The following is a 142,383-nucleotide window of genomic DNA, read 5'->3' as shown; positions in this document are numbered from 1 at the left end:
GGAGATCACCATGTCTCGAGCAGGCAGATCTGAGCAGGGCACACCATGTTGCGCGATATCCTCATGGCCTGAGGGGAATGGAAGGGCTGATAGTCCACTACATGAGACCAACTCAGTGGAGCAATTTGCATTTACAGGAGAGGCACCCTGGGGATAGCAAGAACTATAATGAGTGCATTCGGCATGAGACCATCCGCGTAGCTGTGTGCGACATGCTGGAAGGGAAGTGCCCCTGTCCTGAGCCTTTGCGGTAGGTAATGGGGCTGAGGAGTGGCTACTCACAGGGCCCTGTCTTGCTGTGAGCCATCAGGGTCTGCTTTAATTGGGTGCTTCCACATGCTTCACGTTCGCTTTGCAGAATCACCGTTCAGGGCTGTCTCTCTGGAGGGACTCCCCGCCCATTTTGTGACAGTGCCAGGAACTCTTCAGCTTAATGCTTCTGAAAACTCCAGAGTTCCCATCCTGGCTGTATCACCATGGGCACTGGTAACCCCTCTGCCCCAGTCCCATGCTGTACAAGGGGGATGGTGTGTCCCTGCGTAGCATGGGTGGATGGCTAATTGTTCCTGATACTTGTCGAGTATAATACTTGTTCTCTGCCCTGCTTTCTCCATCTCTACATTCAGTGGCTTATGTGCCCACCCCTCCTTCCTAATCTTGCTCCTGGTATGGTGTGATTCAGTCAGTGTAGTGGAACCAGTTAATGTAGACCTCATGTGTCTGAGGTTCTGCTGAGCAGTGTTGTGGTCACCTCGGTTGCCAGGGCAGCTTTTTAAAGGCCTGGATTGTCCTTTGTAAATGTTTAAGGGAAACAGGGAGTGTTGCGGGTTAGCTGAATAGCCACGTTTGCTGAACTGAATGGAGCCAAATTTGGCCCTGAGGCCATTAGACCATTGTATAAATGCTCATTCGTCCTGCACTGAACATGTACTCTTCTATGGTGTTCCAGGGGTGTTATGGAGAAGTCTTTCATGCAGTACTTTGACTTCTACGAGGGAGTGTGCAAAGAGAGGCTTCACCTCCAAGGACAGACAATGCAGGTAAGCAGTTGGCGACTTGCCTTTCCGTGCTGACTGAATTAGAAGGGAACACTTCAATGACCCGCTCAGTTGTGAGAAATAAAAGTGATGTCTGCTTGCTGAGATGGGGCTCGGGCTCATTTTATCCTGGCTACCTTGGCTGAAGGAGGTCATCAGCTTGCCTCTTGATGTTGCTAATATAGTAGGGAAGGGAAAGGGAGTTTCTTGAAGGCTAGAATCTCTGAAGTTCTCTCCAGACCTGTGCTTTGATTTCACATCAGCCGTGAAATAAGGCTTTGAGAAATTCCTATTACTGTTAATGCGGTTTTCCTCTAACACTGTATCTGCTTAATTGTTGGTGCCAACTGTACTTCATTGGAAAGTTCCCTCTGAAAGCGGGCACTCATGGGAAATATGAGCATGTTTAAGCTAATATATTTCCTCTTCATGTATTTATCGTTTGATTCATGCTAAGAGAGTAGGAAACTGTGTGATACTGCTTGGCAGTCCTCTGTGAATATCAGAAGTTTAGCTAGCTGGTGTTTTTCCGCTAGGTGCGGGGGACTATGCTGGACGCTTCCGAGGAAATCCTAAAATGCCTTTGGTGCCTCTAGTCTCTTATCAGGGTCCCTGTCACTGTGTTACTTTGGTGTTTGTTAATTGTGCAGTACAGTCCTGAGAAGTGAGGTGGAGGTTTATTCCTGCTGTCCAGTCCTAATGGCCAGCTGGTAATTCTTGTAATTTTTTTTTACTTCACTACTGTAAATGTAGAATCAACGGTACTTTTTCCTTTGAGATGCCGAGTTGTCAATTTCCATTGACTTTTCTGAGGTTTTTCTAGTACTGCTCCTGAGTCGCTCACCCGAAGAAAACTGCTTTTCGGTACTGCTAATTGCTGAGCCATTTCTATATGAATATGTTTCTTCTGTTCTAATCGGCCATCTCCCATGTGCCTCATTAGAAGATATTCCCACTGAGGAAAGAGGGAGGTAGTTAATTTTTACCACCTGATATCTACACATGCCCTTTACTGTTAGCAAACAGCCCTGTAATCCATGAAATAAGAGCACGCACAAGGCATGATTAAAGCAGGCAGCTTGTGTTTGGATTGAATAGTGCGACCAGGCAACGCTGTCTGACTCACATCACCTGGAGTCTTTAATAGAGTAATGAGAGGCTGTATTGTAGAACTACTGGAGTGGCGGGGTTATTCAGGAATGGCACTGGTTGCACTCTCCAGGCGCAGTTGCTGCAGCTGCAAGGAGCAGAGCTTCACTTTACCACAGTGGCACCTAGGAACCCTAGTCAGGGACCCCTTGCACTCAGGGCTGTACACATCCAGTGTGGTCTTACGAGGTAGTAGTTACTGAGCTGCTGTCCCCGGCAGTTGTAAGTTGTGGCACAGCTGCACCTCGTTAGACTAACAGTAAGCAAAAGCCTGGATGGTGTGACAATGAGGGGGCTGGCGTCACAGTCAGCATTTCCATGTGAGTGAGGCGTTTGAGAAAGAAGATGGCTTTCTAGTTTTGGAGTCTGAAGTCGTCTTATTTATCCCAGAGCAGGTACAGCATGGGCAATGCCAGCTTCCTCCCAGTGGCCCTGCCAGTGTGCTCACTTCAAGGTGTGAGAGTAGGAGCTAAAGCTCTCTTGCTTGTTTGCCATGGCCCAGGTATGACTAGGCAAATCTGGTCACTTGGATACCTCTATTTCCTCACCTGTAAAATGGCGATAGTGATACTTGCCTGTCTTTATAAAGCCTCTGTGGCACTGTGTGAAGTATTTGTAACTAAGTCCTTGCTTTTTCCTGCTGAGGCCATTATTCTCTCCGGCCTGAGACCAAGTCATCAGCTCTTTGAAATCGTGGTTCAAATCCAGCCAGCGTTCATTCAACTTCTCATATGGCTAAGTACAGTAAATTTGAGAGAACTAAGTTTACTGTACCCAGGTTTTTGAGATGACAGCTTCTACAAGAGCCAAGATTCCATCTGCTCTGCACTGACAGTGAAGAACTCATAAACTCACTTGGCAAAGGACAGGGATTTAACCAGCATCTGTGCCACAGTGTCTCTCCTTGCTAGGCTGCTGTATGCTTATTTGCTGTAGTCTGTCCTTGCAGTGGGCATAGAGCACAGATGCTCTGTATGGCCTGATGTTCCTTGACACTATTTAAATTAGCCTAAATCTTGTTTCCATCCAGGATCCTTTTGGTGAAAAACGAGGCCACTTTGACTATCAGTCCCTATTAATGCGTTTGCAAGGCATTCGGCTGAAGGTGCAAGAGAAACACCACCAGGAGAATGTAGAAATAGACTCTGACAGCAGCTCTTCAGAGACAGAGACAGACACTCAAGGGAGCTCCAAGGCTTAGAGATTTCCAGATAAATGAGAAACCCAAGCCTGGGGAAGTTCTGTCTTCAAACTCTAGAATACCCCTGACAGACTTGGGAACCAAGCCAGTCCCAGAGTGGGAGAGGTCTTCTGTCTCCTTTAATGCTCTGGTGGATACTGAACAAGAGGACTTCATGGTAGACAAAGCCAAGCTTGTGACAGGCTACTCTAAAAGGTACTTCCTATGCTAGAAAGCTGGAGCACGTGGCATCATGTATTTTGGAAGCAGCTACACTGGGTTGTTTTTTCTTTATTTGATTAAAACAATGAGATGTAGAATGCAACTTGTTTTTATAGCTTTTCTGTTCTTCAATAGCCAGTACATGTCCTGCCTGGCTATGTGGAACACCAAGGACCAGAGGAGCACTTTGGAGTCCACAATGATAGGAGGCCCACTTGCTGCTTGCCCAGGTTTAACTCCTGTCTGGAAATGGAGGAAGGTGCTGCATAAGGCCATCTACTCACTGGTGTCTCTTCTAGACAGACCAAAGATAGATGGGGAGTTGGGGAGGGTAAATCTAGGCTTCTTTTGGAGAGCTTCATCCAGTCCCTGGGAGACTTTAGCTGGCTGGACTTTAGGTGGAAGAGGGAAAATAGATACTAGCTGCAAAAGCTCATAAATCAAGTGCAGATGCTTTTACCCTGGAAGCACTGGAGAGAAGAATCACTGGTTCTGTTAAAAGAACAAACCCAAACCCTCAGTTCTAGGCTGTGGTGTTTCTTTAATAGATTGGCGTTGAAACTTTATAGGAGAAATATTCTCCATCAGCCCTTTGGAGTGGTGGAAGTGCTCTGTTTCCTTGACTGCTGTTGTTTCCTTTCAGCCCCATAATTCAGTGTATTTTCTTTTTCTGCTAATATTTTGGCCCAGGACAAATGAAATGCTAGGATAAGGGGCATTTATAAACATGAAACCATCTTCTAAGGGAATTCTCCAGAGAAGGGGAAGAGCAAATGTCCGTACAGCCTAACAGTCCCTTGTCAGGCTTGATCAGTTGTGAAACAAGTTCTTAAAACTTTGATAGTTTTAACAGCAGAGTCTCGTTTGGTGCAATTCATACCTCTTGGGCAGGTGTCTGTTAGTGAGTGCCATTACAGATAGATTTAAAACAAAACTGTCTGGAACTGAAAATCACCCAGGTTAAACAGGCTTGTCATACAGGAAATGTGTCACTAAACTGAGTGGTAAAATGCTCGACGGCAAGACTTCATCTTGTTTTACAAGAGCACTGGCTGAAAATGAAGCCCATGGTTGCACACTCTAATGTACCCGCACTATCCTCTCCCAGTCTTTGCTATTGTCTCTCTCCGATTCCTGTTGTGGCACGGAAACGTGATCCAAGTCAGGGAACTTTTGTTCTAAGAATTTTGTAGCTCAGATTGCACAGTTATTAATGTCCCTTGTGTTGGTGAATTATTTTCAATAGATTGTTTATGTAGAATATCAACTATTGTAAATTTCAGAAATCTGCATCCTGCTGCTTAAGTAGCTTTGAGAAGTTGAAAGATGGAAACATTCCTGAATGAAAGGTGCCATTTAGCATCTGAGACCCTTTTATTTAAAAAACAAGCAAAAAAAAAAAAACTTTCACCATGGGTCTGTCAGGGGTATGGTTTAGAATGGAACCCTATTCTCTCTGAAGGAAAACTTACACAAAACACACTAGATAGAAGTCAAGAAAGTCATTTACTGCTTAAGGTTTTATGGAGGCATATTGATATGAAGAGTGAAGAGCTGTACTGCCGCTGTTTAATCCCATTGTAAATTTCACTTTCATAAATCAGTATCTCCCCTTTAAACTGGGTTAGAGCTGGGCTTCTAATGCCTTCATAAGGCAGATCTGGTTCTGGAATCTGTATGTGGTGCATGTGGCATTACCATCTGTACACACATACAAATGCCTTACTGTGGACACCATTCACCCAAGCATGTGGCTGTAAAAGAAGTATTAGTTTCATAGCTCTGTTACCTGTCCTGATGTTTCTGAATGTTTCCATTTCAAAGTGACAATCCTCATTGGCTGCTCTAGGCAGACATGTTTTAGTGACAGAATTTTAGACCTAATGATTTGGAAATATATGCACAAGTCACTATAAAATATCTTGTTTATATACAATTGTACATAAGATTTTTTTTTTTGTGCAATAAAGTTTTGTTTTGGCAGAATCTAGACTGTTGTATTTTTTCCATGGAGAATTTACTGGAGTTCACAGTGAGAAACATGAGTTTATAGTATGTTCCAAAAAACTTCAGCAGAGAAAGGGTGCTGGTTGGAGGCAGTTAATTTCCACAGCTGATAAAGGGTAAAAATCTCACTTTTTCATCCGTGTTTACAAAGGAACCCCCTCAGGTCACGTGCATAGTGAAGGTAGCTGGTTAGTACAATTTGTGTTTATTAGCAGGTATGATTTTGACCAATTTAATCGGTAAACTTACGCAATTTTTTAAACAACTTTAAATGAAGTTAAATGTCCCTCTACTCAAGGCAATACAATAGCAAATGGAGATATGCACAGGTGCACGTAGCTCAGTGCTTTCCTCTGAGTCAGGGTATTGCCTCCTTTGCTTCCTCTGGAGTGATCTCCTGAGAGTAGAGTTCTGTAAAGAGAGCAGGCAGCCAGTACTGAGATTCCCCTGGAGCCTGTGTGTCCAGCCAGGCCATGCCTTCCTTCAGCAGGTGTGCCTGTCAAAACAGACCAAGATCTCAGGAGCTGAATGGAGAAAATCCCCAAAAGTGAAACTGGTGGACGAGCGATGCCCAAGCCACTTCTGCAGTACAGCTTTAGCCACAGGTCTTCTACAGACAGGAGCAACAAGAATCCCACGGTTCAGGTTAGCACTAGACTGGGCTTCCTTTACCCCCCTCACTCTAGCTGCAGGTAGTTCAGACAACTGTATGATCTCCTCCACTACAGGAAATGTCCTCACCCACTACAAGTATTTAAAGGGCAAGTAACTGCAGTGTCATTTAGTGCAGATACCATCCTCCCTGCCTGTCCCCACACAATCTAGAACTGGAAGGAACCAAAAAAAAGTCATCCAGTCCCATCCCCTGTACTCATGGCAGGACCAAGCACCATCTAGACAGGTAACAGAGAGGAAGCCGTGCTAGCCTATACACTATCAAAACAAAAAGCAGTCAAGTAGCACTTTAAAGACTAGCAAAATAGTTTATTAGGTGAGCTTTCGTGGGACAGACCCACTTCTTCAGACCAGAACAGACTCAATATTTAAGACACAGAACCAAAAACAGTAAGCAAGGAGAACAAATCAGAAAAAGATAATCAAGGTGAGCAAATCAGAGAGTGGAGGGGTCGGGGGGAAGGTCAAGAGTTAGATTTTTTTCATCTAGACAGGTGTTTGTCTAATCTGCTCTTAGACAGCAGTCCCGCCATTTAATTGATCTTGTTCTAAGACATCAGAAGTAATAGATCCCCCAAATAAATACCAGCAATTCAGAGGAGGTGCAAGGGCCACCACTGCTAGAACTGCCACGCACGTCTCCCACCAGGTGTGGGGCATGTCTGTGACTGCTGCCTGCCTGCACATACACACCCACCCCTGGTGGGAGGGGCATGTGGCAGCTCCAGCGGTGGCAGTCACAGGTGCTCCTTCAGCCCTGGCAGCTCCAGCAGTTCTGAGGAGTCACTGGCATTAATTTGGAGGATGGAGGGCTGGGGAGCCTGGTGTGCAAATACTGTACAGTACAGTAAACCAGTTGGATTTAATGGACACCCCTTCCCTGCATTAGTCCATTACATCGAGGGTTTACTGTATCTCCAACAAAAGAGATTCCACCATGTCGCCTGGCCCGTGTTTCTTAATCTTTTGGAGACCGCAGAACACCTATGAGAGCACACGCCCCGCACGCGCACTGACAGCATCGCTGCAGTGCCTGTGTAACGCATGTGCCCCATATAATTACTATGCCTCTGTATAGACAGACGATAAGAAAAGGGCAAAGGTAGCAAAGTGTTAGTCACCCATGCTGTGTTCCCAGAGTGCTACCATTCTCACAAGCTATAGAAATAAAATTGTTTCAGTATTTTCCATGACTTATCATAAAATGGAATTGCTTTTCCAAACAATCACAGCACACCTGCAAGTTGTTCATGAAACACTGCCTAGGCAGAGAGAGCAACAAATCATTTTGTTAGTCTTTAAAGTGCTACTTGACTGCTTTTTTGCTTTGACTGCCTAGGCAATTTGTTTCAGTGCTTAACCACCCTGACAGATAGGAAGTTTTTACTAATGTCCAACCTACATGTTCCTTGCTCCTTGTCTTAGAACCAGAGGTTAAGGAGAATCATTTTTCTTGCTCTTGGTGTAACAGCATTTTGGGTACATGAAAGCTGTTTTAACCTCTCTGTCTTTTCTAGACTAAATAAACCCACTTATTTTGATCTTCCCTTATAGGTCATGTTTGCTAGACCTTTAATCATTTTTGTTGCTCTTCTCTGGACCTTTTCCAATGTGTCCACATCTTTTCTGAAATGGGGTGTGGGAGGGGCTGGGGGTGCAGATGAGAGGTTTGGACTCCCCCATCCTCCACAACTTTTCTTCTCCTCCCCCCACTCCCTGCAACACACACACACCCAAGCCCCAGGCAGGAAGGATTCCACTCAGAGTTACCTGGGGGTGGAGTGGGTGGGATGGTCTGTAGCTCCTCCCCTTCTCCTTGGGCAGACTCAGCCTGCTGTCAGGGCTGCTCCTTAGAGCCAGGCTGCAGCAATAGCAGCCAACAAGGGAGAGCTTTTAAAGCAGAGCTGCTTGCTTCAGGAAGGGCAGGGTGCAGGTCAAGGCAGCCAGCAGGGACACTTCAGGGAGGTGTGCAGGGGGCAGGGGAGAGAGCCAGCCAAATACTGGTGAAGCTGAGCTCCCAGGGTCCTTCCATGTGTGAAGCCTGGACATCACAGGCCCATACAACTTGGTTAGGGATCGTCTGATGGTATTTGGTCCTGCCATGAGTGCAGGGGACTGAACTAGATAGCCACTGGCAGTCTCTTCCAGTCCAATGATAATTCGCAGCAGCATTGATCAAAGGTATGGATTTGCCCTTAAGGAGGATTCTGCTCCAGATTCCATCTCCACTAAGTCCTATGGGGTAAAGAACTTATTTACTTTCAGTCTGGCAAAGTAGGTGGATTAAACTGTTTTTACTGCGTCCTGCTAGAATGGTGGCTCTGGTTTACACAGCGTAGATGAAACCCTAATCATACTACAATGGTATTTAATTCAAGAGCATACCAAAGAAGGTCTACATACGTACCAGAACCTGCTCAGCACGCTCCAGCTCCCATTTTAAACTGGATTTGATCTCACTGATGGTTACGTACCCCTTTTTCTGAAATAAGGGCAGAATTAAAAAAGCATGTTTTGTAGGACAATGATTTCAGCGCACAGTTAAAGTTCCTTACTATCTGCTAAAAACTGGACTTGATGTCAGAGTCCATGGTTTGGAAATTCTACTTCCCTACATGCTTGTATCTTTACAAGTGGAGAACCTAGCTTCTTGCTAATATTAGAATTTACGTTCTCCATACCATCTACTCCTTATCTATGGAACCTGTCCCAGGGAATCAGTACTACCATAGGTGGGCAGCGTACTAAAGAATTTCTTGCCACAATACCTCAGCCAGCTGCAAAACCACTGTATGATCCATGTTCAGTTCAGCTGGCACAGACTGGATCAGATATGTCCCTCCGACAGGGATAATCCCAAAGCCATTTCCCAGAACTTTCAGCTTCTTGATTGCTCGGATGAGATCGTCCCTGAAGAGGCAGTGGTGAATGAACTTAAGACTTTAAAATAAAAGCTTTTGCTCTTCAGCTGAACTGGACATTACTTAGTAAAGAAAAGGCAACAGCAGTACAATTGACAGAGTTGAAATGCAGAGGCTAACCGTGCACATAAAATAGTCAGTCATTTTTCCTCTTGGAAAGTACCTCAAAAGCCAGCTGCTATTCAGATTGCCTTCCTTCTATTTAAGTTGTTCCCTCATTTCAACAGGAGGAGGAAAGGGACACAAGGGCTGTGTCGACATTTGCATTCCTCTTTTGAAAAAGGCATGCAAATGAGGGAAACCGAAAATGCCAATGAGATGCAGATTTACATATCTGGCACCTCATTTGCATATTCTTTTGAAAGAACTGCAGTGTAGATGTGGCTCTTTTGAAAGTAAACCCCACCTGCTTTTCTTCTTTCAAAAGAGTATGCAAATGATGCACCAGATATGTAAAACTGCATCATTTGCATTTTCAATTTCCCTCATTTGCATGCCTCTTTCGAAAGAGAAATTCAAGTGTAGACACAGCCTAAGTCTGTTTGTCACGTAATTCTGTAACAATCTAGAACAGAGATTCCTAGCCTTTTCCCTAGTGTGGAACCCCATCAGCCCCTCCAAAACCATTTGCAGACCTCCATCAAAGCCAATTCTAGCCGCTATGTACACTTCATTAAATGAAAAAGAAAACTACAACATAGATTTTGGACAACAATTAACACTAGAAGATATTTAATTTAAAAAAATATTGATTGAAACGTTGCAATTTATTTAAAAAAATCTTTTCTATTATATTTACACCATTTTTTTTTTCATGGACTGCAGGTTGGGAACCACTGGTCTAGAATACTCATTATATAAGCCCCGTAAACTCAAACTCTTTAAGTTGCCAAAATAAAATATTAAAATAAGAATTCAGATCCTGCAGGACAACCCTTTGAAAACCCTATCCACAGAAAGGTCTTCTAGCAGAAGAAAGTTAAAAAAAAAATGATAGAAACTATATTATTTGCTCAAGTAATAGCAGACTGGGGACTGGTACACACTAGCACCTTGCTAATGCAGAATAAGAATGTGAAACTGTATTTTCACTGTTCAAGTGAATCTTGTGGCAATAGTATTAATTTAATTTTCATAATATATGACTTAGCAGGCCTGTTAGGTAACTACCAATGTACATGCAATGTAAACAATCAAAAATAAGACAAAAAAATTAGTCTGCTATGAAGTACAGACTGATTACTTTGCAATACAAATTAAGCTAATGTTTCACATGTAAGACCTCAGTATAATTGGTCTTATGTCAGATTTGCAAGTGTTATCCACAAATACCAATTCTAAATAACTGAGTATCCAAGTTGAATAGTAACAGAGAAGTAGCCGTGTTAGTCTGTACTCCAATAAAACAAAACAGCAGAAATGTACCACTTTAAAGACTAACACACTCATTTATTGGGTGATGTCCCACGAAAGCTTATCACCGAATGAATCATTCTGTTAGTCTTTAAAGTGCTACATTTCTGCTGTTGAGTAGACAAGTGTTCATAACATTAGTCTGTATGCTGTAATCTTGAGAGGAGGGAAGGGGGCAGTAACTGCTGGGCTCCTCCTCACTGCCCAGGAGACCTTGGAAACTATAGCAGAGTCTGAGGGTTGAAAAGCAAGAAGAGCAAATACAACAGGGTCTCCTGGCAAGTCTCATTTCATCTTATCCAGGTGTCAGGAATCCAAGTTTAAGTCTAGATATCAAGTCAATGAGAAAGGGGGAAAAGACATTAACCCTTTAACTGCAGAAGACGTATCATTTATAATAGGGCACTCCATGCAACCTTAATTATGGACTCACTACTGATAGCTCCATGATTTTAAATAAGTCTGGAGTCAGATGAGCAGCAGCAGAACCTTCATGTGTCTGCCTAGATCACGGGTGGCCAACTTGTTTGTATTGGGGTCCACATGGCAGTTTCTTACATGTTCCAGGGGCCGAACACAAAATAGTGTAATCATTCGAAACAGAAAAATGCAGCATAAATTGATCTTTTATTGCTCTACGGCAGGGATCTGCAACCAAAATAGTGAGCTATTTTTTCAAATTCAGTTACAAAAAATCAATACTTCAAGAACCGCAATGCTTGTGAATACAAGACAGTCCTTAATAAAGAACGTCAATCCATACTTTTTGTCACCCCTATTTTACGAACAGTGCACACGATTTGTACCATGTAGAAAGTTAAGTTACCCCCCATCTCCAGGCTTTACCTGCCTCAGCCCCCAAACCCTCCCCTATCCCAAGCTTTACCTCCCACAGCCCCATCCCCCATCTCCAGGCTTTACCTGCCTCAGCCCCCAAATCTGCCCTCCTACCCACCCTCCCTTCCCTAGGATTAATCTGCCTGAACAGGTGAGCTCTTCCAGCTGCACTTACTGCCGCTGCTCCTCCACAGCCACCACCTCCTTCTCAATGAGGCTGTGTGGCTCCAGCCGGGGCAGACTTGGCCACCTCTCCTGCTCACTTCCCCCACCTGCAGCATGGGCAGCTCTCTGCCCTGCCACGCTGAAATAATGGAACTAAATTTAATTGGTTTAACAGCCTGATCCCTCAAACCATCCTGCTGGCCATTATACCAATTAAATTTAGTTCCATTATTTCAGACATGACAGGGCAGAGAGCCACAAGAAGCATCAATGGCTGCACTGTCCAAATCCTCAAGTGACTCCTTAAAGAGCTGCGGGTTGCTCACCCCTGCCACAGCCCGACTACACACGCATCCCACTTTGGCCGGCTTGGGTAATATGGCGCCGCAGCCATGGGGCTTCCCAGGCCAGATAAAAGTGCTTGAGGGGCCAAATTCTGGCCTGCAGGCCATGTGTTAGCTGCCCCGTCCTAGATTAACCATTACTTTTTATTCATGCTGTTTTCAGACTCCCCTTGATTACAATCAGATACTTACTGGCTGACATCCTGGGCAAACTTCCCCCTTCCCTTCAGCACTTGCTGATGAAGTTCTTCCAGTGTTATGAGACCTAGAGAGAACAAATGAGGGAGGTGATATTAACACAGAGCAAAGCTCTCTCTGACAGAACTATATATTGCCTGAATTTCCTTCTCACATTTGCCATTATCTCACGTTCTTTTCATGCACATACCCTTTTTAAACTGTTTGGCACTGTATTCAACAACTTCACAGCTTTAGGTATGTGCAAATGAAATGTCTAAACATTTCTAGTCCCAGATTGAACATATTGGGGAGTTAGTTGATGTTTTCTCCCATTAATGGCTCATGGCCACTTAATCAATTGTATTAATTAAAAACAGTTTGTAAATTCCTTGGGGTGGGGACTGTGGTTTTGTGTCCTGCATCTGGCACAATGAAGTTCTGATCCAAAACTGGGGCTCCTAGCCACTAATTCAAAAAACATCTACAGTAGATGTCACACTCAAGACTTTTTTTGCAGTAAACGCTTCCATAAGAAGTTCCTTCCTTTACACGTCAGAAATATTTCTACATCAGGCCTTTATTTATTACCCTTACTTTTCAGAATATCAGGCCTGTGTTTAACATAAGAGTTTTGTCAAGTTCTTTATTTAGCAATGATGACCCAGAAACACCCAATAACAAAATAAAGGTTGTTCTTTCTATATCTCTCTTAAAAAACCCATCAAATCAATCAGTAATACTCCACTTCTTGCTACGCACTGCTACAGGCCCACCAAGCATATTTTATGGCATTATTAAGCAGGCATCTCTGCTGCTAAAAAGGTGTGGAGCGTTTACACTGTAATAAATAACATGCTATTTTGCTATAAAATCCCAGCAGTGACTGCATGCAGGTAGCTTTTACTGCATTGTAGCTAGGTAACATGAACCCTATCCCCTCCCACCCATGGTTATGCTCACCTAGCTACAGTGAGATCAAAAGTTAGAGACTGGCCTCAATGAATTTTCTAGGAAGAAACAAAAGCTGTGTGTATTTGCTATCTCACTGTAAAAACCAAACCACCCTTTTTTTTATTGGAATAGAGACAAATCCAAAGCCTTTATCTCAGCACTTTCTGAAACCTGATAATGTACCCCACGGACTGAGCATCTTACTGAGCATGGCTCCATTGCCAGAGGCTAACAGAAGGAATGTGTAATACACAATCCAGGGAAGTCAAAATTTGTTTTTGTGCTCAAGAGGCAAACGTAGTGTCCTCACCTCCATTTCTGTGTTTCAGAGCAAGACAAACTTCAATAATCTGAACACCCAGCTCATAATAAAAGTCTCCAACTCCCAGCATCTCTGACCAGAACCCTTTACCAGCTGCAGTGGAAGGAAAAAATTAATTAGATTAAATGCCACCACTGTTGATCTTCATCCAGCAGCCCAATCCACCAAGCCCTAGGCCCAGATACCCAGCAGCCCAGAAGAGGTAAAGGGAGCTCTGTATTTCATAGGGCTAAGGAAGATGTGTATGGAAGGGAAAGAGCGTGTCATGCGGCTGACAGGCTGGAGAGTGTCAGATCTGGCAGCTGAATTGCTTGATTTTGAGTTGTTCATGTCTGTTTTGTTCAAATAATAATAATAAAGAAATGCCCCAAGGGAAGGGCCTTAAAAGGACTGCAGTGTTGTGCTTGCTTCCCTTCCCAGGCTGGCAAAACAGACCATCAGCTTACAGGCCCTAAAGCCAAATCCCATCATCTTTATTCAGCACAGCTCTTATCAACTTCAGTGAGCAATTTTACTGAGCAAAGGTAATACAATTTGTCTCCAAACTCAATCAGGACATTAAAATTATCCAGCATATATTTCTTACATGCCAGTGGATCCACTCCGATTGTTGCACACATGTCCTGGAACTGGACACGAAACTGGGGATTTTTACGAATCTCTTGCTTGTGTTTGCTGGCAAACTCTTCCAAGTTGGTCTTAAACATGTCCAGTTGCTTAGACATCTATAAGCGACAAATGAAGAGTGACTGAATTCTTGCTTTATAACATTGTAGAAAACAAAAGCACAGCATGGTGCTGAAGTATAAAATATTACAAGGTAACCTAGGCAGACAAGCACATCAGAATGTCCCTTTTTAACACTTCATAGGTAGCTTTGGATGTAGGTATTTGAGTAATTCTGTACTGTCTGCAAACTTTGCCACCTTCCTATTTACACTTTTTTCCATCTTAATTATGAGTATGATGAACAGCCCTGGTCCAAGTATAGATCCTTAAGGGAATCCCACTATTTACATCTTCAGTTAGGAAACAAAACAGTAGAAACAGACGGGCAGTTTTCAATCTTTTAGCCAGTTATTGCTCGAATTCTACGACTCCACATGTTGCTTAAGAGCCTTTGGTGAGAAACCTCTTCAAAGGCTTCATGGAAGTCCCAGGGCACCACATCCATTGGAATTCCCTTGTCCACAGGTTTGGTGACACACCCTAAGAATTCTAATAGACTGATGATGCAGGATTACAAAAGTAGTGCTGATTTTTCCCTAGTGTATTATATTCGTCTACATCTATATCTGTTTTTTTATTACAGTTTCAACCTATTTGCCTGGCACTGAAGTTAAGTTTAGCAGCCTGTAACTTCCAGGGTTGCCTCTGTCACCATTTTTCTTTTTAAAAAAACAACAACAATGACGACAATTGACCAGGGGGATCTTAGACAGAGCATATGACTAGAAAAGACTGCTCCATGGAAAAGCATAATGAGAAGTGAGAATCCTTTATTTTATTTACATATTTGAACAGTTAGGCACAATAATGGAGCAGAGATTGCATAGCATTTACCAAAAGTGCATTTCACCAGGTAAAATCCCACTCCCCCCACTTTTTTTTTTTTAAAACTATCCCAGAAAAAAAAAACAAGTTTGTGCTGGTTTAAGTAATTTTCTACTTTAGAAACTGTTTTGCCACATTACACATAGTTCTAGTTACATATTCAAATTCTGGTTACATAAGACAGTAACTGTGTAGATTAATGTAAAGTTGCACAAATAAATACAACTGCAGGGGGAGTAGTAATAATATAGGCAATTGAAATACTGAACATTCAAATGTCTGTGTACATTTTGGTTCAGTATTTTCCTCAAAGAAACTACACAGATAATGACTCATTTCAATATTACATAAATAAAAGTTAAAGACAACTACTTATACGAAAATGCCAATAATGCAGAATTAGAGGCTTGAAGAATTAAATAATCAGAAGCACAAAGAGTTGCAGGTTCATGCTCATTTGGTCATGCGCTATTTTGTAGTGGATTAATTTTGATGTCGTGGATGAACAAAGCTTTTGAATGGATATACCAAAGGCTTGTTCAGGGGCTTGCTGAATTTTCTGGACACAGATGCATGTATTTTTTCCCCATTTCCAAATTTACACTGGGGTTAAACTGGTATTTAGCTGCACTCTGCTCTAACCTAGTTTTTTCCACAGGAAATTGCCACCCCTGCATGGGAGGTAAGATAAAGAGTGAAAAGCCAGCTGCAGATGTGGGTGCAGGCTGAGATCTGGAAGGGAGCCAGTGCCTACTATGTCAGCACAGAAGAGAGAGACTGTTCTAAGCACAGTCATTATTGTAAAGTATGGCCCTAATTTGTAAGTGAGAGGAGGATTTACAGTCACCTGTGTCTTTCAGTGTTCCAGCCTAAAAGCAGGTAAAACTAACTGGCATGGTAGTCTTATCAACAGCATCAACACATCAAACTTCAATAACAAACAGGTGAACAGCTCCAGTTTCAGAGCATTCTGCAAAACCTGACATCCCTCCAATTTTCAAGTCCACCTCATACCAGTAATGTCCCCTACACACTAACTATGGAATAGGTATCTCACCTGAGCAAGCTGGTCTTCAGCCAGAACTGTCCCTCGCTCCTTGTATTTAGCCTAGGAAAGAAAAAAAATGTCCCTGATAATCATATTTTAGTTTTTCAGAGGTCACACATGGTCTGAGACCACTTCTCTGCACGGTCCCCCACCAGCAACATCACCGTTTTTGCAGTATGTCTGTTGAAATGAACAAAAAAAACCATCCCAGGCTTGCCCCCGCCTGCAACCCTTTATCCCCAAGAAAGAGGGTCACTCCTGGCTTGGATGACAGGGCTGCACTGCACCCAGTTGCTTTTGGAAAAGAGAACCAGTGCTTCACACTTTGCTGCTGGGAGAAAAGGGGAGACTAATGAAGAACCCTGGTGGAGTTTAAGTTGTTAAAAGGGGAACTCCAGGCCAGCTGCAGCTACAATGACAGATTCTCAGCACCCCAAAGATCTGGGGAATTCACGTTCCCTTGAGGAAAATGGGCTCGGCCTCCCCAGGACGGAGTGGTCAGAATGGGACTCAGTCCCCCTCGACCTCGGGAGGAAAACTCTGCAGCCCTGGGGCTCAGGGTGCGCGGGTGGCCTCGGCACCCCTCTCTCCGGAGAAGGGGAAGAACCCCCGGCATGGGGAAGGAAAGGGACACAGGGGCCGGAGGGGGAAAAGGGGCGGGGGGGGGGGTCTCAGCACCGGCCCCGCCTCTCACCTCCGCCAATTTCCGCTTGGCGATGGCGCCCGCTCCCACCCCCCGCCGGTGCATCCCGGCAGCAGGGAACCCCGGCCTCGGGCTCTAGGGGCAACCGAACCGGAAACGCCTCCGGGTTACGTCATCTCTCTGCGACAGGAAATGACAGCGGCTTCCCCCGCCTCCGGCCGAAAGGGCTGGGATTGACTGACTGCCGTGGCTAATGCACTTTCGCCAGTTCACTGTGGGGGGCGGGGCTAAATCCGCTTGCACCCCCAAATCCCGGGGGAGGGGTTATACCCCATTGCACCCCAAAGCCTAGAGGTTAATACCCCCTACATCCCCAGATCCCGGGGGAGGGGTTATACCCCATTGCACCCCAAAGCCTAGAGGTTAATACCCCCTACATCCCCAAATCCCGGGGGAGGGGTTATACCCCATTGCACCCCAAAGCCTAGAGGTTAATACCCCCTACATCCCCAGATCCCGGGGGAGGGGTTATACCCCATTGCACCCCAAAGCCTAGAGGTTAATACCCCCTACATCCCCAAATCCCGGGGGAGGGGTTATACCCCATTGCACCCCAAAGCCTAGAGGTTAATACCCCCTACATCCCCAGATACCGGGGGAGGGGTTATACCCCATTGCACCCCAAAGCCTAGAGGCTAATACCCCCTACATCCCCAGATCCCGGGGGAGGGGTTATACCCCATTGCACCCCAAAGCCTAGAGGCTCATACCCCCCAAATCCCGGGGGAGGGGTTATACCCCATTGCACCCCAAAGCCTAGAGGCTAATACCCCCTACATCCCCAAATCCCGGGGGAGGGGCTCATACCAATTTGTACCCCAAAAATGTTGGCAGGTCATTCTCCTACCAAAGTCTTGTGTGTGTTTTTTTTTCTAATGTCCCCTTCTACTAAAATCCAAGCAAAGGGAATAATTCTGTTTGCACCCCCTCTGAAATCTGGGTGCTGAGTCCCCAGCTTCCATTCTCGATGCACCCTCGAAATAATCGGCAGAGGAAATTGAGGCAATTTTGTTGTATATTTTTTTCCATTTCGTTAAAAAAAGGTACAATTCTGCACATGTGGCTAATGAGATGTGCTGTCCTTTTTGCTCTCTAGCAGGTGGTGGGGTGTCCCTGAATGGACCTGCCCACAGACCAGCACTGATGACTGCCCTCAACAGACAGGATCAGCCAAAGTGGAGGTGAGCTGATTCCTTGGGACAAATCAAAATTCCCAGGCTAGCACTGGAAGGGTAATAAGAAAGTCCCAAGTGCATGCCCCAAGAAAACAAGAAGAGAGTCCATAATAGTCCAGGAAACAGGAATCCTCCATTTAGCCATGAAGCAGGAATAACACAAGTAGTTTTTCACACTTTCTGCCAATGTATCTGTGTGCTGAGCTATAGCAAACCTCTCTAGGCCTGAAAAGATAGCTTGATCTGTATTCAGTTCTTGGGCCAGGTCTACACTACGGGTAAAAATTGATTTATGATATGCAACACCAGTTACATGAATTGCATAGTTGGAATTGATGTCTAAATTGATTTTTTCTGCTGTCTCCACAGCAGGGGGTTGATGGGAGAAACTGTCCCGTTGACTTCCCTTAGTCTTGTGACTGTGAAGAGTAGTGGGGTGTTATGGTGGAGTTTTGATTACTTAATTTAGGACGTCTCCACTAGGTACACTAAATCAATCCCTGGAAGATTGACTGCAACCACATCAATCATCCAGTAATTGTTTATGTACCATTTGCTTTGTTGCTACATCTGCCCGCTGAAGTGACAGTGAACACTGTGATGTTTTTGTGGTTTAAATGGTCCAGAGTGCAGTAGGGTGCACTCATTTTACCCAGGCTACACATCATCCTGCAGATAAGTCTGAGACAGTGGTATCTTTACAACAGGCTCTTCACATTCCTTAGATGAGACTGTATCCTGGGTCCAAATTCATGAGATATCTTTGTTAACCTCAGATCATGCCTGTGCTAGGAGGGCTTTGCTGGTACATCTATATTGGCATACAGTGCTGACTAAGAGTTCTTAATTTGGATGGAACTTACACCAGCTGCTATTGTTACAAGTGAACATAAGAATGGCCATACAAGAAGGTCAGATGAATGATCCATCTAGCCCAGTATCCTCTCCCAACAGTGGCCAATATTGAATACATCAAAGGGATTGAATAGAAGAAAGGCAATTATCAAGTGTTCCATCCCCTGTTGTCCAGTCCCAGCATCTGACTGTCAGGATTCAGGAAATCCAGAGCATGGGGTTCCCTCCTTGACTGTCCTAGGTAATATCCATTGGTGGACCTATCCTCCATGTACAGGCTGAACCTCTCTCATCCAGTATCCTTAGGACCCGACTGATGCTGGACAAGAGAATTTTCCAGACAGGAGGCCAATATTGTGTAGCACATTGCCAACACTTCTGCTGCCTACTGGGCTCATAGAAAATATTTAGGGCTACATTAGAGCCAAATAATAGCATGGGACACTGAGAGCCAGGACTGGTGGTTGTGCACGAAAAAAAAGAAAAACTATAATATAAAAACAAAAAGCAGTCAAGTAGCACTTTAAAGACTAGCAAAATAGTTTATTAGGTGAGCTGTCGTGGGACAGACCCACTTCTTCAGACCATAGCCAGACCAGAACAGACTCAATATTTAAGACACAGAGAACCAAAAACAGTAAGCAAGGAGGACAAATCAGAAAAAGATAATCAAGGTGAGCAAATCAGAGAAAGCTCACCTAATAAACTATTTTGCTAGTCTTTAAAGTGCTACTTGACTGCTTTTTGTTTTGATAGTGTATAGACTAGCACGGCTTACTCTCTGTTACTATTTATAATATAAGTGGAGATACACATGTCCTGGAATGAGCCTCAGGAGGCTGTCTTGTCCAGTCCCTTGCCCTCTTGGCAGGAGCAAGCACCATCCCTGACATCTATTTGCCCTAATCCCTTAATGGCCTCCTCAAGGATTTAACTCACAATCCTGGGTTTAGTAGACTAATGCTCAAACCACTGAGCTATCCCTCTCACAAATTTTATGGGACTGCGGGAAACTTGGCCAACACCCATGTTAAGTGGTCATCCAGCTAACTAAAGTCATGCTGGATTACGCATGTTGCCAGGCGAGAGAATTCCAGATTAGAGACATTCAACCTGTACATCCTTAATTCTTTTTGGACCCTGTTGTACGTCTGATCTTCACACCATCCCCAGACAATGAGTTCCACCATCTGGAAGTGCAGTGTGTGAAAAAGTATTTTCCAATGTTTGTGTTAAACCTGTTGCTTATTCATTTCATTGGGTGAGCCCGGGTTCCTGTGTTTTGTGTTGGGGTAAGTGACACTTCCTTACTCATTTCCTCCAGACCATTCATGATTTTATAGATCTGTATCTTATCCCCTCTTAGCTGGTTCTAGCTCCTCTCCCCCAAGGGTGAAACAAACCAAACTGTTGTTTGCCTATATAACTGCACCTGCATGAAGGGCTTTTGCTGCTATATCTGTGTCACTTGGTCATCACACCTCTTACTGATTGAGCTGTGCTGGCAAAATGCTGTAGCACAGACCTCACCTCAGCAGAGTTACCCCATTGATAAAGTTAGCCCTGGCACACTGAACTGAGCTTGGTGCAGTGTGTTCCGTGGTTTATTTTATAAGCCCCCCCTCTAGTGGTGAGCCAAACAAACTAGAATCCTGAAATATATTAAGGCAGTGCTTCCCACTGGTATGCCATACATGGGGTTTAACTGTGGTGCGGAAATTTTGCCATCATTAAGAGAATTTTTATTCAGTAAAGTAAATATGATGATACTAGCTTGACTTAAGTTCACAGCATGTGGCTCGAAAAGAAAAGTTGATTTCACAGCATTTGGTTTGAAAAGTTTATTTCACAGCAAGAGCAGAGGCTTTTACCTCTTAAAAAGTGGTATTTTAATAACATGTGAAACAACAGCTGCAATCTATATATTATTGGCCATGTATATATAATTTGCCCAAGAAATAGGGCATATTTCCTAATGTTTGGACTTGAAGCCTGAGTACCAGTTGACTTCTGCTTTGGGGTGTCAGTAGATGGGTCTTCCCACCCATCTTCCCTCCAATACCTGGCTAATTTAAAAGAAGACTTGTATGCTGCTTATCACCTTGCTCAGGCAGCATATGATAAAATAAACCAGGCTTAAGTCAAACTCAGGGAAGATGATGGTAAATCAGAACAGGACCCTGTTGCTCCTGAGGGCCTTGGCTCTCTCCTGGGACATGCTGGACGTGATGCAGAAGTTGACATGCTGTGGGGGGAAGGAGGCAGGTCAGGATCAATAGACCAGTGCACAGGCTGTGCAAATGAGCCCACCCACCTCCCCAGGGACACAGTGTTCAGGATAGATTGTCTGATGCATTGATCATGGCACTTGAAAAGGGAGTGGTCACAATGAGTGTTTGTCTCTCTGGGCTGGGACAACAGTCAGTTCTGGGCTGGTCCCATCCTTTCTGAACTCCTGATTCATGAACAGCTCATCAGGAGGGAGACACACCCCTTGTCCCCTCCCCCTTGCTCGAAAGTCATTGGTCAGATGGAGAGAGTGACTGAGAGGACAATTCTCTCTCCCTGCAAATCTCAGTGCCAGTAGGAGAGAAGAGCTGATTCCCTTCAGGCCCTCTGAGATGGCAAGGAAGGAGTCTGTGACTCTTCCCTGAGCACCATCTCCTGGCTCTCCTGGGCAGCGCAGAGGGAGATTGGCAGGGGTGCCGGGTTTCAGCCTCTCACTTCGAAAGCCAGCCGGGGCCTTGGCTTGACATTCCAGCTCTTTCCCCATCCCTGGAGGAGGAAGGGAACAAACCACAGAGCTCTGCCCTGACTGTCTGACCAAAGGCGACCCACTGGGGTGCAGACTAGCAGGACAGATTGGAAAAGGATTTCCAGTCTTTCCTTTCCCATTCCCCCAGCACTAAGGTAAAACTGCCCAGTCCCTACTGACCATGCTCATCACCTCCAGGGGCATCATGGCCTGTCTGTGTCTCGGCACTCTGCCAACAGGTTCCCCAGCATGGCCTGCCTGAGGTCAGACACAGCCTTATGCAGATCCTGCAAAGGAGGGACAGCCATGGGTCACAGCTGGGAAAACTTCTCCCTGTCAATAGCCCCTGTTTGGCCAATCAGCAGTTAGACTCTGAGAAGTGGGAGGCTGAGAGGTCTCAGCAGGCATCCCAAAGGACGGCCCAGGTTGGCACCGGAGGGGATTAGTCTCAGAGCACTGCTCCAGCTCCACCTCTGTGAGAGAGCCTCTCACGCAGCTATAAGTAGGGGAGGTGTCCTCTGAAGTTACCCCCGCCTTGTACCTGTGTCCAGCCTGGCTTAGGTCAGGGTCTCTCGGGGAGCTCACCACTGCCCCTCCACCTTTCCCCATTAGGCTGAAGCCCTGCAACAGGCCTTTTTGATGTCACTGCCATCCCCACCTCTTCCCCGCAAGGCTGATGTCCTGCCCCCAGACAGTCCCCTGGGACACACAGACTGATCAGAACAAAGTTCTCTCCAGTGAGCTACAGATCAACAATTGTGCATAGTCATAATTCAGCAAGGGACTGAGAAGAACTAGCACACTCCAAAGAATCAGGAACTGTGCAGAGACAATAACTGGAAAGAAGAAGCTCAACTAATCAAGTATGTGATTGCTTGTGATGTATTTGTTTGATCTTAAAAGAGAACAAAAGGACATGTGTCTTCCTTATCAATAGCCAGGGGCTTGGCCTATCAGCATCAAGACTCTAAGAGGTAGGAGGCAGACGGGTTTCAGCAGAAGTCCTGAAGGATGGCCGAGGTCACCCCCCCAGAGGGGACCAATCTCAGAGCAATTCCAGCCCCCTGTCTTTGTGAGGGCCTCCCACAGTGACAGCAACATCCTCCCTGCCTCCCTGAGCACTCCTTCCGCCCTGTTGGTATGGGGGAGGGGGAATGAGGCAATAGAAGAGAAAGAGGAAAAGTGAAACGAAAAGGACAAACCCCAATGTCCCCAGTAATTCTACAGGACAGAGTTTTTTGTAGGAATTAGCCAAGTGATTTCTTTGCCTAGAATTGAAATGGTACCAGGTGGATTAGACAAAATAGGTTCCAACCCTCTCTGAGGCTCTTATCTTCTAAACAGGGACTAGAAAATCAGAAGTAGGGAAGGAGAAAACTCTGACGAGGCTTCGCCTCAGGCTCATGTACGCTAATCCTCAGTCACTCCCAGCCCCCCACGAGAGACCTTCAGAAGGAGACTTGCTGCTGCAGAACCACAAGAATCTCTGTGGTTGCCCCTGCCTTACTCCTCTGTCCTACCTGGCTGTTGTCAAGGTCTCTCTGTGAGGTCACGCTCTCCCCACAGTCCCACAATAGGCTGAGGTCCTGCAACAGGCCTTTGTGATGTCACTGCCATCTCACCCATTTCCTGCAGCCCTGCTGCACTTTGGATGTTTGAGTTCCACACTCAGTTTTTCATTAATTAGGAGACTTAAAGGCCTGAAGGGACTAGTAGAGCATCAAACCTAACCGCTGCATATCCCAGCTCTTCAGTACATCTCAGTGGCTAAGTTTTTCTCCAAGCACATACCAGAAAGGCCTCTAGTCTTCATTGGAAGACATCTAGACGTGGAGAACCCATCATTTGCTTTGGTAGTTTGTTCTAAAGTTGAATTATCCTCACTGTGGATATTTGTGCCCTATTTCTAATCTGAATTTGTCTGGTTTCACCTTCCAGCCACCGGTCTTGTTCTGCCTTTCTCTGTCCAGCAAGTACTCTGTTCAGTAGCACAGCAGGGATACAGCAGGCTCCCCGCTTGCCTTGGCTCCATGCAGCTCCCAGAATCAAAGTCATCTCCTCCCTCCAGTTCCTATGTGTAGGGCAGCCAGAGGGTGTCACATGCTGCCCCGTCACAAGTGCTGACTCTGTAGCTTTCATTGGCCAGGAACCACATCCAATGGGAGCTGCATAGGTGGCGCCTGTGGATGAGACATTGTGCAGAGCTGCCTGATTGCACCTCCAGCCAGCAGCTGGAGTGGGAACATGCCACTGCTTCCAGGAGTTGCTTGAGGTAAGAGCTCCCTGGAGTCTGTACCCATTAATCCTCTCACACACCCCAACGCCCTACTGCAGTCCTGAGCACCCTCTGACATTCTGAACCCCTCAGTCCCAGACTGGAGCCCACTCCTGCACCCCGATGCTATCATCACTGGTCCCACACCAGAAGTCTTACCCTCAGAGAGAGCCCTCACCCCTCCCACACCCTGACCGTCTGCTCCAGTCTGGTGAAAATGAGTGAATGCAATTGAAGGTAGGGAGAGTGAGTAACTGGGGCAGGCAGGGGGAGTGAGCAGGGGTCTGGCCTCAGAGAAGAGGTGGAGCAGAGGTGGGGCCTCAGAGGAGGGTGGGGCAGGAAGTAGGGCAAAGGTATTTGGTTTTGTGTACATAGAACATTGACATCCCTAATAGTTTCATACTATTGTGATCCACAAAAGCTAAGCACTAGCAGGGAGCCACATAAACTAGTCAGTGGGAAATGCCAAGGAGAGGAATGTGTCTTATGCCCCTACCTTCTCACAAAGTAAGAGGTCCAAGTTCTTGACTTTGATGCAGGGAAACATCCAGACTGGGCTGGGTCCACAGCAGAGACCATCGCTCTAGGAGTGAGGTATCAGTGCTGCTTCCTATGAGAGTGAATTAACTACCTCACTCCGCACACACATGGCTGGAAGAGATGGACCCATATAGTCACTGGAGCCAGGAAACTGGACCCTTCTACCTCCAAGGCCGGTGTCCTAATCACCAGCCTAGGGAGTCATTCTCACATGTTCTCTCTGGCTCAGTGACTCTACATGTTTATCCAAAGTGGATGAAGAGCTGGCCAGATAAGACACTGTGGTGGGTCATAGTGGTGCCTAAAACTGGGACTTTTAAGTGCCTAAAACTGGGCTTTGGGTGTCTATCTTTGTGGCCCAGGACCTATCAGGTGTTTTAAGTGCAAACCTCACCCACTGTCATCTTAACCACCCTGAAAGTTAGGAGGCTTTTCCTAATGGCCAGCCCTTGCTTCAAATGAAGCCCATTGCTTCTTGTCCTATACTCTGATGTTAAGGATAATCATTTTTCTCTCTCCTTCTTGTACCTTTTAGGTTCATGAAAGCTGTTGTTGTGTCTCATTTCAGTCTTCCCTTTTTCAGACTAAAACCTAGTTCCTTCAGTATTCTCTCACAGATCATGTTTTCTAGACCTTTAATAATGTTTGTTGCTCTTCTTTGGATCTTCTCCAATTTGTCCACATCTTTCCTGAAATGTGGGGCCCAGAATTGGACACAGCACTCTATCTGAGGCCTAATCAGTGCAGAGTAGAATTACTTCTTGTGTCTGGCTTGTAACACTCATGTTAATACATCCCAGATTGATGTTTGATTTTTTTTGCAACAGTGACACACTGTTCATTCAGATTTAGTTTGTGGTCCACTATGACCCCTCGATCCCTTTCAGCAGTGTTCCTTCCTAGGCAGTCATTCCCCGTGTTTTAAGTGTGCAACTGATTGTTTCTTCCTAAGTTTAGTACTTTGCATTTGTCCTTATTGACTTTCAATCTATTTACCTCAGACCATTTCTTCAGTTTGCCCAGATCGTTTTGAATTATAATCCTATCAAAGAATTTGCAACCCCTCCCAGCTTGCAGTCATCCACAAACTTTATAAGCATATTCTCTGTGCCATTATCTAAATCATTGATAAAGATATTGAATAGAACCAATCCCAAAACTGATTCCAGTAGAACCCCATTTGTTAGCCCTTCCAGCATGACTGTGAATCATTGATATATACTCTCTGGGAACAATTATCCAACCAGTTATGCACCCACCTAATAGTCGCATCATCTAGGGAGTACTCCCCTAGATAATTTATAAGAAAGTCATGCCAGACCATACCAAATCCTGGAGAGCTGGCACTCTAGTAAACCTGTCATATTTCCATTAATAAAAAAAAAATCATCTTGGTCTCATTTCAGCATCAGACTACCTTCTTTATTGTTTACATTATGCACAGAGGGGCAGTATGGAACTAAGGGCCTACAAAATCCTTCTTCGTTCTTAACCACTGTTACCGTGCAGACAGCTCCTCTGGCGAGTCCTAGGGCTACTGACTCCTAGGGAAACAGAATTGGGAAATGTTGTTACATTAAAACCTTTTTGTGGGGAGGGGTAATCATGCTCTCTCAGAGCTGCAGTTTGAGTGCAGGTGGAGCCCATCAATTTAAACAGTTGTCAGTGCAGTTTACGCTCCTGGGGCTGCCTAGGTAATATCTGGAACCTGAGGCCCACATCTAACTTTCCACTGAAATCAATGGATGTTAGGAGCCTAAATAATTTTTGAAGACGGGCCCAAGCAGCTACTTGCTCTGTGTGGATATTACAGATCTCTGTCAGGCTTGCTTTCTAAGGCATTTCTAAAGTGTCCATCACCTTTCTAGCTAAGCACTTTCCTCCTCAGAAGAATAGGTTCTTCCCTATTGTTGTTGTCTGTTAAATACCTGCCTCCACACACTGTAGTGCAGAGCAATGGGCACCAAAGCTCTTATCCCAAACTCACTGAAGTCACTGAGAATTTTCCTTTCCCTGGGGCTGCTCTAACATACACAGGAAGCTGCAGGGACCCCCCATCCTGCCCTAATGTGTGAAGGTGAAACACAGGAATTGCCAGGCTGGATCAGATCCAAAATCTCTCCAGTCCAGTGGCCAGCTGCAGATGCTTCAGAGGAAGATGTAAGAACTTCACAATAATCATGTGAGGGATAATCTGTTCTCCAACCTGGGGGTCTCACCCTGGTCTCTAATAGACAGGCTACGTCTACACGTGAACGCTACATTGAAATAGCTTATTTCGATGTAGTGACATCGAAATAGGCTATTTCAATGAATAACGTCTACACGTCCTCCAGGGCTGGCAACGTCGACGTTCAACATCGACGTTGCGCAGCACCACATCGAAATAGGCGCTGCGAGGGAACGTCTACACGCCACAGTAGCACACACCGAAATAAGGGTGCCGGTCACAGGGCGGACTCAACAGCAAGCTGCTCCCTTAAAGGGCCCCTCCCAGACACAGTTGCACTAAACACCACAAGATCCACAGAGCCGACAACTGGTTGCAGACCCTGTGCATGCAGCATGGATCCCCAGCTGCAGCAGCAGGAGCCAGAAGCCCTGGGCTAAGGGCTGCTGCACACAGTTATAGAGCCCCGCAGGGGCTGGAGAGAGAGCGTCTCTCAACCCCTCAGCTGATGGCCGCCATGGAGGACCCCGCAATTTCGATGTTGTGGGACGCGCAACAACTACACGGTCCCTACTTCGACGTTGAACGTCGAAGTAGGGCGCTATTCCTATCCCCTCATGGGGTTAGCGGCTTCGACGTCTCGCCGCCTAACGTCGATGTTAACATCGAAATAGCACCCAACACGTGTAGCCGTGACGGGCGCTATTTCAAAGTTAGTGCCGCTACTTCGAAGTAGCGTGCACGTGTAGACACGGCTACAGTGGCTTAAACCCCTAGGCAAAAGGCTTAATATCACTTCTGAAAACTATCATAATTAATTCTGACAGTGATGCATATTCTTGATATCCATCTAAGTTTCTGATCCATCTTTAAATCTGAAATTCCTGGCCTCAGTGACTTCATGTGGCGGTGAGTTCCACAACACCTGCACATCTACTAGTGTAATGTATGCTAGCATGTGCGAGCAGTGCCCCTCTGCCATATACATTGGCCAAACTGGACAGTCTCTACATAAAAGAATAAATGGACACAAATCAGATATCAGGAATGGTAACATAAATAAAACCTGAAGAAGAACATTTCAATCTCCCTGGAAACTCAGTGTCAGATTTAAAAGTAGCCATCCTGCAACAAAAACACTTCAAAAACAGACTCCAAAGAGAAACTGCAGAGCTACAATTCATTTGCAAATTTGTCACCATTAATAAAGGATTGAACAGAAACTGGCTGGCCAACTACAAAAGCAGTTTCTCTTCTCTTGGTGTTCACACCTCCACATTAGCTGCTGGAAGTGGGCCACACCCTCCCTGACTGAATTGATCTCATCAACTCTGGCCTTCCTCTTGATTGAGACTCTCTGCTTTTCAAGAGCCTGTATAATTAGGCCTCTGGAATCCCCACTACATTGCATCCGACAAAACAGGTCTTTGTCCACGAAAGCTTATGCTCCAAAAAATCTGTTGGTCTGTAAGCTGCGACAGGATTTCATTGTGTTATCACATGTTGAGTGTCAAAGTATTTCCTTAAATCAATTTTTATTTCCCCCTTTTAATTTAACCCAGTGCCTCCTTGGTCTTGTGTTACGAGACTGAGAACAGAAACTCGCGACCTCTCTTCTTTAGACTGTTCCTTATTTTACATCCTTTTATCATGGTCCTCTTACTATTCATTTGCTGTGGGTAGTTCTCTGAAAACATCTGCTCAATGGGTTAGCAACAGCCCAAAAAGTTAAGTGAATGTCTGGAATGGTAAGACCAATACCATAATGACACTGCTGTATATGAAACCATGATATGCCCATACTTTGAATACTGTGTGCTATTCTGGTCAGCCCATCTCAAAACAAACATACCAGAATTGGAAAAGGTACTGAGAAGGACAACAGAAATGAGTAGGGGTCATGGAACAGCTTCCATATGAGAAGAGATTTAAAATACTGTGGTTTTTGGAAAAGGGGTAGCTAAGGTAGAATATGACCAGAGGTCCATAAAATCCTCAATGGGGTGGAGAAAATGAATAGGGGAGTGTTATTTACCCCATCACAGAATACAAAAACTAGAGGGTCACCCAACTGAATTAATAGGCACCGCCTTTAAAACAAACAAAAGGAAATACAGGTTGCACCTCTCAAATGCAGTACTCTCTCATCCAGCAACATCCAGTGTCTGGCAGGACCCTGGATATTACAGGATCAGAGAGTCCCAGGGTTGGGGCCAACCATTGTCCAGGGTTTTGTGGGGGCAGCCCAGCTGGGGCCAGAGCCAGACCCCTACCTTCCCATGGCAATGCAGGGCAGGGCTGGAGCCCCATGGCACCCCTCAGAAGCCCAGGCCAGAGTCCCCAGGGGTGGGAGGCTGGGGCCATGACAGTCCTTGGGATCAAGGGGCAGAAGCCCTGGATCTGCCCCTGGTCCAGCAAAGTCTCTTGTTTGGGATCTGTCAGGTCCTGACCAGACTGGACCAGGGAGGTGCAACTTCTACTTCAAACAGTACACAGGTAACCTGTGGAACTCATTGCCAGGGGATGTGTGAAGACCCAAAGTACAACTGGTGTCAAAATAAATAAGTCCATGGAGCATAGGTCCAACAGTGGCTATTAGCCAACATATTCCAGGCTGCGAACCAATACTCTGGGTGTTCCTACACCTTGGATTGTCACATGCTGGGACTGCATAATGGGGGATAGATAACTTGATAATTGTCCTGGTCTTCTCATTCCCACCTGGCACTGGCCCCTCCCAGAAGACAGGACACCAGGCGTGGTGGACCACTGGTTTCACCCACTCTGGCTGTTCTCATGTGCATTATGTTACCATTAAAGTGGGATGAAGACACTGTTCCTGGATTCTGCCTCCAGAGCGGTGCCACTAGGGCAGCACAATGCCTGATTGCGTTGGAACATTGTTTCAAGAAATCTAAAGCCTGTTGTCAGCAGAGCAGCTCAGCACCTTTCCTCAGCTATTTGTATTGCATGGGATGGGGTCTGAAGAGCAGCGTTAAAAAACAGGGATAGGAAGAACAGTCACTCACGTTGGTCTGCAGAGGTCAGCAGACATAAGCCACTCCAATAGCTCCAGGCTCAGACCATCTTTCGAGTGATCAGATTCTTTGGGAGAAGTAAGACTGCAACAAATGTACTTTACAGTTAAATCAGAGGAACAGAGATAATCCAGCACAAGTAGCATCTGTGTGGTTTCCTTCTCTTGCAAATATAGTCACTTACTGTAGTGGTGTTGGAAGAGGTTTGATTGCCAGCCCTGAAGGCTGGGGTCCTGGATAGGACAAGCAGAGGACGGAGCATTAGAAAAGGTGCCTACATGCTGCCTCCGTCAATATCACTTTCTGCCCATGAAAGCTGATGCTCCAAAATATCTGTTAGTCTATAGGTGCCACAGGACTTCTTGTGTCTAAATTCAAATCTCTCAGTCATTGGGGATACTGTCCTGCTGCTGAGCTACTACTTCACAATGAAATAGCTCTCCAGTTATAGAACTCACCTCTGTTTTCTTTTGTTATTTAGAAGCCAGACAAAGAAGTCCTTGCCCCCTTGGGAGGCCAGCTCCAAGCCTTGACCACTGGCTGCTGACATTTGGGGTTCGACTTCCCTCTTGTATGGATCAATAGCATTCCTGGAAAGACAAAATCCAAAGAGGACATCACCTTGGGATTCCACCAGCATGTACTAATCTGTTTTCTTTATATGATTTTTGAGCTGTTCAACACCTCCATGCCATCTACCAGCGGCAAGGAGTCAAAGGCGTTAGGGTATGTTTATATTACATGGAACATTGACCCCCTCAATCTTGAACTCTTCTGGGGTTCAGCTTTGCATGCCTGGCAGAGACGCGTGAAATTGAATGATCTGGAGTCGGCAGTCAACCTTATACTCTTCAATATTGCGAGGAGTAAGGAAGATCGATGGGAGAAAACCTGAGCCAACAAAATAAATTGACCACTGATGGCTCGATCGCTGCAATGTTGATCCATCATCTAGCATGGAGAAGCCCTCAGACAGCAAAAGGGAAAGTCACTGTGCTTGTTCCCCCAGAACAGAAGTATTCCTGGGGGTCAGGCATCTATAGCATTGCTGCAGTCCGGGCTGTGCACCCTCCATATGCTGCAGTTTGGCCAATGACCACCTGAAGTTCAGACAGCAACAACACTAAAGAGACTCACTCGCTTTTCTTCTCTCGTCTGGCCAACAGCCACTCCACAAAGTTCTTCTTGAGCATGTTATCCATGGTCCGGCTGTAATCACTGGCCAGGATGGCCTCAGAGTAACGTCGCTGTAAGGCCCTGGTGGTGGGACTGTTTGGGTTGGTGCTGCGAGTGGAGGAGAGAGACAGTCATGGCTAGACCAAGAAAAAAACATTGCAGATGGCTCTGATTCTAGTTTGAGGCAAATGCCCCATTTAATGACTGTGGTTTGTGACATTTCATTATCAGTTGCAATATCTCTAGAGCCACAGAATCATAGAACACTAGCACTAGAAGGGACTTTAGGAGGTCATCAGGTCCTGTCCCCTGCACTCCCTGCAGGACCATGCACCATCTAGACTATCCCTGTTTAGATATTTATCTAACCTGCTCTTAAATATCTTTAGTGATGGAGATTTCACAACTTCCCCAGGCAATTTATTCCAGTGTTTAACAACCCTGACAGTTAGGAAGTTTTTCTTAATGTCCAACCTAAACCTCCCTTGCTGCAATTTAAGCCCATTGCTTCTTGTCCTTCTCACAGAGGCCAAGGTGAATAATTTTTCTCCCTTCTTGTAACACCCTGTTAGGTACTTGAAAACCGCTATCATGTCCCTCTCAGCCATCTCTTTTCTGAACTAAACAAACACAATTTTAAAAACTTCTTTCATAGGTCGTATTTTCTAGATATTTAATCATTTTAGTTGCCCTTCTCTGGACCCTCTCCAATTTCTCCACATTTCTCCTAAAATGTGATGCCCATGACGAGGCCCTCCATGCCTGCCCAACTTAGTGAAGCACACCAGGGCTCAATCTTCGTTACCCAGCTTTCCTTCCATCCCCCAGGATACAAGTAACTCCTGTTGATTTCATGGGAGTCATCTGTGTCCTACAGGTGGTGGAAGAGGGAATTTACAGTAATCATGGAAGGGGAGGAGTTATATCACATCCGTTTTGTATAAGTGCCCTCCAGGGAAACCCGACCAATGTTAGGACCTGAAGAGACCCAGAGTGATCATCACATCCAGTCTTCTAAATTCATGGCAGGACCAAGCACCATGTCTAGACCCTCCCTGACAGCTGCTTTTTGTTTTTGTTTTTCTAACCTGCTCTTAAAAATCTCCAGTGATGGAAATTCTGCAACCTCCCCAGGCAATTTATTCCAACTGTTAACTGACAGTCCAGCCCCTAAACCTCCCTTGCTGTAAGTTAAGCCCATTGCTTCTTGTCCTAACATAAGGGTTATGAAACTTCATCCTATTTACCTCAAATCATTTCTCCAGTGTGTCCAGATTATTTTGAATTCTGACCTTATCCACCAAAGCACTCACAACCCTTCCCAGCATGGTATCATTCACAAACTTACTAAGAATACTCTCTAAGCCAATATCCAAATCATTTATGAAGATATTGAATAGAACTGGCCCCAGAACTGATCCCTGCAGAACCCCCACTTGTTATTGCCTTCTAGCGTGACTGTGAATAAATGAAAACACTCTCTGAGAATGGTTATCCAGCCAGTTACGCACCCACATTATAGTAGCCCCATCTAGGTTGTATTTCCTTCGTTTACTGATAGGAAGGTCATGTAAGACTGTATCAAATGCTTAAATTCTAGGTATATCATGTCTTCTGCTGCCCCCTTCACCACAAGGCTTGTTATCCTATCAAAGAAAGCTATGAAGTTGGTTTGATGCAATTTGTTCTCAACAAATCCATGCTGACTATAACATACAAACTTATTCTCTTCCAGATGTTTGCAGATGGGTTCTTTAATTATTTGCTCCATTATCTTTCCTGGCACAGAAGTTAAACTGATTGATCTTGTAATTTCCCAGTTTCTCCATATTTCCCTTTTTATAGATGGGCACTATGTTTGCCCTTTTGCAGTCTTCTGGAATCTCCCCTGTCTTCCATGACTTTTTTTTAAGGTGATAACTAATAGCTCAGAAACCTCCTCAAACAGCTCTTTGAGTACTTTAGGGTGCATTTCATCAGGCTCTGGTGACTTAAAGACATCTAACTTTTCTAAATAATTTGAATGTGTTCTTTTCCTATTTTAACTTCTGAATCTGCCTTCTTTTCTCCAGCATACACTCTTGTAGGTGTCAAATCACCACCAGCCTTCTTGTTGAAAACCAAAGCAACTCTGACATTTCCACATTTTCTGTTACTGTTTTTCCCTCTTTGTTGAGCAGCGGACCTACCCTGTCCTTGGTCCTTCTCTTGCTCCCAATATATTTGTAGAATGTTTTCTTATTCCCCTTTATGGCTCTAGCTAGACAGAGTTCATTTTGTGCCTTCACCTTTCTAATTTTGTTCCCACATACTGGTATTTGTTTATATGCATCGTTTTAAATTTGACCCAGTTTCCACTTTTTATAGGATTCCTTTTTGATTTTGAGATCATTCAAGATTTTCTGGGTAAGCCAAGGTGTGAGCCAATCCAATTCCCGATGGAATCATGTGGATACTAAAATAGTGCTCGATCCAGTCTAAAAGTACACAGAAATTGTTTTATTACTTACCTGAGGCCATTCTCCTCTGTGAGAACAAGGCTCAGAGAGGCCAGTAACAGAGCAAGAACTTTCAAGGACAGCATTCTCCTGGGTTGGTTCTCTAAAGGTAAACAGAACGTAGTAAGATGACCGGCAAGGGTAGACCATTGAGTGGTCTGCTAATAGTTCAGCAAGCTTAAGGAAATGTGTAATAGTAATGTATGAATCCAGTACCTATGCTTGGAACAGGCTTTTGTCTCTGGAATACAAAGCGACTTCCACACACGTTTTTTTCTGTTCCCAATTCCTTAGCTTAAGGTATCAGGAACTGATTTTGAGCAAACTTTTATATCATAATCCCGAGTACCTGAGAGACTGTAAATTCCTTGAGGCTAAGGTGTCGTCCTCGCTTATAACATAGCTATGTCTTGCAGGAATGCGAAATATTCATGCCTCTGACCAACACAGCCATACTGACCTAACCTTCTGGTGTAGACTCCGCTAGGGCACCAGGAGAACCTCAACACTGACCTAGCTACCACCCCTCAGGAAAGGGGAGATTCTGCAACAACAGAAACACCTGTCCATTGCTGTAGCCAGCTCCTGTGCTGTGGGTCTGTACTAGCAAAGCTAAGGCATTGGAGCTATGCTTCTATCATCCCCATAACAGACAAACCCAAGGACATTATCATCCATGTCTACAAAAGGGGTTGCTCCAAAGCCTAGTGAAGTATGCAGGAGTCTTTCCATTGGCTTCAGTAGCTTCAGATCAGGGCTGTCCGTAATAAATAGCAATAATATGGCATCCCAAGAGGAAGATTATTCTGTGTAACTTTTCTGCAGGATTCCTGAGACCAATCTAATTTCTATTTAAATCAGTGGGTCTTTTTCCATTCAGTTGAAGAGGACCTTGAATAAAGACGTAAGCCAAAGTCCACTGAAGTGAATAGAGATGCTCCCAAAGCCATTTGGGTCCCACCTCAAGAAGATGTGGTCTTTGAGATCTCACTAATCCACATGGCTTTTTCGAGGTTTGAGTTCACCACTTGTTGGGTGTTTGGCTGCTTTGAATTAACATCTCAGCTCGGCAAACACTTTTGAAAAATATTGTCCCGTCTTTTAGAACATAAGAATGGCCATACGGGGTCAGACCAAAGGCCCATCCAGCCCAGTAGCCTGTCTGCCAACAGTGGCCAGTGCCAGGTGCCCCAGAGGGGGTGGATTGAAGACAGCGAGCAAGCGATTTGTCTCCTGCCATCCATCTCCAGACTCTGACAATCAGAGGCCAGGGATACCATTCCTACCCTTGGCTAATAGCCTTTTATGGACCTAACCTCCATGAATTTATCGAGCTCTTTCTTAAATTCTGTTATTGCCCTAGCCTTCACAGTCTCCTCCGGCAAGGAGTTCCACAGGTTAACTGTGTGCCGAATGAAGAAGAACTTTCTTTTATTAGTTTTAACCCTGCTACCCATTAATTTCATTCAGTGGCCTCTAGTTCTTGTATTATGAGCACAAGTAGATAACTTCTCTTTATTCACCCTCTCCACACCTGTCATAATTTTATATACCTCTATCATGTCCCCCCTCAGCCTCCTCTTTTCTAAACTGAAAAGTCCCAATCTTTTTAGCCTCTCCTCATACGGGACTTGTTCTAAGCACCTAATCATTTTAGTTGCCCTTTTCTGAACCTTTTCCAGTGCCAGGATGTCTTTTTTTAGGTGAGAAGACCACATCTGTACACAGTATTCAAGATGTGGGCGTACCATAGATTTATATAGGGGCAGTAAGATACTTCTATCCTTTTTTTAATAATACCTAACATCCTATTTGCCTTTTGGACTGCCTCTGCACACTGCATGGGTGTTTCCAAGGAACTATTCACGATAACTCCAAGATCTCTTTCCTGATCAATTATAGCTAAATTAGCCCCCATCATTTTGTAAGTACAGTTGGGATTATTGTTTTCTATGTGCATTGCCTTACACTTATCCACATTAAATTTCATTTACTCAGTTTGATGAGATCTTTTTGAAGTTCTTCACAGTCTGCCTTTGTCTTGATTATCTTGAACAAGTTAGTGTCATCTGCAAACTTTGCCACCTCACTGCTCACCCCCTTCACCAGATCATTTGTGAATAAAATGAACAGGATTGGTCCTAGGACTGACCCCTGGGGGACACCACTAGTTACCCCTCTCCATTCGGGAAATTTACCATTTGTGCCGACCCTCCGTTTCCTGTCGTTTAACCAGTTCTCAGTCCATGAAAGGACCTTCCCTCTTACCCCATGACAGCTTAATTTACATAAGAGCCTTTGATGAGGTACCTTGTCAAGGGCTTTCTGGAAATCTGAGTATACTATATCCACTGGATCACCCCTGCCTGCATGTTTGTTAACCCCTTCAGAGAGCTCTAACAGATCAGTGAGACACGATTTCCCTCTGCAGAAACCTTGTGGACTTTTGCCCATCAAATTATGTTTTTACATGCCTGACAACTTTATTCTTTACTATTGTTTCAACTAATTTGCCCGGAACTGACGTTACACTTACCAGTCTATAATTGCCAGGGTCACCTCTAGAGCCCTTTTTAAATATTGGCGTTGCATTAGCTATCTTCCAGTCATTAGGTACGGAAGCTGATCCAAAGGACATCTTACAAACTAGTGTTAATAGTTCTGCAATTTCCCATTTGAGTTCTTTCAGAACCCTTGGATGAATGTCATCTGGTCCTGGTGATTTGTTAACAATAAGTTTATCTATTTGTTCCAAAACCTCCTCTAATGACACTTCAATCCAGAACAGTTCCTCAGTTTCATTTCCCACATTGAAAACATGCATTTTGTTGTTCAATATCTCACTCTTTTACAGATATTGAGGAATGTTTGTTGCAGTGCTGAGTTTTATTATTATTAACAACAATAACAGAGATTACTGATCAGCATTTAGATGCCCAATCCAGCTACGCTTTATTGAAGAGTAACTTTACTCACATAAATACAGTTACTTATGTTCTAAAGGATTTCCAAGATCAGTCTCTTAATTCTGATTTTGCAGAAACTGTGAAAATTTTAGATGCCATTTAATGAATTATACACTTTTCACTTCAGGAAAACCAGGACATTTAAGAATATTTTTGCAGCTTTTTGATTAAGTGCAAATGATAGATAGAGGTTAAATGAAAGGAATGGGTTTTTTTAAATCAAATGTATCAAGACTGAATGAATTAAGATACAACATGTCTGGTGTTTAAATCAAATATACAGCTAAACAACAATCTTAAATGCTTGCATCTAAAACAATAGAAGACAGATGTTTGCAGAATGTGCTAATAACCTGCAAAAAGAAATTATGTGAAAGGCAAAGTTGAGAAGTTTTTGATTCATTTTAAAAAGAATAAAGCTTAAATAACAAGTGTAGGGATAGGGCAGAATTTCACCATGTATGAAAGAAAGGGAAAACTTGTAGTAAAACATTCTCAGATTATGTTAAATTTGCCCGAGCCAGAAGAAAAAGGTTTAAACTGCTTAGAGATTTTCTGAAAGTAAAAATTGAGTTAGCACAATAATGTGATGATGTTTTTAATGCCATTACAGGACTGGGGTTCTGGTATGAAATTCTGAATCTAAATCCCTATCAGCCACTGTTTACAGCATAAGAAACACTCTCCTGTCTCTCCCCATCAAGTTGTTCATCAGCATTGCTCCCTTGTCAAGTCACTGTTACTTAACTGGTTTATGAGGATAGACTGTTGGCCTGTGCCTCCACCCCCAACCCGAAGGGCAAGTGATCTGCTTTTCATCTGGCCCCTACCCTTTGACCTGTCCAGCTTGGGTGGCCCTGCCAGGAGTGAAAATTCCCCCTCAACATACCTCCCATGGTCACTGGAACACACAGGTTTTCCCATCATGGGAAAATGCTGCTCGCCCTGCCGGAGAGACTGCGAAACGGGGAAGGACTATCTCCTCCATGCTTGAGAGGTTGGGCAGCCAGAGCACAGAGAAGCTGCCCCAGAGTCAGCGGGACCAAAAGAAAGGCTTTTGGACAGTCCCTTCCCTCCTGCCTCTCTGTGCTGTTCTGATGGCAAACAGGAGCCCTAAGCAGCCTAGAAGGAATCAAGGGAGAATTTCCCCAGCACAACCCTTGCAGCTGGGAGTGAGAGGAGCCACAGATGGGACGTGGCAGGGTTCTACCTAGGACAGCTCTAGCACTGCAAGCCATAGGCAGCACTAGTGAGGCTATCACAATCTAGACGTGTGCAAGACACTAGCCACACATCTGCTTGAGTGTGGCTTGTTGGCTTGAAGTATATATAATATATATACTTATATAATAATAATGTGGCTCGCCCTGAAACTCTCTTACTGGCACTGTCTGAGACAGGACACTAAGTTAGATGGAGCAGAGGTCTGACAGGTCAAGCAGCTCTTACCTTCCTGCTTTTACCCCTCATGCCTGAAAATGTCAATGTCCTTTGCTGCCATTGCACTATTATTTTAGAGGAGAGATTAGGAAAATAAAGCAATGGGATTTGAGTTTCTTACCTTCCTGGTCCTCTGATGTAGCACTTAGGACTCCAGAAGATTCTGGTCTCCACCTGGGATTGTCAGCCTTTATATATAAAACAGGTGGGCTGGACCATATCTATCACTATGAAATAAACAGGAAACCAGCCAGCTAATTAAAACAAATCAAAGCCACTTAGATAAGCTACATTAGGTCCATTGACCTCCAGAGCAGGAAAATACTCTTTTAAAATATGTTTACATTAATGGCAATTAAGCCTGGCTGTATCACAAAATTAAGAACTGGAGCATGTTATGGGTGTAATAGACACAGCATGGTACCTGTGTTAGTTCATAGGGCCTGATAAAGAGGGACAATGTTGCTTAATTCCCCTCACTTCCTCCACCAAATGCAAGTGGCAGCTGTTACTCACTCAGAGGCCAATTCTCTTTGAATTTACATTGGTATTAAGTGGGAGTCATGGCACTAAAGCCAATGGCTCCCAGGCTGTCTTTCCCACTCTGGCTCCATTACTATTGTCGGATAGAATCCCTAGGGAAGTCTCCTACCACAGAAGGGTTCCCAGTCCTGTCTACAACTCTATGGCTGACCTTACTTGCTTTCCTATGTCTTCTAAGAGCCCAGTAAGCAGTGGAAGTGGTGGTAATGCTGGCAGACAACATTGACCTCCTGGGGTCTGGCAAACTTTCTGGTTTAGCACTGGTCGGGTCCCAACCTGTACTGGACCCAAGAATGGCTCTGGTGGGGCATGACTAGATAGCCCTTCCCAGCTTGCTATCAAACCACTGATAACTCTTCTGCATACAGTGGTTCAATCAATTGTTCACCCACTTTATAGTAATTTAATCTGGACTATATTTTCCTAGTTTGATTAGTTGTATTCTGATGTTGCTGTCTATTGTGTCTTGTCAAGTTAGCCATCACACTGCTTTTGAAGTCTGGCACATGTATTGCTGCCAGGTTTATGAACTGCTATCCCAGCTTCCCTCTAATCCCAAAATCCGACTGGGCAGGGCATGGAAAAGAGCCTCCACCCTTCCTTTCCAAACTGAAATTCCCATGTCATGCATCTGACAAAGTGGGTTCCAGCACAGGAAAGCTTATGTGTAAATGAATTTGTTAGTTTTCAAGGTGCTGCAGGAACATAAGAACATAAGAATGGCCATACTGGGTCAGACCAAAGGTCCATCAAGCCCAGCATCCCATCTGCCGACGGTGGCCAATGCCAGGTGCCCCAGAGAAGGAGAACAGAAGACAATGATCAAGTGATTTATCTCCTGCCATCCATCTCCTGCCCTTGTTATGAAGGCTAGGGCACCATACTCTATCCCTGGCTAATAGCCATTTATGGACCTAACCTGCAAAAATTTATCAAGCTCTTTTTTAAACCCTAATAGAGTCCTGGCCTTCACAGCCTCCTCGGGCAAGGAGTTCCACAGGTTGACTGTGCGCTGTGTGAAGAAAAATTTCCTTTTATTAGTTTTGAACCTACTACCCATCAATTTCATTTGGTGTCCCCTAGTTCTTGTATTATGGGAAAAGGTAAATAATTTTTCTATATTCACTTTCTCCACACCATTCATGATTTTATATACCTCTATCATATCGCCCCTCAATCGCCTTTTTTCCAAACTGAAAAGTCCCAGTCTCTCTAGCCTCTCCCCATATGGGACCCTTTCCAAGCCCCTAATCATCTTAGTCACCCTTTTCTGAACCTTTTCTAATGCCAATATATCTTTTTTGAGGTGAGGAGACCACATCTGCACGCAGTACTCGAGATGTGGGCGTACCATAGTTTTATATAGGGGAAGTATGATATCTTTTGTCTTATTATCGATCCCTTTTTTAATAATTCCTAACATCCTATTTGCCTTACTAACTGCCACTGCACACTGCGTGGATGTCTTCAGAGAACTATCCACTATAACTCCAAGATCCCTTTCCTGATCTGTCGTAGCTAAATTTGACCCCATCATGTAGTACGTGTAATTTGGGTTATTTTTTCCAACATGCATTACCTTATACTTACCCACATTAAATTTCATTTGCCATTTTGCTGCCCAATCACTCAGTTTGCTGAGATCTTTTTGTAGTTCTTCACAATCCCTTTTTCTTTTGACTGTCCTGAACAACTTGGTGTCATCTGCAAACTTTGCCACCTCACTGCTTACCTCATTTTCTAGATCATTGATGAACAAGTTGAACAGGATCGGTCCCAGGACTGAGCCCTGGGGAACACCACTAGTTACCCCCCTCCATTGTGAAAATTTACCATTTATTCCAACCCTTTGTTTTCTGTCTTTTAACCAATTCCCGATCCATGAAAGGACCTTTCCTCCTATCCCATGACCACCTAATTTACATAAAAGCCTTTGGTGTGGGACCGTGTCAAAGGCTTTCTGGAAATCTAGGTATATTATGTCCACTGGGTGCCCCTTGTCCGCATGTTTATTAACCCCTTCAAAGAATTCTAATAGATTAGACAGACACGACTTCCCTCTGCAGAAACCATGCTGACTTTTGCCCAACAATTTGTGCTCTTCTATGTGCCTTGCAATTTTACTCTTTACTAGTGTTTCTACTAATTTGCCTGGTACTGATGTTAAACTTATCGGTCTATAATTGCCAGGATCTCCTCTAGAGCCTTTTTTAAATATTGGTGTTATATTGGCCGTCTTCCAGTCATTTGGTACCAAAGTGGATTTAAAGGATAGGTTACAAACCACTGTTAATAACTCCGCAATTTCACATTTGAGTTCTTTCAGAACCCTTGGGTGAATGCCGTCTGGTCCTGGAGACTTGTTACTATTCAGCTTATCAATTAATTCCAAAACCTCCTCTAATGTCACTTCAATCTGAGTGAGTTCCTCAGATTTGTTGCCTAAAAAGGCTGGCTCAGATTTAGGAACCTCTGTAACATCTTCAGCCGTGAAGACTGAAGCAAAGAAATCATTTAATCGCTCCGCAATGGCACTGTCTTCCTTGATCGCTCCTTTTATATCTTTATCATCCAAGGGCCCCACTGCTTTTTTAGCAGGCTTCCTGCTTCTAATGTATTTAAAAAACATTTTACTATTGTTTTTTGAATTTTTGGCTAGCTGTTCCTCAAACTCTTTTTTGGCTTTTCTTACTACATTATGACAGTTAATTTGGGAGTGTTTATGTTCCTTTCTATTTTCCTCACTAGGATTTGACTTCCACTTTTTAAAAGCTGCCCTTTTCTCTCTCACTGCCTTTTTAACATGGCTGTTTAGCCATGGTGGTTCTTTGTTAGGTCTCTTACTGTGTTTTTTTATTTGGGGTATACATTTAAGTTGGGCCTCTAGTATGGTGTCTTTAAACAGTTTCCATGCAGCTTCCAGGGATTTTAGTTTAATTACTCTACCTTTTAGTTTCTGTTTAACTAGCTTCCTCATTTTAGTGTAATTCCCCTTTTTGAAATTAAATGCCAGAGTGTTTGGCCGCTGCGGTGTTCTTCCCAACACAGGAATATTAAAAGTTATTATATTGTGGTCACTATTTCCAAGCGGTCCAGTAACAGTTACCTCTTGGACCAGATCCTGCGTTCCAGTCAAGACTAGATCGAGAATCGACTCTCCCCTTGTGGGTTCCTGTACTAGCTGCTCCAAGAAGCAGTCATTTAAGGCATCAAGAAATTTAATCTCTGAATCCCGTCCTGAGGTGATATGCACCCAATCAATATGGGGATAATTGAAATCTCCTATTATTACTGTGTTTTTTATTTTGATAGCCTCTCTAATCTCCCTCATCATTTCAGCATCACTATCACTGTCCTGGTTAGGTGGTCGGTAATATATTCCTAATGCCATATTCATATTAGAGGAATGAATTGTTATCCATAATGATTCTATGGAACATTTTGATTCCTTTAGGATTTTTACTTCATTTGATTCTATATTATCCTTCACATATAGTACCACTCCGCCACCCGCACGACCTGTTCTGTCTTTCCGATATAATTTATATCCCGGTATGATAGTGTCCCACTGATTGTCCTCATTCCACCATGTTTCTGAGATGCCTATTATGTCAACTTCCTCCTTTGATATGAGGTACTCCAGTTCACCCATCTTATTAGACAGACTCCTAGCATTAGTGTAAAAGCATGTTAGAAAACTACCACTATTTATATGTCCGCCTTTCACAGACGCGTTGGATTTTTTTATGCACGATTGTTTCACATCTGATCTTGCCCATATATTATTTCCCACGTTCCCTATCTGACTAACTTCTAGGGAAGCCCTGTCTATGGAGCCTCGTGTAAGAGAAGTCTCCGTCCGATCCAGGTGCTCCCCCGCACCAATCGGCTTTCCCCCACCTCTTAGTTTAAAAACTGCTCTATGACCTTTTTAATGTTTAATGCCAGGACTCTTTGTTTTTGCTGAAACAGGTTAGTATGGCTGAAACTAACTGAAAGTTGATGCTGGATGCGCAATTCCAGCTATGACAATTGCATAACTTGAATCAGAGTATCTAGGATCGACTTATGTGGCCATCCTCACACACGGAGGTTGACGGGAGAAACTCTTCCATCGCCCTCCCTTACTTATCACAATAATGAGGAGTACAGGAGTCGACTGTCAATTCCTGATCGTTTGATTTCATGTGTCCCTGCTAGGTTTCCAAAATCTAACCCTGGAAGATCTATCTTGACCAGGTCGATCTCCTGGTAAGTATAGGCATACCCTTAGCATGCTAAAAATAGCAGATGTGGCCACAGGAGCATCATGCCGAGGCTCACCAGCTACCATGGCTATACTGCTATATTTAGCACACTAGCTTGAGCATAGCTAGCGAGGGTATGTCTGCCTAAACTGGAATTTAAACCTTTCAGTGCAGACAAACCCAGAGATGAAGGGGGAGTTTCACACCTTGTGTTGAGGCTGGTCTAGACTCTGTGCACTTGCTAACACATCCATTACATTTGGGTCATGTTTTCTGGTTTTCTTAGCAAGTGTAACAGCTAGAGATTCAGGCCAGGCTAACAGTCAAAAGTTAAGTTGACTCAGTTCTGTCACTCAGGGTGTGTCTTTACTTACTGGAAGACTGACTTGATCAAGGTTGATCTTCCGGTGTTTGATTTATCATGCTTAGTGAAGAATGCACTAAATCAAACCACTGGGACTCTACTGTTGACCCCAGTATTCCTCACTGTCGCAAGGAGTAAGGGAGGTCGACAGGAAAGTTTCTTCCATCTATCTCCTGCTGTGGGGACAGCTAGCTCCAATACTTTGACTCCAGCTACGTGATTGTCATAGCTGGAGTTGTGTATCTTAAATCAACTTTTTGACCTAGTGTAGTGTAGTGAAGAAGTCACACCTTCCCTGAGCAAGATAGTTATGCCAATGTAATGCCAGTGTAGACAATGCTAGTTCAACACAAACATCTTTCCATCAACCTACCTAGCACCTGTTAAAGAGGTGGATTAACTTTACCCATGAGAGTACTGCTGTAGTGTTTCAAGTGTAGACAAGCTTTCAGATTTTGTCTATATTCAGTAGGGTTTGCTGGTAGTGCTGGACCAGCTACCCTCTCCCTCTGCTGTGGGGAGGCAGTCTATACCAGCAGAAGAGTGCTGATGTCTGTGTAACTTAGATCAGTTCCAGGAATAAAATAAGATCTCCTGACTGAAGGAATCCTAGAATACTAGAACTGGAAGGGAACTCGAGAGGCCACCAAGTCCAATCACTTCATCCCTGCCTCAGTTTCTCCATCTGCCTACCTCAGAAGGGTGCTAAGATTTTATTGGGTAGAGTTTGAGATCTTTGGGTAGAATGGGTGAAAGGAGGGGAAATTATTCATTAACTAAACAGCACTGAGGTGCGTTTAATCTGGCCTGGAGTTGAACCAATGGCCTCAAGCATAAGAGCCTCATGAAGTCCCTTACGCCAGCTTCCACCTACACAAATCGGTTCTTCTGAAGCCCTAACCCACGCAGCCACCTTAATGGCATTGTAATAACAATGCAATATAAGAGTACTAAATAGCTACAAGTAACCAATTTGTGCTCTGAGCGTGCTTGCTAATCAATAGGTTGGAATAGTGTATTCCAATGTCTTTATGATATGTATTCTGAGTACTAAACTCCCAGCCAACTCGGATATCTTGTTTCTCCAAAGTGCAACCCATTTGTTTTCCCGTCATTAAGTTTCTTTGGACGATGGGAACTTAATAGGGTGAAATAAAAACCCAGCAACATGAAATACTGACCGGCTGTTCAGAGTCGTGGTGACTTCAGTGCCTTTGTCTGGGAACCAGCTGAAATGGCTTACTTGCTCTGAAATTAAAGAATGGAACCTGTGTCGACTGAGTTTCCAACTAGCCACAGTTTAATACTACCAATGACTGATCTCTGGGCACTAATTCAGGCCCCAGTTTGGGACAGTAATTAAAGCATGTTCTTAACATTAACAAATCATAGAATCATAGAATACTAGGACTGGAAGGCACCACAAGAGGCCATCAAGTCCAGCCCCCTGCCCCAATGGCAGGACCAAGTACTGTCTAAACTATCCCTGACAGACACCTACCTAACCTATTCTTAAATATCTCCAGCAATGGAGATTCCACAACCTCCCTTGGCAATTTATTCCACTGTTTGACCACTCTGACAGTTAGGAACTTTTTCCTAATGTCCAACCTAAACCTCCCTTGCTGCAGTTTAAGCCCATTCCCTCTTGTTCTATCCTCAGAGGCCAAAAAGAACAAGTTTTCTCCCTCCTCCTTATGACACCCTTTTAGATACCTGAAAACCACTATCATGTCGCCCCTCAATCTTCTCTTTTCCAAACTAAACAAGCCCAATTCTTTCAGCCTTTCTTCATAGGTCACGTTCTCTAGACCTTTAATCATTCTTGTCTCTCTAATTTCTCCACATCTTTCTTGAATTGTGGTGCCCAGAACTGGACACAATACTCCAGCTGAGGCCTAACCAGCGCAGAGTAGAGCGGAAGAATGACTTCTTGTGTCATGTCCAGTACAAGATTCCCTGTTGTTCTTAGGATTTGGTCTGCTTTAATATGTGGCACCTCTGCAGCACCTTTCAGCTGAGGATTTCAGGGCATGTGAAAGTATTTGATAAATATGAACAGAAGTACTGGAGTGAGACCAGGGACCCTTGTCTGAATTCTGTGCTTTGCCACAGGCTCATTATAACTCTAGGCAGCAGACAAACCGCCTGTCTTCACTGCATGGTTAACCTAGGACTTTCTCTGGGTTTTAGCTCCACCCCCTTCACACAGAAAGCCCTCTGAGCGGGGTTTGGAGACTAACTTATCTGGCTGGGGCGGGTTGGTCACAATCAGCCTCTGCTTTAACTTGGGTGCAACTGCCCTCTTTGCAGGTAGAACTCTGACTAAGTCCTATGCTGAGAGTCCCCCACACAAAGGGCAGATAAAGTCCACCTGCAAGCAGTTCCTCTTAATCTGAGTGCTTGACCAGCAACCCAGGAAAGATTCAAATGCCACCAGCTGATAAGCAGAGTGCCCACAATGCTCCCAGCAGGCAGGGTGCATTCCTACTGGTGATGTACATCTGCACATACCATGATGCACATCAAATTTATTCCACACACAGATAGAAAAAAAAGTTAGAGTTACTATTGCCTCTGACACAACAGCCTGGGAAAAAATCCTGTGCAGTGAAGCACAGGATCTGGCCTGGGCCATGCACACAGGATGGCAGAAGCAATGAGGGCTCAGTGGAGAGGGCTGGACCTTGCAGTAGGGATAGCTGAAATTTACATGTGGCTCACTTAGGTATAAGGAAATGGCTGAGTTAGCTGAGCAATGTTGGCATACAAGTGGGGGAGCACTTCTGTAAAAGAGCTCAGTAAATCAGCCCCAGATGGCTTGGGAGGCCACCCTGTCCTAGGAGGAGTGGGCAATTTTTGCCTGACGAGGCACAGTTACAACGTGTGCCTAGCCGGGCAAAAACACAGACAATTTTACTCCAGGAAGAGGTGTCTCTTGCGTGGCTTGTGCTCATATGCATAACACCCTGCCTTGTGACGCCCAGCCCCAGAGACCAACAGCCCGACTGCCACCCAGAGAAGCCTCTTAGATATTCGAGCAGCAACTCTTCTTCAGGACTAGTGTAACCACCAACAGGTGGACTGGAACCTCTGGAGCATAGTGCAGGAGCCCCTTCAGTGTGATGTGAAAGCCAGCTGACTCTCAGCTAAGCGTGTAGAGGAGGCTCAGTCTGCCTCTCCGTAAGTGCTCTATGTGCCACAAGATGGGACCATGAATCACACCCAGAAGGTGTGTGGGCCATACAAGCACCGATTAACTCCTGCACTGGTGGGCCAGCAGTTCGTGGTTCCCGTTTACAATGCCCCTGTGGCCCGCAGTAAGTGGATGTTGTACTTCAGACCAGGTCACTGCCTTGCTGTTTGTACAGGAGGTGTGGGAATTGCCCCCTCCCCTGCCCTATTTCCTGTGGGAACATTGCTGGCTGTTCCCCTTTGTCTGGGAGTGAGAGGGGAGCACAGAGTTTGCTGCATTCCCCACTCTGGCTGGGGATTGCAAGGGGCAGATAAACCCAGACCTGCCCCAGGCAGGGGACATGTACCCCTCCCCCCACCTGTGGCCACTGGAGCTTTAGCGACCATGGAGAGGCACTTCTCGCCCAGCCCCAATCTGCTGCTGTGGTGAGAGGGGAATGAGGCAGGTCTCTCACCCCAGAGCAGCCTGCACACCGTACCCCTCAGCCCCACCCAGAGCAAAGATTTAAATGAAGCACCAGAGTGTGCTGGACTAGAGAGATTCAACCTGCAGTGTTGATTTCAAGAAAGAAAAAATAACAAGGGCCGTGTCTTCACAGCAAAGAGACAAAGCATATTTCTACATCCAGCTAACTACCTTCCTGTGAAAATCTTAGTGGAGACAAAACCCAGTCATTTTTGTCTAAGGGTGTCCAGCTAACACGTACTACAGGTAGTGGATAGGGTTCATCTGGACTAGCGTGATTTGTCTCCATTAAAACTACCCCGATTTGTCCCCATTAAGATTTTGTTTATTATTTTCCCCACATAAAAGGCTTTCTATTCCTTGCCCTGAAGACTGAGCGAGAACAAAATGGCTGGTTGAGTGGGAGAGATTAGAACAGTGAAAAGAACGAGAAGTCCTGTGGTACCACACAGACTAGCAGATATATCGCAGCATAAGCTTGCCTGGGCAAAGACCCTTTTCAGCAGATGCATTAGAACAGTGGGAGCTTCAGGTAACAAGGGGATAGCATCCGTCTTGATCAAGTATGTCCATAGCAGGGGTGAGGAAATTAACAGCACAGTTATACCAGGAAGGAATTAGGATCAAGCAGCTGCCACAGTAAAATAAGTTTATGGCCCTCTCAGGTCCTTACTACCATCTTAACATCACTTTTTAATGTATTGTTGCCACAAAACAAGAGTAAGGCAGGGACTGAAGGGATGGCCCATGAGAACTCTGTAATTTATTAAGTGATCCAGGATATGAATCAGATCCTGAGGGCCCCAGTCCATGAGAGGCAGTGATTTTGTGCGTGATTGATTAGCTTTAGACAAAAATCAAATGGCATTAGGCAGCAAGACACTAATTTCCCTGTGTTACAGGTAGTTTACAAAGGCAAAGGGGAACGTTTGATTCTAGAGATCTCTCACTGAGTAAAGGATTTGAATTATACCTTGAACCACAGGGCCTGATTCTGGATTCATTTAGTAGTGGAAATCTGGAACAGGGGCATTAGCTTCTGAATGAGTGAAGTCAGAATCTGATCTCCCTGCTCCTAGGCTTCCCTTTTAAAAAGCATCAGAATCTCATAGCTGTACATGGGGAGGACAACATTTATTCTGTGTTTTGAAAACCGTGAGGGGAGTTGGAGGTTTCAAGAGCTCACCTCCTCCTTCAACAAGGTCAGTGGAAGAACACCAGGGGCAGAATTCATCCTCCTCATTGCTTTGCAAGCTCTGTAAGTTTTGCTTATTCACTGCATCAAAACCCAATCTTTTCATCACTCATCCAAGCCATGGGGAAAGTCCCATAAAAGCACCAGTACATTTGTTCACAACAGCTGTTGGGGGGAGGTGATAGAGGGGAAGTGAGAGAGGGAAAGAGAGAAAGACCAACTTGTAGATTAGAAAATTCTGCTGTAAAACCAAAGTAACCTATTCATTCATGGAGAAATTATAGGGAATAGAGTATATTTTCCCAGTAGCTCTTGAAATACAGTTGCAGGTCTTTTCCCAACCTGTTTCAGACTCCAAATTTAAAGTATTTTACTAAAACAAAACTGAGCAAAAGCATTTTCATGATACAGGTAAATGAAAACATTTTGTTTTGTTTAATTTATTTTCTTCAAAGTGTGAGTATTTTCTTTGAAAAATGTGTATACCCAAACACAGGATCACATTGTTTTAGTCCTGGAGAACCAGAATCTGAAACTGACAAGAGACAACTGACCCATGTAGGATGAATCAAATGCAAAAACTGTAAATAGTTCTGAAGAAAAACACAGATTTTCAAAAACCTCTGTCTTTAACATTTCAAGTTGGTGATCAGAACACAGGTAACTTTTTTCAGATGTGATCTTTTTTTTAAGCTTAAATCCCATTGAGTGTTTGCTTTGTTTTTAACTAAAGCACCTAGAGTTTATGAAATGTTCATATCCCCAGGGAAGCTGCAGCTGTAACCATTTCCATCTTAAAACACTAGCTCTCTTTTATGCAGACTTGTTTCTATGTTAAAATCTCACATATATTCCTGATTTAAGTGTCCTTTCACAAAAGGAAAAGTATATTTCTGATCATTTATCCTGAATTACTGATCCTCTTTTATCCCTGTGCTTTGACCAAAAATTACTTAAATTAGCAAATTTTAATTTAAAATGTTCAGAGACTCAGAGGGTATTAATAGGCTAATGCAGACCATCAACTGGTGTAAAAACAAACTGCTAATTTAATAAAGAGTGGGAATTCAAACAAATCTCTCAGAACTAGCTTTTGTCAACTGAATCTTCTGAGGAAAGCTGCTTTTTCACTTACGAATATTTTCTATGCAAACACAAATTTAACAAAATACAGTTTAAATTGTGATTCCACTTACAGTAAAATGAAAAATTTCACAGTTATAACGGTCTTTATTTTTGTCTTTATATAAATGAGAACTATTCTACAGGCTCTTGTTTTACATTCAGAGCCATCTAAACATTTGTTTTTATAACTTAAATGGTTAATACCAATTAAATGAAAAATAAAAACAACCACTGCTTCTGTGATTTATATATTTTATTTTATTTTATTTAAAACTCTCATCACACATTTGTTGGACCCAAGTAATAATACACTTTCAAAGTCATGCTAGTTTAGACTAATTTAGTTCCAAGGTGTGTGTGTGTGTTTTTAAATAAACTAAAATGTAATGTACAAAAGCTTATTTCTAACTGCACAAGCAATTAGAGAAATAAATTCATGGAAGGTTCAAATGAGAATTTGTAAAGAACTATCTGCATTTAACTTGTTACTAAGGTACGAAAAAGATTTCCAATGTAGAAAATTTCTCAGTGTTAATCTGAAATAGAAAATAGTAGACTTTATGTGTGCCCTTTCATTGAAACGTGCACATTTTTCACCCCAAAACACTTGCAACACTCAATGCAAAGGAACTTTCCTAAACATCTAAAATGAAAAAACAATTGTTATACTTGCAGACACATTTTTAAAACTCAATAAGAACAATTGTTTGCAAAAGATACCAGAATAAAAAGGAAACAAAATGCTAAAATCAGACTATGTTTATCAAGTCAGAAGCCTTCAGCTGAGAGGCTTCCATTCTATAAATGCCTCAACCATATATAAAAATGCAATAGTCTGAAGTGATTTTTAAAAAGAAATTCAACTCCATTTCAGGAAAAAAAAACACCCCTTTATAAAACTGTCTGACTTCTTAAATTGCATGAGAACTGTTGCTTAAGATGTTCAGTTTTTTTTTTAAAGTGGTTTTTGTTGCTATTAGTAGGAACAGTTAAATTTCCATGAGAAAATTTTGTTTCTCTTAATAGATTCTTTTACAAAAAGTGTATTTCTCACACGTTCAGCTGAGCCATGGAACTTTAACATTGTGGGACAGTCTCCTCACATCATTTTCTTGAAGTAAACTGTAAATGAATGCAAGCCTATTTTCCCCCAAGTAGATCAATGATTTAGCCTCCTCTTCTGTTTGCATTCCCTAAATACCTTACATCTGGAATGCTCCACCAAGGGGAAGTCCTTTGATATTCTTTCTGGTTTCAGGTCTAAATTAAAGACTTCCCTCCTTGTTTGGATTGTGTTTAGGAGAGGCTCTCTTGATTTCATTATTTTAAAGGGTAATGTTATATGGGTTTGGCCCTTTGGAAATTAATGAACTATAACAAAAGCATTTTGGTCAAATTTTGAAAAAGATCTCTGGGGCCAATATTGGTCAGAACAACTCATTTCTTTTACCTCACTGCATTTATCTCAGACACATTTCAAAGTGAGGTTGCAGTTGTCAGATCTGTTGCAAAGAAGATTTGAAGGACATTTTCTCTACACAAGCACATTTCACTGCTCTGTTCTTTTCACCTGTAAATTTCCAGTTTAAATTACAATCTGAATGCCTTAATAACAGGCATATGGTCACAGCAGTTCCCCTGTAAAGAGTTCTCTGGTGAATTTAGTTTGGTTCTTTTTAAAAGAGCCATAAGCAATACATCTGGAAGAGGGGAAAACAAGCTAGAATACACATTTTTAAAAGGGAGCTCAATATTATTGTTTGCATTCAGCAAAGAAGGTGATATAGTGGCTTTTAAAAAGATTCTAAGACAAAAAACAGAAGTCTTTTTATTAAAACTTCTAAATATTTGTAGCATATAATTCACACATTCCAAAGTTCAGTGTATGAGTAAATTACACACAATAGAGTAACAGCAACGAAGGGTCCTGTGGCACCTTATAGACTAACACAAAAGTTTTGAGCATGAGCTTTTGTGAGCACAGACTCACTTCATCAGATGCTGGTCTTGGAAATACCTCTATAAGGTGCCACAGGACCCTTCCTTGCTGTTACAGATCCAGACTAACACGGCTACCCCTCCGATACTTGACACAATACAGTAGTGATTTAAAGTTTGTTTACTGCCTACTTTTGACTGCAAACCCTCATCAAAGCAGCTGTCTATACATAAGCACTACTTTAAAAACAACTCAAATAATTTAAAGATGGAAATATATTTAGTGGACTACTAAATGGAGTAGTGTATATTGGAAGGGCCTGTATCTTTGAACTTGTGGCCAAAAAACAACAAAACACCATAAACCACAGTAAGCAGTCAAAAGAAAAGTGAATAAAGTATTTGTATAAACCAAAGTTTCTGGGCCATTATCAAGGCAGACCTAATAGCTCTAATCCAGATACTCATCCTTAAACAAGGATTTTCCAAACGAGTTTTATTTGATGGTTTATAATAAATTAAATGCCATTCACATGGTACTAAACTGCTTTTGAAACCCAACCTTAGCATAATTAAAACCAGTGTAGTCCTGCTCCCCACCAGAGAGAAAGCATGGGCTAGTAAGCGGTAGTAGGGTCTGCAGATTGGGCGTTTGGCGTTTGTAGGTCATGTTGCCTGTCCAGAACAGGGCAGGCGATTTATTTTCCCAGCATTCCAAAGAGTGGCTCTTTGGGGGATTTTTTTTTCGGTAAAGTCCAACTAACTGTTCCGACTAAGCGTCACCCTCCTCTGCAGTGGAGACGGCAGCTGGGCGTTAGGATTTGAAAGGCGAGCCTCGCCCGAAGCCCCCCAAAGGAGCTACAAGGGACCGGTGTAAACACGAACAACCTGCTGCTGGAGCGGCTCTGCGCCCGGCTGCCCAGGACCCGCTCGCTCCTCCAAGCTCCTCCGCCGGCGGACTCCAAACTCCCAGCCCCTCTGCCCCGGCGGCGGCACGTTTCGAAAGGGGCTGCCCGGGGAGCGCTGCCTTTTCCTGGGAGAACTGGCGCCTCTTCTGAGCCGCCTCGGCTGCTGCAGCTCGCTTGCCTGGGGGATTTGGAAGGAGATTGTAAATTATAACCCCCCCCCGTGCCCCGGGCCGGCCTCAGCCCAGGCGCTGGCAGGAGCTGGACGAGACCCGCCCGCCCACTAGTGGGTGAACTTACAAACGCAGCCCCCACCCCCCGACTCTTTCCCACGCCCCGAGGAACGCGCGTGGGAGCTCCTGTGTTCACCGCGCCTCGTTACTCCCCCGCGCCGGCGTCCATTCATGAAATCCGACCTCGGCGCCCGGGGAACCCAGCTGGAGTCGCTCCGCACCCCTCCCCCTCTTTTCGGGGGGCGGGCGGAGGCTGCTCTGAACGGCCCCTACAAATAAAGTCTCCGGGGAAGAAAGGCTGAGCCCGGGCGGGGACTGCTGGGAGGAGGGGGAGATGGGGCCGGGGGCTGCTGGGAGGAGGCTGCCTGTCGCCATTCAGAGAAGCCAGCGGGTTAGAGAGGGGAAAGACCACCCCCATCTCCACCCCCACCGCAGCAGGGCAATTCCCGTTCCCAGCCCCCCCCCCGCGTGGCCAGGCGCTCGGGTGGGGTCCATCCTCCGCCTTCTTGGCAAAGCAAAACATGTGCCCCCTTTTGTGTGTGCGCCTGGGGGGGGCCATGTGCATTTCCCTGCTTCTCCCCTCCCCCGCGTGGAGCGTGCAGAGCACCCAGCAAACACCCCAGGTTCATTCATTCTTTCTTCCTTTCTTTCCCCCAGCTCACCAGCGTGCGCTGCCCTTCCTGCCAAGGCGGCGGACCCCCCCCCGCCAGCAATTCCCCCCTTTATGGCTCCCTCCCCCGCCCCGCCTTGCGCTTCCCAGGGAGCCACCGCAGCGAAACCCCTTTTCTCCTGCCGGAGGCATTGGTACCGCCCTGCCCGCAGAGCGCGGGGCACCGGGGTCCCCCCCAGCCCACGCGGAGCCTCCCCCGGCGCCATCTCCCCTTTGATTAAGAAGTTTGCACCGGGCAAATCTCATCCGAGCCGTGGCGGCGCCCGGCTGGGGGTGATGCTCAAAGACCGAGCGAGAAGGGGCGGATGAGAGGGCCCCCCCAGCCCCACTTGGGCGCACGGTCGATCCGAGGGGGTGGGTGTTTAAATGCAGGGCCTGGCCGCGCCTGCCCCTCCCACCCCAGGGGCCGGGCTCCGCGCCCCACCACGTGGCTTCCTCTTGCAAACATTTTCGCTCCTTTCCCCAGGTCTGGCGTATGGAGAGGCGGCGCCGGGCGGCCCCGCAGAGCGTCCGCTGACCCCCGAGGGCGACTCCGCGGGGGCGGGGGGCGGCAGAGAGCGGCGGAGCCCACCCACCCACTGCCCCACGGCGCTCGGGCGCACCAGGGCGCCCAGCTCCCCCGCCAGCCGCGAGGCTCCCTCCGGGCCGGGCGCGTCCCCCTTTTGTTCGCCCAGGGTGGCGGCGCCCCCGTGCCGACCAGTCCCGCGCCGGCCGGCCGGCCGCCCCGCCGCGCTCCGCCATGAACAAGCTGTACATCGGCAACCTCAACGAGAACGTGACTCCCGCCGACCTGGAGAAAGTCTTCAGCGAGCACAAGATCTCCGTCAGCGGCCCCTTCCTGGTCAAGGCGGGCTACGCCTTCGTGGACTGCCCCGACGAGCAGTGGGCCATGAAAGCCATCGAAACTTTCTCGGGTGAGCTGAGCTGAGCTGAGCTGAGCCCGGCCGCCTCCGCGCGTGGGCCGGAGCCTCCCGCCTCCCCAGGGCCCTGCGCGGCTCGCCCGGGGAGCACCCGCAGTAACGAGCCGGCTTCGTCCCGTCCCGTCCCGTCCCCCCACGCCCCTCAGCCGGCCGCGCTGGGCCAGCGCCTCGGGATTCCCGGCCGCGTCGCTCGTGGGGCCCCGAACGCCCCGCTAGCTGGGGAAGGGGGCGAGGCCGCTTCTCCCCGGGCCTCCAGCGAGGGAGCCCCTGTACCCGACGGGGCCCCCAGATCCGCCCCCCCCAGCTTTCCCCTCGCCCTCGAAGCTGTTCGGCGGGGCCCCAGGGCTGGGGGTCGGGGTCGCAGTGGGGGTCCCGCCGCAGGCGGAGGGCGGGGTGCGCTGGGCTGGGGCCGCCGGAATGCGGGGTTTCCTGGGGCATGTGCGCTGGGGCGAGCCGCGCGAAAGTCGCCATGCTGCGCTCTCCCCCAGAGAGCTACTCGGGAGGTACGTACGTTTCTGCGGCTGCCCGGCGCTCTCACGCTCAGCCCCCCTCGGCCACCCCTCTGCCCCCGCCGCCAGGCGCGCCCCCCCCCCGCAGGGAGTCCCATTTTCTCCTCGCGTGACAAAATTCTGCTCCTCGGAGCCCCCCTCTCTTCTCGCGCGCGCACACAAAAAGCAGCAGCGGAGACCTGATCTTCACGTTCCATTCCTCGCTGGAGCGGACTTCCCCGGCCAAAACACAGCTCAGGAAGCAAATATTCATGCCTAAGCAACATTTTTCCAAGGCGCTTCTGGCCACCCCCTCCCCGGGCTCCCCAGTGGGGAATCCGTTTGGTAGTTAATAAAGTGCACTTGCAGAGGAGTCGGAAAACGTCTCGGGGCCCTGTCCTCCATCGTGATTGGAATTAAAATGGAAAAGGTTCCTGGTCGGAAATGTGACCCCCCAACCTTTCTGCGTCCCAGCCCTACTCAGATTTTTACAAAAACACGTTTTGCTTTTAGGGAAGGTGGAGCTACATGGGAAACAGCTAGAAATTGAACATTCAGTACCTAAAAAGCAAAGGTAATGCAGTGTTTTAGTTCTTATTTTTTGTTTTCTGTTGAAAAGATTTAGCTAAACTCAAGGGGGACTCTGTGTGTAGTGGTAGTGGGGATTTATCGTCACAATTGTGCACGTGAAATTAAATTTAAGAGGTGCCTATTGGGCTTCATATCTGCCTAAAGCTAGGGATGAGTCGGTTCACATGGCCAACTTTTACATTTCCTCTTTGTTGTAAGTTACTGTGAAAATAAGGCGGGGGTGGGGGGTGGGGGGGAAGAATAGTGACTTGGTCCAAAGTGGTGCACGGTTCAGCTCTTGCCTGAAGGTACTTTGCAGTTCACTGCTGTTTTATTCACTTGGGAATTCCCTTTCCAAAACTTCTAACTTTTATTTTACAAAGATAAGTTGAATTTCTTTTTTTTTTAAAAAAAAGGGGGGGGGGGCTAGTCCTGTTCTTGCATTTAATTACAGTCCAGATTGACTTCTTCAGTTTCTTTTATCTCTAGTTTAAACGTGAAAAAAATGTCCACTTGAATTTGTTCCCCTAGATTATTTTTCCTTTTTTTTTTCAGAATCTTTTCCATGTTCTTGGCCTTCTATTGTTAGGATGCTCACATTGGGCCAATAACTGACCCTGAGACCCAGCAGATATTTTCTAATTGAGGGTAGAAGCCACATTAAGGAAAAACAAAAAAACATATTTTCTATAAAAGACACGTTTTTACCCAGGAAGCAGGCCATTTGTCCCAAATTGCACATAGTCTATGCTAAATTCCAGCAGAATCTGTAATATGCTTGGTCCACCTGACTAGGCAGTTACTTCAACCGCAAAGCAAAAGGGAAGTGGCTCTTAAAAGATTCTTATAACTTTTTTTTTTATAACTGAAAAATTTACCTTAAGATTAATGGAGCCTGTTCTATAAGCAAAGGGTAAGTCTTAATTCTTGCTTTCCCTGCTCTACTTTTCCCAGCCCTTGGCCTTTTGAAACTACACACCAATGTGCCCATTGAATCCCAGAGGCTGCAGGGCTGAAAGCAGGGTGTTGTATGGGTCACTGAGACCCAGTAGACTTAGCTCAAACCCCAAAACTGATTTAATATTGGATATTTGACCAGTAAGTTACCAAGTTGTGGGTGATCAATATTGCTTATTACATACCATGTTGTTGAGGTGTAAATTTTAATTGAATGAAATGTTATTGGAAAGGCAATTACAGTATGAAAGATAACATTAGAAAATCAAAAAACTGCTTTTTTTGTTCTTATCCCTGCTAACAAAAATCAATAGCTTGTGTGAAACACAGTAGACTTCACAGTACTGCTAAGTTCACTTTCTCCTAGCTCTTTTCAGACTATTAATAATGTCAAAAAGCAGCTATTCTTAAATGCAAACACAAACAAATTGTGGTTATAAGTTTGTAGTGAGAGGAATCACATCTAAGGTTAGTCAATCAGTTTTTGGGAGAAAGAAGAGAAATAAAACTAATTATGTCTGGATTCTATATGCCATAGTGTGGTGGTTGATAGATATATACACTCAGAAACATACACATCTCCTGCTTTATCTACAGCTTCAGAAACCATTTCTGATGTTGACTTTTCCTTAAAGTGCTTATCTTCAGGTAACTTTTATTAGTACAAGACTCAGGGTGGGGGGTGTTCAGTTTGGATACATTCTTCTGTCATTTAACTATGGTTTGATAAAGCAAGTTTCTCTGTTTCCTAATGCAGACTTGTAGTTTGTTTTTTCTCTAAAAATGTTAGTGAATTTGGAAGTTGTTAGACAAGCAGAATCTTTACTAGATGGCATACCATATTTTTTCTCCTTTCCAAAATAGTGATATCACATTATAGGTTGTGTTTCTAAGTGAGTTTGTTTTTTCTGGTTGTTTTGAATTTGGATTTTCCAGCCTAAGGAGGTATAGAATAGGAATTTAAGATAGGCAGTTAGTCAATTACGTGTTACAGTGATTTCTTAAAAATTAAATCACATAAACCTTCACAAGGTTAAGTACAGAAACTAAAAATTTACATTCATTTACTTTTGTGAGAAATTTAAAAATAAATTGACTTATAGTTTGGGTATGTCGATTAGAAATTAAAGATGATAATGCTCATTTAGGGTGAGGTATGTTTTTGGTGATTACTGTATTTGATTAAACTTCATATAGTGAAGTCATCTTTCATTATATCTTTTTTTCCTTAAAATGTTTCTTCTCTTCTCCCCATGTCTAATATAAACACGAATTAAAATATTCAGAATCAACTCATAGTACACATGAGAATTGTTAATATGTATTTTTGCCTCCAAAATGTAACATACACACTGATTGATTGAGCAGTTTTGTGAATGGGTATTGCAATGTTTACAACTCTAAAATATATTAATGCTGATAAGAAACCATTTAAAATAAATACTTTTAAAATATTAGGCTAGAAAGAAAACACTCAAATGCTAAATAAAGGGTAATTGTTTGGGGATAATGTTTTGAAAGTGAAAGTTTTATTAAGCTTGTTTAGGTTAAAGTTTCTCTTCTAGCTATTCTGTGATTTTTTTTTTTTCCTGAAGAAGAGTTGGCAAACTTAGGAATTGCAGTTTATAAAATCCTGAAATGTTATGTGTTGAAAGGCTTACTGAAGAAATGATCCCTTCAATAAATACGTTTTTTACCCCCCAAACCTCCGTAAGATTAAGAAATGTTTTAGAAGGGCATATCTGTTTGAAACTGAAAAGACTTAAGTGGATAGATGGTTGCGGGGGGGTGGGGGGGGGGGAAGGGAGAGAGAATGAATGAATAAAGGGGTAGGGGGTTGAGGGAGAGAGAGAATGAAAGAAGTGAATCCATCAGGCAAACATTCCAAATATGAGGAATGTGGAAGTGAGTAGCCCTGAGAGAATGAAACTTAGTAATTGGGGGGAAATAGTGAATATGCCTGATAACAGCCAATATATTTAAAACTGGAAGTATTTGCATGGGTTATATTTAAGCAAAGGCAGCTTGTAAAGAACAGATACAGTTAGAGAAGTTTGTGTCCCCCCCCCCACCCCATGGGAGAAAATTTATTCCTTATAAGCAGATATTTAGTTGTCTGCTGAATTACTCTGGTAAAATTTAACAAGTTTGCCGAGGGGTGGGTTGTACTACCTTTTCCCCCAGTTCTTGTTTTAAGTTAATACCTGCCCAGAAATATTTTATACATGCACGATGCTATTATGAGTGTGTACATAAGGAAATATTTGAAAACTTTGTATAAACAGCTGGTGGCACACTTTTTTTTCTTCTGAAGTATTAGTTGACACAATTTGCATCTTACATCTGATTTCTTGGTTCTACAAAAAGTTGATAGAAAATCTTAAGCTTTTTTAAATTCAGGAAAATGTTCTTGAATGCTGAGACAAATTAAATTTATAATCGTAAAAGTTAGCACCATTTGTATTTAGAGCAGTTTCTGAAAGTTGAAATGCTTGAAAATAAACCAATCTTTTATTTAAGATCTCCTTTTTGGTTATCTTAATAGGTTCTCTTTGGGCTCAATACGTTTAAAATTTAATGTATACCCTCCATAGGTGAAGTAAATGAACACTATTGGTGATTTCCAGCCATGAAGGATACAAATAATTTTAGTTCCATGTTCTTCTGAAGTAAATTTGAAAAACTAGATTTAAAGTTTGGTTTGCTTGAGATGTATGCAAGTTTAATATAACTGAAAAGGATATTCTTAACTTGCAGTTTGAAGCAATTAGTTCACTCCTTATTTCTCAGTCATTGATAACTGGCAAGTATGTACCAGAAGTTGCAACTTAATTGCAAACTTTCTAGCTTCAGTTTTTGAACCAGTCAGAAATGAGAATCTGTAGGTGCTCTTTGTTAGAATTTGATGGTATTTCTCGTGGAAGAAAACCAAATTTGGCTATCAAGAGAACATCTGTAGTAGTTGCTGGGTCTGAATTGGTTTCTCTGATATAGGTTGGTTGTACTTCTGCCTTTTTAGACTAAAACCAAACCACTTTTTAAACAATTAAATATTTTTTTGTCCATTTAAAAAAATTACAGCTTTAAGAACTTAGACACACAAGAAGGCATCCATCCCCCTTCCTTCCCCTCTCCCTCCCAAGATATAGAAATGTTAATGTTTTCCAGAAGGTGCCACCAGGACTTGGGAAAGTTCAGAAAGCAGGAGAGACTGCTGAAAAATAAGATTGAGTTAGTACAGTGCTTGAAATTCCAGGCTGCAGAGACAGAAAGGGTCTCTTTCTGCTAGGGGATCTGCCCCTAGTAGTAATTTACAGGTTTTGCTGGCTTAATGAATGGAAGGTACCTCACTTGATGTCAGCATGTAAAAGATTTTCAGTCTGATTACTAATGATGCAGTTAAAAAAAAAACAAAACAGGTCTTGTGGCAACTTGAGGGTTTTTTGGAGAGTAGATGTTGCTTTTGCAAACAAGGAAGTGTTAAAAATTTTTGGGGGATGCAGAAATGATGCGTATAAAAGTGTTTGGTGAATACCAGTGGGATGCTTCAGTGCGCTCTCGTGCTCCAAAGAGAGCAGGTGAACTGGGACACTGAACTTTTCCGAGTAATCAGAAAAGCTTAAACTCTACTGCACATGAGTTCCAACAGATGAACCAAAACCAAACGGACCCAGAAAGTCATTGACTGGTCATTTTCTTGTTTAGATGGAGTAATATTTTTAACAGGGTGTAAGTGACCTAAGAGCTCTGGCCCTGGAGCAAGTTGTGGGGGGCAGGCTCCATGCTCCCAAAGGGGGTGAGGCCTTGGGCAGAAGGGGGAGCTAGCTTCCTCCACCCAGCCCTTCAGTGCTGCCCCAGAGCATGTCACTCAGGGCATTTAAAGAGCCTACTCTGCCCCTCTGTCAGTGGAGCTGCTCAGATCTGATTGGCAGAAGTGACTCAGGCACATGGATGCCTGAATCCAGGACTTCTAAGGCACTTTTGAAAATGAGATGAGTTGCTCAGTCACTTGTTGCTTGGCCACTCTCAGCTGTTCAGTGTAGATGCTACCTGTGCCAATGGCAAGGTTCTTCCAGCTGACATAGGCAATACACCACCCTGAAAGGTGGTAGCTAGCTGGAATTCTTCCATCCACCTCACTCTGTGCAGAGGACTGTCTTGGATTTTCCACAATGCTGGGTGATATCGTTATTCCATCCCATTTGTCTAGTACAGAGTGGCCCTTGGACACATCTGAAAATTCTACCCCATTGTCAATGTTGTGTCAGTCTTTGGCTGTAACATTTACCCTGGAAACTAGAGAGAGGGGAATTAATGGTCTGTGGAAGCAGGAGGGGCAGAAATGGAAGTGTGTAAGTTGAGAGTAATATTCTGCCAGGTCCTTTATTAACTAGGGTTGTAGGGTCTTCTGAATTCTTCCTCAGCTGCTTTTGGTTAAAACGCTCGGTGAACAGGGAGGTTCTTCCTGGAAGGAATGTCGATACATTTAAAGAGAAAAGTAACTATGCAAAGTTTAAACAAGTTCAAAATAAAAAGGCAGAAGAGGGGAACAGCTTTTGCCATGCCAGTAGAGTCCGGTTGTTCATCTAATCCAGTGATTTATCTCCACTAGCAGTACCATCTGTTTCAGGAGGACATGTAGGAGAGCTTACAGAAGGCAGTTATGGACTAATATATTTAGGGGAAGTTTCTTCCTCATTGTATTCATTAGAGGTTGGATTATGTCCCAAAGTTTTAAGGGTTATAGCAAATCCAAACTTTGATTTTAATTCTTACTACAATTCTGGGTGTTCTTGTTAACCTCTGAAGTGCCCAGGTCTCTTGGGAATCCAGCTAGGAAAATATTTTTAGGATTTAATTATAGCTGTTTGTTTTACTCAACAACTTCCAAAGTGGAGCTGCAGAAATGCAGGCTGTGGGAGGCATATGCCCATTGTTCACAGAATGCTGGGAGGTATTTCTGCATCTCCTTAGAATAGCGTTCAGTTGGCGTGCACATGGAAGAGAGTGGGTTCTCCATATATTACATTCGTTGATCTGATCAGCTGTAGTAGATTTTTAGCATAGGTAGCCAATCCTCATTCATTTTTTTCAATCAAATCCTTCCAATTTCTGTCGGTCTAGGCTTTGAAACTGGGTATTTATAGAGGTGAAAGGAAGGAAAATATCTAAGATGTTGACAGCCAAGCAGACTCCCTGGTGTGCTTTCCTGGTGGTGGGAAATTTGAGGGCTTGCTTACTTGGATTGAAAAGTTGCTTAATGCAGGTTAGCTTATTCAGACCAATTTCTTATCAGTTTAAGATCATCCGCTCGATAGCACTCCTATGTGGCTAGGCATGGCTGCGCTACCAAGTTTGGTTGGCCTATCAAGATGGCTTGGGGCTGTGAAAAACTTCATGGCCCACGCATTGTAATTCAGCCAGCCTAACGCAGGTGCAGACACCTCCAGGTCAGTGGAGGAATTGTTTGTGTTGCAGCTGTGCTGCTGGAGTGGTTCACAGGCAGACGCCACCTAACTTAAATGTTTTCTTGCGTGGAGAAGGCCTGGGGTAGATAAGGCCCCCAGTAGTTTGGTTTGTAGCCAGAAGAGCACGTGTTGAAGCAGTGAGTATTTCCATTGACTTAATTGGACTGTTAGCTTGCTTCGAGCTAAGCTAAGCACTCTCTTGCTGTGCTTTGGATGGGGGCCAGGCTGTGTAGGGCCCCTGGTAGGCTCAGTTAGTTCATCCCTTTCTCCCACCTCCCCCCAGGAAGAGGGCAATGCCGAATTGTTCCTTAGAGGCTGTGTGCTAGGCCTTTGTCCAGCCTGGTTTTAAAGGTCTTCAATGAGGGGGCACTTCCTCAGTTTATTAGGGGAGAGATTTTCAAAGGGACAAAGAAAACCTGGGGACCTGCCTGTCAGAGAAATTGAAGCACTTCTGAAAATCTTACCCCGTGTGCCCAAGCCACTTAGGAGCCTAAATCTCATTAAAAGTCTATGGGATTTAGGCTCTTACATGTCTATCCCTTTTAAAAAAATAAGAGTTGGGCTCTAGAGCCACTTAGGTCCCTTTGAAATTTCTACCCCTAACTCTTACCTGCACCTTTGTGAATCAGTCCCCTTGGTTTTTTCTGCTCATGCTTTTGCAGCTGTCAGTTGTCCCCTTTCCAGCCCACCCCAGGGGCTTCTTCAGCTAGACTTGTAACAAACTCTGAACAATAGACAACATTTTACTGAGATTCTTGATGGAGGCAAATTGCCCAGGATCCTACTGAAGACCTGGGGAAGGGGCCCAGAACTGGCTAGAGCAGCAGAGATGGCTCACAGGCCCAGGTATTTATGATTTTACCATTTGCTTCCACTGGTGCAGCAGAGCATTGTGAGAGGAGGGTAGCCAAAAGCAATGGTGTGACCAGCGGACTGGTCCAGTGTGAGGGGGCACATCCTGGATTCCTGCCTGACCTCCTCGCACAAAGGGCGACTTAGGAGGGAGAGTCTCAAAACCAGAGAAACCCCCAACCAACTCACAAGTGTGTTTCTGATCCTTCAGGAAATGGGCCATTTATTTTATGGTAACTCACACTTGTGAGCTGTGACATAGCTGGAGCTGAAATTTTGCACTCTTCCGGCTGCTGGGGCTGTCCAATCAGCTTGCCTGGGAATGAATAAAAACAAGTTCCCATGAAAGAGGCCAGGGCGGGGTTTTCGGTTTGTTTTTTTAAGAGCACACCCCCACCCCTCCCCAGATAAGTTTAAAACATGAACATGGCACACTGGAGTCGCACAGACCTGCTGGAACTCCTCCAAGTTGTTCAGGACAGTCAAAAGCAAAAGGGATTGTGAAGAACTACAAAAAGATCTCAGCAAAGTGAGTGATTGGGCAGCAAAATGGCAAATGAAATTTAATGTGGGTAAGTGTAAGGTAATGCATGTTGGAAAAAATAACCCAAATTACACGTACTACATGATGGGGTCAAATTTAGCTACGACAGATCAGGAAAGGGATCTTGGAGTTATAGTGGATAGTTCTCTGAAGACATCCACGCAGTGTGCAGCGGCAGTTAGTAAGGCAAATAGGATGTTAGGAATTATTAAAAAAGGGATTGATAATAAGACAAAAGATATCATACTTCCCCTATATAAAACTATGGTACGCCCACATCTTGAGTACTGCGTGCAGATGTGGTCTCCTCACCTCAAAAAAGATATATTGGCATTAGAAAAGGTTCAGAAAAGGGCGACTAAGATGATTAGGGGCTTGGAAAGGGTCCCATATGGGGAGAGGCTAGAGAGACTGGGACTTGTCAGTTTGGAAAAAAGGCGATTGAGGGGCGATATGATAGAGGTATATAAAATCATGAATGGTGTGGAGAAAGTGAAAATAGAAAAATTATTTACCTTTTCCCATAATACAAGAACTAGGGGACACCAAATGAAATTGATGGGTAGTAGGTTCAAAACTAATAAAAGGAAATTTTTCTTCACACAGCGCACAGTCAACCTGTGGAACTCCTTGCCCGAGGAGGCTGTGAAGGCCAGGACTCTATTAGGGTTTAAAAAAGAGCTTGATAAATTTTTGCAGGTTAGGTCCATAAATGGCTATTAGCCAGGGATAAAGTATGGTGCCCTAGCCTTCATAACAAGGGCAGGAGATGGATGGCAGGAGATAAATCACTTGATCATTGTCTTCTGTTCTCCTTCTCTGGGGCACCTGGCATTGGCCACCGTCGGCAGATGGGATGCTGGGCTCGATGGACCTTTGGTCTGACCCAGTATGGCCATTCTTATGTTCTTATGTTATGTTCTCTTTGCATACAGCAAGATGCAAGTCCTGAACCATCTTGGTGTGGAGCGAGGTGCAATCTCTCTTCAGATTAGAGTCCACCCGAGATGTGCGAAGAGGAGTGTGTGGTTGGGGTGGCGGGGGGCTCATTCTGGCCTTACCTTTTTATAAAGTCAGTTCCATCGATACTGTGGTCACTGTCTCCATGAACAGCCTCCGTGGTAGATGGGAAATAATGATTGAGAGCCAGATCTTCTTTGAGAGATCGCAGGGTGAGCTTTTTCCAGAGCGTCTCCTCCAATTGAAGCATCTAAAGAGAAACCACTTTTTGAAAAGTGTTCAGCGCCCAGAAAAGTCTTGCCCAGCATGGCTCCCCAGGAGGCATTGGGAAGTTCCCCTCAGTCTCCCCAGCCCCACTGCTGGGAGGAGATTGGAATGCCATGGAGGAATTGGGGACTTTGGCTTGCTGGTTGAATGGCTCCAGGTCCAGGGACTTAAGTTATTTGTTCTGCCTCTGTGGGTTAAACACCCCCCAACTTTCTCCCGTCATCTGGGGGCAATGCTGACGCCAGAGCCTTGACATAATGCCCTTCCAGGCTACATTCCCATAGACATACGTCCACTGGAGTGTGCAGTCAGAGTGGGAGTTGTGGGGGGATTGGATAGTGATTCCTCTTCCTTCAGCCTGCTGCTGAGGTGGTGTCACGGTGCTGGTAAAGGGGGTGAAGCGTTTGCTGCTCTAAGGCTTTCTAAAGCCAAGGATTGCAGAACACTAGAGCTGGAAGGGACTTTGAGAGGTCATTGAGTCCAAGTCTCCTGCCCTTATGGCAGAACCAAGCACCAGCTACACCATCCCAGTTAGCTATTTATCTAAACTGCTCTTAAATATCTCCAGTAAGGGAGATTCCACAACCTCCCCAGGCATTTATTCCCGTGCTTAACCACCTTGACTGGAAATTTTTCCTAATGTCCAACCAAAACCTCCCTTGCTGCTGTTTAAGCCCATTGCTTTTTGTCCCATCATCAGAGACTAAGGAGAATAATTTTTCTCCCTCCTCCTTTAATACCCTTTAGGTATTTGAAAGCTGGTATCATGTCCCTCTCAGCCTTCTCTTTTCTGAACTGAACAATTCCAATTCTGTTAATCTTCTCGCACAGTCCATGTTTTCTAGACCTTTAATCATTTTAATTGTACCTCTGTGGAAGGAAGGTCTATAAAGAATAACCAAGCAAAGTTGCATTAAGGGTAGTGTGTGGCTCTTTCCTTTACACACATGCGTAGAAACCAGGCAGTGTGCAGGGCCTTCTGTACAGTGTCCTAGTTTCCATTCCATTCCAAGCCAGGTCTTTTGGTGTGCATCTGTTTGTTAAGACTCCACCTGCTACCCACATGCCAGAGGTTTTTCCCACTCCACAAGGTGATCTTTCAGGGTTTAGTGTACTCAGAATCTTGGTCAGGCTGCTTAAAAGGCATCTTAACAAGAGCTTGCATGTGCCACATAATGTCCATGGACCCCTCAGTTCCTTCATCAGGCAAACTGGCCACTCACATCATTTAGTTTTGCGTGATTAAAAGCTACAGGATTAGGTCCTTGGGCTACCTTGAATGTAAAAGCTAACCCTAAAATAAACCAAGCCCTTATATTAAATGCACAGTTAAAGTTGCATGTGGAATCGCAAGGTGTCTGCAAATGTGAAAGCCAATGCTGCTGTTTTGGGGGCCCAGTACTGAGATCCCTCCCCCCCCCCCGTGGAATGCGGTTGATTTCAGGGCAGAGTTGGTCTTGATTTATGTTGGGCTAGGTGAGAGCAGAATCAGGACCTGTGTAACTTTTTTTTGTAGTGCACGTTTTCCAGCAGTAGTAATTTACATACGCCTTTCCCACTCTCTTTACCCACACTCCAGAATGCGTCCGAGGCTCAGTTAGCTCAGCTGTTAGGACCATGGCTTGCATTTTCTGACCTCTCGGACTGATTCAGCAAGGTATTTCAGCCATGTCTCTGCTACAGGCTTTTGGTGTGTAGCTCTGCTGGTGAGAGGTGAGCAGAGATGGGGGATCCCTCACCCACATAGCTCTACTAGCAAAAGTCCTGTGACACCTTAAAGACTAACAGATATATTTGGGCATAAGCTTTTGTGGGTATAATCCACTTTGTTGGAAGCATTGGCTCAGTCAGTGTCCATTGCTTCTGATAAAGTGGATTACACCTAGGAAAGCTTATGCCCAAATAAATCTGTTAGTCTTTAAGGTGCTGCCCCATTGTCATTGCAGATTAACACAGCGATTCCCTCCGAGACTTCTCATCATGACTAGACAGTTATCCAAGAGAACCTGTGCAATTAGGGTCTAACTTGCTTCTCTCATGATAGTGAAATAGGTTGTATTGGTAAAAGTCAGCTTGGCCAATACAAAAGCATTCATGCTAAAGAGCTCTTCCTGGAAAGACATTGGTTTTGTTTTAAGAATGTCATTGTGCCAGCTTTAGAAAACAGAGCTACTCACAAGCTAAACTAAGGCATGTGCTTAAAGACCTTGCTGAAACTCTGTCTTAGCTGTACACTTGTTCTGAAGATCATTGCTGAACGTTGAATTAGAGCGAAGCAAGTAATTTAACACGCGTACCGGCAAACATAGCTTCTCCTTGCTTATGGATCAGACACAGTTGATTTGCTTACATGATATACTTATTTGACAGCAATGAATTTGCATGTATGTTTTTAGGGAATGGATTGATCAGTTATCTTTGCTTATCTTTTATGGGTCAGGTAAGCCACATGGTACAGTTTCTGCCCCCGACCAGATAAGTGTGCAAGCAGGTGAGAATTTTACATTGGGTTTTCTTGAATGTTTGTGGATAAAACTTTGAAATCTACTTTCCGCAAAATTCCATGTGAATAGTACACGATCACATGAATGTTCATGGAAAGCAGACTGGAAAGACAGGGACAAGTGTGTCTGTTAAAATCAGAGCAAATATTTGGACAATTTGGTGCAGGATTTGCCCAATTTTTGCATTAAAAATATACTGTCTTGATTTTTTGTTTGGCCCTTGCCTTTCCACCTCATTACAGTCAACAGGGGCATGGAGAAAGTTTCATCTTTTCTGCTGGATGAATGGAAATGATTTGGGGGGTCCTTGTCCATGCTATAGATTCTTAAATAGTTTATGTAATGGCTTCTGCCATTAGTTCATCTCCAGTGCATGACTTCAAGGGACTGGGGGACATTTTAACTAGGGGTGTTAATGGTTAAATGGTTAACCAGTGAGCCTCACCCTTAACAGCTGCTGCCCTGCCCCCACACTCCGTGTAATCGGTTAACTCATTAAATGGGATTTTAACTACGGTGCAGTTTTGCCCTGCTGCAAGCCAGTTTAGCCAATGCTGTGCCTAGAGTGCCTGGAGCTGGCCTGCATTAGTTGTGACAGGAGCGGGCTAAACCACAAATAGCAAGAACTGTCTGGATTCATACACCCGTTGTTTGTTTGCATTGTGATGGTTGCGTGTTCCCAGAAGAGGATCTAAACTTACTATATGTCAAACTTGGAACTTTGGCACTTATCCGCTGTGATTTGCTCCCATGTGAAATATTCTGCAATATTTGTTGAAATATTAAGTGTACTGCTGTGGTTGCTAGGAACCCCAATCACATGCCAGGACCCTGTGGCCCTTGGTTCTGTATGAACACAGAACAAAAGGTGATCTCTGCCTCAAAGCACTTACAAGCAATGTCAGCTTCTGCGTCCATGCAAAACAAGTTGCAGTATCTATTGCAAGCCTTGCGACTTCCCCCTCCGCTGCCATTCCTACAATGATCTCATATTCCTGATGTTAAAGGTCTTAAGGTTTTTTACCATGGGTAAATATTTAGTTGATGTAACATAGCAAAACCCGTCCCTGCTTCAGCCTCTTGGTCAGTTCAGACCAGAATAATTTGTAGTGATATCGCAGATTGGGTACCACTTCCTCAAAGCCAAATGAGTTTCAGTAGATGGCTGTTGACTGTGCTCAAACTAGATCTGGTCCAAAAAATGGCTGAAAAAAACATAAAAATCACCCAAGTATTTTTCCTTTGTTTTTTTGTGGGGGAGCGGAGGGGAAGATTCTGACTCCCCCCCAAAAAATTGCCTTCTCAGTTGTACACACAACTTATTTTCCCCTTCAGACTAAGCAGTTCTGTAATCCACAAATTTGCAACATCAGCCATCAAAGTGTTGTTGTTTGCGTCACATCTCGGAGCGTAGAGAGAGCTTGTGACAAGCCAGCTGCAGTCAGTACGTGAACAAGAAAGCAAGCTCGCTGATTTGAGGCTTTATTTCAGTTCACCCAATTCCCACAAAACCCTGTCCACAATTTCACAAAAAATTGGATCAGACCATTATCACAGATGCTTGCTTTAAAAGGTATAGCTAGAACCTCTTTTTAAAAATTGGGTAATATTTGCCCTTTGCAGCTAGTCAAATCCATCCTCATAACTTGTCCCCTTACAACTGTATCCAGCTGAGCAAGGCTAGCGTGTATATATACACGCCTCCCCATTCCCCAGCATGCTTTGCCCCAACCAGGGACTACAATATGGCTACCAGAAGGGACTCTATTTCCCATCATCCCTGTCCCCCTATTTCTTAAAGGGCCCAGGTGGGCTTGTGGTGCCCCTCCATACTGATGAAATCTGTGGCCCTTGAACTGAACTCAGCAGCACAGTCTCTTTTTAAACAAATCTGACTTCTTCCCTGACACCACTGCTTCCCCTTCAGTGGCTGAGTTTCCTGTCTCACAGGAGAGAGTAGTCTCCTTTGAAACGGCTGGGGAATTTTAAATTGAATAGAGCTTTTTTGTTGTTGTTGTTAGGAAGGAAGTGGGGGGTTTGGGGGAAGATGGAAATGGCGGCATGTTTCTCAAATCGTTTCTTAGCGTCTTTGTAAAACTTAAAATTAAAGCTGGCTTTAATTGTTAAATTGGAGCATTTTTTATACATGACTTTTGGACCAAAAATAAATCTTTTATGGAAGATTTTAGTCATGCTTAAAATGTTTCATGTTTTAAATGAAAAACCTTTCACAAGGAGTTTTAAATATGGCTTTGAATTTTTTTGCTTTGTTTTAATTTTGTCTTCCTTTTTTCCCCTTTCCCGTTCTCCTTTTTTAGCCAAAATCAGGGAAGGAAAGAGGGCCATTTTTAAACAGAGCTGGCTTAAAAATGCTTTGAAATGTTTAGGGGAAAACACATCAGAAATGCAGATTTTTTTCCTTGCATTTGAAAATTTTCATCCTTCCCTCATCTCCCTTCCCTTCCGACATCTTTTTGCCATGGGAGAGAAACAGGAGAGAAGATGGGATGGAAGAAATGAAAAAAATCAAATTTAAATTAAAAATGTTAATTCAATTTGGAAAACTTTAGTTGAAAATACCGTCCTTACTTTGCAACTAGCTCAGCTTAAAATAGAGAGTTCTCGGTGGCATGGTATAGAATCAGTTCCTGGGTGTTGGCTCAAACTGTTGTATTTGGTACACAGATCTAAGAATTGGAGCCTCAGCCTTAGGAAGGGTGGGCATCGAGATACAGCGCAGCGTCCCATGGGGCTTGTCTACATGATGTCATTAAGTTAAACTAGTGCAAATTTAGTTGAAAAACTGTGTAGTTTTAAGTGGTCCAAAATCATTTGAATGCTCTGAGACCGATTTTACGCTTCTGTTGATTTAATTTACTTCTATGCAAGCTGGCTGGATCTAAGTCAGGTTGAAGAATGTCCTCTCAGAGTTGTACCAGACTCACTAGGTAACAATAACAGCAACGAAGGGTCCTGTGGCACCTTATCGACTAACAGAAAAGTTTTGAACATGAGCTTTCGTGAGCACAGACTCGCTTCATGAGATGCTGGTTTTGGAAATCTGCAGGGCCAGATTATACCTGGCCCTGAAGATTTCCAAGACCAGCATCTGATGAAGGGAGTCTGTGCTCACGAAAGCTCATGCTCAAAACTTTTCTGTTAGTCTATAAGGTGCCACAGGACCCTTTGTTGCTGTTACAGATCCAGACTAACACAGCTACCCCTCCGATAGGTTACGATAAAATCACAGCTGTACTTCAATGCAATGTCCTATGTAGACCAGCCTTAAGAAATGGCCATTTCCACTCTCTCAGCTCTTGTAGGTGCTCTTCCATCTCTCCTCCATCGTACAACGTAAGTGTGGATTACGAGAACCTCAGAAGATATCACCAGTCTAGAATTGTTTTGTTTTTTTCCAGGTCCTGCGGTTTGAATTTCTAGTCGTGCAGACCATGGCTTGTGAAGCTCTCTTTCTACATATCAGACCTTCCTTGCATGGAATGTTTGAGGAAATGTGGCCGGCAAGCTACGGTAGATGGTACATATGGATGACAGGATGAATTTAGCATAGCGGTCCATTTCGTACTGGATCTCTGAGCTAATGAAGCCATAAAGAGGATCCAGTTAGTGCCAGCTGAGGTGGTGATCTGTAGTGGCTACTGCTGGCTGAGTGGAGACCTACCAACTTATTTCATATGAGCCATTGAACAGCCATGGTGGTACCAACTGTTGGTCATTACAGTACTACGCAGAATTTAAAACTCGCTGCCCAGGAGGTAGGTGATCTGTATTGCCCTGAACTCCCTGACTCTTAAGCCATCCTGTCCCCATTTCAGCGGTGGAGTTAGGATAGCTGTACAAGTAGCTTAGCTTAGTTCCTGCCCTGGGCACGTGTAGTACAATTGAAAGAGCCTTTCACTAGGTGGCAAGTTGCCAGCAACTTAGAACGGACCAATAACGCAAAATGGCCATGCTGTATAAAACCCATCTATCTTCTTTCCTATTACTTACTGTTAAACTGGCCCTGTCCACAGCTACTTCATATATTGACTTTGGCAGTAACTGTATGTGAAATTATTAGAGTTCTTCTCTGGCCAAGTGCAGGATGAACCTTTCTGCTAGAGGGCACCTGGAGTTCCTTGCGATTTTGGAGCATCTCACATTGGTCACAGTCAGAGACTAGGCACTAAGTTGGATGGACTACAAGTCTGGGGTAGCTGTTCTGATGAGCTGTGCTGCTATTAATAATGCACTAGTGCAGTCGTCCCAGGATCTCTGTCTGCTTTACAAACGTTAGTGAATTTAGTCTTGCAACTCTGAGATCTGGCAATATTTTTATCCCCATTTTAAAGATAGGAAAAACTGAGGCAGGTGATGGGACTGCCGAACAGAGCTGGGGCTAAAACCCAGATCATTCTTTGTCTTCTAGCCATGTGAGGGCATCTTCCCTTCTGAACTCCCCTCTGGACTGGGTAAGAAAAGAAGGGAAAAATTTAGGGTGAGATTTTTCTAAGGGGACCTAATGGTCAGTGTGATTTGGATGCCTGAACCTCCTCACCCTTTTGGAAAAATCTCAGAATTGGTCTACGCTGGCTGGGGCATCCGATGTTGGTATGTCACTGTGGAGTGTGTGAAGTTCAGATCCCTCAGAGACCTAGCTAAAGTGACCCAAGTCTGGCTATAGATGGAGGCAAGTTGGAGGAGGAAGTCTTCCATTGACCTAGCTGCCATCTCTCTCGATGAGGTGGATTTACTGCAGCGCTGCAAGAACTCCTTATGTCACTGTGGTTAGCAGGACAGCTGTGCTGCTGTAGCATTTCTAGTTGCACCCAGAGCCTCTTATATGTGACTGTCTCTAGCCACAAATTGGCTATCACTAATCCAAGCACAGATGCCACTTGTCTGTCCTTTACCAAGGGAAAAAAATAATTACAGACTCAGGCAAGTAGAATTAATCAGAGGCTCACAGGGTTGGAAAAGACATCGGGAGGTCATTGAGTCCAACCCCTACTGAAAGCCGGACCAATCCCAACCAAATCATCCCAGCCAAGTATTTGTCAAGCTGGGACTTTAAAATTCTTTAGGAGTGGAGATTCTACCCCCTCTCGAGGTAACCCATTGCAGTGCTTCACCACCCTCTTGGTGTCACTGTCTCTCTTGCCTACACAAACGCGGGCGTCTGCTTTTCTGAGCTTCCCCAAGCTTCAGCACTTTCTCTGCTCACTTCTGCTGCAAGAGCTTGGCCAGAATCTTCTAACCTTGTTGATCCTGCACAGCTTGATCTCCAGCATGAGTTTCTGAAATTTGGTCTTTGCACCAGTGAATCTCCAAGGAATTAGTCCTATTTTCTTTGTGTTCTCAGCTCTTGCTACTTTAATCTAGTGACTCTATATGTATTTGCAGATTTCTTCCTCGGGTTAAGTCCCTCAGACTCCTCTTTCTCTTATCACAAACTCAGGTTGCTCTCTTCAGCCACTCCATGGTTCTGGTTTCTCAGTTACATGGGATCAACTGGGAATATTCCCTTTTGCTGGCTCACCAAGTCCACTGCAACGGTTCACAACCTTAGGCCTAAAGGCCAAAGAGAGGTATGCAATGTGTGCAGGTTTGCAAAAGAATCCTTGGTCGTTGGTGGCTTCTGCCTCTGAGGAGAAAATTAGTAGGGGTACAGCAGCCACCGACACCCAATGTATAATATATAATGTGTGTGTAGTCATCACTGTAATAAAGGGGCCTTCAACCTTTTCATTTTGGAGTACTCAAATATCTTTTGAATAGAGGTGATGGCCTCTTTGTGAATCTTTATGGTCAAGTAAGTCATAGGCATAGTCTGCAAGCCACTGGTTGAAAACCACTTTATTAATAAGTAATAAAATGCCACCCTCTCCTTGGGTTTATCTGCCAGAATGCTGTCCAGATACTTTGCTGAATAGGCTCATTGAGCCAGCGTAGGTCCCAGAGTGACAATCAAGATACTTTAGTTCTGTTTTGCATCTGGGGCACCGACCTTGGGCAAGTCACGTACCTGCTCTGTGGCTCAGTTTTCCCAGCTGTCAGTTGGAGATGATCTTACCTTAGTACAGTGCTTTGAGCCTTCCCGATTAAAGAAGTGCACACGATTGTTGTTCTCTCTCACGTGATGTTAATTCTAACCTCTGTTTGCCAGATGCCAGGAATGGTGATGTGGCTGAATCACTCAGCGATTCCCTGTTCTAGTCATTCCCGCTGGGGCACTGGCCACGCTGGAGCTGTGAATTCATGTTTCTCTGGCTAGGGGTGTGGGGACCCAAACTCTGGGTAGCACTGATGTACTATGCAGCAAAGGTTTTCACCCACACGGCTGCCACAGCACATGCTGGATGAATGGGCAAAGGCTCCCCCGGAGGGCAAACCAGCCATTCAGGCTCCTCAGGGAGCAGTGGAATCCCACCGGTCCCTGAAGAAAAAGCAGCCCTCCCTACCGCCGTACTGGAGTGGTTGCCCGCATCCTCAGGAGCTCACGTGCGGTCACCAGCAATGTGATCGTGATTCACGTGGGAGGTGCCAGCTCCCTAACCTGGCGCCACTCACCCTCCTGTCAGCGTGCTCTGTCCCGTCTCTGGTCAGCAGACTTGCTGGGCATCTGCAGCCCCACTGCGGTCGCTGGCAGGGGATTCCTCCTGCGCAGGAGGACAGTTCAGTTCTCACCTAGGCCTTGTCAGTGCAGATGCGCACCCAAGGCCGCATTGACGGAGCAGTGGCTGCGGCCAGTGGCCTTATAGGGAGCACGTGTGGAGTGCCAGTCACGGTGATGCCCCTTTCTTGCCACTCATCGGCCTCTGCCTCAGCAGTAGCAGGCAGCACTGGTGGCACTGGGCTTGGTGTGAGAGGCTCACTCGGAGGCCGAGCAGACTGTGCCCACTCTTAAGTCTCCCTCCCTCCCTCCCTCATGGGGGGAAAAGATGTACCACTGGGGGAAGCCCCAGGCCAGGCCTCATTTTTGTCCCCTGCAGAGGCGGTCACAGGACTCTTAAGGGCCGGTGCATGAGACAGTTTTGAAGATCATCAATCCCTACTTCGCTAGGTGGCCAAGAATTTGGGCCTGGAAATGGCTGTGCGGGCGGCCATCTTGTTTAATGTCCTGTCAACCTCTGCCCCACCCTGCGGTGTACTACCAGTGCATGACGCTGCCCTCTGGCAAGCCGTGTTCTCCATTCCTCCCCTCGCACAAACGACCAAGAAGAAATACTTTGTCAGGCCAAAGGGTTTGAATACCTTTACGCCACCCTTTCCCAGGCTCACAGGTGGCTTCTGCAGCCAGTAAGAGAGAGATGCAAGGGCCAGCAGCTCAACTCCTGAAAATAAAGTGGCCCAAAGAAAGAAGGCAAAGTGACGCCATGTTATATTGTTGGCTGCGTGTTGTAGACCCTGGGCATGCGGGGAGGGAGCTTGGGCTCCCATAACTCAGCCAAGAGAGATTGGGGAGCTCTGGGTCCTGTCCTTAGCTTCGCCACTGACCTGCCATGTGACCACAGCCAAGTCACTTTACTTCTGAGCCACCTTTTCCTCTCCTGCCTTTTGTTTGTTCAGCCTGTGAGCTTTTCAGGGCAGGCTCTGTCTCTTTCTGTAAGTACCTAGCACCCAATGCTCTCAGGTCCTGATCTGAGCTGGGCACCTCCAAGCAGGATTCGCCTACAGTTAGTCCTGCAGGAGCAAGCTGGAGCGATGTGGGGAGGAAGAGACAAAACAGGGGAGCGCCTCTGATGATGCTGGGGAGGAGATTGCAGCACAGGTTGGAGCTGAACCATGCCCTGCAGGGCCGTACTGAGGTATAAGCAGAATGTGCAGCTGCATGGGGCACCACTGTGCCCCAAATGAAGTACAGTAGAGCCTCAACATTCACGAGGGTTCCACGTTCAGAACCTTTGCGAATACGGGGGGTGCCCAACGCCCCAGGAGGAGCGGCGGCTCGCAAATAATTGAATTCGCAAAAATTGTTTTGCGAATCATGAGAATCTGCTGTCGTGCCTATCCTGTGTACACCCAGCGCCAGCTGAGGACAACTGTGGCTCGGGCTTCCCCAATTCACCAGCCTCTGCTCTGCCTTACAGCTCTGGAGACCTTGGTCCCCTGGCCTACAGCACTGACAGGCTGCACTGCTCCCCGCTTCCCTCTCCAGCCTCCCTGCCCTGTTCCCCTCAGAGCTGCTGCCCCCTCCCCAGCAGGCTTCGTAGGACACCAGAATTCCCAAGGATGGCTCCACATGCCAGAGCACTAGTGAGATGTTCAGCCCAGATCTGCTCACGTGTGCAAATGAAGCTACTTTTTCTTCTCTCCAACTGCGTTGCTTTAAAACCTCCACTGGACTTGTTTTCTCTCAGCAGAATGACCGACCAGCAGCGTGCCCTGCCCCTATTGCCCTGCTGTGGGTTCAGGTTCCTGGTGGCCCCAGAACAGCAGCTCCTGCCAAACCCCGGGCCCTGCAATCCCCATCCTTCTGCCTTCATTACTGACCCTGGCCCCTTACCACCCCACCCACCTAGGACATGTCACTTGCCCTTTCTGGGGTTGCGCCACCACTGGCGTGCCGCTGCGTTTCAGGGAATTACCAGCAGAGCCTCAGTTAAGCGGGAGGCTCGTGTCACCCCCTTGAATGCATAAATAAAGCCAGTTTCTGGGAACCTGTCATCAGGATCAGACAGCTGACCCTGGCTGGCTGTACTTCTCGGTGATGCTTAAAGCTGAAGAGCCCAGAGTAGGGGAAATGCCTGCTGCTCATTATGAGGGGAAGGCATGTCACAGGCTGACGGTCATATTGAATGTACTTAATCCTGGCCCCTCCTCGAGGATTCCATCTCAAATGACTCCACATTTTGCTCAGAGCATTTTGGGCTTTGCTAGGAATTATTTCAGTTTTCCATGGGACTGTAATAGCCACGCTTCATCCCTGGTCAGTAACTGACACCTCTCATCCATTCATAGATCACCAGCAGTTCAGCAAAGGCAGGTGAATGTCGTTTTGCTCATTGTACAGGTGGGAAAACTGATGTGCCCACTTCTGCGTTCAGACTTGGCCGTTCACACCACAGGCGTTTGTAAGGTAATCTGGCACCTAAGGATAGTACTTAATATAAAGTAAATGTATTTGTAGCACAGTAATACCTGGGCAGTAGAGTCACAGACCACAGTCCCCTTCAGATGGAGAAACAGCAAAAACTCAGTCCATGTCCCAAAGACGTTACAGTCTGCCTCAGATACAAGACAATAGGTGACTCCAGGCAGGTGGGGGCACAGAAGGAAACAGCAAGACAATGGTGGGTGGGGAGAGGGTGGTTTATATTTAAACTGGGAAGTATTTGATTTTTTTTTATTGGCAAATCGTAAACAGTGCTTTTAACAGACGAGTGCCATTTCGATCAATGATGCCCATATTCACAGATTGGCAAAGCAAGGTGGCTGGTGTTTAAGAATGTGGTATTTGCATGCTGATAAGTTTTTTTTTTTTTTTTTTTAAATGGTTATAAAGTTATCTATAGCTTTAGCTTTCTGAATCCCAATGCCAACTATCCTTAAATAAAAATGTGATTTCTCCCCCAATGTCCAGCTACCCCCTAATTTCCAACAACTGTGAATGTATAGAGTGCTTACACCCACAACGTTGCACAATGGTAAAAGCATAAATTGATACAAATTGGAGAGAGAAGCTTAAAAATAAAAATCAGTATTTTTATATATAAAAATAGTTTTGCCCTGCTTAATTATATTGTCAACATAAACATATTCCACCCCGACTGCCCTCATTTGGTCCCAGCAGTCACCAGTTGAGAGCCTCTGGTCTGCACCTGCACACCATCTGCTGGTATTGTCCCTTCACGTCTGTGTGCCTTGGTTTCACTGAGTGAAGTAGGGATAATAATAAGGTGCTCTGATTCCATGGAGGTGGGTGCACTATAAGATGTTCTCACCACTAGTTGGTGCAAAAACTCTGCCTGCCTGCAGTTGCAGTGGGGGCAACAGAACTTGAACAGAAATGGCTTTTTAGTGGTTAGTGTGGAAAACAAGGGGTTGGGGATGTGCGTTCTGCTCCAGATGGCTTCCAGATTGCCTTGTGACCTTGGGCCAATCCTTTCAACTTTGCATCTCTTCACTTTCCTGTCTGTAAAATGAGGCCGATGATATTTAATGTATGTCTGTCTTGATAGTTTAAGCATCCCTAGATGAAAGGAAATCACCGTGTCACTGAAACATGTTGTAACCAATCTGTGGCCAGAACTCATTGTGTTGTACCGGGCTTTATGTTGTGAGGGGAGAGAAACAAGATCATCTTTTTCCAAACAGCACAGGTCCTCCTCCCAGAGAACCTCATTATCTGGGAGCAGTATAGTGCCTCTGACACTCATTTGAGTGGTTCTGAGTCTGGTAGAGGGCACTGGTGACGTGGCTGGCTGATAGTGGTGGTGTGTTTGGTTTTTTTTTTTTTGTTTGGTTTTTTTTTGTATAACGGTTATCGGATCCAAAGCATGGTAATGAGCATTAAGTTCTAACTGGCCGTGGAAGATTGGAAGGTAGTCTGTTGCTCTTGTAACAGGCCAGAGAAGGACCTAAAATTGAAAGAAGTCCACAACCTCATGGGAGTCTTTTTGGAAGAGGATGCAGGAGGAAGGTGTTCAGGAGACACTGCAGTCTGCTGCTGATATTTTAATACAAAATTGGGAAAATGCAAAAGTTTCCATTAGCAGTGAAGCATTTCTGGGGATTGTTTGGTTCCCTTCCCTCTCCCCAGGATATCCCTACAGCTGCTTCATTTAAAAAAAAAATGCAGCAGCATATGACAGAGAAAGGGAGACACATTTCACCAGGTGGAATCGCTGCTTGCAAAGTAAGGAAGAATTTGAAGTGTGAGCTTGCCATCAGTGTAAGACAAATAGTAGTTTCTGCTGTTTAAGAGCCCCTCTTCCTCACTCTTAGCAGCTGGTAGCTTCCCAGGAATCAAAGCGCACAAGACGATTATTTGTGTCATGAAGGTGTCTAATGCTTGCAGTCTGGGTCAGGCTCCCTGTGTGTGAAGCGCTGTTCCAGACACAGACTGAGGCAGTCTCTTCCCCCAAGAGAATGCAATTGATCACGATACTTTAGCAAGGTTATTTCAGCCACCCAAAAAGGAAGAGGTCTCAGGAGTTCCTGCCTTTGGCACATCATGAATCAAAGGCTGGGCAAGTGCCTTATGGTGAGGTTATTTATTTGGAGTAGAAGCTGCGCTCTGAGCAGAGGTCAGAATGAACAGAATCCGAATGTCTGTCTGTTTCAGAGTTGCAGTGAATGGAGTTTTGCTGTTGGCGTTTCCTGTAAGCAGGTTCTACTGTGTGTGTTTTTATAAATAAACCAATTTTTTTTTAACTTGTTTCTTCATGACTTCACCCAAAAGACACAGCCATTGGTGAGATTTCAGAAGGAACAGGAAGGTAGATTTATTCATTGATTGAAAGGTGAGTAGAACTACAAGTAGAGGGAGGTAATAGCTTTTAATTGGACCAGCTTTCTGTGCTGAAGACCTGTGTACCTTAAAAGCTCATCTAGCTCATAAACAGAAGTTAGTCTGATAAAAGCTGTTATCTCCCCCACATTGTGTCTCTAACATCCTAGCACCCACACAGCTACAGCCACACTACAAACAACAACGAAAGGTGTAGAGCTATAATTCACTGCTCTTGAAGTTCATTTCAAGCGATATAATATCTTATATTTTACAGCTGTATATGCGTACCGCTGCCCTCTTCTACAGGTCAGAACTGAAACTACACAATTGTGTGTTATAAGACCTATATGGTTATACCCTCCTTTGTATTAAGTATTTGTAGAATCATAGAATCCTAGGTCTAGAAAGCACCTCAGAAAGTCATCAAGTCTAGCCCCCTGCCTAAAGCAGGATCAACCCCAACTAAATCATCTTAGCCAGGACTTTGTCAAGCCAGGACATAAAAACCTCTAGGGATGGAGATTCCATCAACTCTAAGTGACACAGTCCAGTGCTTCATCACCCTCCTGGTTAAATAACTTTTCCTAATATCCATCCTAGAACTCCTGCTCTGTAATTTTCAGTACTCTGTTCTAGGGCAGGAGGGGTTCATCCCTGTTGGTACCATGGCTGTTGTAGATAGGTGTGCTAGCTTTTTAGGAGTCATTTAGATTCAGATATTGCTGTAAAGAGAGACCATGTGAAAATGGAAAGGAAGCTGATAAAAGAATGCTTAGTAATAATAAGTAACATCTTTGATTAGAAGATCTTAGTTAATTAACAAATATTAAGTCTTAATAGCCCCTGTCAGGGGCAAGCATATATCCTCTGCATTTGCTGCAGGTAAACAGGCTGAGAGCAGATGATTTCCCAAAATTACCAGCAAGAAAAATCAGATTCCGCACCCCCCACAAACTCATGGCAAGGGAGTGGGATATGAGCAGAGAATACCTGGGAGACTAAATTGTGGTCGTATATGTGAGGAATACCTTCTCTGAGCAGGCAGATTCTCGTAGCTCTCAGAAGAAATTTTAGGGGCGAGGGGCAGCCAGATACATGTTTTCTTCTATCAGTTAAAATCCTTTTGACCCTTTCTGAACTACAACATTCCTTGCATTCTAGACTTCAACACTTGCTCTTCCATTCATTTCAGGACATGGATTAGCTAGTGTCTAAGCAAGGTATTTGATTTCCTATCAGACTTCCTGCAAAAAGAAAATGGCAGATCAGACTGAAGATTTTGTCTGACCCAACCAGTTTGCTTCTGTGAGAACTCCACCATTTTTGCTGTCTGAACCTTCCTGTCTCCTGAATTTTTAAGACTGTCTCATTTTATCATGATCTTTGAAGAGGGGGGTGGGAGGGGAAGCACAGGGTCTCCCTCTTGGCTCACATGGAGTTGGTTTCATTCTCTTCCCCCACCCCACCCCCCTTCCTCCCAGTTCAGCTGAGAAACACTATTTACTGAGGTCTTCAGCCAGGAGGTTTCATGGAGCTGGAGGGCAGATGTAGGGCTGGAAATGAGACATTTTCAGATCAGTAATATAGATTATTCAAAGGGCATCAGTGAGGCAGATGTTTTCACTTTTGGGTAAAACAACTCATGGGGAATCTTTTTTAATGTTTGTGATTTAGATGATTTCAACCAGTACCTTATGTGGTGTCAATCAGTGTAGCTCCATCAACTCAAATTATCCAAAGATTCAGCCAGTTGTTGGCATAAATTTTAGTTTGTGCCAACACGGCTCTGCAGGCTCCACTTCCATGTCAGATTTCGTATGGTGGAGGAAATTCTGGCCACATGAAAAGTCAATGTCAAAGCTGCTTTGACGTTGACTGTGGAGGAGCCAGCCTTTCACCCTTTTTGTTCATGGTGAGACCTTGATGATGATGATGATGTAGCAGAAAGACACTGTAAATTTACATTTATCTCTTCAATTTGGGAGTATTTCTTCTAACTTTGAAATTAACTAAACCATGTTCTGTTTTATTAATTCACTGATTTTTTTTCCATATAATTAGAGAAATCAATGACTAATTATAAGCACATCTCCTCTTGCTGGTAGTGTGCTCTCGTTATTAATTCTTCTTATTTGACAACTTTGTGACTCTAATTCTGGGGTAGCTGTGAACAGATCTGAGGCTATTCAGTAGTCTCTTTTTTTGAGCTGTTAGTTGGATGCAGTGGGTCACAGGAGTCATGTGTCATTGGGTGAGCACACCAGCTCTGCTCATTGCCAATTGTGCCTATGAAGCATGTGGGCCTGAAAATTCAGAATGTTCATGAAAGGCAAAAGGGGGAGGAGCATTGCAGAACCAAATTCAGTTAAAATTTTGAAAGAATTTTAGTGGACCTTCTTTTGTATGATTTAATTCAGTTCCACGTGTAGTAAAGGAAGTAGATATTTAACCATTGAATATGTCAGCTAAGAGTGAGTATGTTCCATTAATAGAGGATAGTATCCTAATACTTCTGAATTAATTCAATTGACTATGCCAGCTGAGCATGTGTTGCATTACTATGTGAGAATCACTTACTACTGCTGAATTAACTCTCATGGAATCATGCGATGGAGACCCATCATTCTGAGATTATAGTTCAAAGTTTTAGCCCTAGCAATGACCTTCAGCTGTAGGCTGATAGGTGAATGCCTTAAAATAACTTTAATTTACATGCCAGCTAGTAAGGTAAGATGTCTGAGGTGCAAAAGCATGGGAATTTGGAGGCACAGCAGCCCTTGCACTCGCTTCTTGGTGCCTCTCCCCTCCTTTTCAGCTGCCCTACCCACTCCTGGTTTCGCTTCAGTGTCCTTGCCCATTGTTATATATGTTAGGGCCTGATTCTCCATTGCTGAGCACTTTGCGAAGTTGCTCCGTGCGCGTGCGTGTAATAATTGGACTTAGTTTTTCTCTAGGCCTTGTCTACTGTAACAACTTCCTACAGGAAAAGGTGAGTGGCCCAGTAGTTAGGGGGCTAGTTTGTGAACTGGGAGACCAGAGTTCAAGTTCCTTTGTTATCTACTTCTGTGTAACCTTAGGCAAGTTGCTTAATCACTCTGTGCCTCAATGGCCCTCATAAAATGAGATAATAGCTCTGCTTTCCCTCACAAGGGTGCTGAGAGGCTGCTTATGTCAGACTGTGGAGCGCTCAGAGACTGTAGCAGCGATTTTTAAAAAGGGCAGTGAGCCCACTTTGGGAAAGCCACTAGCAGGCCCCTGCCATTTTGTTCACCTAAAGGGTCTGTAGCCATGGAGACATGCAGTTCCCATTGGCTCTGGTTCACTGGATCTGATTGGTCTGGTCATCATATCCTTTCAGAACTAGTAGACTGCATTCTCTCACACCTCACTTTTATTGGGAGATGGGAAAAGAAACGCAAGCTTTCCTGCTTTTTCACCTTCCAATCAGTTTCTCAACTTCAGGTGAAATAGTCCATTGAGCTGGAGAAATTGAATAAACAGAAATGAAAACAAAAAACTCTCTCTGCACCTGCAGAAGAAGTTACTACTGTCAAAAGCTGGTATAGTGCTTCAACAAACTCTAGTTCCAGGTACTTAACCAGTAACTTCTACCAGGTCAATGGTTTGGTTTTATTTAAAATACCAGCCGCAGGCATGCATTACTTGATAACGTAACATGAATAATTTTAAGAAATTATAGTACATCGAGACTTTGTCATAATTTCACGTTGGATTTCAAGTAAGTTTTCTTAAAGGGGGAAAAATGGCATTTAATATTTTTTATTCTGATTTTTTTAATTTAAGCTCAGTGATTCTTATTTATCTTGATTTGGAGGGTAGTCTGCAAAACATTCCAGCAATTTTTTTGGAATTTATTAATAATTCAGAATGAGCCAACCCGATTTAACTAGTTCACATTACTCTTTCTTTTGCTATCTGAGCCCTGTTGGTTAAAGAGCTCTTGAACATCATGGTGAGAATTTAGATACAGTGATTTCAAGTCACAAGTTAGGGTTTCTATTCCCTGGCTGTATGAACATCACATATATCAGGCTTTCAGCACATTTGTGTGGTAAGGCTTCTATTTACTCTTTGGGAGCATTTTTACTAGTATTTGGTTGGATAATTTCAAATCAATGACAAAGTCCCCAGGGCCGGTACACATGACAGCTTTTTTATTGTTCAACATTGAAAGAAAAGAAAAGAAAAAAGCTAACTGCATTCTTAACTACTCCAGGGGCACATCCTGCATAAGGCATTCAGCACTGCAGTTAGATACATGCTATTCAACAAAGCATCTGGGACCTGATCAAGACATCAGGGGAAACGTAGCTACTTACATACATCACATTCTTCTGTGTCCACCCGTTGGCTTAGTGTCAGAGCATCTCTCACACCTTGATTCTCAGAACACTGCGGTGAAATAAAGAAGCGCTATTACCATCTTTTTACAGCTGGGGAAGACAGACACAGAACAGTAAGTCTGGGGTCTAACTCTTCATACAGCACCTGAACCTGCTGCTCATTTGATGTCTCTGTCGACCCTGCCGCTGCAAACTAGAACTTCCATTGCATAGAGCCCTGCAAATTTGCAGATACCCACTGTATGTCCATGGGTGTTTATGTCCATGGATGTGGCTATCCATGGCTTATTTTTGCAGATGCAAATTTTGTATGGAGAGCCCTACAACTATGTGGCTATCAGCTTTATATCCCCAGGTATCTGCATCTGCCAGTGTGGAGATCTGCAGATCACTTTTTCAGATGCAAATGCAGATTTTATTTCTGTGCAGGACTCCACCCTTGCATGCTTTGACTAACTCTGTTTCAACAGGTGGCAGATCAAAGCACAGTAGGCAGCTTTTATAGCAAGGTCCCATGCAGACCGCGTGAAGCACCCTGCTTGGCATAGCTTAATACCCCACCTTGTTAAGCATTAACTGTCCATGTAGACAATCCTTAAGTGACTTGCCCAAGGTCATACAGGCAGTTTGTGGCTGAGTAGGGGTTTGAACCAAGTTGTCAACTAGCCTGATAACCAGTGAATCCTCCTTGCTGGATTAGTCCCCTAAAGCATGCGGTGAAGTCCCATTGAAGCCCAACTTTAAGCATTAATGTTCAGGGTTTTGCCGCATGGTGATGAACTTCTGGGTTGGACCTGTGCGGTGCAGTGTGGCTCTCATTGAACACGGCACTCCTTAGTCTGGGTATAGATGATCAGCACCGCTCAGGATTTGTTTCATGATAAACTACTGAGTGGTGGTAGGAAGTGATTTAAAGGGATTAAATCTAAGCCGGCAAGGGCAGGCGGAGGGGACACTCCTAAGCATTTGATATGAAGTAACAATCTGTGCAACTGTAGGCTCAGGGACCCGCAGTCCTCTGCTCCCATCCGAAACATATACTTCAGGAAACGCTCTGAGCCCCTCGGTGTGGCAGGCCTCTCAGCTGTTGTGAAGGGGCCAGCATCCGAAGGAGAGGCTGTGAAGTAAATTTGGCTTTGAAATTTAAAAAAAAAAAAAAAAAAATCCTATTGGGATTTTGGAGCTAGGAGGAGCTGACATGTGACCACAGAAGCGGCCTGTTATCAACTTGAACATGGGATTTAAATTGGGGGAAAAAGCTTTTCAAAACCATTAAAATTAGAGCGTATTTTATAGTCCCTCTCAGAGCCCTTTGTAGCAGGGGTGGGTAGAAAGACAGACTTGCTTTTCCATGGTTAGCGTCTGACGGGCCATTGATACCGTATTGTTACCTCTAAAGGTATGCGTAGTTGCAGATCCCATCCTCCATGGTTCACCTTTCCTGGCCAAAGAGAGCTTCCAGGAAGCTGTATCCTGTTCAGCCCCACTTCCTGCAGCCCCCATTGGCTGGGAATGGCAGTCTACAGCCAATAGGAGCTGCAAGCACCTATACCTGAAGAGGTGTGGGTAAATATAGTGCCAGCAGCCCATCAGGGGCTAACCCTGGAGAAGGTCGTCCGTGCTGTAGGTCAGTTATTGCTCACCAGTTGCTTTAGTTTCCCCTCAGTTTTGTATGACCTCCAGAGAGTTCACCTCCCCTACTTAGTGTACTTTTTTGCTCTTGGGATAAGCTTTGTTATAATATTTGTTACATCATCTGACCTTTCCAGAAAGATGTAATTTGTAGCATACCACGAAGAAATGCTTTAACAACCTCCGGAGTTATTGTTGGAAACAGTTGCTAAAGTCAGACATTTTTAAATCTGTCAGTTCAGCTAACTTGATGTCTAGTGTTTCAAAAGAGGTGGATGAGGCACTTTCTGTACTATTAATTTTTTCAATAAGTCTTAGAACCATGGGGGATTTTGTGCCACAAGTTAAAAACGGCAGAGAGGTGACCTGTATAATTTTAGCCCCCTCAACTTTATGATTCTTCTAGGCAAAATTATGGAATGGATGATATCTGAGTTATTTAATAAAGAATTGATGGAGAGTAATAGAGGTTAATGTCAATCAACATAGGTTTATGGAAAATAGATATTGTCAAACCCACATAATATCTTTTTGATAAGACTGCAATTTTGTTTGATAAAGTGGTAGTGTTAGTATAATAAACTGCGGTAAGGTATTTCACTTAGTGCTGTGTGACATTTTGATTACAAAAACTGAATGGTGCAAAAGTAACATGGCCCTGAAGGGATTAAAAACTCTGTTTAGGCAGTGTTCCTTCTAATTTTTTCCATCCATGTGCAGAATAAGTTTTATGTGCACCAAGGCATGTGCAAATGTGCACCACCAGTAGAAATATGTGCTGCTGGCTCTGGACACTCTGCCAATCTGCTGAGTGGAATCTGCATCTCTCCGGGTGGATGAGCAAGCATCCAGCTTATATAGAACACTGGTGGTAGGTCTCAAAAGTTAATTGTAAATGGGGAATACAGTAAACTATTGCATATCTGACATCCTACCCTGTAGAACTCTCACATAACTGTTATTTTAACCTTAAGTAAACTTTAGTTACATTTTCAGTAAGTACAGTACAGTGAAAGTAAATATAGTATGTTTACAGCATACAAACTACTGCTGGTAAATAAAGTATTCTGCATACGTTTTTGTTCTAAATAACTAACCTTATTTTTCTTCAGTGTTTTGCATTGATAGGTATACCTCTTGATTATTCAGAGTATTTGAATCCAGCAGCCTCCCAGTCCTGGGGCTGCCGGATATGAAAGAGTTTACTGTTGTGTTTCTAGTGGGGTTCTGCAGGCATGGCATCTTTACTCTGTTTGATATTTTTGTCAGTGACCTGGAAAATCGTTAGTGATGAAGTTTGCAGATGATCCAAAGGCTGGAGGAGTGGTAAATAATAAGAGACAGGGTCACTGAAATTGCAACCTGAATTGCTTCATAAACTGGGCACAAACTAAAAGGGCACGTTTCAAAAAGATTAAGTGAAAATTCATGAGTCTAAGAATGCTACATCAGGAGATTGACTTAAGCTACTCAACTCCAGCTACAAGAATAACAGCTGGAGTTGACATACCTTAAATCATGTTACCATGGGCTCTGCATCTTACTCCTCTTGTCTGGGATAGAATAATAGGATCAACGGGAATGCATGGATCCAGGCTGTAGTGTAGATGTAGCCAAAGAATCCATGCTATGCTTACAGGCATGGGAAGATGCTAAACTAGAAGCAGCAACTCTGCAAAGGACTTGGGGGTCCTGGTGCATAGTCCACTGAATGTGAACTCCCAGTGCAGCAGATGGCTGAGTTGGCAAGTGTGGTCTTTGGCTGTGTAAAGAGGGGACTCTCCAGTAGAAGTAAGGTGGTTTTCTCTGTATTTTGGCACTGGTTTGATGGCTGCCAGAATATTTTGCATTCAGTTCTGGTGTTCGCAGCTCAAAACAAGCAAAGGAAACATGCCTTATAGTGAGAAATTAAAGGAGCTCAATTTATTTTATCAGAGACGTGATGACAGTCTTCCTTTATGGGTGGGGGGGGGGCAGAATTTTGATGATTGAGGGCTCTTGAATCAAGCATACAAAGATATGACAGGATCAAATGGTTTGAAATTGAAACAAGACAAGTTTAGACTAGGAATAAGACAGGTCTAGCAGTGAGGATAATTAACCACTGGAACAGTTAACAGAGGATTGTGGTGGATTCTCTTTGACTAGAAATTCTTAAATTGATCAGCCGTTTTCCAAAATGACCTGCTGTAGTTAAAGCAGGAATTAATTCAGGGGAGCGCCATGGGCTGTGTTATGCAGGAGATCAGAACAGATAATTAGAGTGGTCTCTTTTGGCCTTTATCATATATTAATCAATAATGGACAAAGCACGTCTTTATTGCTGTAACTCACACGCCTTCTCGGTATTGGGTACTATCCCATCTAGTGGCACTGAGACCACTCATGGAGAAAGAATTAGTCTCCTCCTACAGCCTTAGTAGCTAGCTAGCTAGCTTTTAGCTCATGCAGTAGAAACTCATGTTCCAAATCCCAGAGGTCCCAGGTTCAGTCCCATCTGCAGATGATAGGCTCCGTCAGAGTAACACCAACAGACCACAGTCTTGGGGCTTTTACTGATACAGAAATGCCATAGCGATATCACACCCCAGGTATAGTAGCAAAAGTTTCCAGCATAGCTCTGGTCTTCATGAGTGACTTTGATCCCCCTGCCACTTAGATTCTCTGTCTGTACAGTGGGAGTAAGTGGTATTGGTCTGCCTTGCCAAAGATAATGTGCGGTTTGAGTAACTGGTGCTGATTAAGGGCTAAGCCTTCCATGGTGTACAGAAATGAAATATTGAAGGCAAAGGGCCTCGTTTTAGGCAACCGCTTGGGCTTGAAATTGATTTTTTTTGTTTTTTGTTTTTTTAAACTTCAGGAGCCGCAAAATTCAGATAAGAAATATCCCACCCCAGCTACGATGGGAGGTAAGTGAAACAAATGAAACCTATTAAAGACAGGCACCTGAGGAGCCTTGCAGATGTGGGGACAACTGCTTTAGCTCTGTGGGTCACAGATGGATGCAGATCCAAATTCTGTATCTAGAGCCCTGCAGATCAGCAGGTATCCAAGGACCACATTTGTGGACTGGATGTGGGTACAAATTTTGTTTCCGTGCAGGGCGCTATTGATCTTGCCTTCTCTAGACTTTCGTACCTCTTGCTCATTGCTTGCAAGTTAGTCTGATCGCTAGGGTGAAAAACAAACATTTGTACCCAGTGGCAACGGGTGCATCATCTTTACTACTTCATCTCCCTCTCCATGACCTCCCCAAGTCCTTCTCCTGAGCAGCATGGGCCTATGGGAGGGAAGTGTCACCACACTGCGACTTCCCTGTTGGTGTCAGGGTGGAGTTCCAAATTGTCTGTCTTCCTCGGTTTTAAAGCCTTCAGTGCACTCATCCGGGCTAGATCTGAGCCAACGGGGGCTTTAGGAGCACCAAGTGATTTAGATGCTCACCTTCAATGTGCCTCAAAAGGGCCTGGTTGTCAGAAATTGCAAATCTGGCCCCAGACGGCGTCTCCAGGCAGCAAGAAATGGAGGCCCCCAAAATGCTTGGTGGTGTTTGGAGATGGTGGCTCTCATCTTATGAGCTGGGTAACCCCACCCCATCTTTGCCTTACCTAGTGCCAAGGAACCCTAACTGAGGTTGGAATACCCTGGGGCTAGGCACTGGACAAACAGTCCTTGCTTCACATCTAAAACAAAAGGTGTGAGAGGAAACTGAGGCCCAGAGAGGGGAAATGACTCACTCAGGGCCATGCAGCAAGCCTGTGGCTAAGCCAGGAAATAGAATCCAAGTCTTAATTCCACAGACCTGCAGACAGGGTGGGGAGAAAGGGAGAACTGCCCCAGGGCCCAGCGATTTTAAAAAGGGCTCTGGGCCCTTTAAATCATTGCTGGAGCCTTAGGTGGTGCTGAAGCACGGGTGCAGGGGAGGCTAGCCCACAGCTCCCCCTGTTCCACCTGAGGCCCCACCCCTTTGGGGAGCACAGAGCTTGGAACACCCCCCCCACCCCGCATCTTGCCCTGGGACCTGGCTCTTCTGTCATCCCACCTCCCCGACCACTCCACAAACCATATAGAATGGTAAAAGCTAGGCTACCTGATTGCGAGAAACTGGGTTTGATTGAATTTGTGTTTTGGCTTCATGGTATGGTCCTTTGAACCCTAATGGAATCTAGTTTCCCTTTGCTTTTGTAGGTTTTGGATAGTTTGCTAGCTCAGTACGGCACTGTAGAAAACTGCGAACAAGGTAAGAGAGAGAGAGAGTGTGTGTGTGCGTGCATGACTATTCAGTTAGATTCTTTTTAAAGTCAGACACTTTTCCATGGGGGACAGAATTTGGTTGAATGGCAAATTTAAGTCCTTGAGTCTGGCCTATGGGTTGTCATTTCCATCTGTGAACACCTGCATCACTTCCACTCTCTCCCGCTGTGCTGGCATGCTAGGAAAGCTCTTTAGGCCGACCCAAAGCTTGGGGTTGCCAGACTAGATCAGAACCAAGGCCCGTCTAGTCTAGTATCTTGTCTGAAGATGGCCAGTGCGAGATGTTTCAGAGTAAGGAGCAAGAGCCCCACAGGCAGATGTGGGGAAATCTGTCCCTTAGGTTCGGTCTCATCCTGATCTCGAATAGAGATCAGTGACGGCGTTAAAGCAGGACATTTAATATTCCCAGCTCAGTGTTATAACTATTGTTCCCTGTGAGCTGAATGCTTGGGCAGCTGCCCAGGAGAGTTCGAGGGCGCCCCGCCCCCAGCCGATTAGCAGAGCGCCCCCAAGCCGGCAGCCTGTGTTTCTATGGGTGGCGACATCCACTCATGCCTTAGTGCACAGACCCAAATTTATTCTGCTTCTGGATAGAAAAACTTAGAGGGTCCTGGTTATAACTACAGGTATTCTTGTTACCCATACACACCAGTCCCTATCTGAAAGCTGCATTTTTCTGGCAAATTCTCAACCCATAACTGGTCACGTCAGTAGGGAATGGATGGGGCTAGGCAGTCTTTCCCCTTGGGTTCAGTCTGAGTGACTAAAACTCCTTGGACTAATGTTGGCTCATCGCGATCCTTTGTGAAACTATTTGGGGTGATCATCCTCTTCCCAGTGGCCAGATCGCTGGGGTGTCGGGTGCCTGATTATAAAACAAGTTGTACAGGTCCAATCTCCGATTGGACAGAAGACACTGATCTCTCCCCTGGCCTTATGTTGAGGTAAATGGGCTGGATAATGAGGGTTGCACTTGTCTCTTTCGCACTCTCCCCCACCTGGCTCCGCTCGTGCCAAGCCCCAGCAGTCCCAGGGGGTCAGATTGATGCTGGGGAGTTCCCACTATAACCCCATTATGGTGCATCAGAGATTTAGCCGAAGGCCTTGTGAGCTCCTGCTGCCTGAACGTCGTAGTCAGTATGCCTTAGCTGGGGGGCAGTACGGCCCAGACCCTCCTAGGTATGTAGGCACTGAAGTCAAAGGGACGTAGGTGCTGACCCGGGCCTGACCGACTTAAACTTACTTCCATGGTTTAGCAACGTGAAGGAAACAGCCACCCTCCCTTTGCTTTCCTGGCATTGCCGTTCCTTGCGGGCTGCCAGAGCCGGGGCTAGAGGACTTGGGTCGGCCGCGTGTCTAGCCTGACTTGGAAAGTGCCTGGGCAAAGATTGGGAGAAGGGGTGAGGGGAGCAGATTTTCATTTTAAAAGCGAATTAATTTTATTCTCTGAGTGCTGAACCCAGCTGGCCCTCCTGCCCCACTCCCACTAATTCATGCATGTTTTGCTCTAAGTGAACACGGACAGCGAGACTGCCGTCGTCAATGTCACCTATTCCAGCCGGGATCAGACCAGACAGTAAGTAAAATCATCCCGCCACTATACACCATACCCCTTTTAGGATGGCCCAAAAGGAATTGCTGCTTTTGTCCAAACAGAAAGCTTGCCTGGCCTTGCCTTTCCTTGCCCCGTCCCACCCCTGCCCCTACCCCTGCCAGGATGTAGAAAATACCACCGTCAGCTCCAAGAATTCAGAAACCTGGAGTCAACCTCCCTTCACCCTCCACAAAGTCGTAAGTTTTGACTAAAAATACGAGCATTCTTCAAGGCAATAACACATGAGGATTTTTTTCCTTTGCCTTCTGCTTTCTGAGCACTCAGGTCAGCGTTTCTGTAGGATCATGAGGGCTCAGAACTCACTCTTTGAAAGGAAGCTGAGATTCTCACCTAATCACCTGACAATCAGGGACTGGGGCTTTAAAATTATGCTGGAAATGGTGGGAGTTAGCACCCCCTAGGAAAAAATCCATGGTAGGAAAAAGTTTCCAGTTGCCCGGGTCAATCCCTGACAAAATGACAGCCTCAGCTGCAAACGCAACTTCATCATTTTGCACAAGATGATTCCAGTTCCGAACAGCTAGTAGATATGAAGTTAATGGGTATCCTACTGCCATGTGGATTAAATTTCTCTTGCCAAGACACCATGAAGATGGGTGCTGGTGAAAGCCTTAGAGAACCATTGATTCAGACTAAGTTAAACAGGAGGAATTCATGTCATAAGGGATCTTAAGATCGGTTAGTCAGACCTCCTATAGATCACAGAACATAAGAATGGCCTTACTGGGTCAGACCAAAGGTCCATCTAGCCAGAGTCCTGTCTTCCAACTGTAGTCAGTGCCAGGTGCCTCAGAGGGAATGAACAGATCCGGAAATCATTGAGCGATCCTTCCCCTGTCGCCCATTCCCAGCTCCTGACAAACAGAGGCTAGGGACACCCTCTCTGCCTATCCTGGCTAACAGCCATTGATGGACCTGTCCTCCGTGAATTTATCTAGCTCTCTTTTGAACATCCCCTGATAAGGAGCTCCACAGGTTGACTCTATACTGCATGAAGAAATCCTTTTTGTTTTAAAAACCTTCTGCCCATCAATGTCTTTGGTGACCCCTAGCTCGTGTTAAATGTCACCCAGTTACCCCCATCACCATCTTGTCTGGCAAATCACCTGTCTTCCATAAAGGCATCCATTTGTGATCTGAAGATGCCAAAAGATGGAGCCTTCCTCTTTCCCTGAGAGTGTATTCCATTGGTTAATCGGCCTCGCTGTTAAAGATCTGTGTTGTTCCTTCAATGAATTTGTGTGGCTTTAACTTCCGGATACGAGTTCCGCACAATGCGAACGGTGTTCCATGAAAACATTTTGATGCTAGCAATATTTTCCTTCCGAAATACTAAATTATAAGCTAATATGTATCAAAAATATTAAGGTATTTGATTAGATTGTAGGTATAGTAATTATATTGCATTCATAATAGTGTTTCGGCATGAGTTGCATAACAATTGGAGTCCATTTGGATTGGTTCTGTACAAGTTGTGTTCAGAGAAATCACATGAAGCTGCACCTGATAAGGGCTCCAACTGTCCACCATCATTCCTAATACTTCAGGAATATTTGAATTTTTTTTTATTTTCCAGTAGTTTTTTGTAAAAATTACAAATTCATAAAACACAATTTTGAAAATATTTTTCCATACCTTATTTGTTTTGCATCTTTTTTCATAAAAATGTGTTCTAAGCTTTTTTGAACAATATTATCCTTCCTATTTTAAAAACAAAAAACCAAAAACAAACGCTAACCATCCTTCTTTCAGCTGTGCTGTTGATGTTTTGGGCTTGTACTTAATTTTTAAGTTTTATACTTAATTATAGGGTTGCTAAGAGTCCTATTACAAGGACCCTAGTTGTTCATTTGGATGATTTTCTCTGTTTTTCTTTTTTTTTTTTTGTGCTTTGTAAAATTGGACATCTAAAAAACCTAATTCTTCTTTTTAAATCAACTTTCGAGCATTATGTGTAGCAGTTTTTCGGTATGAAACGCCCCACCCCCACCGACCAGCATGTGTGTGTTCTGTCAATATATTCCAAACCCAGGTGTTCTGTGGCCAAATTTAGTTTGGGAAGTGCTGCACTAGGAGAAGCAGACAGCCAGTGTGAACATTTGAGACTTTTTTTTTTTTGGGGGGGGTGCAAGGATGTGGCTGTCTGTGTAAAACAAAGCCTCTAGTAGCAGCACAGCCCTGATAATATGGGGACATGGGCCTGCCCCATGTTTTAGGGGGGCTGGCTTTGCAAAGAGTGGTAGAGCCGGGTTCAGGTGATCACATGTGGTGTTGGCGCAATGGGTTTGTAGCATAGCTGGTTCTTGCTTCGGGGGGGTATCGCCATCTATTGGTAGCCCTGGGAAATAGCACCCAGAATAGTCCAGAACTGGTGCTGCTGCAGGGGCACAGTGCTCTACCAGCTGTGAATTTGACTCTTTGGTATTTTCATTCCACAACTTCCTGCATGAACAGCGTAAAGACACGCCCCCCGCCCCACCCCCATACCCCTGCAAACTCCTGGGATGACCTGACTGCCGTGAGTCCTGGTGGCTTCTGTGCCTTTTTAAGGGCTGAGCATCCCAGACAGTGTCTTGGCAGGGTGCTCTGAAGCTTGTGATGCTTGGCGCAGCCATTTGGAACAGGACTGGGAGCTCAAGCTGAGCTTTAGCAAGCCCCTTTGGCATGGAGTGAGCTCGGAACAGTCCATGTGGCACAGGAGAGCCAGTAAAGAGGCGTGACCTGGGATATTCCCATTCTCTGTCTGCACTAGAGCCATCATGAAACTGAATGGGCACCAGCTGGAAAACCATGCACTGAAAGTCTCCTACATCCCTGATGAGCAGTCCATGCAGGGGCCGGAGAATGGGCGCCGGGCAGGCTTCAGCACTCGGGGGGCCCCCAGGCAGGGCTCGCCTGTTGCTGCAGGTGCACCTGTCAAGCAGCAGCCAGTGGACATACCACTCCGCCTCCTCGTGCCCACGCAGTACGTGGGGGCCATCATCGGCAAGGAGGGAGCCACCATCCGCAACATCACCAAGCAGACACAATCCAAGTGAGTCCCACCTTCTCCTGCAGCCTGGCTCTTCATCCATCCACCCCGTGCCCTGAGGCAGAAGGGCTGCTTTGCCTGCAGTCACGGGAGAAGAGCTCAGAGCATTGGCTGCGTGGGTACAAGGGGCTGGATTTTTCCTGCGGGAAGAACGGTGTGATGTAATTAAATGGTCTGTAAGAATCACCCTGGAGTCTGTAAGAATCCATTCCCAGGTGCACTGGGATCTTTGCCTCACTTTGGTGTTTGAATTTGCTTGGCTTTGGCCTCCAGCCATTGGTGCATGTTATGCCTTTTTCCAGGAGGGCTTTGGCATCCAAAAATCCAGAGTCTGATCCAGGTCAGCCTGTTATTGAGCCAACCCTGTCCTGGGCTGTTCCGACCCTGCCATTGAGGGAGGCTCACAGCTGGTGCAGGATGAGCATGGCTCATGAGCAGGGACTCGAGCCGTGTCAAGGTCATGGAGCAGGCGGCCCCGGGTGTGGTTTTCACTCTGTGCTTTTTGCCCATGCAGAATTGATGTACACCGGAAGGAGAATGCGGGAGCTGCGGAGAAAGCCATCAGCATCCATTCCACCCCCGAGGGCTGCTCAACAGCCTGCAAGATGATCCTGGAGATTATGCAGAAGGAGGCAAAAGACACCAAGACGTAAGGCTTTCAGCATTCTTGCGACCCCTAGGGGCCTCACCTGATCTTCCCTCTCCTGTCTGCCATAGGGTGCAGCTTTTTCCATCTGTGTGCGGGATAATTTTATGTGATTAATGTTCACTGCCTGTATGGCTAAAACCTAGCTGGGGTACCTCGGTAATCATTTGGGCAGCACTGGAATCTGAGTGGTCGCACAAGTGCCCAGCTTATGGGGAACACGGGTCTCATCCCTCGTGGACTCCCTGCACTGTAGTGTCTGAGCAGCACCTCTGGGAGTGGGGAGTTCCTGAGAGGCGGTTGCAGAGGCCAGTGGATTAGCTCAGTGGATGTTGAAGCATTTCCACAGAGGCCATGTTGAGCAAGGAGAAGAGCTCAGGGCTGGGCTGGGTCACAGGCACTTGAGTTCCTGTGCTTTTTGGCAACCTCTTAAGGCCCGGCACTGGCTCAAATCACAACTTGCCTGCTCTGCCCTCTCAGGCACAGGGTGCTGGGTGGGGGAGGCAGCTCCCAGCCTGAGGCCACCCATCCGTTCACCGTCAGTTTCTGTACATGACCAAATAGGAGGTCTTGGTGCATGAGCTCCGTTCTGCACCTTGGAAGTGAAGGGACCATCAGATACCTGATTACAGCTCCCCTGATTCCATGCTGGCCAACGCGGCCAACGGGTGCTTTGCTGTACCCTGCTAAAGGATCTGCCTGCATGGGAATAGCAAGTCCCAACAGGCAGCCAGGGGAAGGACTTGTTGGGACCCGGGGGCTGACTTCATGCTCCCAGAAGGTCGAGGTTTTGGCAGCCAGCCAGAAGGTTGTCCAGAGTGCGCGGTGCCGCCCCCCTCCCTCCTATAGGCTGCCCAGAACATAACTTGCAGTGCTCTAGAACAGGTGCAAGGGGTTGGTGGCTGAGAACCCCGGCCCCATGTGAATCACCAGGCCCCAAGGCAGTTCCCTCCCACCCCTGGAGCAGGCCTGGTCCCCCCCACACCTCTGCCCTTGCAGGTTTTCATTTGTTTCCCTCCTGCTGCAGAGCCGACGAGGTGCCCTTGAAGATCCTGGCCCACAATAACTTTGTGGGGCGGCTGATTGGCAAGGAGGGGCGGAACCTGAAGAAGGTGGAACAGGACACGGAGACAAAAATTACCATCTCATCGTAAGCTCCCAAGCCAGGCAGTAATGTGCAACCTGCGGCCTCCTTGGGCTCCACCCGCAACCCACGTACCTCTCCTTCCCTGGGCCCTGCACTTCCTCCCTCTCAGCACTTCCAGGGTGCCAGGAATCTGCTGATTCGCACCCCCTCCCTTGCCACGTATCAGCTGCAGGTGGAGCCCCAGGGGGCTGCAGGTCGCCAGCCACAGAGCCGAAGGAGGGCCACTCGCAGGTCTTGGCTGCCCGTGACCATGTTGGGGTGGGGGCGTCTGGAGGTTCCCAAAGGAGCCAGTTTTGTCAGCCACCGTGACAAATTCCTCAGAGCTGGCAGCTGCCCCAGGCTGTCTGCCCCTCCCTGTAACTCCGGTTAGCTCCCTCCAAGAGGGCCCACCGAGGAAGGGGGTGGCTATGCCCCAGCTCGGCCTGGGCTGAGGAGAGCTGGTGAGCCCGTTCGTCAGCACTGTCTGTCCCCTTGTGCTGCCCGGTGGGCACTCCCTGCAGCTGGGGGGGAACCTTCCCCTCAGGGCGTTAACCTGGCACCGCCTCCCCAGGACACGGATTAACAGGTGAATCTTGTTCTCAGCCCGTCCACTCCAGGGTTGCGGTTGGCTTAACTGAGTGGGTTCCTCATGCCCTGGGGTGCAGGAGCTCGGTCCACCTAACGTTTAAGTGGAGCCATGGCTGGGCAGAGGAGAAGAGACTGGGGCAGAGAGAGGCCTTCAGGAGATGGGCAGTGTCAAGGTTGGGGCCATGTCAAGGTTGGGGCCATGTCTGAGCAGAGTGATCTCTCCCCTCCATGGGGGAGGGGTGGGAGCTGACCAGCCCCATAAATGGTGCCAGGGGAAGTGCTGCAGACATTGCCCGGCAGTTCCTACCCACGGGGGCGGCATAGGTTGGAGAGGGAGCAGGAGTGGAGAGACTTCCCAGTTCTAACTGAATGGTTCTCCTTTTGATTCAATGGACACCTGAAGCTTCCTTCAGCCTGAGTCCCACAGGGACTGCACCTGTAGCCACCTGTGTGTCATGTGTTGCCCATGGTCCTGACCTGTGTGGGATGGGAGACTTGTGAGCTGTGGCTCTTACCCTTTGAGGTCAATGCTGGGTAGTGGCTCTTGCCTGCAGTGACTCTTAAGCCCTGGAGGTTGCACCCGAGCCATGTAGGACCACACAGGTTTTGCTGGGCTGCTGGCAGTAGGTTGGTGCTCTGTGACAGCTCCCCTGCTGTGTCCAGTTTGCAGGACCTGACGCTCTACAACCCCGAAAGGACCATCACGGTGAAGGGCTCCATCGAGAACTGCTGCAAAGCTGAGCAGGAGATCATGAAGAAAGTGAGGGAAGCTTATGAAAATGACGTGGCTGCCATGAGCGTGAGTGCCAAGGAGGGTTGTTTCCCCCTGGGGCACCAAGGCTTTGGTCTCTCCCTCTTGCCGGGCGGTGGAGCAGAGGAGCAGCTGTCGTTGGGTGGGAGGAAACCGGGTGTGTGCTTTGAGTGGTGCTAGCGTTGGCAGCCTGAGATTGAGCCTGGTGTGCCACCACCTGCTCTTCCTGCAGGCATCACCCAGCCACTTCCAGCAGGTGGTTCCATGGCTGGGTGGTCCATCTAGCGAGTCCCTCGCCCTTATGGTTGGTTCGGTCTCTGTGGGCCAGCGCATACTTGGTGAGCCTTGACCAATAGTCCCTCTACTCTTTTTCCGCCCACTGTTGGGTTTTTTCCATCCAGGTGCAGGATACATTTTTATGTGCGCTGAGGCATGTGTCAGTGTGCACCACCAGTAGATACAAAACCACCAAGTTGTGGGTGCTCTGCTAATCAGCCGGGTGGCCTGGGAATCTCTCCTGAGCAGGTGCCCATGTGCCCAGCTTACAGGGAATGCTGGCCTTGACATGTGCATTTAGCTCTTCAGAGGGTCCCAGGTATAGTCCTTGTTGCCTGCCACCCACCAAGGGGTACAGAGTGATATGGACAGCACCTAGCACGATGGGGTGCTGATCTCAGGTGTGGGGGCTGCTGTCGTTGCTGCTGCTGGGATCCAAATAACAGTTCACCCATGTTTCTCTCCCCATCTCATCTCGTTTTCGCAGCTACAGTCTCATCTGATCCCTGGCCTTAACTTGGCTGCAGTCGGTCTCTTCCCGGCTTCTTCCAATGCGGTGCCACCGCCTCCAAGCAGCGTCTCCGGGGCAGCGCCGTATAACTCCTTTATGGTGGGTAGATGCGCCAGGTGGTTTGGGGAGGGCAGCTGCTGGGCACCCGGAACCAGAGCAATCCTGGGGGGTGGGTGTGCTGTGGCTATCTGCACAGCTCCAGTTCAATGATCATCCTCTTATCTTTGGGTCTGTGATCCTGGCCTGGCTTCGTTCTGTATAAAGGAACAGTAGCCACAGGCGCCCTGGAGTTCCCGAACCTCCAGAGAAATGATGGTCTGGATCCAGCTGCGAGTCTAGGACTGTGTCTCCCTCTGCTGACTCCTGGCTGGCTCTCATGAGCAGTGCCTCTGAGGCTGCTGTCAGCCCCGCATCTTGCAGGAGTTGACCCTTGTATTGACGGTCCTGGGTTTGAGCCCTGCTGTCACCCAGGGTGTCTGTCTGCAGGTGACTCTGGCTCATTGCAGACAGGCTGCGGGGAGGCAGTCGGTCATCTACCCAGCCTGCCGGCTTTAGGTTTGCTGTTAGGCTGAGGCGAACCACTGTGGCCCAGCCTGATTTTGTTTAACCCTTGGCGGTAATGTGAAGCGTTCTGCTGGCAGCCCCCGGAGCAAGAGACGGTGCACGTGTTCATTCCCGCTCAGGCCGTCGGCGCAATCATTGGCAAGAAGGGCCAGCACATCAAACAGCTCTCGCGATTCGCCAGTGCCTCCATCAAGGTAGCCTTCTCGGGCAGCTTTGCTGCAGTCACGTTCCATTAGTACATAAAATGCTACTGGCTGCAGAGCAGGTGGCCAATGGTCTAGTGTGTCCCAATCAGCCCTAAGACGGGAGTGTTGAGCAAAGAGCTGGCCGTACTTTTCCTGCTAGGGACGGAACTCATTGCACTAAAACCTCTGGGGAACCACCAGATGGCTGGGGCACCGTAACTCTTGTTTGGCAGCCACAGTAAGGGGCCAAAGGCTTTGTAGCCCATTAGTGCTGGGTGCTCTCGGGGCTGGCATCTCTGTCCAGGGGATGGGGCAGAAGCCAGCTAGCCCATCAGGCTTACCTCTCCCTTGTGAAAATTTGTCTTCCTTCTCCCTTTCAGATCGCGCCTCCCGAAACGCCAGACTCCAAAGTGCGCATGGTTATAATCACCGGACCACCAGAAGCTCAGTTCAAGGTTCCTTCCTCTGACTCCTATGGCCATTGGCCCTTGTCTGCAAGGGAATTTTAGCCCAGGCAATGGCTGCCTTAGTGCAGAACCGAGTGCATGTGTGACATTCACCCCTGCGTGCAAACTCCATGCGTGCGAGGACTGGGCAATAATACTGATTACCTAGGGGAGGTAAAGCTTCAGCATGGGCCAGGCTATAGTCCAGTGATCGAGATGCAATAATTCCACTGTGTGGGATACAGTCATTTATTGAGCATACTGTTTAAAGTATTTTTCTGAGGCAGCATGTCCCAGTGGTTAGAGTGTAGTTTTAGCAGTCAGCAGACCTGGGGTTGGGTCTGTGCCTGGCCCAGCCACTGACTCATTTTATGGCCTTAGTCAGGTTACTTCACCTCTGTAGGCCTCTTCCCCTTATGGAAAAAGTTCTTCTAATCTAAATAGGGTCCTATTAGTCATCTTAATTAAGGATTCATCAACATTGGAGTTGGGTTTTTTCCAAAGGCACCCCAGGGAGCCCCACAAGTGTCCAGAGGCCCTAATCCAGATTGGAGTGTCTTTGCTAGGTGCTTTATAAACACAAAAGTGACCTAGTGGCAGGCCCCCAGATGTATGCAGTATACAGCAGGGGTGTGCGTGGTGGGGGCCCAAGGTTTTGTAGTTTGCTTTGGTTGAAGGAAGCCACTGTGAGCAGATACTTCTCCACTGGCACTCTTTCTTACAAAGAGGATCCAGAAGAGAGCAAACAAGCTGCTCCAAACCTGGCCCCGAGGAAAGGTTAAAACAGCAGGGCATGTTTAGTCTTGAGAAAAGACAACTGGCAGGGGCACCTGGGAATGGCCTTCCACTAGGTTAAGGGCTTGTTACAAAGAGGACCGTAGCCAGCTGTTCTCCATGTTGGCTGGAGGCGAGATGAGAAGTAATGGGCATAATTGGCAGCCAGGGAAGAAATGAGGGAAAGCTTTCTAGTGATAATGATAGGTAAGCACTGCAATAGCTAACCTAGGGTCACTGGGGAATCCCCATCGTGGGAGATTTCTAAGCACAGGTTGGACAAAGCTCTCCTGGGGATGGAATAGGTTTCCTTGGTCCTGCCTCATCTCGGGCTGGACTAGATGAACTTTCAAATTCTCTTCCAGCCCAGCATTTCTGTGACTCTGTACAGAAACAAGGGTAGATTGTCTGGGCGGCACCCTTCTCTCTAAGAAGTGCTCTTGGGTGTAGCAGCTCAGGAGAGAGTCAGATGCCACCCTGCTGTTTGGCAGCGCGCCCACAGCCAGCAGTGTGTCTTTCTGTGGGTGGTGCACATCCGCACATGCCTCAGTGCACCCAACAAAATTTATTGTGCCCATGGATGGAAAACATTGGTGGGAACCTTGCTGGGTGGGTATGCACCATGGGTCTGGCATTCCTGACTGAAGCATTGCTCCTTCTCTTACCTCAGCGTCCATCACCATGGTATGCGGGCAGCTTAGTGCTCTGTTTCTTGAGGCCCTTAATAAAAAGTGTCCTTAGTGCCACAGATCTCAGCCATTTCCTTAGCGGGATCCTCTGCCCATGTGAGTTACCAACACCTCTTTGCCCACCCGGTTGAGAAAGCTCAGCCTTTGAGAGCTCCATGCTGGTAACAGTACAGCTTGTCTCCCAGTGGCTCTTCTGCCTATAGCACAAGGAGATCCGATCTCAAGTTGGCCAGGCCCCATTGAGGATTTTGTGCTGCAAGGCCAGAAGGTGCAAAAGCCCCCAGAGAAGGATGAAGTGGGGTCCAGAGATAACAAGTGATGTTTAACCACTTCCCCCCTCTCTCTCTCCCAGGCACAAGGACGCATTTACGGTAAACTCAAGGAGGAAAACTTCTTTGGGCCGAAGGAAGAAGTGAAGCTGGAGACGCACATCAGGGTCCCTGCCTCAGCTGCAGGGAGAGTAATTGGCAAAGGAGGCAAAACTGTAAGCGAAGTCCTGACCAGTCCTGCAGGGAGACAGGGTTAAGAGGCTGGTTCATCCCAGCTCTGGAATCTTTTGAGGCTGGGCTGCCTTGACCAGGGGGCCCTGACAGAAGAGGGCAGGTGATGCTGGCAGGCATAACTGGGTCAAAACCAGTGTTCCCTGTAAGCTGAGCTCTTGAGTGGCCACCCAGGAGATATTCAGAGGCATCCCAGCTGACTAGCAGAGCGTGCACAGCTGCATTATGTGTTTCTGCTGGTGGTTTACCTGCACGCATGCTTTGGTGTGCATAACAAAATTTATTCCGCCCACAGATGTTAAAAAATAGAGGACCCAGGTCAAGACTGTTGTTTGGTCTGGGTCTTCTCTGAGGCTTATGTCTCCCAGCTTCTCCACTGCCCTGGCAGCAGATTGTTCTCCTCCTCCCTTGGCCCTGCCCATGTGGAAGGCAGGAGGGTCTGGTCAGGGCAAGGCAGAACCAGTAGGTAACCCCCAGGAGGTGGGGAAGCAACGGGGGCCATGGAGGAGATTGAGCTATCCTAAGCTCCAAGGGTCGATTGCTGCTCCCCTGGACGAGGAGCAAAAGAGCGGCTGCCCGCAGAGACGCGGTCTGTGAGCATCCTTGGCTTCACAAGCTGGATTTCACCATCCCGCACCATGAGGTGTGCAGCTGCCATGCCGTCTCCACTCCGTGCAAAGCCCAGGGAGAGCGTGACTTTTTTATTTATTTTTTTCCCCCAATGTAGGAAAACGAAATCTTGGGCTGAGGGGGAGGGCAGGTTGGTTTGTTTTTGGAAACTCTTCCGGGAATGGCGCAGTGACCAGGGGAGGGGCTCTGCCACTTCCCTGTAGGTCAACGAACTGCAGAACCTGACGGCAGCTGAGGTGGTTGTGCCACGAGATCAGACGCCTGATGAGAACGAGCAAGTCATTGTCAAAATCATTGGACACTTCTATGCCAGCCAGGTACGCAGCACAGACTCTCTCCCTCTGCAGGGCTTGTGCTGGGAGCGGAAGAGGTGAGAACGCAGGAGGTAGAAACCCTGCTAGCTGGCTGCCGTTGTCTGTTCATAGGTGTGCCTGCACCGTCCCTGGGGGAGAGGGCGGGGCAGTCGAGGGGTGAGCAAAATTTTTACATTGGGCCCCATTTTTCATTCCTGCAGTTAGTGCCTCCTTCCCCCCCACTGAACCTAGTGTCATCCAAACTGGTGGACATTTCAGTTATGTTCATATGAAGGAAGAAAGAAAACCCACCCTTTTGGCACATGTAAGAACACAGGTCCTGTAGAATGTAAAAGCTTTGAGTTGGTCGGTAAATGTGAAGACAAATGCAAAAACCAATAACCTTTAACATTTTCAGTGAGATGGATGAGCCTGATGCCTATCAGCCAATCATTCTGTACCCACCCTGTTGCTCGGCCCTGGGGTAGTCCTAGAGCTAAATTGACCTACCACCAGCAGAGGGAACCTTTGAGCCTCAAGAGAGGCCAAGACCACAAAAGGACACCCCCTCCCCCCCCTTGGTTATCATTCCTTCTCTGTGGCGAACTCTCTGTGTGACCTTGGGCAGGTCACAGATGTGCTTTGTGCCTCAGTTTCCCCATCTGTTAAACAGATAATTAAACCTCACTGCAAAGGCGTTGCTCACTAATGTTTGTAATGTACTTTTGAGCTCTTCTGGGAAGGTGCCAAAGAAAGGGGCCAGAATTTTTACAAAGTTCATTGCTCAGTATTCGAGGAGAGCCCAGAGGGCCTGAGATCGAGGCCACCTTGTAACTCACAGGCAGAAGGGGCCTCTGCTCCGGAGAGCTCACAATCTACAAAGCGAACATGTTCACAGTGTTGCCTATTGTTTCTTGGCTAAAAATGCTACAGGGTAAATGTCTGCAGCAGAAAATTCCCACCTACAAAGTGTGTGGGAAAGCGGAAGGTTTTGTTCGTGCTCTGCTGCAGGACGCACAGTGCAACTTTGAGAAAAAGCGGAGTGGAGAGTAATGAAATGACACGTCAGGGCCAGGCTTGGAACCCTGATTGTAGACTCCTAGAAAAGTAGGGCTGAAAAGATCTTCTGCTGCCCGGTCCTGCACTCTGCCCACTAGGCCACACTGCCCATTGCTAATTCAGTTGTGGCTTTTCTTCCTCCAGATGGCGCAGCGCAAGATACGTGACATCCTGGCCCAGGTGAAACAGCAGCATCAGAAAGGACAGAGTGGCCAGACACAAGCACGAAGGAAATAAGAGGCGTTCGTTCGCGCGTGACAACTGTGACAAAAAGTGGGAAAGGAATGAGTTGATGCCAGGCTTAAGAGTGGCTGGGAATCAGTTACCGTAGACAAATGATCATTTTTCTTTACCAGATTGAGATTAAAAGGCAGTTTGATTGGCTTTCAAGGTATACGCCTACATTTAAAAAAAAATCAGTTAGCTAAACGATCTACATGTTGCAAAGGCAGCTTAAATGAAGCAACATTTGCTACAGTGGTGTTGCTCCAAGCAGTGCTCCCTCTAATTTTTTCCATCCATGTGCAGAATAAATTTTCTGAAGTGCACCAAGGCATGTGTAGATATGCGCCACCAATAGAAACGCATGCAGCTGGCTGTGGGCGTGTTCTGCTAATCAGCTGGGTGGCACCTGAATCTCCCCTGGGTGCTTCCAAAAGCATTCAGCTGACAAGGAACACTCTCCCCCAAGCCCCCTTGCTGCTGTAATTGGCCAGCATATAGCAATGGAGCTCCCACCATTCCTTGCTGCAGTGAATCCAGCGCAGAACAATTGGCAGCTCCTCCCCCGCGCTGCAGCAGATGCAGCATTGTTGCTCATTTAAGCAAATTTTTGCATACCTGATACCAGTTCACCCCAGTGCAGTAAAAGAATCCTGCTTTCTGGCCATCACGTTTTACACACACACACACACACACACACACACACACACACACACACACACACACACACACACACACACACACACACACACACACACACACACACACACACACACACACACACACACACACACGAGAAACTGATTTTATATTTAAAAAAAAAAAAAAAAAAGAGAGAGAGAAATTCCTAAAGCAAAGTAACTTTTCTCAGTGCTGAGTTTTAGAAATTTCACTACATGGTGTCGCTCCTGTGTCCATTCGCAATAAGGTCCCTCCTGGATGAAGGTCTCAAGAGAGAATGGCCTCGGCTAGGCTGGGAGGCCTGCACTGATCAGTCTTAGAACATGATGGAGTGAGACCACTCTTCCATTCTGTACCAAACTCAGTGCAGTGACTTTGTCAAGCCTTTTAAGCCAGGAGAGAAGCTCTATTTTCCAGAATGTTTATTGGTTTTAAACTAAGCCTATGGAAGGATAGCAGAATTAGAGAGATGTGCCAAGGCTAAGCAAACCTAAACAGTAACTGTTTTTTGATAAGTGCTGGAAAGAACCGGGCACAATGCCCCAGCCAACCAAGTGTCGCTCTTCACGAGAATAAAGTCTGGGGGTGGGGGGGTTTGATCCCTCCCTCTTTTAAACAATGACACCCCCTTCCCAAAAAAATTGCTTTGTAGGCAGCATGGTTAAACCTCCTCTTTTTTTGTAAGATAAGACCTAAGGCTGGGATTTTCAACTGACCCTGAGAGTGTCCATCTGAAAGCAGGGCATCACACTTCCACAACCAGGCAGCTCCTACAGAAATGAGCTGCCAGACTCACACCAGGGAGGCAGTGTTGACTGGTGGATAGATCGCTGCACTAGGACAGGATGCAGCTTCTGTTCCCCACCCTGCCAGTGTCCTGGAGGGTAACCTGGGCTAAGTGTGTGTGCATTGGTTTTCCCATCTACAAATGGGGCTGGTGATGCTTCCTTCCTTTTGTAAATGCTTTGAGACCCACTGATGAAAACGAGAAATTCTTTTTATCAAGCATGCGCTTGCCTAACTGCAGGCATCCAGTGGGATTTGAATACTCCTTTCCCCCGTGGCTCTTTAAAATTGCAGCCTAACCCAAAAAGGATAGACTTTTGAAAACAGGGTCCCAATTCAGATCAGCTCTCCCTGGGGCTGTTTGCCTTTTACTTTCCATTTGTTCTCTCTCGGCGGTAGGCAAATTCCTGAAATTTGGCACAGGTTAAAAAAAAAAAAACTAAACTCGCAAGCCAACCTTTTCTGCAGTAAAAATGCCTTGTTTCCATGAGACAAACCCAAATAGCTGTGTCAGAAGAATGTAATATGGTTCCTGAATCCAGTCACTCTTAGGTGGATTTTTATATTTTAAATAATAGTTGAATGATCTTTATATGAGTATTGGGAAGGGACAGTAACTGCTGTGATGACATGTGAGATGCAGGGCACAGCAAGGTCTCGTCTGCCCTTGGGCCGGCTCCCTCAAGCTGTCCAGTGAGCGGGCTTTTACCCTGCACTCATCCAGCACTGGGACAGGCAGCTGGCAGGCTGAATCCTGCCCCATTGCGCTTGGGGGAAGTAGCGTCAGCAGGTGCAGGAGGAGTTACACGTTTCAGCTCCTGCTCTGTCACCCCAGGGTCAATCCAGGGAAGCTCCATTGAAGTCTGGTCTAACTTGAGGTTTACACCAGTGAGCACAGAATTAACTCTGCTGAATTCAGTGGGCCTGTGCTCCGTTACTGTAGGCCCTACTGCAATCACATCAATGCAAAGTGGGCCTGATCCAGTAGCATTTACCGCTGGTTGTGCCCTGATGTGTGCCTTTTCCGCAGGGCAGGGGAACATTGAGATTGCACTCTGTCTGCGTGGATATGGGGTAGGTGAATGGGCTATTAGCATTTGAGGATCTATCTAGGCCCTGACAATCAAGCAGGGAACCACCCTTGCATTGATTTGTTTTTGTAGGGGAGACCAGACCTTCTGGGCATTCCTTTGTAGATTTTGCTTGAGCTCCAGCTCCACTGCCATCAGAGACGCGATTGCAGCGTGGTTTGGCATGTCCAGGCTAGCTGCCAGCGAGCTAAATGAGCAGTGACCATACAGTGGTCCACCCTTCAGCAATGCAGACAGGCTCTGAGGGAGACCAGCTGGGCTTATACAATCCACACTGAAGCCCACAGGCACTCTGTCGCTACTGTTTTTCATCATGCGAGCTGAATCGATGCTAGCCCAGGCATGGCTGCGTAGAATGCCATACCCATGTGGAGCCACAGCCCGTGTTATCGCTGTCTCTGAATTTGGATTATGCAGCTGCAGGAATGCTTACTAGCTTTGATCAAGAGAACATACAAGCAGTTACTGTCCTTTAAGCATTGTGACAACAAGGTGTGGGGAAGGTGAGGTATTGCAGTGTGTTTTAGCAACAAGGAAAACAAAAAGAAAAGGAAAAAAAAAAAAAACTACCTCAAGGTATGAAGTTACCTCAGCGATTGTTTTGGGTTTTTTTGGGTTTTTTGGTTTTTTGTTTGTTTTTTTTTTGGAGCTTGCTGATATTTTATATAAAAGCTGATAGTCTTGAATATTTTATTTTTTTAATGAAAAGAGAAGTTACGTTTCATAATTTCTTATGAGCCAGGAGTTATGTGCAGGTAACCAAGTGTTATGAGCTCTCTATTGAGAACGACAGAAACTTCAGACCTAGTGGAAAAGATGGCAGCAACTGATTTTTGGCCTTTTAAAACAGGGTGGCTAATTTCATCAGGATGCAAGAGTAAATGGCTGTAGAAATTCATCAGACTTAGATGGTTGGAGACCAACAACTTTGATTGGGAACCCTTTTTATTAGCTGGTGGAATTAAATCCACCAGATGGTCAGAGAGCCTTAGATTAGACTCATCTGACGAAAGAGAATAGAATGAATTTGCTATCAAGCAATAATTTTTAGCCAGTGGAGTTGGCAATGAAACACAGCATGCGGGGGGGCTGGTTCATATGTTTCTCACACTTGCCTACTGTGGTCATTTCAAGGCATCTAAATTCACTCACCAACCAAACGCATTGGCCTCTTATATCTAAATGAGCAGTGTTAGGCCATCTTCTCCACTATGATGCTTTAAGTATTTTACAGAGATTGCCTCAGTTTTACCGAGGACAAACAAAGAGAAATGGGAGCCAAAATTTTATACAGGCAGACAGCAAGGAAAAAAATATGAAAAGAAAGAGTTGTGAAACCAGGTATTGCTATTAGAAAGGTTCACATTCTTAAGTCACATCTTGCTACTTTTTTTATTGTACCTGCAGGAATTAACCCTTTTTAGAATGTCATGTTAAAAGATCCGTGGGGGCTGATTTTAAAATCCATTCTAAAGAGGCTGAATGTGCCTGTTCCCGACCCCCCAAAAACTCAGTGGGAAGAACGCTGGGTTGAGCCCCTAAATGCATACAGCTTTAAAGAAGTAATGACCCTTTTTCCATAGAGACAGGAGCTGACAGGGACTATCAAACCAATCGCGCTACGAATCCCTCGTGAATGGGTTGACTCATTCCAAAATGTGAATGATGGGAAAATTAATTCTGCTTTTTACCACTGGAAGCTTTGGGTAGTCAAGGCTTTCATTTGTGGTTCTTTACACCTTGTCTCCTCTGAGAACAGAAAGTTGCAAGATATGTGGCAGCAAAGAAGTGGAATAGATTTTAATTTGATGCAGTCAGGGGTTTTTCCCCGTTTTAACTGAATTTGTCGTCATGTCCTTTTGAAAAACGGTTTCCTACTTCTTTAAATCTCTGGCTCTTCACTTCTTACAAATGTTCACAGAACAGTTTATTCAGACATCGGTGAATTGTATTTTCCAACAGCAAGCATTTTTGATAACTGGTTCAAACTATCATTGAGAGAAAAAACAAACAAACCCACAGTACTGTATACTCTGATCATTGTAGTGTTCTATTGAGAGCATCCTGCCGCTTACCCAGAGTTTGATTATTCAGTGGAAGCGTCTGGTGTTTTCCACAATAGAAACCTAGCCCTGTAAAATGTTCAGGAGCCTTGCTCCATGTTAATACTGTTCCTGTGTGACCAAGGGGGCTTCTTCATCCATTCCCCCCAGGTTTCTTGTAAGATCAGTTGTGATTACTTTTGTGGTGCTAAATAGTTGCTGGGATCAATGCTTTCAAAATAACAATTTTGATTAAGACAGCATTGCCTAATGGTTTCTGGACATCCCAGGGAACTAGGATTTGCTGAGTTTGAAGTCTATTTCTACTATGTGGACTTACGCGAATCTCTTCTCTCCTCCCTGAGGCCCCAGTTCAGGAAAGCACTTACACGTGCTTAAGTCCTATTGATTTTGACGGGACTTGAGTACCTGTTTAAGGAGTCAGAGAGCTAGGTCTCCCAATTCAAAGCCCCATCTAGCCAGGTTTCTTTGAGGATGAATGAAGCTGTCCCTAGTAAGCAACTGGTATATTCTGTGCAGATTTTTGGGTTGTATCTGTGCAGCAAGTACATTTCTCTGGCATGAGCCTGGACTATCTGGAGCACTTCTAGGGACCACTTGTGAAGGCAGTGGAAAGAGACTTGGGCTGAATTTCTGGCCCAGGCCTACATGAATAACAAGCAAAAGGGATCTAATGATGCAAGTAAATTTCTAATTCACCAAGAATTAAAAAGAGACATGAACAGTCCCTCAATGGACCTATTAAAGTTGAATGGATGGGGCAGCTCTGGAGGCAAACTCTTGTGAAGTGGCAGGATTGTTAAGCTTGAAATCGAAAGTATTACCAGGGCTGGCTTTGGACGGGGAGAGGAACAGAGAAACGTTTCATCTCTTCTGAGCTGGCACCCCATTTTTATGATAGCAGAAGTAGCAATTTCTTCAAGCGTGAACATTTCCTCGACTAAGTGGATTTAATTGGTTTTGTTTTATGTAGGTCCTTTTCAAAGGGTCTGAAAATGTTCCCTGGGTTTTTAACATGAGAGGAGTCAAGGTACATTCTGGAGGAGGCGGAAAGCTGTCATGAATTAAGTAGTTCCAAGCTGTAGAACTTAAATTAGGGAAGCACTGTCACTGACTTGCTTTGTGACCAGAGGGGGGGAGGGGTAGGGTGTTTAAAAAAAAAAAAAAAAAAAAAAAAAAAATCACTTCTCCGTGCCTCGGTTTACCCATCTGTGGAATGGGTATAATGACACCTACCTCACAGGGCTGTTGTGAGGATTAAGAAATTGGTTTTGAAGCACTTTGCAATCCTCAGTGCCATATAGGGTGCAAACTATGATTAGCAGTAACTGAAAACACTAATTTTTGGTTCATCTCGTCCTAGTGCTATCATAATCTTGTCTTGCCAATCAGTAAGGGGCAAAACTGGCTAAACTAGCATGGGCCTCATTTTTCTGTTCTGAGTGCTTTCTCAGCTGTTGGAAAACACACAGGCTAGGCTGCAGCAGCTTGGGCAGACGATATGACCGTTTGCTGGCAGTGATAACTGTGACCTAACCAAATTGACATACTTGGAAGGTTTTTAAGGAGTCAAAATAGACTAAAATTCAGTGTAAATATTAAAAAGAAACTGCCTTTAAGCTACATTGTTTCCTGGGCATTAGATTTTGGTTTGTTTTTAGCAAGAAAAAAACTCTAAACATTAGTAATATAGTTAATCAGTACTAGAAAAGTCTTTTTTTTTTTTTTTTTAAAGAAAAAAAAAGTTTTATTCCAACTATTTTTTGTTTTTGTTTTTGTTTAAGATTCTCAGCGGGGAAAATACCAGAAACACAGACTTGGTATGAGACAGTTAAGTTTTTTTTTTTTTAATTTAATTTTTTTTAAATGATAGGATCTGCTAACCTGTTCCCTTAAAATGGTACACACAGCAGAAGGTTGTTTTTTAAGTTTTCTTTTTAAATGCATATAGTAACCAAGAGGGTTTTTTTTTTTAAATGAAATGGGTGTGATCCTGTGAACCACATTTGCTCTTGAGAGGGCAGGAAGTGTTTCTGAAACCCTAATTTGCTCGCTTCTTGAGATGTATCTGGAAGGAATGAACAAATCAGTTGGCCTGTGAACATGGCAGAAGTGCTGCTTTGAATGTCAGCTGGGATTTCACTGGACATCCAAATTCTACTTGGGAACTGAGGGCCAAAATCATCAGAAGCAACTTGTGATTCTTGGATGCCTCAATCAGTGGGCACCCGAACTGGGCCATATGAAAGGAGATCCCATTTTCCGAGGGTGGCTGCTCAGCCCTACCTTTAAACTTGGGCCCCTTTCAAGCATCAAGATTAGTTGACTTTTGAAACTCGGGGCCTGGCTGCATCTCTGCCTTGGAAATCCCAGCTTGAGGTTCTGATTCAAAACCCCATGGCAGACAAAGACCACAGTGGGCATTGGCTCAGTCCCTTACAGTATTGTATGGGAAGAAAAAAATTTGCCAGGATTTGGTTAAATCGGCCCTTGCATGGTACCCCCCCCTTCATTTTTAAAGTCTTAAGTTGTGAAATACAAAGTGAATGAACTAAGCAAGAGCCTCTCGAATCCTTTTATTCGTGAGAACAGGTGGGTGAAGAAAGCTTGAAATTTACATGTGCAAACTACCTCAAACGTTACAGTAAGATTGGAATTATAGATGGGAGAGGATGGGCGTATCCCCCTGCAGCTTTGCCCAGCCTCAGCAATAAGCCCTGCCCTGAACCTTTCCCTCGAGCTCAGAGAAGAGTCTCCCATCAGTTCCTGGAGGGAGAGGCGGTGGCGGTGGTGGGGAGCCATCTTTTGTGCTCACAGTTTTCCACTGGTGCTGTATCCTTTCAAGGAGTCTGACTGGGAGGCCTGCTTTGGTGCAATGGGACCTTCTCTAGAGGGTGATGCTTACACCATCATTGTAAAATAGGAGGCCTATGGCTTGGGCTGCCTGGAGCTAGCACATCCAGTCAGTGTCTGTCAGATCCTGCCAACCTCACAGAGATTATCCCCCCCTGCCTTTCTGGGCACTCTGAAGAACCACCAAAATTCAGTGTCTGGATGGGTTAAGCCAAACCCAGTGGCTGATCCTTTGGTTCTTGCTGCCACAGAGCCAGGAGTAAAGCACTCACCTGAAGGAACACCAGGAAGGAGCCACCCCTGAAGAGAGACCAGGTATGAGAGGGTGGAATAGCTTTGCTGAGTCAAGATGACACAGCAGGTTTGAAGAAGCCAGGGACCTGGGGAGGGTACAACCTGGCAGCTGTCATGGCATTCAGCTCTTTGAGGTTCAGACAGGCATCTGGCCAGAAGAATGATCCTCAGAACCTTTTAAAAATCAGCCCATCACTAACTTAAATATGCATTTGAACCCTGCTGCTTTATTGTACATTTCAGAATTTAAAATTTTTTGTTCAAGATTAATACCTCTGTGACGTGCAGCTGGCTTGTGACATGGCGGGCGTAGAGTGGGCGCAGCAGGGCCACTTTCAAAACAGGCCTGTGGGAGAGGAGAAATATCTATTCCTTTGCCTTTTCACCACAGAGGGGATAGTTCTTCTTCCCAAAAGCAGTGGGTAGGGCGTAAGCAGTGCAGTGTACCAGTTACAGGATCAGTCCTCTTCAAGAGTAAATTGTTAAAGGGATGGTGTCAGCTGTACAGATGCCTTCTCTATCAGTTTTGTGACCCACCAAAGCCAAATAGGAATTGTTTCCATGGACACTTCTTTTTTTAAATTAAGATTCTAGGGGGAATGTGTATTTCACCATTGAAAATGACAGCAAGCGGAGCGGTGGGGGGAGAACTGAAAAAATAAATTGATGCTCAACACCAGCCACACTGGCTGACTTTTCAGTGTCCAAATAGACCCCACTGCAAAAAGTAAATTATTAAGGAAGCAAATCAGATTGTTGGCTAAAACCACTTCCACCTTAGCATGCTGGGAAATGATCGGGTTGCACAGGCTAACTCTGTGCAGAGCTGGTCTTTATTGCTTTTTAAGAGGCGCACAGTTCATTGTACAAACTCCCCTGGGGTTTCTGACACCGTCCCTTTAAAGAGAGCTGTTCCAGTGAATTATAAAACCTACAATTCTGTAGTTTCACTCCACTGTGGTTAAACCTCTTCCTAGCACCTGTGAAGCCCACAGCAATTCCTTAACCAGCCAGTGCCCATGGAGTATATTATATTAGCTTCCCTGCATGTCAAACAAGGGGACATGACCTTATATATAACCAAGTCATTTTTTGTTTATCTACCTCTTAGTGACAATAGAATAAAAATAGGTAGTGGCGACTCCACATGCTGTAGTGTAGAGGAAAAAAATTACTCTTTTTCCAAAGAAAAAAATTCTTTTAAAAAAAATAGAATTTATGGGCTTCTTTTCACTTTAACGTGTTCATTAGTTGTATAAGGTGGAAACCTCAGCAGTGCTAAATTGTTCAGTTGTGACTAACTTTTCTTAACTGCTCACTCTTCCATTCACTTTTGTTGTTTCTCACTTTCATATTTACTCTGGGCAGCAGTACAACTTCCCTCCCTCCACTCTTTCTCTGCTTACCATTTGGTCGTGGGCAAAATTCAGATGCATTGGCTGGAGCGGTCCCTTTGCATGCTGAGGTTGGGGGGGGCAATGCCTTTAAAACTGGAAAGCAGGTGTAGAGGTTGTGAAAGCTGGAGATGTGTGTTAATGATAAAGCAGTCAGGGCTGGCTTAGAAAAGCAGCAACCAAACAGGAATGGCTTGTGTGCCTAAAGTAACTTACATGGTTGTCTGGCACTTAGGGCACTTCAGCACACAGCTGCACACACACAGAGGCAGAACTAAGCCATACTGCAGTTATCCTGGTTTTGAAGTCCAAGTCAACTGCCATATTGTTCTGTACTCCCTCACGCCTGATACTGGGGGAATCGGGGAAGAACCAGCCCACCAGTGTGACTTAGTTAAACACAGTCCTAAGTGCATGGAATAAAAGGCTGCTTCCTCCTCCCCCCGGCTCGCTGAGCCAATGCAGTTTCACCCACTGTTCCTCTAAAAGTTGTACTCTCCTGTAATGCTGTTTTCCCTCCCTTTGGTTGATTTGTTTAATTTTCTGGCTCCCCTCCCTTCCCGTTCTGCTCCCTGTTCTTTACCTTGTACTTCTGTGCGGCTGGTTCGGTGGCTCAGATCTGGAGTTGTGATGGTGGATGGATGTGGGCTCCATTTTAATTCCAGCTAGGTTTTGCCACAAACCGCTTTACTTCACTGTTTCATTTTTAAAAATAAAGCCAAAAAAAAAAAAAAGCACAGCCTGATGTGTTTGTTTCTCTGGAGTGGTGAGGTTAGGGCAGCGTTCTTCTTGGGGTTTAGCTGATTAGCTTTTATGGGGCTCCCTAGGTTCCAGGGTGAGGCCAAAAATGAGGGATTCAGTGTGTGGGGAGGCAGTGGGTGGCACAGGCTGAGGCATTTGGGGTGCAGGAGAGGCTGGGGCAAAGGGTTGAGTCTGGGAGGGCTCAGGACAGGGGATGGGGGGGGGTTGGGCAGGAGTTTCGGTACAGGAGGGGGCTCAGGCCCTTTTAAAATCACTGAACCCTGAGGCAACTGCCCCCTTGGCTGCTCCCCTGGCAGATCTACCTGCAGGCACAAGCTGCTGGGCAGAGCAGAGATCCCCAGCTATTACTTTGCCACTCCAGCATGGAAGCCTTCCCTATGCTGCAGGCCTATAGGGATTGGTTCCAGGCCCTTGATCCCCATGACAGCAGAGCTGCAGTGACCCACAGGTGGGAGCACAGATGCCTTCTCCCAGCCCTGGCGAAGGCCCTCCACTCTATTACTGGCTGCTGCGGATTAACCAATGCCCTTCTTCTTTTCCCCCGCCAGAGATACATGAGAGCTGAGGAAGGAATGGGGATAATGCAGAGGTTCAGGTAATGGGTCTGGGAGTAAAACACTCAGAAGGAAAACTTAACACAGGCTTTTCGGGGCAGGGCTAGTACCTTAGGGGGCCAGTCACAGTTGGGACACCCCCCTCCCATGCTACTGCAGGATGAAGAGAAAAGTTTTCTAAAGTGACTGGTGCTTTTGAAGGCCCTGGAAGGTATGGGGAGGGAGCAGGCCCTGTGAAACAGAGCCTTCACCACTCACCCAAAACTGGTAGTCACTTTTCCAAACCATGGCCTTACTTTGCTTTCCGAGAACATTCTTGCTGGCAAAAATTCAGACACTCTTGGTGGTCTTAGTTCTCCCTGGGTAAGAATGCCTTTCTGCCCTCCCTCTCTGTGCCTTGGAGAAGGTAAGAGCCATAGGAGGAGGGTGCGTGCGTGCGTGGGAGAGAGAGATCTATCAATCTTTACTGGATGTGCCTGGAAGATCCAGCCATCAAGTGAATCCAAGGGATTGGCTACAGCAGCCATTCAAGTTTAAAAACTGGAGCAATAATATACCTGAGGAGAGCTTTAGAGAGGAGCAGCTGCCTAAAAGCCCACAGGTAAGTGAAAAACAGGTGGGAGATGGGTAAGAAATTGGAGCGCATGGGCTATAATAGCAGAGAGAAAAGGACAAGGCAGAATGGGAGGGTTAGTGTCTAAGTTGCCTGTATACAAATGCAAGAACTGTAGGGAATAAGCAGGAAGAACATGAGTGCTCAACACAAGTATGACATAGTTGGTATCAGAGAGACTTGGTAAGATACTGTGCATGAGTGGAATGGGTGGGGATAGCATGGGCAGGAAGGCCAGGCAGGGGAAAAAGGGAGGCAGTGGTGCCTTATTAAAAATGTGTATACTTGGACAGAGGTGGAGATGAACATAAAAGACACTCCGTGCGAGTCGCTGGGTAAGGTTACAAGGGGTAAAAGCAGGCGTGGTGTCATGGTGGGATCTGCTCCAGCCCTCCTAACCAGGAAGAAGTGGTGGATGAGCTTTTTGTTTTGTTTTAAACAAAAAAAACATCCAGAGCACAGACCTTGCTGGTGATGGGCAGTGTCAACTATTGCTTTTGAAATTGGGGGTTTCCTTTCAAAGGAACTCCTCCTCCAGAGCTAGTTTTCAATTTGAAAGCAGCACTTCTGATGCTGTGGCTGGCTGCCATTATGCAAAAGAGCTGACTTCATCAGTGCCTTGTTAGCATTTCTGATCTGCAGCATTTACATACCTTTCCAAAAGGGAGGGGTAATGTAGACACAGCCACACAATAGGCAGGGACTCCCTAGACTGGAGCACTGCAGAAAGGGATGATGGGGTCATAGTGAACAACAGGCTGAGTATGAGTCACGGTGTGATACTAATGGGGGCTGGAGGTGGGGGAGGCAAATGTGATTCTGGGATGCATTCACAGGCATGTTGGGAGCAAGACAAATAATTCTTCTACTCTAATTGGTGCTAGGCCTCAGCTGGAGTATCGTGTCCAGTCTTGAGCACCATGGTTTAGGAAAGATGTGGAGAAATGAAAGTGTCCAGAGAAGAGCAGCTAAAATGATTGAAGGTCTAGAAAATGTGACATAAGCGGAGACTGGGGCTGTCTAGTTTGGAAACAAGAAGGCTGAGTGGGACTATGATGGCAGCTATGAAGTACCTAAACAGCTGTTACAAAGACAAGGAAGGAAAAAAATATTCTCCTTAGCCACTCATGATAGGACAAGATGCAGTAGTCTTAAACTGCAGCAAGGGAGGTTTAGGTTGGACATTAGGAAAATTTTCCTGATTGTCAGGGTGGTTAAACACTGGACTAAATTGCCTAGGGAGGTTGTGAGATCTCCATCATGGGCAATAGTAAAACAGGTTAGACAGGGATCCCTCAGGGATGGTCTAACTTGTACTTGGGCCTGTTGGCAGCAGCCTGAACTTGAACTCTTGAGGTCCCTTCCAGGTCTGGTGTTCTACTGTTCCTCCCTGACTAGTTTTAGTGGTGGCAGCAGAATACAAAGTGCTGTATACAGAATCTGGAGATGTTATGCACCTTGAATGTAATGCAGAGCAGGACTCAGACAGGTGCAAGGGCTGGCTTTTACGCAGGGTGGTTTTTCATTGTGTGGTTTGTTTTTAAAACCCCCACCTTAACTTTAAAGACAGACACTGTGGGGTAGAGTACAACACTCTCTTAGCTACTTTTAAAAGGATAGTAAGTGTACTAGGCAATCCCTGTGGTTACCACAGTGTTGGGGGCCACAGAGAATTTCATCTCGAGTGACTGTTCTCTTAGAATGACATTCTACTTTTAAAGCCCTGTTCAAATCAATCAGATATTTTAATTAGCCACATTGCAGTAGTGTAAAGGAACTGTGATTAGAGGTTGGGTGTGGTAGGGGCTGGCCAATTATAACAGAAAGAGCCCCTGCTCCTATGAGCTCAGTCTACCAGATAGCCAGAGCAGCAAAACACCTGACCAAAAATCAGCACTAGGTCATTGACCTATTCAACATTAGAACACCCTGTTCGCTTCTCCCTCACCTGGTCGGAAGTACAGGGCTGGGATGCAGAGTCAGTCGTCTTGTGGCATTTACTTCTTGGTGGAGATGAACAGCTGAGTCCCCTCTCGGTCCAAAACCCCACTGCTAATGCACTGTGCTTAGCTGTCTGCTAGGACCTGAAGTGAACTCTGCTATTTCACATAGGCCACTGGCTAGCTGCTGAGAACAACTCAGGTCGTGAATGTGTGCTGCTGTCAGGCAAGGTCATTAAGAGTTTGTAATTTCCTTCTCTTGAGTGAAAGCTTAGTGAGGCCAGCTCACCACCCTCCCCACTTCCATCCTTACGGAAGGCGTAATCAGAGGCCTGTTTTGCTAGTGCCATGTAGGATAAATCAAGCAGTGCAGTCTGAACATGCATCACTGTGATTCTGGTGCTCAGCTTGTGAACACAGTCACTTGTTGCAGGGGGACGGCAGTCAAATGAGCTGTGCAGCCTTGACGGAGTTGTTCGTCCTTCTCCAATCGTCTCTCACACAGTTAGTTCCGCTGCCCCACATGATGCCCAGAGGAATGTTGCAGTGAAGGCCCCCCCCCAGCACAGCACAGGTGTCCTAACTGCGGGTCTGAGTGCAGAGAACCAGACAAGGCTGGTTTAAATTTGGGCCAAGACTCCAAGTCAGCCCCTTACAAAGAAGTGTGTAGAAAGGTATGTATAAAAGGAAAGCATCCAGTGTGGCCCACCCAAGTTGCTTAGCTGCCTACTTGGGATGTGTTCCTACCATGGGGCTCGGGAAGAGGACACCCCCCCTGCGCCCAGAACTGCCTATGGCAGGCTAAAAGTGCTATCTTTTGGAGTAGCATTTCAGTCGGTTTTTGAAGTAGTGCAAAGCTAGCTTAAAGTTGACCTGTGCTTGGGTGTTGATCCGGAACTGTCTATATTTCTTTTCTAATCTAGTCAGGTTAGGCTCAGAGGAGGGAGTTCTGTCTTGGTGCGCTATGACCACATCAGAGCAGGAACCAACATACAAGATGCCCAGTCCGTCCATGAAAAATTCTGGGGAGGAGTGAAAAAAAAAAAATTGCAAGGCACAGTGCAGAATTCCTGAGCCACGCTGCATTTCTCCCCACACCCCACGAATGGCTGTGGAATTATTTTACAAGTCTCTGGCAAAAAGCTTCCCTCCCAAGTGGATCACACAAAGTTTGATATTGCTACTGCACCATCCTGTTGCCTGAAGGGGCTCCACTCCTGCCTTCAGGTTCATCTGGTTAGAGGGTCAGTTCTTCAAAAGAGGGACTCTGACTATATGCTGGCAGAGTTTATAGGACATAGGTCTCCAGGCCTTGGTGGCACTTCTAGACATAATACAAAACAGCCTTACCCACTGTTCATTGTTGAATACAGGGGTTGTTAAACACCATTTAGCTTATTTTAAATGTAATGATTAACTGTGTCAAGAAAACCAGGAGCAGCTGCCAAGACTTGCATTGCTGTTGTTTAGGGAGACCGAGCCCTTGTGAAGTGACTAGAGGAGGGACTTTGAGACAGATAAAATGATAAAATTAAGATTTCTAGGTCTAGGAGGAAAAGAGAGAGGAGAGGGTTGCACCCAACTCCTGCAGCAGTTGGACAGGCCTGGCCGCAGGTTCCCTCTAATTTTTCCATCCTTGGCCAGAATAAATATGTGCACAGAGGCCTGTGTGGATGTTCACCACCAGTAGAAAAACAGGCTGCCAGCTGTAGGCGCTCTGCTAATCAGCTGGGTGGCACCTGAATCTCTCCTGGGTGGCCACCCAAGTGCTCAGCTTACAGGGAATGCTGCCTGGCTGGAGCACTGCCACTAGCAGCAGAAGATTTAAGGGGGCTTGAGCAAATGCAAAGCAGCAGAAGCCAAGGCCGGAAAGCGGCTGAAGCAGCCATGGAGCAGCAGGACAGCTTGTTTTGATTTTAGGAGGAAATTTTTTTTAACTGATGGTTTAATGAACATGGAGCCCAAGACCAGGTTGTGCATGGCCCCGAAGGGTTGAGTGATGTTTGAGAACCAGCAGCAGTGACATCCAGTCCTGAGGGGTTAGCTCAGGCTTTTTAAGCCAACATGGCAGCAGGTTGGAACACATTGTGCAGAGGGCACCAGATCCACCCAGGCTTTAAATCAGCATCACATCACTGATTTCAGCCCTATTCCTTTACACCACCCAGGGCCAGGCTGAGGGTGGGCATTCACACCTGCATTTGAGCCTTGTCTGTGCAACCCCCAAGGCACTGAGCCCGCCGACAAGGAATTGTGAAGTCTCTGCCCTCCAGCCTTGGCTGAGAGCCAGCTGGCTGAGCTTATGCAGTACAGCCCCTGGCTTTAGTGCTGAAGGTCAAGGGTTTGTTTCCTGCTACCCTTGACCTCCTATTTGTTTCTCTCCCTTTTGCCTGAGTATCCTTCTGGGCCCTACATACCAGGCCAAAGGCCTTTAATCCCTAAACCAAAGGGCTTTCTACTGTCTTCAGCTAGTGAAAGGGAACGTGCCTTTGCACAGCATTAAGCAGAGAGCAGAACTTTCTGTGGTTCCAGACAGCCCTTCATCTAAGCGAACTTGCTGACCACTGGCCGTAACCGCACTTTAGGGTGAGATTTTCAAAGGAATTTAAGGGCGTTGGGCATTAACCCCTTTATGCTCCACATACAGCACCGAGGCTGGGATTTGAGCCAGGAGAGCTCAGAGCTCTTTGAAGAGTTAAGCTGTGGAATTACCACCTGAGTATCATAGACCCTTCCCTCATGCCACAGATTAAAGTGACCTGCCTGCTACACTGGAGATGGAAATCCCTGCTCAGGGAGATGCACAGCACATAGCCCCAATTAAGCTTTTGTGCAGACAACCGTGTGGCCATGGCAGTGGCTCAGCCGCCCCAGGACAGGCTGGCGGGAATAATGGGGTATGTACAGGAGTGGCCAGCCCAAGCAACTAGAGTGCTAGCTGGGTCAGAGCTAGTGCATGCATGTCTACCTGAGATAGGAATTATACCTTCCAGCCACACTGCAGATGCCCCCACAGAGCTGGGACGAGAACCCTGGTTTCCTAGTCCACATTCTCACCTTGGAAGAGGGTGTCTAGGTAGGATTAGTGGCAGCTCAGAGCTGGAAGCCCCAGGATTGAAATAAAGGAAGGAAAAAGACCAAGGTGATCACGTGAGAGGAAGCATCTGTGGGATGAACCACGCACGGCTGAGCCGCAGAGCTAGCTTGCCTGGGCTCAGATCAGTGGAGCTTGTGGCTTACCTGAGTGAGCGACTCTTTGCAGAAGAGGGTCATAGCCAACATGTCTGCTTTTGTCTGTGTGAGCCAGGAAGAAGTTAACCACCACACTGGTGACCACGCAGTTGGGGAACCCTTCCAATTTGTGAAAGAAGCCACCTTTAAAATGCAGGCAGCCGCTGTCCTCTCCCTGCTCATAGAGCAGCTGAAAACGGTAGGTGTTCCCATTCACGCTGCCTCCAACCTGTTGAGCAAGAAAACCACCCATGTTTTCCCTCCTCATGGAAGGCCCAGAGCCCAAGCTAAAGTCTGCTGATGTCCACAGGAGCCAAGCCCTTCCCTTGACTGGTCCAGCCTCTGAAGTTTCATTGTTACTGCTCTGCACAGTGGGAATCCAACATGAACTAGCACTGGTTTCTAACAGCGTCTAGGTACTTGTGAACTTGGAGCTCGTTCCCTATAGCCTCACGTTCCTGTTGCTCCTCATAGCACTAGCTGGGTTTGATAGCTCAGAAATTGGACCATTGTTTCCGCCTGCCTTGTGTGGCTGCAGGTAAAAGCTGCTGAATTGGGAGCACCAGACAGACCAAAGTTCTGTCCCCAGATCACAGATAGCCTTGCTTCTGCCTGGCCAGTTGTCCCTCCCACTCGACCTAGAGGGATGCCAGGGGAGTCATACCTCTCTGGTACAATCTTTCCTTAGCCCTACAGACAAAATGGCCAATAAATGTCAGCTGTGCTTGTAACACAGCCAGGTGTTCACTAAGAACTGCACTGAAGTCTGTCCTTCATAGGGGCACCAAACAGCTCTTCTCAGAAACTTGTTATCCTTCACTAAGAACTTGGGGTGGAGTTGAAAAACATGATGAGAAGTTCCAGGCTGTAAATTCTCTTAATCATCCATTTTCCAGGTCAACAGTGACAGACAAGGTATAGAAGTAATTGCCAGAAGCTCTTAAAACACCACCACCACCACACACACACCACCCACCCCGTGCTCAAGAAAATATACCAAGGGAGCAAAAACCAGCTTCAAGTGGCTTCCAAACGTACCTGCTGCCCTAGGTTAAGTCTTTCCAGAGTTAGTCCCTCACCCACTAGTCATTTTGGCAGATTGCAGTCCAGATTGGAGCTGGTTTTCCCAGAACCGGCTCAAGAGAGTTTGCTCCGGGCATAAACGGATGCCACTTTTTAACAAAAGACTTCCTAGTGTATGAAGAAAACCAAGTGTCCCATAGCAGAAGGAACAAACCGAGTGAGTTGGAGCTGGTTGCATCTGCCTTATTGATTGCTGTTGCCAATAACAAGCAGATTATCTGAAGAAGTGGGTCTTACCCACAAAAAGCTCATTACCTAACGTGTTTAGTCTTTAAGGTGCTACATGTTATTTGTGAAGCTACAGACTAACACAGCTACCCCACTGAGGCTATTTACCATATCTTACCTGTTCACTTTTCTGCCTGCTATGAAGTGGTATTGAGCCAAAATAGAGAAAGGATGCAGATACCCTACACTAAGTAGTAAAGATCCAGTATCAAGTAGTAATGCACCGATTTAAACTGGGCACATTTTTAGAAGGCGAAAATCAATATGATGCATGAAGAACGGCAAGTAACATAGATGAGAAATACTGCCTTTCCCTATGGAATATTTTGCCAGATAGCACTGACTGTGACCACACACCAGAGGTTAATGTTAAACACCAACCCCTCCCAAGTTTTCCGCCCTTACAAGACTAGTCAGGATAATACAGTAATAAAGATTTCTGGATCATCTGATAAGTGAAGACTCTTAGAGCTGTGCAGAGAAATACATTTCTAGAGCTGTTAGCAACATTCCTCTTCTCTACTAACCAATATCCAGATTTTCAAAGTCTTCTGTAGTCATTGTGACACTTAAAGCTCTTTCATAAACGCCACACATTTCCCCAGGACACAATTTAGTTGCATTTCTTACCATGTCCAAGTTTGTTCCTTCCAGCACTTCCACCAGTTTCTCAATGTTGGTGTTTTCAGTAAATAAGTAGTCATCATCAATCCACAGGTAGTACTTGGTGGTGACCTGAGATACTGCAAGATTCCTTCCTGCAAACCAGCCCTGATAACCAGGATCCCACCCCAAAGACAGATACAGTCAGAACAGCCTTGTAAGAAGAAAACACATTTGTATGCAAACATACACCCAAAAAAAACAGGTTAGCTTTGTGCAAATCCTGTTTAGTTCAGATGCGTCTTCTTTTCAGAATAGCCTCTGGACAGTGAACAAGAAGGAAATGACATTTTTTGCAACAAGAAGTGACCTTCTAGTAACAATCATTTACCCATGTGCTAGAAGTATACAGGGGATGTTAACAACCCAAACTTTACCTTCTGTGCCCTTTTCTTGGAGTGTGGGAATGCAAAGATCTTTTTGGGGGGAAGGCGGGTGGGGAGGGGCTATAACAGGCAGTCTGACAGAAATCCATTACCAGACTAACGATCCAGAATTCACAAAGCTGCTTCCTGTTTTGGCACATCTGCAAGCATTGCTTTTGCGCCATTTGATCAGCTACTGGCTAATACTTGTAATTTATATGTTTTTGTAAGTTCTGGGGTATAAAAGGGAAATTAGGATCTTGGCTGAGTGAATCGCCTCATGGATACATCAAGGAAATCTCAAGCCATAAATGGACAGCTGGCCAATGGAACGCTATGGCTGAAATCATCCAAAAACTGCTCCCAACTCCTGAGGGGTAATCCCCAGGGGCATTTGACAGGTTATAGAGCACCCCCAAACTACCACTTGCATGTGCATGAGACTGAACAAAGCAGTGACTTCTAGTAAATGGGAATACTGGACACTAATAAGGAGCTGGTTTTAAGTGGAAGCATGTGGTTTTGATTTGTTTGGGCCATCCATATAGCAGAGGGAACTGCTGTCTCCCCCTTGGTCTGTTCTGGTACGAACTTGCGAAGAGTAAAGGTCCCACACGCTTGGGAGTTGGTGGAGTCTCAGGTAACAAGAGTTACTAATGGGGTGACGCTCTGTGGGGGGATGCACATGGGATCACATACCCCCCCGCCAGCATCTGTACTTCTGGTGAGTGCAGGTCTGGGGGGGCGGTCGTGCCCTTCTCCTGGAGTGGCACAGCCCTACACCAGCATGAGCTTCCTACCCTGCACTGTTCTAGGGAGGCACCCTGTCCCCACACTTACCAGAAGTGGCAGGTGGGGTGGAGCAGAGGCATGTGGCTGCTGCCACCCCTAGGAACCCCCTCACCAGTCACCCCTGGGTTCAAGGGCCGGGCGGGTACTAGAACCAGTGTACAAGGGTAGTTCAGAGCGGGAAGAGATTTTCCTAAGGAGGCTGTGGTGGAATCCCCATCTGTGGAGGTTTTTCAGAACAGGTTAAACAAACCTCTGGCAGGGATGGTGTAGGTACATTTAAACTTGCCTCAGTGCAAGGGGTTGGAGCAGACGACCTCAAGGTCCCTTCCAACCCTCCATTTTTACAATTGTAGAATCTTTAAGTCATCAGATCAAGTGATTTTTCTACAGGAAACTTCAGTCACTATCCATAAAATCTTTGTCTAACTCCCCAGGGCTCTTTGCGCTCCTGATGGAGCATCAAGGTTCCCTCTATGTCTCCTTTCCTCCTAACCCCATGTGGCAGCAAGCGCCCTGCTGGCCAAGGTCCTAGCGGGACTGCCTCTGACACGGTAATGAGAATAAAGGAACTCACTTTTGAGCAATATGGAGGCCTGCTCTGTCCAATGCTGCCAGCTAGTGGGGTGTGGAGGACAGACTGGGACCAGTGAGCCAGTGTAGCTATTTTTACAAAGCGTGAATAGTTACACAATAAGATGCCCCAGTCACAAAATGGCCCATCGTTCCACTTGGGCCAGTCAATGCTCAAGATCAGGCCAAAAGTCCAAGAAAGTTAACAAGTTGATAACCATTAGAAATTGGATTACGACCATCAACTCATCTCATGTAACAGTAGGGCAGGGCTTAAATTAAGTTGCTGTGGCACCAATGATGAAGTCCCTCTGTTGACTTTGAGAATTCAGTCCCCTTTGTCCCAGCTATCATAAACTAACAGCCTTGGCGCAAAGCCACTGCCTAATAATTGGATACAAATTTGAACCAGTGGCTGACAGGTGAAAGATTCTTTTTTTTTTTTTCTTTTTGGGGCAGGGAGGAGTGAAAATGCATGGCGCTGGGAGGCTCAGCCCAGTGAGGGGCCAGGAGCTCCCAGCTGCCACTGCTGGAACTGGGCACGAGTCATAAGAGCCCTTCGGAGCTGGCATGGAGACAGTCCAGTGGGATGGGCCACAAGCCTGGGACCGGACCTCAGAAGACACGGGTTCTACTGCTGGCCCTGCTGGGTCATCTTGGCCAAGTCGCTTCCTTTCTCTGTACTTCCATTTCCCCACCCACCTTTGGTCTGGCTCTTCTACCAAAGCTGCGAGCTCTTTGAGGCAAGGACTGGCTCTCACCATGTGTCCGTAGATCTCCCAGCACAACAGGGCCCTGATCTCATTTGGAGGCTGCCTGTGCTACCACAATCCAAACACTAATAAGAGATGGTAATTTCAAGAATGCCTAAGTGGTTTAGGAGTACAAAATCCATTGACTTTCATGAGGATTCTTGCTCCTAAAACTCTCAGGCACTCTTGGAAAAATACCATCCCTGATTGGCATTTGGATTATGGTAGCATGTACAGGTCCCAGGTGAGGGGAAGTCAATGTGATTTGTGCTCCTAAATCACCTGAACTTTAAAAATTATCTCATCCAATAATGTGCAGTATTTAGGATGTGGCCTCTCACCACTGAACAAGGCTGCATTTCACTGACAGACGCAGGTGTAACCCACACACTTAGCGGGGTGGTTCACTGTCCCATGTAGTGGCACTTGGGCCACAAATAAAAAGTGATTCCTCTATAGCCTCAGCCAAGAGTCAGCAGGCTTTTAGCTCTAAGTGTAAAGACTCCCGCACTAAGGTCCCAGTTCAAATCTGCCTTTCAGCAGTTACACGGGGCCCTGTCTGCGTAGTCCTGGGTGAGTGCCAGACCTTTCCAAAAGGCATGATGTAATGCTCAACGTTCTCCTCGTCGATCTTCTCGGGGACTTCGCTGTCATCGGCGACAATGATCTTTATGTCAGGGTAGAACTGCCGGATGCTCTTGATGAGGATCCGAAGTTTGTGATAGCGCAAGAAAGTCTTGGTTGCGATAGTCACCAGGGAGCTGATCTTCCTATCTGCAGCCATAAAAGGAGACATGACAAAGAATTGCAGCATTTCACAACCGTTCTTCGCTTTTAGGCCTCATGTCTAACATGCTTCCCTGCAAAGGTAGGCACGTGGCTATGAGAGCGACCTACAATGCATAATGGCTGGGCTCTCCTCCTAGCTCCGCCACAGACCACGGGCAAGACCCAGCAGGTTGAGGGCCACCAGACCCAGGGGGGACAGAAGGGGCGAAGGCAAGTGCAGCCAGCACTTCGCACTGCCTGGAGCACAGCACCGGGGCCCAGCCCAGCAAGGCTCCCTAGGTGTTTCAAAGAGGCTCGGAACTCGCAGCTGTCATCACTGCTATTACAGCTGGGGTCTGGGCCCCTTTGAAATGCTGGGCCCTGACACGGTTGCCCCCTTGCTCGTCTGCATCAGCAGGCCTGGCAAGAGCACCCATGCTAGGTCACCAACCATGGGACTCAGAACATGCCACAGAAGAGCAGAAGCGGAGGGATCCTTGAGAAATCATCCAGTCCAGGTCCCCTGCACACCTGGCAGCACAAAGGAACATTTCTAGACCATCCCTGACAGGCGTCTCTCCGAGCTGCTCTTAGAAATCTCCAGCGATAAAGATTCCACAACCTCCCCAGGCAATTTATCCCTGTGCTTAACCACCCTGACACAAAGTTTTCCTAACGTCCAGCCTAACCCTCCTGTGCTGCAGTTTTAGCTCATTGCACCTTGTCCTACCATCCGGGGTTCAGGAGAATAATTTTTCTCCCTCCTCCTTGTGATGACCTTTTAGACACATGAAAGCTGCTCCCATGCCCCCTCGGTCTTTGTTTTGAGACTAAACAAACCTAGTCACCCTCTTTGTCCGCAGGTTCCCCTCTCTGTGAAATGGACCTGGGATGATGCACATCCCTACTATTTAGCTTGTGTTCGTGAGTGCCTCAAGACCCCCAGATGGAAGGTGCTGCACCAAGTGCTGTCGGAGCCAGTCAAAGGTTTGTGTGGAATTAGCATGTTAAAAAAGGTCAGTTCATTCAGGGTTTCAGGGTGGACAGAGCCTTGGGAGAACCTACCTTGCCCCACTAATTATGATGGTGAGGTGTTCTGCCCTTGTCGTTTATATATATATATGGAGAGGCATCAGGAGACCAGAAACACTCAAGACCAGTGTCAGGCCTAAACAAGTAACTAACTTGTACCACAGTAAAGGCTGGAGTAAGGATCTAACATCAGCCACCACTATCTTGCTGGAGTGAGTCTCCGATACCTCCTTCAAAGGGCAAAAGGGGTTTCCTACACGGATGTACTTTAGAAGACTTACCGGCTCCAGGATCAAACAACTTGGGAAGGCTGGACTGTCGGATAGTCACAGGAAACCGTGCAACATGACGTCTGCTCTTGAAACTCACTTGGAGAGCAAGAAAAAGCAGAACAGGAAAGGTGCATCACTCAGAAATCTTCTAGCATTCGAGAGATCTTGGTGACCTCCAAGAAGAACTTTGACTGGAAAGCCATATCTTCCTCGGCAATGATTTTGGCTGGCTAAGTGTCCCTCAGCTCCCCAGAATTATACTGTTCAGGGACCTTCAAAGTGGACATGGGGGAAGCATATAAGGAGCTCTTTGAAAACTCTTCTTCCACTGAGTTGAAGCCCGCCAGGCAGACTGGCTTTACCTCATGTGTAATTTGAAGCCAAAGACTGACACTCTGATTCAAAGACCTCGGTTTCCTGTGGATGGTGACCAGGCCAGCTAATGGGAAGCCAAAGGGAGCAACTTCACCGAGACCTGGTGATTTGGTGACAGTGGTGGCCAGAGCCCCAGGCCCTTTAAATTGTTGCCAGAGCCCTGGGGGGCACTGAAGGGCTGGCTGTGGGGGAGGCTAACCCCAAGCCCTGCCCTTTCCACCTTAGGCCACATGCCTTCTGGGAGCACAGAGTTGCACCTCCTCGACCACCTTGCCAGAGGCTCAGCAGTTCTGTCGGCTGCTCTGATGGTGACTGACCTCACCAATCTCTGCCAAAATGCCTGGGGGCTTTGGAAGAGACAGCTAAGGAGGCTAGCAGCACCCCAGATGCATGGGAATTAGGGTGTGGGGTGCAATGCAGCAACTCCAGGTTTTAAACAGGGTTCCGGACCCATGGTCCCAGCTGCCACGAGCTCCACACCTGGGACCCTAGCTGCAGGATCTGCTCCCAGTGCTTTGCTCCTGGCCCTGCACATGGGACTCTGCTCCTGCCAGCCTTGCATGCGGGGTGCTGGCTGCAGGACCCACATGCAGGGCTCTGCTCTCACCAGTGGGGCAAAGAGCCACCACAGGCCCCAGGGAGCCTAGCTCTGCGCCCATGGCCAAGGGCAGAAGGGGCAGGGCCTAGAGCAGTCAGCCCTTAGTGCTGCGCCAATCACAGTGCTGGCCTAGTATCCCGCACAGCTGCATGGAGCAGCTCTGTCATGGCACTTTAAAGGGGCCCAGGACTGTGGCTACTGATGCCAAAGTAGTGGTGGTGATAGCCAGAGCTCCAGCCCGCCTTTGAAATGCTGTGGCCCCTGTGCCACTGCCCCCTTTAGCCACCCATTGGTGAGCCTGGCTCCCACCTGCAGTTGTGGTCCCAGCCTCAGCCCCCGCCTTACTTCTGCCTGCATCCTCCTGCCCTCCCCCCGAGCCACATCCTGGCACAGATCTGGGGAGAAAGGGGAGTGCGAGGTGAAAAGTTTGGGGACTGCTGGCTTTCAGCACCCTCTTCCCCCCAACTGTTCAGTGTTTCAGCAACACTGCAGTCCCTGGCATCTGATTCTGCTTTAGAGCCCCCTCTGCTCAGTCTGCTATTGAATGCGCCTTTTGGAAGGACACCTGGTGGGACCTAAAATTAGCCAGGTTCTCACACATGACCTAGTGACCCCAGCAGAAAGGAGGGCAAGTGCCAAGGAGGGGTGGAAGAAATTGCCTGGTTGATGCTCACACAGATCTACTGCACTGAGCTGGTAGGCCACACTGGTGTACGTGACATGCTCCAGGATGAAGTTCAGCAGCTCTAGATCAGAGGTTGAGATGGTCAGTTCTTTGGTGCCCCGTCCACTCACAACTTCCTGGGACACATCAGCCAGTGTATTGAGGGTTCCCAGGGATGCTTGCAAGACCACCTGTGTGAAGTGCCATGGGGCAGACGGGTGGAAATCATAGGCATAGTAGCAAAAATTACAAGACTTCCCTCGCCTCCCACCCTGATCACATGGCTGTTGCTTTCAGACTGGTCTTATTTAAAAGGGAAAGAAGGGTGGTCTGATCCCCGTCCCCATGCTCACCACGTTTCAGTCAATCGAATTGATCAAAGTGCTGCTACGGTTTAGTCAGCACATCCTGCAAGCTCTAGGGGCGTCAGGGTAGTCAGCAAAACTACCTTGTCCTGGCGGACCACCTTGCTTATGACGGTCTTGCGGCCCATGGAGGTGGTGGTGCACTGCTCACTAGCCGATATTCTCCCTCACTACTCTAAATGCTACTATCTATAGCTACCAGGCTGGGAAATCAAGCCTGCCCTGGAAATAAGAGGCAAATCGCATGAAAAACAAAATGAAGGCACCTTCCATCCAGAGAGATCACAAGCACACATGCCAAGGTAGCCCTAGACAACAAATTTCCTGATATCGTCAGAAAACATACCTTGTATGTTTCTTCAGTTGCTCCATGCAAACGAAGCCCTTGAAGAACAAAGGAAAAGATACAGTAGGGACAATGAGTCAACCCATTGGCTTTAGACTCAAGTGATTATTGTTCCCTAACAAGACTTCAGTCAGCTCCCTCGGACTGGGATCACAGAGTTGGTACAACTAGAGCATCAGTTCTTTTCTATGCATATTTCCCTGCCCCACCCTGCCCGTAATACAGAGGGCGTATTACGACTTGCCAGCAGAATACGCCAATACCTATCCTAGGCTCAGGGAAGAGATTCTGGCCTGACTGGGCGCAACTCCAGCAGTCCGGGCCCAGAAGTACCATGCCTGGGAATATCATGAAGGGAAGCCACCGAGGGCTCAACTTTTTGAACTGGTCCATCCCACCCCTGGCACCAATGTGACGAAGTACCTTGTCAGCCTCTGTGGGTCCCTGCACTTCCTGGCGGATCTGCGCTGCCTCAGAGACTCACGGAGGCCCCCCTTTTGCCCAGGCCCTTCCAAAGGTAGGGGTCTCCACTTTGCGAGCCATCCTCATCATAGGCAGGACCAGTACAGGGAGAATAAGACCAGTCCCCTTGCAGGCCCGTGCCTGCTCCAGTAAAGTGATCCCTCGGGAGAAGTCCAGACCCACCCTCTACCCTGGACTCTGGCCCAGGGTCCCTCTGAGAACAAGAGGCAACCGCAAGCTTCCAGGTAAGGGTCTACCACCGGGGTTTACCACAAATGCAAATGGGTTCTTCACTCATTCAGCCCCTTTCATAATTTAAAAGCACTACAAAGCATTTTTTAAACAAAATATCCCATGGTTATTCTTCTAATGACCCTTCCCAGACATTTTGTGCATGTCGGTGGGAGGAAATCAGATCTCCAGATGTCAGGGAACGGATTTTGCATTCAGCAGGCTTCTACAAAGTGCTAAGTCTTCAGAGTAAGCCAGTGAAGGTGCAGTGAAGAACAGAGGCCCTCTATTTCATACAGAATGTACATACAAGAGACAAAATCCTAGATTCCAATGGAAATTAGGCCCCTGAGTAGGCTATGAAAAGGCACAGAACAAATATACCTGGAATCAAAATTGTGTGTAATGGCATCACCTCCACTCCTTGAATAGGGTAACTTAATGGCAAGTTTGGTTTGGCTATTACTAGATCTTGAGTCATCATGGGGTATCTGGAACAAATGCATGTAGACCAGGGTCAGCATCGGAAGGACAAGGAGTTGTGAAAATTGTGTTACAATCGACCTGTGGAGCTCTTTGCCAGAGGAGGTTGTGAAGGCCGAGGTTGTAACGGGTCTCAAAAAAGAACTAGATACATGCATGGAGAACAGGTCCATCAATGGCACTTAGCCACAATGGGCAAGGAGGGCGTCTCTAGCCTCTGTTTGTCAGAAGGTGGGAACGGGCAACAGGGGAGGGATCACTCGATGATTCCCTGTTCTGTTCATTCCCTCTGGGCCGCCTGGTGTTAGCCACTGGTAGGAGACAGGATATTGAGCTAGATGGACATTTGGTCTGTCCTAGAATGGCCATTCTCATTCAAATTCTGTTTTACTGTTGCTTCTTTCAACCAACACCCCGTTTGTCTGCCTGTAGCTGGAATTTCAAAAGAAACCATCTCCCACTGGGGCACCAAATGAAGCAACCAGATTTTCATGATATGTGGAGAATGCAAGTTGGGTGCTGAGCATTTCTGAAAATCTGTCATGTGCTACAGTGCCTCAGTGGGAGCAGAATTGTTTGGGAAAGCCTGACCCATAGCACAGAGAAGGTTGCTCCTTTCATTGCACCACACTCCACCTGAGCTTGCTAGCTGGCTGCCTCCAAGAGGAACCTTGGGACTTAAAGGGAAAATGGTCTGGGACCACAGAACCCCTCTCTGTGGAAGGTGAGTATTGAAGCCTTCAGTAAGGCAGCCCTACTAAGGTAAAGAGTGCTCCAGAGGGGATGGCTGCCATGCACTCCATGAAAGGCAACCCAAAAAGGCCACTTAGAAACAGCAACAGAATGTGACTGCCTGCTTAGTTAGAGACCCCAGCTAGGGATGGAAGATGTTACTGCAGATCTCCAAAACCTACTCCAGCTTCCAGCTTGGATTGCTCCTGGAAGCAAAGTGTTGGCTTTGGATCTACAAATCAAATCTCTGTGATTTGGGTGCTGGTTGCTGAACAGACTGCATCAATCCCCATTCACCATTGTAGGAGTCCAGATGCGGGGGGCACTTCCTCCTCTCCCCCAACAGCCCCAGGGCTCCTTAGCAGAACTCTGGAATCCCTTTCCCCCCACCATGTTAGACTGGCACAGCCAGAGTCCAGGGATTTTCAGGGTAATCATAGGGGGCAGTAGCCCATTAGAACCAGACTGGGCGGGATACTAGCAGATGCACTGTAGGCAACAATCTTTGCTGGTAGGGAAATGGACTAATAGTGCATCCAGAGTGTGACTGCAGGGGAGGTCAGGTGAACAGGAGTGAACAACTGTGCAGAGAAAAAGCCAGTTTACCTTTTCCAATAGTGCTCAAACTCCTTTTCTCTCCTCTCCGTGAGGGAGGCAATGTCCTTCTTATCTATGTAATCTTCCATCTGGTAGACTTCCACGTGGCCGGCTTTGATGCACGTGCACTGATTCCTTGGAGCTAGCCTGAAAAGAAAAGAAAAATCAGAAGGCGCAGCTTTGCACATGCACACTCAGAGTCCGCTGTTTGGTGACCTTTGGTAAAACAACACGCGCATCACCAATCTTGGTGGGTTGGGTGTTTGCATAGTGATTTGGGCTTAACCCACCAACCATGGACAGGAAACTCACATTTCATGGGTACCACACTGGCTAAGTTCTGCTCTCAGATGGAGAGTCCCAGCACTGAAGGATGTTCAACCCTGCATGGGAGCATTGTGATGGAGCTGGCACTTAGAAGCAAACAGGGCTTTTGCAGGGGAATGTCACACATGACAGCACTAATACCAGAGCCAACTTTTGGGTGAGAAAACCAATGGTTACACCTCACCACTCCTTCCCAGTTTGGAAAGGAGAGCCCTGTGGCTGAGATACTGGGCTGGGAGTCAGGCGATTCCTAGACCTGCCACTGGCTCAGAAAGGTTGCCTAATCTCTCTCATGACTTGCCTCCTCCTCCTGGCAGAGGAGACGCTCTCTCAATGACAGGCAGGGACTGTCTTCTCAGCAGCCAGAAGAGCTGGCCCTGCCCACCTAGCCAGGATGCAGAAGGGAGAGGGACAGGACGAAAGGAAAAGTGAGTTTGGAGCTACCCTGGATGTCCAGGAGCTGCGTCAGGTAATTACAACTCCCTGCTTTGCTGTTTGGGTAGTTACAGAGATACAATCAGACATATGGGCATGTGGCTGAGGGAGCCCCAAGAAAGCCGGACAGACTGGGTGCAGTTGGAATATGCCCCACTTCATTGTCTCTCTGCAAGAACAGGTGTAGAGGACCAATAAATGCCAGGAAATTGCTAGCAGCAAAGCCCCTGCAAGTCGCCCAGCTGTCTTCTTCCCATTGCTGGAGATGAACAGAGACGATAGGGGAGAGACATGCTTGGCTTTGCACGGAGGAGCTGCTGACTGACTCCCTCTTGCTGGGACCAGATCAGTTATTTGTAGGTCCCTCTGTGGGCAGACTTCATATCCCTTAGGCAGCTCTCCAAGTGCACACTGAGGCGTCACAAGACCAGCACTGCTGGTTAGAGTTGAGCAGCAATAAATGCCTCTAGCAGCTAACACAACAGCCTACTTCTCCTCTGCCATACCTCTCCAAGATGTAACATAACCTGCCTCCTGCTCTACTCTCCCACCACCACCCTACTGTACCACATTCCTTCCTATCCCACCCCACTGCAACCACTGCGTCCTACCGCACCTGAATCACTCGTGGGTGTGGAACCCATTGAGATTCAGGAACTTAGAGAAACGGGGGCCGGGGGGGGAGGGGCAATAATTTCCACCAGAAGAAGCTCTTTCACCAGCAGAAGTTGGTCCAGTAACAGGTACGACACCTTGTCTCCCTAATACCCTGAGGTCAACACAGCTACTGCACCTCTGCAAAGAAGAAAGGTGTTCAACAACAGGGGTGTTAAGTGCTGGTACTTTATACCTAGTGGTCAGCATAACTGACAGCCAAGCCATCCCTGTGAGGTCCAGTAGCAGATTTCTGGCAGAAAGCCACCTGCTCTTCAGTCAAGTACCGTCATTTGCAACCAGCCTGGCAAGGGAAAGACTTCATGGGGTTTGGAGATGATCCAGGGCAGGGCCGTGGTTCAGGAGCCAGCGGCTCCCCAGCTATTAGGAAGCTCCTGGCCCAAGCCAGACGTCTGTGGTTATTACACAGGGTATTGGCAAGAGAGTAGGTGGGTGAGAAAATCTCCTTTTACTGAGCCAGAAGAGGAGGACATACATGGTGGGTGAAACGAGCTAACACAGGGGCAGGTGACCTCCCCTGCCAGCACCTCCCCTCCCTGCCCCTAGCCCTGTGCCCTCCCCATGTTATTTGTGGGTGTAGGGGTCCCTACCCAGGGAACAAAGCTGCAAAAGGAGCAGAATGTGGGGCCACCAGGCAGCCCTGCTCCAGTTGTAGCCTCCCTCCGAGCCCTTCCACACAGCTATGTCTCATCTGGGGTCCGTACAACCCCACTGGAGGCCGGGGCTCGAGGCCGTACAGCCACGTGGGAGGAGCTGCCGGCATTGGAATTCTCTCATCACCACGGCAGTGCCGACCAGAGCCAGGCCAGGGGGCCCATAACAACCTCCTTGCTGGCCTTCCCCTGAGCCCAGATGGGCCTGGCACTAACACTCATTGATCTCACCAGTGAAGGTGTTCCAGCAAAACACGCCCCTCACTGTCCTTCTGGGTCTCAACAGGAGCCCCACTGGGTTAGGTGCTGCCCAGACACACAGTGAGACAAAGTCCTTTTGGGATCAGCTTACAACGCAGAGTCCTGGAAAACTCAGTTTGGGAGGAAAACAAAGGCTCAGAGTGGGGAAGTGACTCACCCACCCAGGACCATTCCTGGGGGAGCACAGGACCTGGGGCAACCCACCCCCACTGCAGACCCTACCCCTTTGCTACATTTCCTTTCCCCAAGCCCTGCCCCCATGCCTAAGCCCCCTCCCCTGAACATTGCAGCCCAGGAATTATCAGGGGGCCTGCTGCGGGAGCAGCCCCCCAGCTTGGGTTCAGCCCCCACCTCCTGGGGCTGGAGCAGCCCAGCAACTTGCTCCACTCTGCCCTGCTGCCTCTCCCTCCCCACTGCTGCGGTAAAGCCAAATGCAGCAGGTTGGGAGAGGGGGGCGGAGTGAGGCAAAGTGGAGCAGGCTGCCTGGTCACACCTGCTCCCACCGATGCGGTTAGGGGGGAGTGAGCCCTGCTGCCACCCCATGCCAGGCCCCCAAGTAATCCCCCAAAGTACAGGGCCCAGGGTGGCTGCTCCCAACCATCCTAGGAATGGGATGTATCTGCACCCGCCCAGCCAGCGCAAGATTTGAAAACAGAAGAGATGGGTCTGTTGAACCACACTGCCCCGATGGGCAGATCGCCTGGTTAAGTCAGGCAGGGGCAGATCTGTTTACAAACTGCTGATGAAATAAAAGTCCAGCAAGTAACGCTCATCTTCAGCAATTCAGCCAGAACCAGCTGCTGCCTGGCCAGTAACCGCCACTTTCCACACTGTCTTTGGACCTGGGCAGCTGGAGACCAGATTTCGTGGTCTGCGCTGCAGTCTTCACAGCTGTGAATCTGGGAGACACTGTCCCTGCTCTGCCCCGTCCATCTCTTCCCATAGAAGCGCCACGCTGATAGCCAGCCAGTCCCCCACCTCACCCCCGGAGTGGCGCAGCCTAGGAGTAGTGCTGTTGGACCGCGCCACTGCAGGGTAATGGGGGAGGGGCTGCCCTCGTACTCGGCAGAAGCCACATGGCACTCATGGTGAGTGGGGGATGATGGGGGGGCCTATACACCCTTCATGTGTTGCCTATACCTCTACCCCCACCTTCATCTTGAAGCTGCTCCATCCCTTTCCTCCTGCACAGCGCCAAAAGGCTGTTGCTTGCCCCATTCTGCTGTAAACCCCAGAAGAAATCTGGGGAGGGGGCCTGTGACCCTGCACACCTCCCACATGTTGCCTTGAGAAGATGATGCACCAAGCACCAGGAGATGCAGGTTGGTCCTGGCGGCCCAGTCAGGCATGGAGGGTGGAGAGCGCTAGGCAGAGAGGGTTGGGTTAGGTCAGTCAGTCACCCCCACGTGAGAGAGGGTGGGTGGGGGGTGGGGGTGTTCTCTCCCTGTGAACACCTTAACCCTAAAAGGTCAATAAAGAGACTCCAGCTATGCAGTAATTCTTTTTGGCAAGGGCTTGGTCAACTTGATGTTCATCTGGAATGTTTGTATGGCATTGTTCTGAGTGATCGCCTTTAAACTTGCTTCAATACAAGTAACTGTACCAGGTGTCCCGTATTCAGCATAGAGGAACATGGTCACTCTACTCACAGATCCTATGAATTTTTATCCCTGGTTGCGATAAAATAGGCAACTAGAGCAAAATCATACATTGCAAACCTGAAACTAAAATTCCGGCAACAGGGCCATGAACAGCCAGAGCAAAATTTAATATTTGCAAACCTCTTCCTTTGGCAGTTTTTGCACATATTTAGCGAACTACACACAGCAATTGACGCAATTATCATCAGCAACGGAACTTACCAGATTCCATTGTAAGTAAACAAGGACTTGTAATTTTCTTCTGGAAGAAGTTTCATGTTAGCCCGAGCCTCTGACATCTTTCGTTTGATTTGATTTCCCACTGGCCTCCTCAAGTACATGGTGCTCCAAAATGTAATGATTATACACAAGACTAGGATACTAAAGTATCTCAAACTGCATTAAACAGATAAAAGGAAGATTGCAGTGAATGATGAGGCAAAAGTGAGAAACTTTTAGAATTGAAAATGGAACGACAACTTGGAGTTTTCCTCCCACCCAATCAAAACATCTTCCCCTTCAGAACAGTTTTCTATCACAAAACACAAACAAACAAAAAAAGCCACTTGCCTTGGCTACATTTAGAACAGACTGATTGCCCAGGTTACTTATAGTAATTATAGGACAGTTGCCTCAGACAGAAAGTTATGGGCTTGAAATAAAAACGCTTGTATTTTATTGTGCTTTTCCCTCTGAACTTTCTTTTTGTGTGTGTGTTGGGGGGTAGGGGGAGGAGGGTGCTATTAAACCAGCTAGTCCCTGTCCTTCAGAACAGGACTAGTTAAGAATTTACATACTGGATCATTGTAATGATTGAATAAGAACTGATACTAAGAAAGATCTTGTTAGTTTCCCTGGTGCATCACTGTTGCTATTTTCATTTCCCCACCCACCACATGCCTCTCCAAGAATCCATACCAATAAGTCTGCTAACCCGCGGGGGTCTCTGGCACAGGGGAAAGGGCTGCACTCAGAGCAGGAACTTCCTGGCCACCTCTTCTAGACACCACAGTTAATATTTCTGCCATTCACAACTTTTATTCCCCAAAACTTACATTAAGATGGAGGAAAAGTTGAGAGTGCCTGTCAGTAAATCTAGGTTAAATACATTATTGAGATGCTGTAAATATATGTAAAGGACCCCAAACACACACCACTCTCCTTCCCTGAGTATTACAAACCCAGATATTCAGACTAAATACGTTTGGATTTCTCTTAAAGGTGCAGCCTTACCAAGTGCTATAAACCTAGGCAATTCAATGCAATCCAGGCTATATTAGAGAGTTCATGTCTCTGTCCATTTGTTCAAGAACACCTCCAAAAGGGTAAGAGCTAGGATCACCAAATTTGGTGTTCAGCTTCCTCTTATCATAACTTAAAGGAAGGGCAGGGTTTGGTTTTGCTAGGCTGATGGGATGAATGTGAAAGGGCATCCTTTCCATTTGATGAGAAACAAAGGGAATGCATGATAGCAGGGACAGCTATACTCATGAATGACAACAGGGCAAAAAGCACACCAGCCCCAGGGAATGGGCAGCTGCTGGGCAGCCCCCCTCCTTCCCGAGTCTTCCTCCATGCCCCAACCCTGACTCCTGAGCCCTTTATGCCCCCAGTCTTAACGGACCCAAGCAATGCTACGTAAGTCTTCTAGTTTTGCGTAAATTACAAGACCTTTATAATGTATTTCGTGCAGGAGCACTGACACATACTCAGTCTTCACATTGTTCTGTCTGGAAAGCGTCTTGCTGTTTTCATATTAAAAATGTCATGAATGAACACTGAACATAACACTCACTGGTAGCCAGCCACACTTCAGATCTGTAGTCACTGCCAATATCAACTTGCAGTTTTATATATATAATTGTTTTTAAAAGGATTTAGTTTTTATGGCTCTGTCCACACACCCACTTTAGAATGCTGCAAAGCAACTGGGGCACGCATCCCTCCTTACTGCTGTGTTTGGTGTGCAGAGCTGATACACCACTTCTCCTCTTTCACAAGGGTCCAAGCAACAATGGAAGATGGTGGCTGCAGCTCCCTACCACCACCACCACCTTTTCACCTACTCAAACACTCTCCCGAGTGATGCTGCCCCAGTCTCACCCTGTAGGTTAACAAAAGGTGTACCCTGGTCCCCGAGTCCCTGTGAAGCTACAACTGGCAACTTGGGCTAGTGAGTGTGCCACATAAGTGACACTCCCTCATCTCAATGGGCTGAAAGATTGTCATAGCCAAGACGGTCTCCTGGGACAGCGCAGTTTTGCTAACTGTTCTTGTGTACCTAGAATCTGCACGATGTGCTGACCGAACTGTGGCAGTGCTGTGATTGGGAACAGATGGAGCACACAGCGCTCACAGTCAATGGTGTGTCCAATCCACATGCACCTCACACCATGTGCGTGTCACTTTAGGAATACCAGTAGGAAAAATATTATGCAGAAAGAAAACCAGCAAAATCTGGCAACCCTGCCTTTGGGCAGCAGAAAACAAAGTGTCTTACAGGCCACTCATAGGACCTGGTGGGGCCGGGGTTGCCCACCAGTGCTTTGATTAGTTCCCCAGGGATACCCACAATCTGGCATGGGCTATTCAGAGAAATCCCAGATCCTCTGCTTCCAAGGAAGCAGTGTTTCCCAAACTACTCATTTGCCCTTAAGTCACCACTCCTGTAAAGCATGGAGCACTTACAACAAAAGTAATTTTATTTAAGAATAAAGATTTAACTGGAAACAAAGAGTCATGGGAACAAACCGCTACAGTACGAAAACAAAATAAAAAAACTGAATGTGGGCCTGGATTTATTAACAGTAATCTGGCCCGTTTACTATAGTAGACTCGGACTCCCCCAGAGTGGGGTCAGTTGCAGAGCTGGATGTCTTCTTATGAAATACTGGACCCTGGTTCTCGTGAACATCCCTGCTTCCCACAGCAGATGAATGCAGAGTCTGTCCCGCCTCTCCGCTGCACTGAAATAATCTTGTTTCTGGTCACATAGTGGGTGAACTCCTGTTTGATTAGAATACTCTGGTTTCTCCTTCAGGAGACTGAGTGCTTGAAGGTGTCTCTGATGGCTTTCCATTAAAAGACTTGGGATTAAATAAGCCTAAACAGTGGAGTCTTGCACTGTATCCAGTACACCATCAACTTTACTGATGATCCATCTCAACAAAGAAACATTGATTCTGAAGCAGGGAGGTAGCCTGGATTATCTTATTGTTTCTCAAATTCTTGCAAGTCTCAGTAGACGTAAACAGTAGCTGCAGCCTCTAATTTTACAGGTTTCAAAACCATCTTCAATGGACCGAGTCAGGCTTACAGCCTGGCAAATACATGGACATGCTGTGAAGAAACCACTGTGGTCATCATTAGCTGCCTTTAACACTATCGCACCCAGCAGCCTCGGCTCACATAACTCGCAGGGTGAATAAAATCAGGCTATGGGGCAGCAACTCTTGGCAGAATTAGAGTCTATATGTGGTTTAGCTCCATTGTCATCAGGAGAATTAAAAACGAGAAGTTGTCCTATGGCCCCTTATAAAACTACCACATATTTTGAAGCATGAGCTTTAATGGGCAAAGACCTACTACATCTGATGAAGCAGGTCTTTGCCCATGAAAGCTTATGCTCCAAAATATCTGTTAGCCTATAAGGTGCCACAGGACTTCTTGTTGTTTATGCAGCTACACACTAACATGGCTACCCCTCTGGTTCTAGGCAGAATTAAAGAGTGTCAGGCAGCCCTGTCTGGTCTGTCACAGAACAGTCATAGTTTGTTAGCATCACAGCTTTTAGTGGCCAAGCGGTGTCGACATAGCCCTGCTGTTAAAGGCCAGCGTGTGACTGCTATTGGTCAGCACTTTTGTCAACAAAGTACTTCCAGCCCAAGGAAGGTTTTTAGCTTTGTCCCCAACAGAGCATTCCTGCTGCCAAAGCAGCGTTCACACTTTCACTTGCCACTGCAAAGCCTGATCATTGATCATAGAGGTTTTTTATAAGAACCTGTGAACTACAGAAGTTGTGTCGATTTAGTGCAAGTGTAGCTGTTGCCTATACCAGCTGCCATTACACATTCAGGGTTTTCATGGCTATTGGCAGCTCCTCCATGTTTCTCGGGCTTTGCAGCCACTGAAAAGCAACAAGAAGTTCCATGGCACCTTATAGGCTAACAGATTTTTGGAGCATAAGATTTTGTAGGCTTTTGACGAAGTGGGTCTTTGCCCACGAAAGTTTATGCTCCAGAAAACCTGCTGGTCTAAGGTGCCACAGAACTTCTTGCTGTTTTTGCAGGTCTATAGACTACGGCAGGTTGCTCGGCTGTTAACACAATTACTCTCTGCTCAGGTGACCATTCACATGTTCCCAAAAGGATGGGCACTCCAGTACTTGTGAGAATGGTGTGGTCCTGCCCATGCCTGCAAGACCTCACACACGGTGTGTGCAAGCTCACAAAGGGCGCCATTTTGAAGCACGCACTGCACCCCTTGTCATGGCTCCTTCCCCACTCTAGCAAGATAAATGCAGAAGCGGGAGCCAGCAAAAGTACCTCCAAAACCTCATCTACCAGGTTTTGGTATAAACTTCTCCTCCAAAATCCTAAACACCTTAGATTTTGGGGATAAAATTCGCGTCCACAACCCGAGTAATAAGGAAACCAGGGAGAGATGACTTGGGAAATCTCAGCCTCAAAAGTAAAAACCAGGACACAAACATTAACCAAGACCAGGTTAATAAAAAGAGAGAACTTTTATTATTACAACAACATTCGTGTTGCGAGCCTCATGGCTAGATGGAAGAGTAGCAAAGTAAAACACAGGGGTTTAGAGCTTAGCTACAAAGAGAGTAAAAGAACATTTCTAAGAAGTGCACAGACATCAGATCCCACTTCCCAAACCATAAAACAGCAAAGCCTAACGGATCTATCTACACTTTACCCCACTTACAGAAGATTGGAGGGGCCTGGTTTTGGAGGGGAATATTCTGTCTCTCTCCCCCTCATGGCTGGGAAGAAGAAGCAGAAACAGAGAACAGAAGAGGGAGCAGACAAAATTCAATTCTTACCTACATTCCTATAGGCCAACCCCACCCGGCTCAGGAGGTTAACCCTTTTACTCCCAGGCTGCTGGCTAACCCTCATGATCATGACACCCGTCCATTCACACAGGCAGAGGTGGAATGGCAAGTTCTCCCAGAGGGCATTCCTCAGCTGATACGGGACAAGCCCAGGTCTGGTGGTCTCAGTACCAGCTGGGAGGCAAATTGCACAGAAAGAGGACTGTCTGATTTCAAAAGGGAGGAATGGCCTTCTTATGTGGTGCTCCTCATCATTCTGCAGTGTGGCACTTCTCCTTGAGCCAGGCCTAGTCAACAGAAAACAGTTCACGCAGCAACCACCATGTCGTAACCAAAAATATTCTGTTTCCCCACACAGAACGATTAGAGGAAACTTTTTTTGGGGGGGCGGGGGTTTAAGTTCCCATTAATTTAAAAACAAAAATATCGTTTGCTGGTTTTAGGCATTGTAAAAGTCTTTTCCCCCTTTTGTTTTTAAATGCTGTTTTACTTAAGGTCAAATCATATTGTTAAGGACAAAACTCTAAAGAAAAAACTCTGGAAAAAAAATTATTTGCTCAGGCATACATTTTTAAGTCAGTTTGGTGACCTAAGACACAGCTATCTGACATTTGTAAAAAAAAGGCCAAAGTACAGGGAGATTATAAAAAAATAGTAGGGTTTTAAAAAACAAAAGTTCTATCTCATTGTCCGTTTTAAAATGATTACCTTGAAGATTACATAAAATTCCAGAAACAGAGATAAAACATTCAAAACTAAAGCATATTTAGAACTCAGTCTTAGAAACTCTAAATAATTATGAACACTATGCCTGGTATTGAAAGTTTATAGTAGCATACCAAGACCTGTTGCTTTCTGGCTGGTGGCAGGAGGGGAGAAATATGGAAGATTGAAAAGAAAGCATTACATGTCTGTGGAATTATCACAGTTGGTATTTAAGCCCCAAAGCAAAAGACTAACAAAATCTCTCTCTCGGGTTAGCCTTGACACCCTTATTAGTTAAAATAATTCCTTATGATCTTATTGCATGATCTTCAGCTACTGTGTTGACTAGTTGGCATATTTGTAAAGTCTTACAATGCCACATGCAAGGTTTTGGCATAAGTGAATAAAAGCACCTGCAAGTACAAAGTTCCAACACAAAACCACTGAACTGAACTGGAGGGAGGGGTCAGATTACCCTTAGGATACGAGAGCGTTCATAAAGTTATGTGCATTTTTTGAGAACCCCTTACTTTCAGGTCCTTTTTGTAGGCAATAAATATAGACAATTAGGTAATAGTTTTCTATCACCGAGGAAGAGAGATGTTTAAAGGTATATATTACTACCACCTTCCCAGTAGATATCAGGTTCCCTTGCACTGGGTTCCTCTTCTCTGTTTTTAATACCCTCTATTCTGAAGCAATACGGACACTCTCTTTTTTGTGGGAACGGGAGTTTGTTTACAAGGTGAGCTATCCTGCCGTCCAGAGGTTTCCTCCTCTCCCAGAGGCTAAGAATAGAATCCCCGAGTTTCAGTTCCAAGATGGCGGGTCCAGGACGGTCAGTCACTCCCTTTACCTACAGTCAAATCTCAATAATTATATTTTATTGCAGCCACAGCACCTGCCAAAGCCCAGGTTAATAAAGTGGAGCTAGTTTTGCACTTCTTCGTCCCCCAACCCACAGATACACCCGCGAGACATCAAACGTTTGCGCACAAAGGAGACGGTGAAGACAACACCCTTTCACTCCATTATTCCACTACAAAGAACATGCAACCCAAAGCCCACCCAAGAATCCAAGCCACAATCAAACCTGCAGTAAGGTCTTTGAATCCACTTGCAGCTCAATGCCTTGCCTAGAGGGCAAGCCCAGGCAAAAGGAGAGATCCATTTCCAGAACATGCGGGTGCTAACCAAAACACCTTCTGCCTACGAATCATTAGCTGCTCCCAAACAGCCAGTTACACTAATCTGAGCTACCTGGCAAAGAAAGCAGTCCACCCCTCCCAGGTGTTCACACCCCTAGTACAAGAATACCCAATACCTTCTTAGCTCCTGGTGTTCAGTATCCAGCCCCGCCCACACAATGCCAGCCACATACCTGACAGTCTAAATCTGCAGTCTCACCTTGTTAACCAAGCCAACTGCTGCAGACCTACCTGAGAAACAAGGTAGACCTCGCAAGACGCATAAACACTGTGTGAAGGCCAACATTGCTCATGCTGGTTTAAAACCAGATCAGCTTGAGCAGCATGCACAAGGCCAAGCAGGCTGGCGCGCTCTCGTACAACACGCATATGACAACTTTGAAGAGCAGCGACGCGTACGCCTCATTGATGCTCGTGGGAGTCAGAAGGCAACAGCGGCAGCCGCACCAACAGAGCCAGGACAATTCCCTTGCCCCCACTGTGAACGCCCATGCCGTTCAAAGCTTGGACTTCTCAGCCATATGTGAGTCCACAACCAACGAGCCTGTGCACGCTCAAGACGTCATCGTCGGACACGATGGGCTACCTACATGACCTGAGAAACAAACCATCAAACACATCTTGACTCAGATGAGACTTGTAAACAAAAACACCTACAACCAGCTGCCTGCTCAGCAGACATTTTTGAAAAGGCAATTGCTTTAGCATGGCATAAAACTAGGATCCTGGAAATGCTGCAAAATCAAATTGCTGGGGAAAAAACATAACCTGTCATTCAATTGTGTGTCAGCCTATTCCAGTTAGGATGATAACAAACCTCACAGCATCTGAGCCCAAAGGGGAAACCTTGTTTGTTTTTCTGTCGTCAGTCACAAACCAACAATGTTATTGAAAACGTCCTCAATTCCAAGATATTGTGAGACAAGCCACTCGAAAAGCTAACTCTGTGGAAAATAGTTCAGTTGTACCATCGCCCCACGCAGAAGTCTACCAGAACAAACACCTCCTAGAAATGTAACAGAGAGGAAGCCGTGCTAGTCTATACACTATCAAAACAGTCAAGTAGCACTTTAAAGACTAGCAAAATAGTTTATTAGGTGAGCTTTCGTGGGACAGACCCACTTCTTCAGACCACAGCCAGACCAGAACAGACTCAATATTTAAGGCACAGAGAACCAAAAACAGTAAGCAAGGAGGACAAATCAGAAAAAGACAAGCAAGGTGAACAAATCAGAGAGTGGAGGGGTGGGAGGGAAGGTCAAGAATTAGATTGAGCCAAGTACGCAGATGAGCCCCTATAGTGACTCAAGTTCCCATCACTATTTAAACCATGTGTTAATGTGCCAAATTTGAATATAAAAGCCAGCTCGGCTGCTTCTCTTTCCAGAACGGTGCGATAATTCTTCTTCAGTAACACACATACCTTTAGAAAAAGCAATCAAATAGCACTTTAAACACTAGCAAAATAGTTTATTAGGTGAGCTTTCGTGGGACAGACCCACTTCTTCAGGTCTGAAGAAGTGGGTCTGTCCCACGAAAGCTCACCTAATAAACCATTTTGCTAGTCTTTAAAGTGCTACTTGACTGCTTTTTGTTTTGATAGTGTATAGACTAGCCTGGCTTCCTCTCTGTTAGTATTCAACATACCTTTAGGTCATTGACAGAATGCCCCATTCCATTAAAATGTTGACTAACTGGTTTGTGGATCTGGAGTGTTTTGATGTCCGTTTTGTGCCCGTTGACCCTTTGTCTAAGGGAGTTAGAAGTCTGTCCAATATACAAAGCATCTGGGCATTGTTGGCACATGATGGCATATATGATGTTAGTAGAGGAGCATGAGAAAGTGCCTGTGATTCTGTGAGTAACCTGGTTAGGTATTTCCAGAGAAGATATGTGGACAAACCTGGCAGCGGGCTTTGTTGCAGGGAAAGGTTCCAGGACTGGTATTCCTGGGGTATAGACTGTGGCTGTTAGTGAGGAATCTCATGAGGTTGGGAGGTTGTCTGTAGGAGGGAACAGGCATGTCACCCAGGGCCTTCTGGAGTGTGGCATCCTGATTAAGAATAGGTTGTAGGTCTTTAATAATTCATTGCAGTGGTCTGAGTTGGGGGCTGTAGGTGATGACCAGTGGTGTTCTGTTCTTGGCTTTTTTG

The 142,383-nt window shown here is 46.2% G+C and overlaps 4 protein-coding genes across 5 annotated transcripts in view; 2 read left to right on the top strand and 2 right to left on the bottom strand.

Moving 5' to 3' along the window:
• The window catches only part of UBE2Z (ubiquitin conjugating enzyme E2 Z), a 10,119-nt gene extending 5,658 nt beyond the window's left edge, over positions 1 to 4,461 (top strand). Inside the window, exons 5-7 of the mRNA XM_074978782.1 lie at positions 138 to 250; positions 950 to 1,040; positions 3,217 to 4,461. Of these exons, the coding sequence (XP_074834883.1) occupies positions 138 to 250; positions 950 to 1,040; positions 3,217 to 3,387 (375 nt within the window). The 3' untranslated portion in view covers positions 3,388 to 4,461. The remainder of the gene's footprint in view (positions 1 to 137; positions 251 to 949; positions 1,041 to 3,216) is intronic.
• Positions 3,474 to 16,809, bottom strand: SNF8 (SNF8 subunit of ESCRT-II). The gene is made up of 8 exons (XM_074978783.1): positions 16,700 to 16,809; positions 16,015 to 16,065; positions 13,990 to 14,128; positions 13,392 to 13,496; positions 12,143 to 12,215; positions 9,039 to 9,180; positions 8,678 to 8,752; positions 3,474 to 6,091 (listed from the first exon to the last, which is right to left on the bottom strand). The coding sequence occupies exons 1-8, from the start codon at positions 16,751 to 16,753 to the stop codon at positions 5,954 to 5,956; spliced, it is 777 nt and encodes a 258-aa protein (XP_074834884.1). The 5' UTR covers positions 16,754 to 16,809; the 3' UTR covers positions 3,474 to 5,953.
• A 12,694-nt stretch (positions 16,810 to 29,503) lies between these two features.
• Positions 29,504 to 140,204, bottom strand: B4GALNT2 (beta-1,4-N-acetyl-galactosaminyltransferase 2 (SID blood group)). Of its 2 annotated transcripts, XM_074979028.1 has the most exons (13): positions 140,116 to 140,204; positions 133,469 to 133,642; positions 129,265 to 129,402; positions 127,828 to 127,934; positions 126,751 to 126,788; positions 126,050 to 126,230; positions 124,412 to 124,498; positions 122,917 to 123,104; positions 119,819 to 119,959; positions 33,203 to 33,291; positions 30,654 to 30,800; positions 29,975 to 30,106; positions 29,504 to 29,600 (listed from the first exon to the last, which is right to left on the bottom strand). In XM_074979028.1, exons 1-13 carry the CDS (start codon positions 140,202 to 140,204, stop codon positions 29,504 to 29,506), a joined length of 1,608 nt encoding a protein of 535 aa, XP_074835129.1. The 2 variants fall into 2 exon arrangements, with proteins under 2 accessions (XP_074835129.1, XP_074835130.1); XM_074979029.1 differs by lacking the exons at positions 29,504 to 29,600; positions 29,975 to 30,106; positions 30,654 to 30,800; ... (1 more) ...; positions 133,469 to 133,642; positions 140,116 to 140,204 and adding exons at positions 114,215 to 115,668; positions 117,887 to 118,106 and having other exon boundaries at positions 129,265 to 129,477.
• IGF2BP1 (insulin like growth factor 2 mRNA binding protein 1) lies at positions 53,095 to 102,101 on the top strand. Its single transcript, XM_074978857.1, has 15 exons — positions 53,095 to 53,391; positions 54,399 to 54,459; positions 86,319 to 86,367; positions 87,644 to 87,695; positions 89,222 to 89,285; positions 92,077 to 92,358; positions 92,870 to 93,004; positions 94,029 to 94,151; positions 95,379 to 95,514; positions 96,230 to 96,352; positions 96,895 to 97,011; positions 97,383 to 97,457; positions 99,264 to 99,395; positions 100,245 to 100,358; positions 101,538 to 102,101. Exons 1-15 carry the CDS (start codon positions 53,217 to 53,219, stop codon positions 101,628 to 101,630), a joined length of 1,731 nt encoding a protein of 576 aa, XP_074834958.1. The 5' UTR covers positions 53,095 to 53,216; the 3' UTR covers positions 101,631 to 102,101.
• Positions 140,205 to 142,383: the final 2,179 nt, after the last annotated feature.

The sequence above is a fragment of the Carettochelys insculpta genome, chromosome 28, assembly GCF_033958435.1.
Source record: "Carettochelys insculpta isolate YL-2023 chromosome 28, ASM3395843v1, whole genome shotgun sequence".
NCBI lineage: Eukaryota > Metazoa > Chordata > Testudines > Carettochelyidae > Carettochelys > Carettochelys insculpta.
This window is presented reverse-complemented; position numbering and strand designations above follow the sequence as displayed.

What these genes read in the sequence shown, in the direction of transcription:
- SNF8 (XM_074978783.1), bottom strand. Translation starts at nt 16,753, where the DNA reads ATGCACCGGCGGGGGGTGGGAGCGGGCGCCATCGCCAAGCGGAAATTG. An exon ending in CGGAGTGGATCCACTGGCAT is followed by an intron (nt 13,497 to 13,989) that starts GTAAGAAATATA and finishes CTTCCACTGCAG; the next exon opens with CTGGTAAAGGGTTCTGGTCA. An exon ending in TGGTTTTGCAGCTGGCTGAG is followed by an intron (nt 8,753 to 9,038) that starts GTATTGTGGCAA and finishes CCCTTATTTCAG; the next exon opens with AAAAAGGGGTACGTAACCAT.
- IGF2BP1 (XM_074978857.1), top strand. Translation starts at nt 53,217, where the DNA reads ATGAACAAGCTGTACATCGGCAACCTCAACGAGAACGTGACTCCCGCC. An exon ending in AGCCATCGAAACTTTCTCGG is followed by an intron (nt 53,392 to 54,398) that starts GTGAGCTGAGCT and finishes TTTTGCTTTTAG; the next exon opens with GGAAGGTGGAGCTACATGGG. An exon ending in ATGACGTGGCTGCCATGAGC is followed by an intron (nt 95,515 to 96,229) that starts GTGAGTGCCAAG and finishes TCGTTTTCGCAG; the next exon opens with CTACAGTCTCATCTGATCCC.
- B4GALNT2 (XM_074979028.1), bottom strand. Translation starts at nt 140,204, where the DNA reads ATGTTCTGGAAATGGATCTCTCCTTTTGCCTGGGCTTGCCCTCTAGGC. An exon ending in TTTGAGCACTATTGGAAAAG is followed by an intron (nt 127,935 to 129,264) that starts GTAAACTGGCTT and finishes CATTTGTTCCAG; the next exon opens with ATACCCCATGATGACTCAAG. An exon ending in GCTCAGTGCAGTAGATCTGT is followed by an intron (nt 124,499 to 126,049) that starts GTGAGCATCAAC and finishes TTGCTCTCCAAG; the next exon opens with TGAGTTTCAAGAGCAGACGT.